Source organism: Canis lupus, chromosome 15 (genome assembly GCF_011100685.1).
Source record: "Canis lupus familiaris isolate Mischka breed German Shepherd chromosome 15, alternate assembly UU_Cfam_GSD_1.0, whole genome shotgun sequence".
NCBI lineage: Eukaryota > Metazoa > Chordata > Mammalia > Carnivora > Canidae > Canis > Canis lupus.
This window is the reverse complement of record NC_049236.1, coordinates 4,966,029-5,105,185: the sequence shown is the minus strand read 5'-3', so window position 1 is coordinate 5,105,185 and position 139,157 is coordinate 4,966,029. Positions and strand designations below refer to the sequence as shown.

At 51.7% G+C, this 139,157-nt stretch overlaps 5 protein-coding genes and 2 long non-coding RNA genes across 21 annotated transcripts; 2 read left to right on the top strand and 5 right to left on the bottom strand.

The window, feature by feature from the left end:
- Window positions 1-28,649: 28,649 nt before the first annotated feature.
- Window positions 28,650-39,320, bottom strand: LOC119869388. The gene is made up of 3 exons (XR_005369895.1): window positions 38,909-39,320; window positions 38,179-38,289; window positions 28,650-28,684 (listed from the first exon to the last, which is right to left on the bottom strand). It is a non-coding gene; the product is annotated as an uncharacterized LOC119869388 (long non-coding RNA).
- A 5,344-nt stretch (window positions 39,321-44,664) lies between these two features.
- LOC119869371 lies at window positions 44,665-45,831 on the bottom strand. The gene is made up of 2 exons (XR_005369894.1): window positions 45,172-45,831; window positions 44,665-44,879 (listed from the first exon to the last, which is right to left on the bottom strand). It is a non-coding gene; the product is annotated as an uncharacterized LOC119869371 (long non-coding RNA).
- Window positions 45,832-45,997: 166 nt separating this feature from the next.
- Window positions 45,998-57,343, top strand: ZC3H12A (zinc finger CCCH-type containing 12A). Of its 8 annotated transcripts, none has more exons than XM_038557866.1 (6): window positions 45,998-46,083; window positions 49,975-50,448; window positions 54,576-54,715; window positions 54,970-55,204; window positions 55,713-55,819; window positions 55,901-57,343. In XM_038557866.1, the coding sequence occupies exons 2-6, from the start codon at window positions 50,054-50,056 to the stop codon at window positions 56,758-56,760; spliced, it is 1,737 nt and encodes a 578-aa protein (XP_038413794.1). In that variant the 5' UTR covers window positions 45,998-46,083; window positions 49,975-50,053; the 3' UTR covers window positions 56,761-57,343. The 8 variants fall into 8 exon arrangements, with proteins under 8 accessions (XP_038413794.1, XP_038413796.1, XP_038413795.1 ...); XM_038557868.1 differs by lacking the exon at window positions 45,998-46,083 and adding an exon at window positions 46,100-46,221; XM_038557867.1 differs by lacking the exon at window positions 45,998-46,083 and adding an exon at window positions 46,224-46,360.
- Window positions 57,344-58,122: 779 nt separating this feature from the next.
- Window positions 58,123-87,958, bottom strand: MEAF6 (MYST/Esa1 associated factor 6). Of its 6 annotated transcripts, none has more exons than XR_005370162.1 (9): window positions 87,808-87,958; window positions 85,539-85,654; window positions 82,139-82,226; window positions 81,938-81,983; window positions 71,070-71,262; window positions 70,354-70,436; window positions 66,687-66,744; window positions 66,031-66,064; window positions 63,948-65,522 (listed from the first exon to the last, which is right to left on the bottom strand). XR_005370162.1 is itself a non-coding variant. In XM_038557860.1 (8 exons), exons 1-8 carry the CDS (start codon window positions 87,895-87,897, stop codon window positions 65,514-65,516), a joined length of 606 nt encoding a protein of 201 aa, XP_038413788.1. In that variant the 5' UTR covers window positions 87,898-87,958; the 3' UTR covers window positions 63,948-65,513. The 6 variants fall into 6 exon arrangements, 3 of the variants coding, with proteins under 3 accessions (XP_038413787.1, XP_038413788.1, XP_038413789.1); XR_005370160.1 differs by lacking the exon at window positions 70,354-70,436 and adding an exon at window positions 66,850-66,879; XR_005370161.1 differs by lacking the exon at window positions 70,354-70,436.
- Window positions 87,959-94,233: 6,275 nt separating this feature from the next.
- Window positions 94,234-104,762, bottom strand: SNIP1 (Smad nuclear interacting protein 1). 2 transcript variants are annotated; one of them, XM_038557857.1, is made up of 4 exons: window positions 104,401-104,762; window positions 103,055-103,157; window positions 96,614-97,212; window positions 94,234-95,721 (listed from the first exon to the last, which is right to left on the bottom strand). In XM_038557857.1, the coding sequence occupies exons 1-4, from the start codon at window positions 104,625-104,627 to the stop codon at window positions 95,457-95,459; spliced, it is 1,194 nt and encodes a 397-aa protein (XP_038413785.1). In that variant the 5' UTR covers window positions 104,628-104,762; the 3' UTR covers window positions 94,234-95,456. The 2 variants fall into 2 exon arrangements, with proteins under 2 accessions (XP_038413785.1, XP_038413786.1); XM_038557858.1 differs by lacking the exon at window positions 104,401-104,762 and adding an exon at window positions 103,718-104,260.
- Window positions 104,763-105,914: 1,152 nt separating this feature from the next.
- DNALI1 (dynein axonemal light intermediate chain 1) lies at window positions 105,915-112,057 on the top strand. 2 transcript variants are annotated; one of them, XM_038557855.1, is made up of 6 exons: window positions 105,915-106,072; window positions 106,492-106,637; window positions 108,416-108,585; window positions 109,481-109,659; window positions 109,974-110,138; window positions 111,939-112,057. In XM_038557855.1, exons 1-6 carry the CDS (start codon window positions 105,992-105,994, stop codon window positions 111,972-111,974), a joined length of 777 nt encoding a protein of 258 aa, XP_038413783.1. In that variant the 5' UTR covers window positions 105,915-105,991; the 3' UTR covers window positions 111,975-112,057. The 2 variants fall into 2 exon arrangements, with proteins under 2 accessions (XP_038413783.1, XP_038413784.1); XM_038557856.1 differs by having other exon boundaries at window positions 105,931-106,039.
- Window positions 112,058-113,570: 1,513 nt separating this feature from the next.
- Window positions 113,571-138,494, bottom strand: GNL2 (G protein nucleolar 2). The gene is made up of 16 exons (XM_038557854.1): window positions 138,292-138,494; window positions 136,222-136,306; window positions 135,157-135,251; window positions 133,236-133,375; window positions 130,505-130,689; window positions 126,668-126,734; window positions 125,392-125,550; window positions 124,762-124,875; window positions 121,554-121,682; window positions 120,742-120,846; window positions 119,813-119,971; window positions 119,118-119,231; window positions 115,346-115,806; window positions 115,015-115,094; window positions 114,412-114,497; window positions 113,571-113,764 (listed from the first exon to the last, which is right to left on the bottom strand). The coding sequence occupies exons 1-16, from the start codon at window positions 138,353-138,355 to the stop codon at window positions 113,612-113,614; spliced, it is 2,196 nt and encodes a 731-aa protein (XP_038413782.1). The 5' UTR covers window positions 138,356-138,494; the 3' UTR covers window positions 113,571-113,611.
- Window positions 138,495-139,157: the final 663 nt, after the last annotated feature.

Genomic DNA, 139,157 nt, shown 5'->3' with positions numbered 1-139,157 from the left:
TTCATGGCTGGGCTGCCCCAGTGCATGGCTGGGCTGTCCCGGGCTGCCACCCGCCCAGAACCAAGCAGCAACTTCATTACCAGCTGCCTGTGGCCTGTTCACCCTGGCCTCTCCCAACCTGCGGCCCCATTCCCACCTAGATTCCAAAAACGGAGCTGCGATGGTGCATGCACCCCAGGGAGACCCGCGGGGACCTGGCCCAGCACCCAGAAAACCCAGGCTGCTGGATTCGAGGCCGGCCACCTGCCCCAGCCCACCCCCACTCCTGCCAGAGTGCCCTAAAGTGACGGCAGAGCCAGGCGTCCCTGACCACGGAAACATCTCCCCACCCATCAGCTGGCTGAGCGGGAGCCCAGCCCAAGTGCAAATTCCCAGGCAGTGTCCCTGTGGCTGCACCCCACCCCACCCCACCCCACCCTGCCCCACCCCACCCGGCTCCACGAATGTGCCATCTTTGGGGAGTTCAGGAAAGCTTTGTCACCAGCAGCCTGCAGGAGGCCAGCTGCAGCACCGTGGGTCACCAGGTCACCATTGGGACAGATGCCAGCCCTGCCCCTTTCCTCCGTCCCAGTGTGCGACCTTGAGCAAGCTGGCGGATTTCTGTGCTCCTCGGTTGCCACAAGGCCGTCACAAGCTCCTGGGCACGGAAGTGTGCTACACTCCGGAACACGGCTCAAGGGGCCGGTCCTGCTACTATCCCAACCCCGTCTGGGCCTCCACATCACTCGGAGCCTGCTCAAGGAGGATTCTGGAAGCCAGCTGGTGAAGGAGAGCATGTGTCTCCACGTGTCGGAGCTTTTGCACACGCCGTCTCAATGATTCCTGGGCAGCAGACGGCACTGTTGCCATTCCACAGGTGAGCTGAGCGTCACTGCCCCCAGTCATGTGGTTCAGGGGCCACCATGTCAGGATGGAACTCAGTTCTGAGTGACTCCAAAGCCCGTGCATTTTAACCACCACAGTGGACCATCCCTCTTGCCTAGTTACTACCACCCCTTCCAACAGGACCAGATCTGGTTTCTAGAAACCCAGAGAAGCAATCCCACCTCGAAAGGAGGCCTCTCCTGTCACCTGCCCCTCAGATCAGGTCTCTGGTCTGAGCTTCTGTTCCCAGCCAGGCCTCACTCCCAGTTTGCCCAACTGTCTGGAACTTGGCTTTGGACTAGGGCCCCCTGGAGACCCAGGCTCTTCACTCAACCCCCTCCCTATAGGACCCCGGCCACTTCCTCTCCACCAGAAGGGGCACTGGAGACCTAGCACGTGCCCTTAAGTCAAAAGTTCCCCAACATTATGGCACGTAGGAATTACTAGGGAAATGCAAAGAAAATGCAACGTCATCTGCTGAGACCCGGGAGCAGCAGATCTAGGAGGGGCCCAGAAATCTGAATGTGCAACAGGCTGATTCCTGTCTCCCCACCACCCTGGGCCCACAGTCCTGTGATCATTCCTCTGAGCTGGAGGGTGGAACTGGCTGGAGATCTCACATGTTACATTTCGGAGGGGCTGTGAGGCTATGCAATGATCCTTTTCATCCCCCAACTTTCCAGATGAGAAAATCGAGGCCCAAAGAGAAAAGGTGATGCCTTCCAGATCAGAACACTAGTCATGCGAGCCAGGCTGGGGCTGCTGCACGCCAACCACCAGGTCCAGAGACCTGTCCGGGGCCGGGACAGTGGGAGGTGAAGCCATGGCAGCCCCATAGTCCTTGGGTCACTTAGTCGTGGGGTCACAGGACCCATGGATACTCAGCAGGGACCAGGAGCCTTTCACGCTGATGAGGGCCTCCACTGGACGACTCCTGGGTCAGGATGCCATTTGTTCCTTTCCCAAGGAAGGCTACAAAACGATGATCAGAGCACATGGCCCCCGTGTGCAGGCGTGCATGCCCACACACACACAGCCTCTGAACAACTCCCAGGCCATCTGGTGCAACCACCCCCGGACTCCCAGGCCCCGGTATCAGGCACAGGGGCTGTGACCAGAGGCAGCACAGAGCAGGATGTGTTGGGCCAGCAGGTGAGACGTTTGCACAGTGCGTGGAGCTCGAGCTGGAACACCGAGGTGCAGCCACACCGAGACCCAGGGACATTGGGGCCCCCCGGGGGCTGCTCAGCTCATTCGGTCAGAAGTCTGCAGCAGCACTAGGCAACAGGACTATTTGTGATGGTGGAAATGATACAGAAATGACGCAGGAGGGGCGCCTGGGTGGCTCAGTCAGTTGGGGGTCTGTCTTCAGCGCAGGTCGTGAGCCCGGGGTCCTGGGATGGAGCCCCGCATCGGGCTCCCTGCTTAGCGGGGAGTCTGCTTTTCCCTCTCCCTCAGCCTGCCGCTCCCCCTGCTTATGCTCTCTCTCTCTCTCTCTCTCTCTCTGTCAAATAAATAAATAAAATCCTTAAGATGAAAAAGAGAAAGAAAGAAAGAAAGAAAGAAAGAACAGAAAGAAGACAGAAAGAGAAAGAAGAAAGAAAGAAAGAAAGAAAGAAAGAAAGAAAGAAAGAAAGAAAGAAAGAAAGAAAGAAAGAAAACAGGACATCAGCTCTGTGCAACACTAGCCATGAGCTGCATGTGGCTAGTGAACATCTGAACTGAGAAACTAATTTTCTTCTAATAAATACTTAAATGGGTGAAGGTATTAAGTCATCTAAGTCTCACAAGAAGGGGCATCTGGGTGGCTCAGTTGTAAGCGTCTGACGTCGGCTCAGGTCTTGGTCTCAGGTCCTGGGCTGGAGCTGGGTGTCGGGCTCAGCAGGGAGCCTGCTTCTCCCTCGCCCTCTGCCCACACCCCTGCTCATGTTCTCTCTCTCTCTCCCTCTCTAATGAATAAATTAAATCTTTTAAAAATAAATAAATCTCACAAGAGACTTCAGGGTGGGGACTTTTTATTATTTTGTCCTTTAGAGACAAAGCAGCTGAGGCCCAGAGGCCCAGTCCCTTGTCGGAGGCCACCTGGCCAGCAGGTGATGGCGGGGAGAACTGAATGCCGGCAGCGTGGATCCAGAGTCTCCTCCAGAGCCCTCCAGCAAGCCCTGCCTGCTGACACGCTGCGTTCCTGCCTCGCTGCCCGTGGCACACATCAACACACACACACATGCACACGCACGTGCACACACACCCAGGGTCTGAGCAAGGAGCCTGAGCAAGCACCGGGCTGGGTGCACGGTCGGAGCTGTGCTCTGGAGGGGACTGGTGGAGGAGAGCATCCGCTCCCTCGGCAAGGCCCTGCTCTACTGGGGAAAACGCCAGCAGCAGCACCGGGAGCCTGGACTCGGCGACAGAGACACAGGCCCCTGAATGACGCAGTGACAGTCTGATGGGAGAAGGCCAGTCTCTGCCCCGGAGCACCTCCCTCCCCCCCAGACGAAGGAACTGCAGAGGCTCCAGCCGGGGGTGCCAGCAACGAGGGCAGGGGTCTGCTGAACCGTCAGCACCCTCCCCACCGCGCCCCCCCCCCCCCCCCCCCCGCCCCGGCACCCTCCGCCAGCCTCAGCGACCTCCGTGTCAGCTGATCCCACAGAAGCGTCTGCAGCTCCTGGGAGCCCCAGGATAAGCCCCTCGGGGCCTGGAGGAAGCGCGGCGTGTCACTTGTCCCCTCTCCCGCACTCCGGGCTGGGCCAGCCCCGCTCCAGCTAATTAGGAAAATGCATTAAGAACACGACTTACAAATGGCCCCACGGTTCCCCACATCTCATTTGCATTGAGCTGTTGTTACCTTATTGATTATATTAAATTAGGAGATAGTCACACCGTCTGCAATGCAACAATTATCATCATCAAACCAATTAGTATCAAATGGGATGTGGTCCCGGCTCCAGCTCTGTCTGCACTCGCCTGTTTCCGACACCGTCAGCCGGCCTTATGAAATAATTGTGTTTCTACTGAAACAGTGGCAATCAGCAGAAATCCTCCCCAGGGACCCACCTCTCCCTCCACGGCTCCGTGTCGGGATAGCTTGTCACGCAAACACAAGCAAAATGATACAACCGGTATCTCTGGCAGCGAAAGTCTCCAGGGGGATGCTGTACGGACAGACGGCACCAGGCCATGGGCACCCTGGATCGGGGATCACAGAACCGTGGGAAGAGACACTCTCGTGCAGTGACTGGCCCCCCACAGCCCTTGTGTGCACCCCCTCGCTATAGAACACACACACACACACACACACACACGCCACGTTCGAGCCCCCTCACTCGCATGCGTCCCCACCAATGAACACGCGCTCCTCAAGCAAAAGCACACAACAAACTCACACGCACTCACCCACTGCCGTCCCCACACACGCCCACAACCAGCACGCTCATGTACAGCACCCACGCAGTGATTATACACCCAACACATACAAGCAAGCAAGCCCGTGCAGGATACAGACACGCACGCACACGCACATGCATGCACACCCCAGCATGCTCACAGGGCATCACAGTCACGCGTAAGCACTCACTGCACACACACTCGTGAGCACACACCACTTTTGGAGACATCCTACGTGGAACCCAGGGGCCTCGCCCCACGATTCCTAAGACACCCCCACCCCCACCCAGCTCCTCCCCTGTCCCCGCTGACACGCTCCCCCCATGGCTGCCATATCAGGCTCAGTGGTGCAGTGTGAGGCCTCGTCTGTGATCACTCCCTGCCCGCCCTATAGTCCTCTCTCGCGATGACAGGGCAGGGGGCACGTGAGGGGAGCTGGGCAGGAGAGCAGGGGCTCAGACAGAGCCCTGGGGGGGAAGCCGCACCCTAAAGTCTGGTGCTCACACAGTTTCCACCTGGTCACCATTCATTGAGCGCACACCCTGGGCCGTCCTGGGGTTATTCCTTCACGTGTGCAAGCTGGAGTGGCTCCTGCAAGCCGGTGCACCGCAGACTCAGCCGTGAACAGAAACTGTCCCCGTTATGGGGACACGGAGGGTCCAGAGGAAGAGACAGACGATAGCATAATAAACCCCTACCTACATAAAATATCAAGAGCTGTGAACAAAAATAAAGCAGACTAGAGCGTGGGGGTGCTGCTTTAGCTAAGGGGCTCGGCACAGGCCTCCCCGGTGATGTGACACATGAGCAGAGACGTGCTGGAAGGAAGGGGAGATGAGCCAGCCGGGCCAGGCATCTGGGAAGAGCGCAAGCCAGCCGACGGCACAGCCGGAGCAAGGCGCAGGGGTGGCCTTACTTCGGGGGCACCACCTCGTTTAGCCCTCATGGCTCCCTGGGCCCGGGTTACTATCATCTCCAGGTTGTAGGTGACGAGGCTGAGGTCAGGGAGGTGGCGCGACAGCGGCAGGTCACACAGCCCTGAGACCCACCCCCGGGGCTGCCTGCGAACCCCGGGCCCTCTCTGGCCCCCACGACCCCCGTCTTGGCGCCCGGCCATGTCCAGGCCTGCTACGCAGAACCGCGCTGGAGCTCGCTTACCGTGGTCACCGAGACCTCAACTGACCCGTTATCCGTCGCTAGAGCTTCCACCACACACACGATCACAATGCACATGATGATGGTCATTAGCGGAGCTCACAACTGCAAACACCATTAATAACTCAGAGCTCTATCCATCGCCTCTAACGGGCTCCTCCTGGGGTCCCCCCCACGCACACACAGAGCCGGGGAGGGACTGCAGTGGGTGCCGGGGGGGGCCTCAAATCCTCCGCTGTCTGCCCCCAGCCCCCCGCAGCTGCCCCCTCCAGCCATCCCAGGGAGCCGGCCACGGCGACCCCCACCCCGCAGCCCTGCTCGCCCGGGGGGGCTCCACTGCCTGGGGTTGCTTCCCCTCACATCTCCGGGCCTAGGGGTGGGGGCGGGGGGAAGAGCGGGCAGGCAGAGCCCCGAAACGTGCAGAGAGAAATCTGGCCGCGGATAACCCGCAATTCAAGTCCCAGGTGTGGGCCAGAGGGAAGCCACTCCAGCCAAAGAGCAGAGGCTCCCAGACTTTGCCAGAAACCCTTCCAAAGCGAAGTCGAAGAAAACTCCCAAGTGTCCAGATCTCCGAAGTCAGTGCTGGATGTATGCGCTGCCTCATTTAATGTCACGACAGCCCTGCGGGAGGAGGCCCGGGACGCACACGGCACAGATGAAGGTGCCGCAGCTCGGTGACCCTAAGCCACCTGCCCGAGGTCACACGGCCAGTGGGCCCAAGAGCTGGACGGGGAACCCAAGGTGCTCTGGCACCACAGGGCCGTGACCCTGCCCGAAGTGCCCGGGTCAGGGAGGCAGCAGAGGGCCTGAGGAGGGTCGTGGCATGTCCAGCCAACCGGCCTGGAGCAAGGCACGATCCACTGGCACCTCGAAATCCCAATCCATGTTCCTATATATGGCAACCACTGGTCGGCCCAGGGCGCCCGGGTGGCTCAGCCTGCCAGGCTTGCAGCCCTTGGCTTTGGCTCAGGTCGGAATCCGAGGGTCACGGGATGGAGCCCTGCACTGGGGGGTCCACGCTCAGCAGGGAGCCTGCTTCTCCCTCTCCCTCTGCCCCCCCAAACTCATGCATGCCCTCTCTCTCTAATAAATAGATCTTTAAAACTAAAAAAAAGAATTAGACAGTCCACCGCATAGGCACCAGAGCTGAGCCCCACTGAGCCTGTGCAGCCTTCAGGGCACCTCCCCCCAGGGAGGCTCGGGGTGCCCAGCAGCAGGGGAGCACCCACCAGCCACCCGAGGCTCTTGGGCCTTCCCCGCCCTCGCGCTCCTCCCCGCCTGCGCCCCTCCCAACCTCACTCACCCTTTAAGACTCACCTCAAACGTCACCCCCTCTCGGAAGCCACCCATGACGCTCGCAGGCAACAAGGGTCGAGCAATACAGAAGTGTAGCCAGAGTTCACGCGCTCCCCGTCCCTGCCTTCCTGTTGCTCCCTCGAGATCACAACACGTGGGGCAGGTTCTTTGATTTAACTTTCTAGTTCCACACAAACACACGCTAAAACATTGCTGAGCTTTTCCCACCCCCTTTTTTTTTCTTCCTTTCTACTTATGTGTTTAATTTAAAAAAAAAATTTTTTTTAATGGGATTCACATTACTTCCAACTCGCTTTGTTCACCTAACGTACCTCGGACGACTGTCCCGGGCAGCGCATGTAGACAGAGCTCCCTCCTTCTTGCCGGTGTGGCCGCAGCAGAGCTAAGCCGGGTTATTTAGCCCCTTCCCCGCGGGATGGGCGTCCGATTGTGTCTTGTCATCCCCACACACGCTGCTGCGAGGAATGTCTTTGCACGTTTATCTGTGCGTTCTGGTGCCGTTACTCCCACAGGGTGGATTCCCAAGAGAGGGACTTGTGAATCAGAGGGTGAGTGTATTTTAGATTTTGATTGCCACTGCTGATTCCTTAACACTTAGAGCGATGCTCGTTCCCGGGGATGCACTCAAGAGCCCCCTTCCCACACCACGGCCGGAAACGGACGCTCGCTGTCTTTGTTGCTCCTGCCGATCCGTGGACGGTAGAAACTACCCCATAAAATTGTTGTAAGGCCTCACCATACAATGCAATACCCACTGCCTAAGTTCTTAATAAATACTAGCCGTCTGTATAACCCTGGTGTCCCCTTATTATCCTATATCTAAGGGAAGCCGACAGTCCTTGATGACCTCTAGGTTCAGGACGTTGTATTTTGTTCAAGGGAGATGTGCATCCCAATCCAGCCCTCTCTGCCCAGCAGGGTCACATGACCTCCTAGAGCCTCACCTGCCCCCTCCACCAAATGGGGACCTGAATGAACCCTGCACATCCTCCTTCATGGCAAAGGGAACAGGCCCCAAAGGAATTTGTGACTGTGAAGTCATCTCTAAGACCCCACTCAGGAGCGGAGGGTTGTTATGCCCTCGTGACCGGGCATGGTCTCCGGGGGGTCGCCCAGAAGCCACTTCTTAGGAGAGAAGGGACCTTCACAGTCAGAGAAGAAGGAGGAGGTCCCCTGACCCTTGGTCCCAACCCTTCAATGAGGCAGTTATGCTCCAGGCACCCTTGAGGACGAGGCTGACATGAACAGGAGCACAGGGTCATCTAAAGGCTCCAGAAGACTCCCCCTCTACCCGCAAATGTCCCCTGGCCCAGAGAATATCGTGAGATGGCTGAGATTCCACCTCTAGAGGCCTATGCCTTCCTGCAACCCTCCCGGGGGGGCCTGGTCCACTGCTCTGACTTCCAGCACTGTTCACCAAACATTTCTGAGTCTGTGCTCTGGGCCGGGCACGGTGCTGGCACGCGTGGCACCTCATGACCAATGCCAGGCGTGACTCCATCAAGGTCGTCTCTACCCCCTGACCCCCATCCGTGCTTCAGACCCACATTCCCATCTGTCTGCCAGAAGTCTCACCATCAGCATCCAGCGGGCACCTGACACTCAGCACGCCCCGGAGGAAGCTTATCGGCCTCCCCCCCTCCGCCCCATACACCCTCCCCTCCCTCCTCCTGCTTCCCCACCTCCAGGCCTGGCCCCTCCCTGCTGCTCCACGCCCTCCCTCGCCACCTGCAACCCCGCCATTACCTAGTTTTCCAAGTTCATCCACCTTCCCCAATCCCACACCAGAGCCAGGACTCCGTTAGATGAGGTGCATGAGGCAAACCTAAGGAGGCACTCCCAGGTGTCTCTGCAAGCGCTGACCCTGAGAGTGGGCGCCCCCTTAAACCTGGCACCCCAGAAGCCCCAGCTGCCCAGGCCTGCCCCGCCCTCTGGATTAAGCCAGTTCATCAGCCTCTCTCCCTGCACCAAGGCAGCGGCCAATTACCGGGCCTCCCTGCCTCCCCTCTCAGCCTCCAATCATCCTCTTCCCTGTGGCCGGATTAATCCTCCCAAATCCCAGCTTTGATCCAGTCGCATCCTCAAGAATCTCCCAGGACTCGCCACCACCTACTGAATCAAGGACCGAGCCTTGCCTTCATTCACACGGGACAAGTCGACCGCCACCATGCACCCAACTTCTGTTTGAATTTTCCCCACAAAAAGCTTCAGAGCTGACGCCCCACTGGACACAAATAAGCAGCCCCTCCATAGGCGACCCAACAGCCCATCACGTGGCCTGACGCAGGAAGGTGAGACGACGGGCATCCGCTGCACCAATCCGGTTCCTTCTCTCAGGAGTTGGCACTAGAAGGAAAAGGAAACCGCCTGCTTGCAGGGCAGGAAAAGCAGAAGCCAGGAACCGAGCCCGAGTCGTGTCCCTAGGGCTCATGCGCAGGTCGTGGCACCATCCTGAATCCAGGGGGCCTTGGTTCTCCAGGCCTGAGACGGCGCCCCACTGCATCCCCACCCGCGGGCCCGTGATGCCAGGCGGGTCTTGTGTGAGCCCTGGAGTGGGCGCCCACGCGCGAGGCCAGGACGGCCGCGGCTCTCGGCGGTACAGCCCCGCTCAGCAGAGTCCTGGCTACGGGTAACAGAAAGCTCCCGGCCGGCGTGCTCGGGGCTGGCTTTTGTTCCAAAGATGCAGGGGATTTCGTGGACCAGGATGGAAGTGAGACACAAAGGCCACCAAGAACCAGTCCTTTCTCTCTCCCTCTGCAATCCACTGGGTCCCCGGGCAGCCCACTCCCAGCTTCCCAGTTAGGGATCCCAGCCCTGCCTTCTCCCAATCCCAATGCTAAATTTCCAGGAAAGAGAATCAGATTGACCCCATTCGGGTCAGTTATGAAATCAGCCAGGAACCAGGAAACCAGCTCATGGGGGAGGCATGGCTCCTGGGCCTTTGACTTCTTGCCCTAGGTGAGCTTTGCCTCCCGATTCGCCTCCACCCGTGGCTGTGTTCCTGCCTGAAGGGGTGGGGGGGACATGCCTTTCTGGACCTTGGGGACCTGGCACTGGCTGAGGAAGGCTGGATCCCACCAAGACCCCGGGGCGGGAGATAGCTGTCTGGAGGGGGCTGTAAACCCCAGCTCCTGCCACGCAGCCCAGAGCTTGGCTACGACACACACGCCCACGGGGAAAGGGGGCATCCGATGCTTCTGTGCGGCTCCAAAAAGCTGGAGACATCTCACACCCACAAATAATAATCATGATTTTCTGTAATTATTATTTGTGTATTTTGCATAATTGTCATAATTATTATCATCAGCTCATCAGCCTCCCATCCCAGCGTGCTCTCCTCCCGTCCTCGGCCCTGAAATCGGATCACATGGGGCACCCTTTCCTGCCCCTGACTTCCTCCCCCGGGGCCAGTTCTTAGGGATTCCTCCAGAAAATGGGATGGGACACTCCTGAGGGTTCTGCTGCCTCCAGAATATTCCCGGCCCTGGGTGCTAACCCTGTGCTGGGCTGTGCTGGGCTGGGGGGCGGCGGGAGATGAGAGGAGCCAGCTTGCTCACTCGCTGTCATAAGGACATCAGCCCTCCCTGCCCCCCAACACCCAGCGGCCATGTGCTGGAGTTTGGCCCAGCCCAGGAGTCCGGGGCCACCCCAGCTCTGCCTTCCAACCTGTGACATCATGTGGGCCGCCTGAAGCCGGTCGCCGCCGAGGTATTGACACCACAGAAATGGGCAGAAGGGCTCCTTTCAGTAAGCCTTGATCAAATCTACCGTCCCCAGCACGGACGGCAGAGATGGAACCACGTCCCTCTCCTCCAGGGGCACTGTGTCACCCACGGGCCAAGTCCACTCTTGGTGCGAGGCCTCCAAAGCCCTGCGTGGCCCAGCCCCAGACCACCACTCTGGTTCTACCCGTACTCTTTCCCCATGCCCTTCCAGATGTCCCTGTGCCTCAGAGAGGTCCCCTCCAGCCTCCTCCACGTGCACCCCCACTCTGACTCACCTTCTCCACCTGTTTCGGCCCGATGCCCCCGTCCACACCCCACTCTCACAGCAGCACACGTTCTCAGCCCACGTCCAGCTGCCCTACACCACTCGCAGGGGCAAGTCTAATGTCCTCAGTCATGGGACACCTGGGTGGCTCCGTGGTTGAGCGTCTGCCTTTGGCTCAGGTTGTGATCCCAGGGTCCCAGGGTCGAGTCCCATGTCGGGCTCCCTGCATGGAGCCTGCTTCTCCCTCTGCCTGTGTCTCTGCCTCTCTCTGTGTCTCATGAATAAATAAATAAAATCTTTTAAAAAAATTAGTGTCCTCAGTCTTTTACCTCTAGCACCCGACACAAGGTCCCGGCGTGTTGAGCCGAATGGACCCAAACTGAATTAGATCAAGTAGAATCAGCACCACAGCCCAAGACAGGCTGCAGGCAGTGTCGTCACAGAGGCCCAAGAGGTGCCCTGCCAGAGAGGGCAGGATGCTTCCGATGGGGACACGTCCCCAGGAAGAAACACCGGCCACACCGTTAGCAGGACACGGCAGGTGCCTGCTTCTTCGAGGCCTCCTGTCCACGCTGCGGGGGGGCCTCACGAACACCCCCAGTGCTTCCCTATCTGCTCTTGCTTGGCCTCTGGCTCCACAACACTTGGGGCACAGGAGCCCCCACCTCCACCTGCCTCAGGTGTGCGCCCACACGCATCTCCAACTTCCCCCAGAAGTGGCCGCGCTGAATTTCCCAGGTCCCCAGAGGAGAACAACGGGGGCTCCGTAGTAGACGTTGGTGAAAGGGGGAGGAAATGAGCTCCTTCCGGCACGACTGAAGCATGCGGTCTGGGGCTCCCCGCGCCCGGCGAACACCCCGCCCGAACCGTCGAGGGGGCGGAAACAAAAAGCAGAAGTAAATTAAATCCATAAAGAAGAAACCAAACCAAACCTGGGTGCCTTCCCGGGCTACCCGTGAAGACGTGCAAGCCGAGCAGTTTGCTGAAGAGGGGAAATCCAGGGTTTTCGATGGCAGGAAAGGGGGAGGCAGCGGACCGTGGCTGGGTCTGTCACCAAAGGATGAAAACTAGCTCTCCACCAAGGTTAGCTCAGATTTGTCCAGAAAACCTGCAGCTGGGTCCCAGAAGGGGCTGGCGTGGGTCGCGTGGTGACGGTGGCCATCCGCTTTGACTGGGCAAGGGCTACTGAGAAGAGGGGCCCGCGGGCACTGCACACGCCCTCTGTCCCAAGGACCCGGCCTCCTGCTGCAGGGGGATAGCGGGGGGGACAGTCAAGAGTCCAGGCTCAGGGCCAGGCCGCCTCTACGTGTTTACAACCCTGAGCAACTCAAGACCTCAGTGTCCTCTTCTATAAAAAATGAGAATTCCAATCGTGTCTACTGCACAGGGTTGTTATGAGGGTTAAATGTGTCATTTTGTGCGAAGTCCTTGGAATGGTATTTGGTAGCATCTTAAGAGGCGACTAATACTCCGATTATCTCAGTCAATGCTGTCATCAAGAGGGAGATGTGGGGGTGGGGGAGCCCCTGGGTGGCTCAGTCGGTTAAGCATCGGACTCTCGGTTTCCGCCCAGGTAATGATCTCAGGGTCATGAGATCGAGCCCCGTGTCGGGCTCCACGCTCAGCGGGGAGTCTGCTTGAGGTCTCTCCCTCTCCCTCTCCCTCTGCCTCGCCTCCTGCTCCCGCTCTCTAAAATAAATAAGTAAAATCCATGGGATCCCTGGGTGGCGCAGTGGTTTAGCACCTGCCTTTGGCCTAGGGCGCGATCCTGGAGACCCGGGATTGAGTCCCACGTCGGGCTCCCTGCATGGAGCCTGCTTCTCCCTCTGCCTGTGTCTCTGCCTCTCTCTCTCTCTCTCTCTCTCTGTGACTATCATAAATAAATAAAATTTTTTAAAAAAGAAAATTTAAAAAAATAATAAAATAAAATAAATAAATAAGTAAAATCTTATTAAAAAAAAAAAGACAGAGAGAAAAATTCCTCTTGACTGTAGAGAAGCCACCGCTCTGGGCCCCAGGACCCCTTTACCAGTGTACTTGGCAAAGCTGGGAACCACACAGCACCCCCACCCCGCCCCGGGCGTCCTACCTCCTCCGAGGCCAGACTTCGCTCACCCCTCAATCTCTTGGGTTCATCAAGATGCGCCCCCCAATCAAGAGGAATTCCTCTCTCTCTCTTTCTCTCTCTCCAATAACCTCTCCCTTCCCTTCCCAAGACACCCAGCTCAATCCCCTAGGGAGCCTCTAGCTTTAGGCGAATGAAACCCCAAAAGAGAAGTGTCTCACAGATGTCTCGCTCTGCCCGCCCAGCCACAAACCTCCCTGGAGCAAGGAAGCTGGGGTCTCTGATGCCAGGACAGAGGAAAGCGCCAGAAGGCCTCGCTGTCTCCAAAGGCCCGTCCACAGGAGTACGGGTGGGGGGGGTGGGACGGGGGCTGGAATTCTGCTCAGGGTGAGCCTCCTAGAGGCGGGAGTCTGGTCCTGAGTACCAGGCGGCCCAGGAGCACCCCTGAAGTACCCTGAAGTAGCCCCGAAGGAGGCCACAGCTTGGCGGGGACACCCCCCTCCCCAGCTGACCGTTACTATGCACAGTAGAAGGCCCGATGGTGATCTAGAGCCACCACTGAGGGAAGAGCCATCAACCCCTCATGGGAAGGACGGAGAAGGCTTGGGCAGCGGTGGGCGGGGGAGGTGGGTGCTGCAAGCTTAGCCAGGCTGGAAGAGGAGGAGAGATCAGCCGGGGGTGGGGGGTGTAAATGGCCCAGCTGGAGGCTTCTATGGCCCTCAGCATGGTGGGATGGGGGCGGTGAGGGAGTGAGGACAGGGACAGACAACAGCCGGTGTCAGGGGCCTGGGGAGCTGGGCCGGGAGTCTGGACTTCATCCTGTAGCAGTAAGGAGGGGGTGCCTAGGTGCGGCGGGTGGGGTGAGGCGGGGTGGGGGGCTGACATGTCTGGGGGGCACGGGGTTGGGGGGCTGACATGCCCGGGGGGGGGCTGACATGCCCAGGGGGCACAGGGGTGGGGGGCTGACATGCCCAGGGGGCACATGGAGGGGCTGACATACCCGGGGGGCACAGGGGTGGGGGGCTGACATGCCTGGGGGGCGCGCGGGGACCCGCTGCCGGCCCCATCAGCACCAGGAGGCTCTCTCCAGCAAGCCCAGCCACTCCCCGGGAGGCCTGAAGAGGCCGTGGTGGATTTTTCCAAGCCCACACTTGACTCCGTCCACACAGCCCGCCCGTGTGTGGTCTTCAGGGAGGCTGCAGGGAGCAGCGTATCGATCAGACTGGAGGGAGAAGGGGAGGAAAAATACCTTCAAACGGCAGAGCGTCAAATCCATTATTGGTTCCTGAAGACCCAAGAACAGGCGCGCACAGGCCAGCTTTGAGACAGCCTCGCTCGAGACACAGGGACAAGGAGACAAACGTGTGTGCGCGCGAAGACACGCGTGCGCACAGGGACACAGGTGCAGACACAGTGGCAGCTGGTGGCCGCGAGCACAGAGCAGCTCTCACGCGGACCACACCTGCACGTGGCACAGAGGCGGAGCACCCAGAACCCAGGAGTACCTGCACCTGCCCAGAGAGACACACTTCCACGAACCCTCACACAAGCATAGGCCTCCCTGGGCAGCCCGAGGGGCTCAACGGTTAGCGCCGCCTTTGGCCCAGGGTGTGATCCTGGGGTCCCGGGATTGAGTCCCCCATTGGGCTCCCTGCGTGGAGCCTGCTTCTCCCTCGGCCTGTGTCTCCACTTCTCTCTCTGTGTGTCTCTCATGAATAAATAAATAAAATCTTAAAAAAAAAATAAAGAATAGGCCTCCCTGCACCTACCGAGATGCTCGCTCATGTGTCTGGACACACACCACATACAGCCACTCTGAGCCCCTGGCCCCTGGGGCAGGCGGGGGCAGGTGGGGGTGGGCTGGGGCCGGCATCTCCTTGGAGTGTGCGTGCCCTGTGCGCCACCTTCTCTCGGCTTCCAGATGTCCCCTTCGGACTCACTCCTGTGACTGTCAATGTCACTAGATGCAAATGCTGCAGACCTCCCCCCACAGGAGGGCCGGGAGGGCCTAGACAAGTGTCCCCTGCACCCAGGGAACTCAGGGTGGGAGCGTGGGCACCCCCAGAAGAGACCTCGGGATCCCTGAGGCCTGGGCCCCAGCCCCCACAGACTCTGATGCAGCCCACGCAGGGCCAGCACGGGGCTTGGGCATGTTGGTAACAGTCGCACGTGATCCCGATGTGCTTCCAGGGCTGAAAAATCACCGGAGGGACCCATGTGGCCCAAGGGGACTGCGAGCACCCCTGGTCCCCGTGCCTCAATGCACCAGATGCTGCAGGCAGGCAGGTGTGCCTCCCCCTGCGCTTCAGCACCGCCCCCCCAAGCCCTGGATACTCCACGCCTCGGCCTCCACTCCAGATCTGTCCCTAAGTGTCCCCGGAGCCGCAGGGGCGGGCCTGGCCATCCATGCACTGCTGCTGCCCCCTGCTGGACCGAGCGGGCTCCCGCACACCTGTGCCCCCTCCCCTGCAGGGCGCACCGCAGCTGCGGGCCAGGGGAGCCCCTTGCCCCCGCAAAAGCCCAGCCCTGCCCCCTCTTCCAAGGCCCAGCCGCCTGTCACATCCCAGCCACCATGGGCCTGGGTGATCACAGATGCTGCTGTTCATCCATCCACTCCCTAGTGCCCAGTAACGCCACTGCCCCGGGGCCGCCTTGGCCTGGCCTGGCGGGTGGGGGGCCAGGAGATGAAAGGGGGGTCTCCACGGAGGAGGCGCCCCCCTACACTGCCCCCATGCTGTCCACCCTCCTACAGCGGCCCAGCCGCCTCCCTCAAGCGGGGGGCATCCTCCCACCGCCCTCAGGGTAACGCCCGGGCTCCTGAGCTCAGCTGCCAGGTCCCCCCCACCCCGGGGTGCCTGACACACTCTTACTCGCTCTTCATACGGCCACTTGTCTCCTGTCCTGCCCAGGCCAGCGCCCCCAGGGAGCCTGCCCTGACCCCCTCACTCCACCCCTCCCTGCTGCTAGGTGCTTCCTTCTCTTCCCCCGATAGATCATTCTGTCCCCACATCAGCTTCCCTCGCAGCCTGGACGAGAAGGGTCCCCCCAGGGCAGGGACCAGGGCCCTGGGGTCAGCACAGCTCTGCCTTCTGGGACCGCCCAGGCCTCAGGGAGCTCTCCGGGCTCCGGCCCCAGGGCCGCCGAGAGGGGCCGGGCCCTCCCTGGGAGGAGCGGTGCCCAGGACAGGGCAAAGAGCAAAACCAGCTCTAACACCGAGGAAACCCTCAGTTTCCCGAAGTGCCAGGTGTGTGTTCTGCTCCAAGGGCTTCACATACGTTAATTCATTTAACTGTCCCATTTCCCAGATGGGAAAGCTCAGGCCCAGAGAGGCTAAGTGACCTGCGCAGACGCCCGCGGGGCCGCGGGGATCCAGAGCTGGGATCCAGCCCGGGGCGCGGCTCGGGGGCGCCCTGAGCTCAGTCTCCCCAAAGGGCAGGGAATGCACCCGGTGTGGCCGCGCAGAGGGCCTCCCCCGACCGGCCAGGCCCACCGCCCCTCCCTGCTGCGCTCGAGGGCTGCAGCTGCCTTCACTTCCTTCTTAATTTTTCTGACAAGAACAGATGCCACCGCAGCTGACGGCCAGCCTGTCGGTGTGAACGGGAAGGCAGATCCAGCCCCTCGTTTGTCTGGTAACGCAATGGAGTCGGACAAGGAGGCGGCTGAGCGGCGGAGACCCCGGCTCCAGGGGTGGTGGCGGGAGCCGGGGGCTCCCAACGGGTGGGGAGTGGGTGCCCAGCGGGCCTGCCCCTGCCTCCCTCGCTCCCTCCCACCCAGGCCTGCTGGACGAGGACGAAGCAGTCACTGTCATCATCCTCGGGGGGTGACCCGCCATCCGATCTCGGTGTGAGGAGAGCCTCGACGGGCTGCACAGCCCAGCTGCCCCGGTGCCTTCGGACTGCAAATGGCCCGAGGTCCTCAGTTCCACATCTTCAAAACGGGGTGCTGGCGACACCTGCGACATTGGGGTCTGGAAGGATTCACTGAGTTCATCCCGGGCAGCCAGCAAGCCCCTCCTGTCTCAGTCTAGCTTCCTCGCCGAGCCACTCCTGCTGTTCCTCACGCCCCCCGCAATCTGGGGGTTCCCCCCGGGGGCCCAACCACCGTCCCTCCTGCTGCGAGGCTCTTGTCACCCACAGCAGCTGTTTGCAGGACCCTCGACGCATTACACGCCGTGCGTACCCCTCCGCCTTAGCCCCCATGGGAGAGAAGAGCTCAGCGTGGGTGAAACAGCTCCCCTGCCCCATCCGGCTGTGCCCGCCTCACCGGCCACTCGGGCCTGGGTGCTGGTGGCAGCCCTGAGTGCAGGGCGCTGGCCCCTCGGACAGCCGGCCTCAGGCCGACCCGCTGCAGCACCGAGGGCCCGTCCTGGCGGAGCTGTCGAGTGTCCCGGCCCGAGCCCCCAGAGCTGGGCCGCAGCCCCGGCCTTCGCAAGCCCCCCAACTTTGAAGCACATCTGAGGGTCCAGTGCGGCGAACAGGTGCCCAGGAGGGAGGTGTTCATCGGAGTTTGCGCGTTTGTCTCAATGTGTCAGGGTTGGGGGGGGGGGGTGACTGTGCGTTTGTGTCTGTGCATCTGTGTGATTGTGCGACTGTGTGTCTCGGTCCCTGCGTGAATGTGTCTGTGGCCCTGGGACCCTGGCCCCACCTGAGCACCCTGTCACCAGCACCCGCATCAGCACCCGCCCCCCCAGCGCTCACTCTGTGCCGGGTGCTCTACCCACGTGGCTTCATGTACCCCTCACAGAAGAAGCTCCCCAACTCCTTCACCGAGCCCCACGTGCACGGGGCCCCAGAGGGTAGGCCAAGCTCCAGCCCCATGGTGCCACCTTCGAGGTCCCTCGGATTCTAGCTCGGAGCCGTCTCCCAGGGTGAATCTCCCACCATCCCCCTCCTCAGCCAGGACCCCCAGTCCCTCACATCGGACACTGCCCCTCGCCTTGCAAGACCCAGAAAACACTGCTTTCCATGGAAGCACCCCTACAGGGCCCGGCCACCTCCTCCAGGAAGCCTTCCTGGCTTTCCAAGTGTGGGCCCCTTCCGCCCACGCGCTGAGCTCTGCTGCCCCGCGGGCTCACCCGTCCAACTCCGCATCTGCCCAGAGCTCCAGACAGAGGCAGGGCCTGATTCTCCCCCTGAGCCTCCAGCACAGAGTAGCTGCTGGGGGAAGGGTGGCTGAGCCTGCGGTGCTGGCCGGGGGGGAGCAGGGGGAGCCCCGGTGTCCGTTCCCTGAGGCTTCGTCCAGCTTCACTCGGGGAGGCCGCTCCGCTGTCCTTCCTGGCTCATCGGTAAGGGTCAACGGCCTGGTCCGAAGCCCTTGCCCACCCGGGGGCGGGGAGGGGGCCCTGAGCAGGCGCAGACTGAACTCTCCCCTTGTCCCCAGACCTGAGGCCAGTCCCTGAGACCAGCCCCAGCCCCTGCCCCTCCCTGCAGTCACTGTGTCACCATCAGGGAGGCAGGCGACCCTCAGAAGGGGGCGGGGCAGAGGGAGAGGGACGTGGGCAGGTGGGGGAAGAGGAGCCCAAGGTCCTGGGTGGGGGGAGATAGGAAGAGGAGAGGCAGGGGGGAGAGGGGGTGAGATTGGGGCAGAGGGAGAGGGATGTGGGCAGGTGGGGGATGAGGAGCTCAAGGTCCTAGATAGGGGCAGATAGGAAGAGAGGAGGCAGGGGGAAGAGGGGTTGGGATTGGGGCAGGGGAGATGGATGTGGGCGGGTGGAGGATGAGGACCTCCAGGTCCTGGGTGGGGGAACAGGGAGGGAGGGAGGGACGGCAGCGGGGAGGGGGCCGGATTACCCATTTCTGGGTGTCTGCGGCCCCCGGGGAAGGACTGCTGCCTGGCGTCCAGGCGAGGCCCCAGCCCCAGCTAATTACCATGATTAGCACTGAGCACGCAGCCGCATTTTATGACTCTCCAAACCAAAAAAAATAATTAAAGCAATTACTGTCATTAACACTCTGCTCTCTTCACCGGCTTCCCTGGGAGCGAGCAGCCAAAAGGCCCCGGGAGTCGTGACTGGACCCTGGGTGCCCCCCCTCCTCGGTTTGCAGCCCCCTCACACCCCTCCCCCGACTGCCACCACCTGCCACCTCCAGGAGCACCAGCCCAGACAGCCCAAGCCCCAGCAAGACAGGAAGGGCCTGAGGGAGCCCAGCAACCTCTCCCTACCCAAACCACCCTGCACCCCCAGCCCCCCAACTTCCCCCTATACCATATGTGCCTGGAAAAGCCAGAGCCAGGCCCTGGGAAACTGCATGAGAGGGTGCCACTCCCAGGCAGGTGCTCCCCAGCACCCTCCCCGCCGCCCCAACAAGCAGGAACCCCCCAGCCCTGCACCCTCTGGGCGGCCGTCCCCCACCACAGCCAGGCCCAGTGCTCCGCCACCCCCAGCGGAGGGTCTGGGTCACCCGAACCTCAGAGTTTCCGTCTCCTTGTCTGGAGGACGGGCTGTCAGGTCGCTTGGGCTGCTGTTTTGTAAAACACCACAGATGGGGGGTGGGGGGGCGTCTGAAACAACAGCCGGTCAAGGTCCTGGAGGCTGGGAAGGCCAAGGCCAGGCTGCTGGAGCTCGGCCCCGCCGGGTGAGAGCCCTCCGCACCTCCACCTCCGGAGCCGGAGCTGTCTTCTCACCTTCCCTGGGTTAGTGCGCTGGCGGCGGGGACGGGGAACCGGGGAGAGGACGGAAGCTCTGCTCTGGGGTCCCTTCCTCTAAGGGCACCAATCCCATCACGGGGGCCCCAACCCCCTGTCCTTGGCTAAACCCCATGACTTCCCAAAGACCCCATCTCCAAATACCACTACGTGGGGGTTTAGGGCTGCAACAGGTGCATTTGGGGAGCCGGGGGTGGGGAGCACCATTGCATCCCTAGCTTGGGCTCTGAAACGTCTGTGAAACAATCCTCTCCTCGGGAGCCTTTGAAGACCACTGGAGACAATCACAGGAAGCACCCACAGCAATACCTGGCCCAGGGTAGGCCCCAGGCAGCACCGCCCCCCTTGGGATCCCCTCCAGAGAAGGGAACTGCTGGGGAGGGCGGGAGGAGTTGCTGAGGAGGCAGGAGAGGGGGCCAACCCCTACTGGGCTGCGAGGATTTTGTAAACCATGGTGCCTATGACCCAGGCTTATGGCCCTGCCATCCTACCTGGTGTCCCCGCCTTGTCCCTGCCTCCTGCCCTTCCAGCGGATCCTCGACACACAGCCAGAGTGAGTGTTTGAAAGGCGAAGTCTGCCCACAGAGGATTTTTAGGGCAGTGAAAAGACTGTGTAGGATTCTGTAAAGACGGATACATGTCCTTACACATTAGTCCAGGAATGAACCCCAGTTTGGTTTTTTTTAATATTTATTTATTTATTTATTTATTTATTTATTTATTTATTTATTTATTTATTCATGAGAGACACAGAAAGATGCAGAGACACAGGCAGAGGGAGAAGCAGGCTCCATGCAGGGAGCCCGATGTGGGACTCGATCCCGGATCCCCAGGGTCACGCCCTGGGCCGAAGGCGGCTCTCAACAGTTGAGCCACCCAGGGATCCCCGACTCTTGTATTTCTGTACGTAGCAAACAATTATAACTAAAAGTGACAGAAAAGACTATATTCTGTAGCACCGGCTTGCAAGTTTGACCTGTTTAATGGAAGTATTATGTCCAAAAAAGAAATAATCTATTTGCAACATGGATTTTTTAAAAAGTCTTTAAAGTCTTTAAACCGCCCCCCTCCCTAAAAGTCATACAGGTTTAAATTTTTAAAAATGAAGACATAAATCAGATCAACTTCTCTGCTCAGAATCCTGCGTGGATCCCCATGTCACTCAGAGGGAAAGCCAAAGTCCCTCTAATGGTCTCCGAGGCCACGTCCCGCTCCTGCTCCCCCCGCCCCCAACCCCCCCACACTGGCTCTGACCCCAGACGTGCCCAACGTACTCCTGCCCAGGGCTGGCCCCCCTCCAGGCCCCCTTCCTCTAGGTGCAACTCGTTGCTTTCAGGACTTTGCCCACCGTCTCCCCGCTGACGCTCGCCCACCTGCCACCACCCACACCGCCCGGCCCGTCCCCTTGCCCTGTTTCACTTTTCCGCTCTCCCAGGGTGCTCAACACCTTCCAACACACTCTGCAATTTTATTGTCTCTTGCGGTCATTGTTCCATGTCAACCCTAACCCAGAAAGGCAGGGATCCTTGTCTGTTTTGTTCTCATGATTTCCTAGAACCACGCCTGGCGCACAGGAAGGCACTCAGTAAATATTTGTCTCATCTAATTGAGGAACTGTGGTCTTAGCCACGGGCATTGTTTCCCCTGGAAGATCCAGCCGTGCCCATGGGGCGACGTGAGCCACCAGAGACGTCAGCAGCGGTGGCTAAGCGATGTGCCCGGATGGCGCAGGACAAATGTTCCAGGGTGACACCAGGAGGGAGCCGGGAGGAAGCAGCACTGGGTGTGGTCCTGGAGGTGGATTGATGTCATTGCCTCAGCAGCCACCGGGGTCCTGCCAAACCAGAGGCCCGGGGCAGCTTCCCTACTGGGCTTTCTTTTAAAGTGACACTGAGAGGGGCGCCTGGGTGGCTCAGCCGGTTAAGCATCTGCCTTCACTCAGGTCATGATCTCCGGGGCCTGGGACCGAGCCCCGCGTGTCAGGGCTCTCGGCTCAGGAGTAACTGTTTCTCCATATGCCTCTCTGCCTGCTTGTGCTCTCCCCCAAACAAATAGATTTTTAAAAATCTAAATAATGATAATAACAATAATAAAGTGACACTGGGCCATTATTTTGAAATGCAAAGTTCAGGGATGCCTGGGTGGCCCAGGTCAGCCTTCGGCCCAGGGCGTGATCCTGGGGTCCCGGATCAAGTCCTCCATCGGGCTCCCTGCATGGGGCCTGCTTCTCCCTCTGCCTGTGTCCCTGCCTCTCTCTCTCTCTGTGTCTCTCACAAATAAATAAATAAAATCTTTAAAAAAAAATAAAGTAAAATAAAACACAAAGTTGACATCCTAACGGATGGCTATTACTTAAAAACAACCACCGAGTAACAGATCATGGCCAAAACGTGCGGGAATGGGAACTCTTCGGGCACTAGCGGCGGGAGTGCGAAAGGGAGCAGCTGCGGAGGAAAACCATAGGGCGGTTGCTGGAAAACTCAAACATAGTTACAATCCCGTTATGATGCCACGTCTAGGGACGAACCCCAAAGAATCGAAAGCAGGGATTTAAATAGCTGTTTGGGCCCCAGTGTTCACAGCGGCTTCATGCACAGAAGCCAAAAGGTAGAAGTAGCCCAACTGTCCATCGATGAATAAAAGAATAAAAAAAAAAAAAGAATAAGCAAAATATGGTCTATACATGCGAAGGGATACTGCTCAGCTTCCAGAGGAATGACACCCTGACTCCCGCCACAACCTGGGCCAACCTCACAGACACGATGCCCGTTGAAACAAGCTAGTCACTGGGGCACCGGGGTGGCTCCGTCGGTTAAGTGTCTGCCTTGGGCTCAGGTCATGATCTCAGGGCCCCGGGATCAAGCCCCAGGTCAGGCTCCCTGCCCAGCGGGGAGGCTGCTTCTCCCTCTCCCTCTGCTGCTCCCCTCACTCATGCTCGCTCCTCTCTCAAATACACAAATAAAATATTTTTTTTTACAAAATCAAAACTAAGCTAGCCACGAAACAGCCCACGCTGTATGGGTTCCACTACTATCAGGGACCTAAAGTAGTCAGATTCAGAGAAAATTTAAAAAAAAAAAAAAGAAAGAAAGAAAGATTCAGAGAAAGCAGAATGGTGGGTGCCAGGACGTAGGAGAAGGGGGGAGTGCGCAGCTGTGGTTTCACAGAGACAGAGTCTCGGTTCTGGAAGATGAAAAATTTCTGGACATGGACAGTGACGGTGGCTGCACAACAGCATGAACGTGCTCACCATGATCTGTACACTTTGTTGAAACGGTAATGTTCATATTATGGATATGCGTACTTTACCACAATAAAAAAAAATGTTTGGGATCCCTGGGTGGCGCAGCGGTTTGGCGCCTGCCTTTGGCCCAGGGCGCGATCCTGGAGACCCGGGATCGAATCCCACGTCGGGCTCCCGGTGCATGGAGCCTGCTTCTCCTTCTGCCTGTATCTCTGCCTCTCTCTCTCTCTCTCTCTGACTATCATAAATAAAAAAATAAAAATTAAAAAATAAATAAATAAATAAATAATAAAATAAAAAAAAATGTTTAATTTTTTTTTAAAGCAGAAAAATGAAACAGAAAATAACAAGGGTGGGGTGACTCTGGGTCCAAAGAGAGATGTTCCAAAGGCACGGCACGGGGGTGGGCTCAGGCCATCCTCCCCCCACCCCCACCCCCAATCATGGAGCCCTCGAAGCCACTGGCATCAAGCGACGCTACACACCTTATTGGGATCCAAGTTTGGCTCGTATTTCTTTTCGGGGCCCATCTAGAATAACGCTGAGCTCCTGGAAGTCAAACTGCACAAAATTTATGTTCCTCTATGAAGTTCCCTTTTTCAAAACTTTGGAAATAGAGCTCCTCTATTTCTATATATAATATAGAAATATATTATAATTAACATAATTAATTAATATAATTATTATAAGCCTATAATAGGCTCCTCGTCCTCTCCATCTCCGCATCTGGCGAGTTGGCCCACAAGCCCGTCTAGAGTCAGCCGGCTCTGCGCACAGCTTTGTTGATGCTCTAATTACTATTGATTAGGGCCCACACTCTGTGGAGTTAGACGTTCACTTGTGGAAAGCTGATAAGGCGCAGACGATTGCCATCCCATAAATAACCCCAAGGTTTTCGAGGGGTTCGCCGTGTGGGATGTTAACCAGTTTCTTCCTATCTAACTTGGTCATCTGATTCCATCACTGTTTCTCTAATGAGTTTCCGTATCCTCCTTTGAAACAGTTTTGTTGGAAGATTCTCTCATTGAGTTGAACAATATTTTGATCGTGCTCCCTAGGTAGTGCGTGAGAATGGCGTTTTTTAACATCTTGTGAGTTATACTTGGGCATCTGGGGAAACTGGACAGGGGCTCGTACGTCCCAGACCCAGTCCTGGGGCTACTGGTCCCCTCGCCACCTCTGTGCTCCTACTTCTCCCCTCTCCTGCCCCTCCCTTCCTTTCCTCCTCACCTTCCCTCTCCCTGTCTCTCCTTCTTTCTCCCTCTCCCTCTCTCTCTCTCTCCCTCTCAATCATCCAAAAATCCCTGAACTCCTCGGCTCCTACCCCAGTCCCAGTCCATAAAACCAGGTGACATCCATAGTCCTATTTGAAATGTGATCGTTGCAAAACCAAATATTCACCATCTCAGCTGGCCTTCCTGCACTTAGAGGTCTTCCTCGAGGCCTCTTGCTAGCAAAAAGGGTGCTGTTTGCCTTCCTATGTAGAGGAATAAATTTTAAAAAATCTTAAAAAAAATTTTTTAATAAATAAAAATATAAAAAGTAAAGACTTTCTCCTACAGATGATCCATTACAATATCTTAGGACTGATTATTACTATAGAAAGAGTGCTTTTTTTCTTATTTTAATGATCTTGTGATTGGCATCTTTCTAAACCCTTTTATGGGCCATAATTAATTATTTTGAGTTAATTTTTTATTAGGTTTTCCAGTGATACAATTGCGTCTTCGGCAAATGATGATCATTTTCCCGCAGTTAAGTTTGTAATCGTATTTTCTGTCTTCTCACACCGGCTGTAATACGTGTGCTTCGCTATGATTAAATGTGTTGAGCTATTTTGCATACAGCTATTGAGAGAAATTTATTGGCGAGCAAGGAGGGTGGGGACTAAGTCAAAAAAATAAAATAAATAAAAAATAACAGAAAGGAGCATAGTAAACTGTGTGGGGAGATGGGACGAGGCCTGGACCGGTATGTCTGCCAGGAAAGAGCCATGGGGAAGAGAAAGTTTAGATGATAAATCAGCAACTAGGGCAGAAACCGAACACAACTGTAGGTCTGCACACCCGAAGCCCACCTGAGGGACCAGGTGCAGTGGGCACCCATCACCCATTCCACTTTCCTAGGTACCACAGTGATTATTTTAGGAAAGGGCGCGTGATGGGGCACCTGGGGGGCTCAGCAGTTGAGCGTCTGCCTCCAGCTCAGGACAGGTCCTGAGATCGAGTCCCGTGTCGGGCTCCCTGCATGGAGCCTGCTTCTCTCTCTGTCTGTGTCTCTGCCTCTCTCTCTTTGTCTCTCATGAATAAATAAATAAAATCTTTTAAAAAAAAAGTAGAGGGGGCTCTTGATCCAGACTCCCACCAAACAGGCCCTCATCCTCCTCGCCACATGACTCAAGTTGGTCCAATCAGAAGCAAAGCTCAGGAATTCTGTTGGATAGTTGGCCAAAGGGCAGCCTCTCTCCCTCTCTCTCTCTCCCGGAATTTGAAGGAAAAGGCCTAGAAGCCACTGGCGCCCAACACAGAGAAGCTGACCTGCGCACCAGGTATAACTCACTTTGGATCAGACCTGTCGAGGCTCAGGCTCACCTTTGCACTTTCGGAATCCGTAACCTCTGCCTTCCTCATTTTTTTTTTTTTTTAAAGATTGTATTTATTGGGCAGCCCGGGTGGCCCAGTGGTTTAGCGCTGCCTACGGCCCAGGATATGATCCTGGAGACCCGGGATCAAGTCCCACGTCGGGCTCCCTGCATGGAGCCTGCTTCTCCCTCTGCCTGTGTCTCTGCCTCTCTCTCTCTCTCTCATGAATAAATAAATAAAACCTTAAAAAAAAAGATTTTATATATTTATTTGGCAGAGAGCGAGCGAGTGAGCACAAGCAGGGGGAGGAGCAGGCAGAGATTGGGGGGGAAGCAGGCAAGGAGCCTGATACGGGGCGCATCCCAGGACCCCAGGGCCCACGCCCTGAGCCGCCCAGCCCCTGAGCCCCCCAGGCACCCCTCTACCTTCCTGCCCTGGTTAAGCCCCTGTGCCCCGGGCCGTTCTGTAATTCGCCGTATAAAGCGTCCCGACCAGTACGCCAGGAAAATGATGATATTTTTAATAGATCCTCTAACTCTCTTGCAGTGTATTCATCTGAGAAAAGGTGTGAGGGCGGAAAAGTAATTAGAATTCTCAGTTTATAAACATCTCTGAAAATGTGAATCCAAGAGAGAAATTAGCAGATATTTTAATTGTCTGCTCCATTTCCACATCCTCACACTTGATGTACCTACTTCCTAAATATATTAGTTAACGTTTCTATAAACACTTTTCTTTTTTTTTCTTTTTTTTTTATAAACACTTTTCCCAGTTGGCATCTTCACACATCTTGACTCACTTGGTTCCTACAACAAACAAGAGACACGGCTGGTAAGAGCCACGCTTCACTTTGTGCAGCCCCACACAGTTTGCAAGGCTCTTGCTCTATTTTGCCACTATTTTGTGTGGCACCAGTACGTCCGGCTCTTTGTCCGGCAAATCCTGAACTCCAGGAACACGGGTGTACTTGTAGGTCGTTCTCTCAGCCCACAGAGGATTGTTGGACGTTTCCGCATATTCACTGGCGTCAGTCAACACTGGTCCCTGCCTCGTTCACCAGGTGAACGAACTCCTATTCATCCCTGAAAGCCCATTTCAGGTAAGGCGCATATCTTTCTCCCCAGAGAGGCGGACAAGGGGATGTGGTCCTCAAAAACTGTTGTCTTTGCCAGATTGGTCGAGGTAAGCCAGCTGGTTGTTGGGATGGAAGGGGGCGGTGGGGCCGACTGCTGGCCAACTGCTGTGTGGTTTGGGGTAAACGTCATCCATCACCAAAGGAAAGATACCAGCCATAAGAACCTGCTTCAGGCTTGGCCAGATTTCCCCTCTTTGTCGTCTGCAGGGAGAAGGGTCAGGGTCAGCCTTGGCCTCGGACCATTTTTTTTTTTTTGGTTTCATGCTCCTGCCCTCAGGCCAACCCAGCCAGTGTTGGGTCTTTAAACAGGCCTCAAAGAGACTTACAGATAAACCTCAGACAGGTTCTCAAATTGGTGTCAAAGAGACCCTCACCTGGATCCTCAGATAGACCTTGGACCCTTCAACAGGCCTGGATCCGAGCGCAGACCTCCCTCTGACCTCGACTCCCTCTAACGCACCCTCCCCAAGAGCCAGAACCTGGCACCCGCCATCCACACTCCTGCTGGAGGTCTGTGCGGCGGCCTGCAGGGCTCCAAGGTGCTTTTATGGGTCCAAGGGTCTGGTTGGGGACAACTCAGGTTCCTGGCGGCTTGCAGCTCGATTTCCTGACTCAGAGCAGGTGGGGCGGTTGGCCTCCCCCCGTCTTAGTGCTGTTCTGGGGACTCTAGTAACCAGAGTGGTCTCCCCATAGAGTCAGGGGGCAGAGGGCAGAAAAGGTGGGGAGAAAGCTGCCCCAGTGGGGTTCAGAAAGAGTCAGCAGGGGGCAGGAGGGCAGTGAGGGGATCAGAAGCGGCAGCCCAGGCCCTTTCTCTGCCCTCGCCCAACAGTCATAGGTCCTGGGGGGCTCAGCCTGGACGAAAGCCGCCGTTAACCCAGCTCACGTTTCCCTGCCCTCCCACCAGGCTCCGGAGTCCCTTTTCCAGAGACCACCTCTGACCAGATCGATCTGCCCGGAACTTCCCAGGATCCCCACTGCCTGGGAGATCAAGTAGAAAGAAGCCCTTCCTCCCGTGCGTCACCATCTGGCCCCCACGGACCCCTCCCAATTCATCATCTTGCACACACACACACCTCCTCCGGGCCAGATTCAGTCACTGCACTTCCCCCCCCACACACCTTTCTCCTGCCTGCACCCCCCACCCCCCCACCCACACCGACCTGGGCCGCCTTTGCCTCTGGTGCCGTTCACTCTACCCTTGTGGGGTTCACGGGGCCGCTCTCTCGTAGGGGCCCCACCAGCCCTGCCCCTCCTTCCTAGGATCTCATGTCGCATCATTGACACCTTTTCTCCCCCCCCAAAAAAAAACCCCAACAAAATGCTGCGCTGGCTGAGAAGTGCGGGGTGACTCAGGCCTGAGTTCCATTGCTAGCATTTGCTCCCATGGAGTCATCGCTCAGCCATCGGGGATTTGGGGAGCACCTGGCACATTCCTGACAGTCTGGGACCCGGGGCACAGCCACGATCGAGCTCCGGGCCACCCGCCTTGATGGGTGGGACTCGTACCATCCCTGAAGAGGACAATCGGGTGAAATCTGGCCCTTGCCGAAGCCTTAGGGAGTCAGGCTGCCTCTCCAAATTCTGGTGTCCCGGGAATCCGAAGGGGCCAGCCCCCCTCTCCCCCATGAGCTCAGAGCACCCCGTGAGCTCACCCCCACAGCTACCTGCCTTGGAGCGGGTCCGAGGCCCCGGGGTGCTGGGTGCTGGGTGCCGGGTGCCCCCCCCATCCCGGCCCCGCACCAACAGCTCCCTGCACACTGCGCTGCTGATGTTTAATTTTGCTGAACACCGAGTCCCAACCCCGTGTTAATTGGTTTTACTCCAGCCTTTTGTGCCTCCCATTAAACGAGGAAATGCCACCCATAAAATTTTAATTTTAAAAGCCAACTTGTTTGTTTTATATTGAAATTCCCCGGGCAGCTCCAGCAGAGGGAAACAGACACATTTTCGTTTCATTAAAGCAACTTGAGTGAGGATAAAAAAGAAGCTGAAAAATTAGATTTAAAAAACGGAGAGCGAGAAGCGTTTAAAGACAATGAAGGAAAATGAGCTGCCGCGGAGGGCGGCGAGGGGGTCCTGGGCCCACCTCCACCGACTGCTCTCCTGCGGGGACACCACGGGCGCCTGGACTCCCCGCTCCCTGAAAATCAGCCACCACCCGGAGGGACTCAGCAACCCCCCGCACCCCGGGGCCAGCAGCATCCTCTTCCTTGAGGACAAAGTGCACCATGGCTAAGCCGACTGTGAGGCCTTGACTCACTTACCAGCTGTGTAACCAAGAGCAGTGACCTCAGTGTTCTCACCTGCAGAATGGGAATAATACTGTTACTTGGTTTATAGGGTTCTTGTGGAGCTGAAGCAGGTCCATACCTTGCAAACACTTAAAACAGAACCCAGTATATGGCAAGTGCTTAATAAATGTCAGCTTTTGTTATTCTCGTCCTGCTGCTCCCCTTCCACGCCACGCTCCTAACACGTTTCCCTCTGCTGAGCACACCTGCCTGCCCGCCCCCTCGTCTACACATGCCCTCACTGCGCAGAGTTGTCCCTTTAATGATGTTCCTGAGCTAAAGACAACTAAGAAAGATCAGCGGGGGCGGGGGGAGGTCTGAGCAGAGGCTCGGGGAGCCCCCATTCCATGATCCAATTCTTGCAGCCCAAACTAACTCATTAAAATTATATTATAATCCTTTCAAGGAACGCCAGTCTCCCTGGGTTCAGATCCCAGCTCCAATGACCAGCTGCGTGTTCTTGAGGCATTGGGCCTCAGTCTCTCCATCAGTACAATGGGAACAAAACCTGAATCAGCCCCACATTGTCAGGAAGGACCCAATAAAACGAGCTCCGCGGAGTGTCCAGCACAGCCAGGCGCCCAGTGAATAGCTGCTGTTCTGCATCCGGTCTAGGGGGCTGAGGCTGTGGGGGTGGAGAAGGAGGGGGGGCAGGCGGTTCCAGGATAGGGGTGACCTTACTTCCCATTTCTTAGCTGTTGCCGCAGGGTAATTATTACCGGCACTCCATTTCATTCTCAAAAGCGCCCTAATCTGGATGAGTCATGATCTGGTCCTCGTATTTCAAATCCCCCACCTCTGCGAGGGGCCTCAGAGCTCGCCCTGGGGTGCCAGGAAAGGGTCCTGACCCTCTGCCTGACTACCGGGTCCTAACCCTCGGCCCTAACCTCACTCCTGGCTCACACAGGAAGGGAGAAGCCCAGGGAAAGACCCAGGGCACGGGGAAGACGCTGGGGTTGGGGTCTGTTGGGAGCCCTGGCCTTTCCTCCGCCTGCCCAAGGGCCAGTTAGGCACCTCTGACCCTAACTTCCTCTTCTGTCCTAGCGGGGCGGGGGGAGGGGTAGGTTAATAAACCAAATCTCATCAATTGTTGCCAAGATCAAACCAAATCAGCACACTGATGTGAAAGTTTCCTGAGTGTTGCTCCCAGGCTGTGACAGCTGCTCCAGCCAGCAGAGTCCCAGGCTCTGTCCCGCGAGGTAGGCAGAGATGGGGACGCCAGGGGTGGCCCGCCCCACACCTCAGCACCCGGCAAGCCTGGGATTCACGGCCAGTGTCCTGCAGACCCTGACCCTGCACCCGACTCATCCTGCAACAGCTTCAAGGGCTGCTTCTCAGAACAGCTTCAAGAGGACACCTGAGTGGCTGCAGAACGGCATCCACTTCTCCTGGGCAGATTTCTTTTCCAGTGACCCCAAAGGGTACACCGAGGAAGCCCTAGGACTTAGTGACAGTTCTGAGAGAGTGGGACCAAGTGCATGGGTTCCTGGTGGACCTGCAGGCTCCCTCTCTGTCCCCCTCCTCCTCTCTCCGTCTCTCCCTCTCTCTCCTGCTCCCTCCCTCTCCCTCTCCCTCTCCATCTCCCTCTCCCTCCTCTCTCTTTTCAACCAGAGCATTTCTTTTTGTTTTGTTTTTTTTTAAGATTTTATTCACTCATTCATGAGACACACACAGAGAGAGGCAGAGACACAGGCAGAGGGAGAGCAGGCTCCACGCAGGGAGCCCGACAGGGGACTCGATCCCGGGACTCTGGGATCACGTCCTGAGCCCAAAGGCACACGCTCAACCGCTGAGCCACCCAGGCATCCCGAGCATCTCTATTTTATATAATCCAAGATATTGCACAGAAGTTTCCACTGTTAGAATATTCTTTTCAAAAGCACTGCTCTGTTCCTCCTCTTTCCCTTCCTCCCTTCCTTCCTTCCGTCCTTCCTTCCTTCCTTCCTTCCCTCCCCCCCTCCCTCCCTCCCCGTCTCTCCTAAGGTCCTCAGGTGCAGCAGAGCAAGAGATACGTCTGCTTGGGAAGGGGTGCAGCAAGGACCAGGGCAGGGTGCCAGAGCCAGGTGAGGATGGGCCCAGCACAGGTGTCAGAGCCCCAACAGGGTGAGGAGAGCATCTGTCACCAAGAGGCAGCCTGGCCTGCAGTGTTGGGGTACAAATGGGCTGAGGGGCAGCCTGGTGCAGGTGTCAGAGGCCCGCTGGGGTAAGTGGGGCAGCCACGCTGGGGAGAGGGGCCCAGGGTGGGAAATCAGAGGCTGAGCTGGACGAGGAGGGGTCCCTAGGTGGGCCAGCCCAGACTGAGGGGCTGAATGTGCAGAAGGGCCGCCCCACCTAGGGGGGTCAGAGCCGGAGGGCTCAGGGATGCAGAGGGAGCGGGACTGTCTGGGGCCTTCATCAGTCAAGCACGGGGCTTGCCTCCTTCTCTGCCCGCCCAACCCTTCCTAAAGCCAGAGAAGCCCCGGGACGCCTTCCCAAGTCAACTGAAGTCACCAAGCATCCCCGGAGCACCGGGCAGTATGCCAGGTGCCGGGGAGAGAGCCAGGTTAGGGCTTAAGTCGGGCACGGGGCACAGACACGGGGCCGCCGTCCAGAATGGGAGCGCTGGGCGCATGGAGCGGGCCGGGGTGACCTCCCGGGAGGGACGGGGAGCCGGCCAGACAGGAGGCCAGCTGAGGGGCGCAGGGTGAGCCGGCAGTGAGTCTGGACCGGGCCCGGGTTTCCCACCCGCCCGCCCTCGCAGGCCCAGTTCATCCCATCCCCAAAGGTCACAGCTGCCGAGCGCCTCACGGAAGGCCTGTCAGTCCTGGGACCCTGAGGACTACAGCCCAGGTCCAGGTTCTCGGGATGGACCTGGAGCTTCTGGGCCATCTCCCCGCCTTCGTCCAGACTTGCCCTGGGGGTCCCCTGCAAGGGAAGGTCCCAGCTCGGCTGTCTTCTCTGAGGTCCCGCATCCCTCCTAATTGAGAAGTCCTGCTGGGGCGCCTGCCTTCAGCTCAGGTCAGGATCCCGGTGTCCTGGGATGGAGCCCGCTTCTGGCTCCCTACTCAGTGGGGGGAGGTCTGTTTCTCCCCCACCCCCACAATGCTCCCCCTGCTTGTGCTCTCTCCCTCTCTCAAATAAATAAATAAAATCTTTAAAAATAATAATAATAATAAATTGGGAAGCGCTGCCTGGTGTGGTGTTCTGTGTCGTGCAGACCGGCCGCTTACTGAAGGGCCTTTGCGGGATCAGCACCTGCCCCTGGAGGCCCGCGGAGAGGCCCCCCCCCGCAGTCAGTGAGCCGGGGCTTGTGCCAGAAGCATCCTTCGGGCCGAGGCTCCCTGGGCATCCTCATTTGTGTCCCCTCAGCTCCATCCTTCCCTGGAGGCCGCTCTGGACCCCTCGGCCGGCACCCTGACTCCGCCCAGGCGGCCCCCTCCGTTAGGGCCTGCAGGTCGTCGGGCCGCGCAGGAGAACACCTGCTGGGACTCCGTGTGCCCCGCCTCCCGCGGGCGGAGGGCGGGCAGCTGCCGCGGGGCGGGGGGGGGGGGGGGGGGGGAGGAGGGGTTGGTCGGGGTCGCGGGGTTCAGAGCCGAAGCTCGGCGTCCCGGGCGCGCGGCCGCCCCGCGGCCACCGGGAGGGGGCGCCCCAGGCCAGCCCACGGCCCGCTCGGCGGAGAGGGCGACCCAGGCGCGTCCCCAGGAGCAGCGCGCGGGGGGGGCCTGGGAGCGCTGGGGGGGGCGAGGGGCAGCTGCGGGGACAGCCGGGTCACCGGGGGCGCGGGGAGGGGGCGGCCCGGGCGCGTCCCCGGGAGCAGCGGGGGGGGGGCCTGGGAGCGCGGGGGGGGGCACGAGGGGCAGCTGCGGGGGCAGCCGGGTCACCGGGGGCGCGGGGAGGGGGCGGCCCGGCCGCGTACCCGAAGCAGCGGGGGGGGAGGGGTGGGCCTGGGAGCGCTGCGGGGGGCACGGGGGTCAGCTGCGGGGGCAGCCGGGTCCCCAGGGGGGCGGGGAGGGGGCGACCCAGGCGCGTCCCTGGGAGCAGCGCGCGGAGGGGGCCTGGGAGCGCTGGGGGTTGGCGAGGGTCAGCTGCGGGGGCAGCCGGGTCACCGGGAGCGCGGGGAGGGGGCGACCCAGGCGCGTCCCTGGGAGCAGCGCGCGGAGGGGGCCTGGGAGCGCTGTGGGGGGGCGAGGGTCAGCTCCGGGGGCAGCCGGGTCCCCAGGGGCGCGGGGAGGGGGCGAACCGGGCGCGTCCCCGGGAGCAGCGGGGTGGGGCGCCTGGGAGTGCTGGGGGGGGGGCGAGGGTCAGCTGCGGGGGCAGCCGGGTCACTGGGGGCGCGGGGAGGGGGCGGCCCGGCCGCGTCCCCGGAGCAGCGGGGGGTGAGGGGTGGGCCTGGGAGCGCTGCGGGGGGCACGGGGGTCAGCTGCGGGGGCAGCCGGGTCCCCAGGGGGGGCGGGGAGGGGGCGACCCAGGCGCGTCCCTGGGAGCAGCGCGCGGAGGGGGCCTGGGAGCGCTGTGGGGGGGGCGAGGGTCAGCTCCGGGGACAGCCGGGTCCCCAGGGGGGCGGGGAGGGGGCGACCCGGGCGCGTCCCCGGGAGCAGCAGCGGGGGGCCTGGGAGCGCTGGGGGTTGGCGAGGGTCAGCTGCGGGGGCAGCCGGGTCACCGGGAGCGCGGGGAGGGGGCGACCCAGGCGCGTCCCTGGGAGCAGCGCGCGGAGGGGGCCTGGGAGCGCTGTGGGGGGGCGAGGGTCAGCTCCTGGGGCAGCCGGGTCCCCAGGGGCGCGGGGAGGGGGCGAACCGGGCGCGTCCCCGGGAGCAGCGGGGTGGGGCGCCTGGGAGTGCTGGGGGGGGGCGAGGGTCAGCTGCGGGGGCAGCCGGGTCACTGGGGGCGCGGGGAGGGGGCGGCCCGGCCGCGTCCCCGGAGCAGCGGGGGGTGAGGGGTGGGCCTGGTAGCGCTGGGGGTGGGCACGGGGGTCAGCTGCGGGGGCAGCCGGGTCCCCAGGGGGGCGGGGAGGGGGCGGCCCGGCCGCGTCCCCGGGAGCAGCGTGGGGGGGGTCTGGGAGCGCTGCGGAGGGGGACGAGGGTCAGCTGCGGGGGCAGCGGGGGCACCCGGGGGTTGGGGAGGGGACGGGGACGGGGAGGGGGCGACTCAGCCCGCGCGCGCCGGCCCGGGAGAGGGCGTGGCACCGCGTTCCTGCCGAGTCATCCCGGCGAGGACGCGTCATCGGTGAGGTCAGGCCCCCGAGGGGCTCGGTTGCAGCTCGGGGCTCCGGGAGAGGGGACATGGGAGCCCCGCCGCCCGTGGGTGCAGATGCAGCCGCCCGGGGCGCGCTCGGGGCGCAGGTGCCGCGGGCCCGCAGGTGCCTCCTCCCGCGCACACGGCCCTCCTGGCGAGCTCGCGGCGGGTCCGGGACCCAGGGGGGTGGGGGCTCCCAAGCTTCCTGCGGCCTCCCTGCTGGCAGCCCCGCCCCGCCCCCCGCGGGATCCCGGGCCCTCCGGGCTCCTCCTGAAATGCGCCAGGTCCTTGCGCTCCGCTCCGCGCGGTGGGCGCTCAGGCCTTTAGGAGAAACCTCCCTCCTTGAGGATGGACCTATTCAAACCCAGGTAGTGTCCCCGCAGCACAAAAAGTGTCCCCCGGGGATCCCTGGGTGACCCCGCGGTTTGGCACCTGCCTTAGGCCTGGGGCGTGACCCTGGGATCCCGGGATCGAATCCTGCGTCCAGCTCCCTGCATGGAGCCTGCTTCTCCCTCTGCCTGTGTCTCTGCCTCTCTCTCTCTCATGAATAAATAAATGTAAATCTTAAAAAAAAAAAAAAAAAAAGCTCTCTCCCAATTAGGAAGAAGTAGGTTCTCCGTTGAAGGAATCACATCTCTTGAGAAGGGCACCTTTTTTTTTTTTCTCCCCTCTCCCAGCCAAGAACCTGCTGCTCTGAATGTTTTTAAAACCGACTGAATGGCCTGTCTCTATTCTGCTTCAGATGCCAGGGCCCCGGGCACAAGGCGGAATGTCACCCGGTGATGGAGTCAATAGATTGAGGATGGCTTCACTAGGAGAATGTCGGATTTTTTTTTTTTTTTTAAAGCATGGGATTTATTTAGGTCGATTTCTTTTTTTTTTTTTTTTTTAGGTCGATTTCTTTTAATTCAAGACATGCATTTGGGCGGGTCAAGGGTCAGGTGAAGTACAGATTGTTAAAGAACCTTCCCCATTGGACACTTTGCCGATTCAAAAATGCTTGATTAACAACTTTCCAGGAAAAAAGGGTGCATTCAATACACATACCGGTTGTAAGACAGCCCCAATTTCAGTAATACTCACTTTTTAAGTAAGTACACCTTAGAATGGGGAAATATGGATTGCATATTTGTTGACTGCAAAATGCATCTACAGAGCCAAGGAGGATTTTCATCGATTTCTATATTGTGATCAATTAATAAATATTTATTAATGCTTAAAAGGGAGCTGTTTGAGAAACTTTTGAGTGCTCACCAAGTAGGCATTCGCAGTGACTCAGTCCTTTTTGTCGTGACTGAACACTGCCAGCCCCGGGGGGCAGCTTTGCCTCTGAAACTGTTTTGTTTTTTTTTTTAAGATTTTATTTAGTTATTCATAGAGATGCAGAGAGAGAGAGAGAGGCAGAGACACAGGCAGAGGGAGAAGCAGGCTCCATGCAGAGAGCCTGATGTGGGACTCGATCCAGGGTCTCCAGGATCACGCCCTGGGCTGCAGGCGGCGCTAAACCGCTGCGCCACCGGGGCTGCCCTGAAACTGTTTTTGAATTATTTTTATTACCATAACAAATTCATAGTCGACACCCATGATCCATCATTATTAAAAGACAAAAATTCTTTTTTTTTTTTAATATTTATTTCAGAGAAAGAGAGCAGGGGCAGGGGCAGATGGAGGGAGAGAATGCTCTAGCAGACTCCTCACTGAGCATGGAGCCTCACACGGGGCTCGATCTCTTGATGCTGAGATCATGACCAGAGCCAAACCCAAGAGCCAGCTGCCTAGCTGATTGAGCCACCCAGGCGCCCCCCAAAAATTCTTTAAGAAAAAGGATGGTAAACTACAATCAGGACAACCCTTTTATAAAAAAATAGATTTTATTTATTCATGAGAGACACAGAGAGAGAGGCAGAGACACAGACAGAGGGAGAAGCAGGCCCCACACAGGGATCCCGATTCAGGACTTGATCCCGGGACTCCAGGATCATGCCCTGGGCTGATGTCAGACACTTAACCGCTGAGCCACCCAGGCGTCCCAACCTTTTTTTTTAAGTTTTTTTTTTATATAAATTCTCTTTTCTTTTCCATGAGTTTCTAATTTTCTTTTTTTTAATATTTATTTATTTATTATTTATTTTTTTAAATATATTTTTTAATTTTTTATTTATGATAGTCACACAGAGAGAGAGAGAGAGGGGCAGAGACACAGGCAGAGGGAGAAGCAGGCTCCATGCACTGGGATCCCGATGTGGGATTCAATCCCGGGTCTCCAGGATTGCGCCCTGGGCCAAAGGCAGGCGCCAAACCGCTGCGCCACCCAGGGATCCCTTTATTTATTATTTATGATAGACATAGAGAGAGAGAGAGGCAGAGACACAGGAGGAGGGAGAAGCAGGCTCCATGCCAGGAGCCCAACGCGGGACTCCAGGATCGCGCCCTGGGCCAAAGGCAGGTGCTAATCCGCTGAGCCACCCAGGGATCCCCTTTTTTTAAGATTTTATCTTTAATCTGTACACTCAAGATAGGGCTCGAACCCACAACCCCGAGATCAAGAGTCACACGCCCCATGGACTGAACCAACCTGACACCCCAGTCAGGACAACTTTTTAATGAAAAAGTTGCAAATTCCACATATTGACACACTGTTTACATCTGATGGTGGTTTTCACACATTATTTGATAAATGCTGTTGGGACCACCAAGTATCCACCAAGATGGCTAGATTGGGTCCTTATCTTACATCTATGCCAAAATTATGCTCCAACAAATTTTTTTAAACTATATACATTAAAAAATGAAACCATTGGAGCACCTGGGTGGCTCAGATGGTTAAGCATCTGATTTCAGCTCAGGTCATGACCCCAGGATCCTGGGATCGAGCCCTGCATCGCCCTGCATCATGTTCCCTGCTCAGCAGGGAGTTTCCTTCTCCCTCTCCCTCTGCTCCTGGCCCCCGCTCATGTGTGCTCTCTCCTTCTCTTTCTCTGTCAAATAAGTAAAATCTTAAAAAAAAAAAAAAAAAAAAAAAAAAGAAGCCATAAATGTGTCAGGAAAAAAAAAAATAGGAGAATTCATGCTATAATCTTAGAGTGGAGAAGGCCTTCCTAAGTATCACAGGAATCCCCCAAAAGAAAATAATAAAAGAAAATGAAAGAAATAAAAGAAATAACCTGTCCATGTACATTAATTTGGAAGTTTTTTCCCCCTTGGGTAAAGAAAAAAGAAACTCACAAAGTCAAATAACAATCAACTTATAGGAAAAGAAAACATGTAAAATACTCACAAAGCATTCATTTCCCTTATCTTTACAGAGCTCCCCTAAATCAGGGATAAAAGACCACTAATCCAGTATGAAACAGGCAAAGGATGTAAACAATTGTCCACCAAAAAAATGCAAGTCACTGGGTGGCTCAGTCAGTAACCAGCTGGATGACGACTCAGGTCGTGATCTCAAGGGTCATGAGATCGAGCCCCACGTCCAGGCTCCACCATGCTCAGTGTGGGGTCTGCTTGAGATTCTCTCCCTCTGCCCCTCCTGCTCATGCTCTCTCTCTTTCTCTAAAATAAATAAATAAATCATTTTAAAAAATGTAAGCTGGGGGCAGCCCAGGTGGCTCAGCAGTTTAGCGCCTGCCTTCGGCCTGGGGCATGATCCTGGAGACCCGGGACTGAGTCCCATCCACATCGGGCTCCCTGCATGGAGCCTGCTTCTCCCTCTGCCTGTGTCTCTACCTCTCTGTCTCTCTGTTTCTCATGAATAAATAAATAAAATCTAAAAAAAAAAAAAAGTAAGCTGGTCTTCAATGTAAGAAAAAAGAACCCTTTGAGGCTACAATGAGATACCATTTCTGTTGTTTTTTAAAGATTTTAATTTATTTATTCATGAGAGACACACAGAGAAAGGCAGAGACACAGGCAGAGGGAGAAGCAGGCTCCTTGCAGGGAAGCCCAATGTGGGGACTCGTTCCTGGGACCCCGGGATCACGCCCTGAGCCAACAGCAGATGCTCAACCGCTGAGCCACCCACTCAGGCATCCCATGAGTTAGTTACCATTTTTCATCTGCCAGACTGGCTGAGATCACAATGTCTGATGATGACGCACTGTGTTGCCAAAGAAATGTCATCTGGGTCATTTTCATCACCGCTGATGGGAATGTAAGGTACCGTTTGTAGGAAGAGCAATTTAGCAACAAGTGCTCTAAAGGTAAACTCTCAGGTACCTGTGGTTCTGGACTGAGCTGTGTCCCCCTCCCTAAACCTCATATGTTGAAGTCCTCACCCCCAGGACCTCAGAACGTACCTTTCCTTGGAAAGAGGGTCATTCCTGAAGTCACCGGTGAAAGCGGGGTCATACCGGAGTAGGGGAGGCCCCTAATCCAAGAGGACTGATGTCCTTATTAAAGGAGGAAATCTAAAAAAAAATAAAATAAAAAATAAAATAAAATAAAATTAAATTAAATAAATAAATAAATAAATAAATAAATAAATAAATAAATAAATAAATAAAAATAAAGGAGGAAATCTGGCCGCAGACATGTGCCGAGAGAATGCGAACATCAACACGGAGATGGGGTGATGCATCCACAAGCCAAGAAACACTAGAAATTGCCAGCAAACTGCCAGAAGGCCTATTTACCTTCACAGCCCTCGGAGTGAACCAACCCTGCCCACACCTTGATCTTGGACTTCCCGGCCTCCGGAAGTGTGAAATAATCCGTGTCCATTGTTGAACCACCCAGTGTGGGGGGCTTGGTTTAGGCAGCCCTTGCAAACGAAGACACCCTTTGACCCAACAAGACGAATGTAGCGTATCTGTATGCGCTGTGTATGGGCGCAGTTGCAGAGCGCCGAGCACCCCAGAGTATAGGCCGAAGTATTGCTTTGCAACAGCTAAAGATTAGAAAGGCCCCCCCCCCCAAAAAAAAAGATTAGAAAGGCCCAAATGTCTAGCAGCCGAAAATGGCCTAAACAAATTAGGATGCACCCTTATGATGTAATTGTTTTCAGCTGGATATTTTTTGGTGACTAACCAGCAATGAGGCAGCATCGCATGTACCGACTGGAATTATGACGATTATTATGAAGCACACAAAGCCAAGTGCGGTCGGTTGTGCAGAAATGAGGGGAGATCCAGCAAAATAGTATATGTGCAAAGATTTGCTTGTAGATGCACAGAATCTGTCTTGAAAGGTGTTTAAGGAACTGCTCACTGCCGTGGTTCCTGGAGAGCTGAACCACTTCAAGGACTGGGGAGGAGGAGAGGCTTTGGTTCTACTACAAACACACCTGTACCTTTTGAACCTTTTACATTGTTTATGTATCACCTGTTCGGGAGAAAGAAAAAAAAAATCTTACGCGGAATGTCGAAATGGCTCTAATACTTCAAAAACCCATACTAAAAAAGCGAAAATATAGCCATTTTAGCTTTTCATCTTTGGGAAATAACAGCTATTTGTCCCTGAAATGGGTTATTTGAGGAGATCCTATCTCCTCTCCTCTCTCTTCTTTTAGAATCAAAGCACAAAATTTGTTTTTAAAATAACTAAATAAATCACAGAAATGAAGCACAGAATGCAAGGATCCTAAACTCACATGTAGTGAAAGCAAAGTCTATTTTTTTTTAATTCACGGCATGTACACTTCAATCTATAATGATCATTTCAGCATACAGTCAGCCCCCAAACCAAGCCTGAAAAATTTGTTTAATTCATTCATCTACAACTCTGACTTGTTCTCCTAAAATTAACTTAAATTCTGTTAAACAATGGGCATTACTTACTAAATAGGAAAGCATCCGAAGTCACCTTTAGAAAATAAGGAATCGTGGGACGCCCGGGTGCTCAGCGGTTGAGCATCTCCTTTCAGCTCAGGGCGTGATTTCGGGGTCCCGGGATTGAGTACCGCATCCAGCTCCCCTTGAGGAGCCTGCTTTTCCTCCCCCTGCCTATGTCTCTGCCTCTCTCTCTGTGTCTCTCATGAATAAATATTTAAAAAGATAAAATAAAACATAAGGAAAAAAACAAATAAATAAAACATAAGGAATCGTAATTGATAGAAACTTTTTAGTACAATCTTTGGGATCAGACAGATGTAAAAGAAAATAAATTTTCTCCATTTATCTTATTTATCTTGCAAGAAATTGAAATTATTATATATTTTTTTCATTTAAAAAAGCGTTTGCAGGCTCATTTATGGCTGTGAAAGCAGTCTGAGTGTTCAAGCTTGTTGGGAAATGAAACCTAGGCTCACTGTGTATGGTCATGCAAGCGGTGTGTGGACTGCACACCTCCAGGGGGTGCCATTCAGACCGTACTCCGCAGTAGGCAGTGCCCCACCTGTGCAGCTGTGCATATCCATCCCACGACTACTGATAGTGTCAGGAGTCATGGAGGGCTTTTGGGTAGGGGAGGGGAGGTGTCAAAGCTGGGGCCACAAGGATTGTGAGGCCAGATTCTCACACACACAGTTCCCCACCTCTCTGGGTTGGCCTCCCTTGTGGGGGCTCTGGCCTGAGCTCTCTCTGAGCCTCCCAGCTTTGGTTTTCCTGAGGCTGGGGGGACGGACCATCCGCCAGGGCCTACCATCCCTTCCCTGGCCTGACCAGCCCAAGGCCCTCAGTCATTGCTTGGGAGCTGAGCAGAGAGGCCACAGGAGGGGACCCCGCCATGCGCCTACCCTCTACTCAGAGAAAAACAAGGAGGCAAGAGGGGAGAAAAAACAGGTAGTGATGATTTCACAGGGAATTAGGGGAAATTCAAGCATTCCAATAATCACGAAACATCAAGAATTAGTGGACTGGGAGCCAGAGGCCCTACTGAGCAGCTATAAATCCCCAAGCAAAAATAAAAAATTAATAATAATAATAATAATAAAAATTTAAAAACCCAAGCAAATCTGGTGACCTCTGTGGGCCTCACTACGTGCCAAATAGCAGACCTTGAACTAGCTCGGCCGTTTGCTGGTCTTTTCACCACTAAGAGACTGCCCTAGTAATTTCTAAACAGTCCCACAGAACTCAGGTTTTGTACAATTTTATCCTCAAAGCTGTATTTTATGCAATTATCACATCCTTAATAGTCATTAATTGCTGTTCACCATTATCAAGGATATTCTTGCTTGTGAGAGACAAAATTGATGTGCTTGCCGAGCCAAAAGGCTTAGAGTTAGGGATAGCTTCAGGCAAGGCTCAATCTGGCTGCGGTAACCAAGGACCTATGTTCCTTCAGTCTCTTGGCTCTGCCTCCCGTGATGTGTCACAAGGTGGCTTCCAGAAGCTCCTGGCACTACTTGCTTTACTCATCTGCGATTGGCAAAAGCCAGAGAGTTGCTCCCCAGTTAGCTGGAAATAAAAACCCGGCACCGGGACTCATCAACCCCGATTGGCCTGCGTGGGGTCATGTGCCTTGCCCTGGCCAATTACTAGAGCCTGGAGAATGAGATACGCTGACTTGCTCAAGCCAGTTAGGCCCTGCCTTGGAATGGGGTCAGTTCTGGCCAGATCACATGGCTGGGAAATTCCCAGTACTGTTAGGAGGGGAATCGGGCAGGGGCGCCGTGGGGACCACCAGCTGGCTTCCTGCCGCGTGTTCATCAGCCAGCGAGCCCGCAGACAGCCCATCACTGCTGACCGGCTTGGGAGCTCCACTCTAGTGACCTCTGGGATCTTGTGAGTCGGTCCAGATGACACCCCCGTGCGTGGGCGGGCACGCTAACCATGTGAGCTGACGTCAGCTCGGCTAGCAGCAAGATCCTGACCCTGTGGTTAGACCTGGCCTAGATGCGAGCTCATCTAAGTCCACCTCCCAGTTCTCCACTCCCAGCTGAACCTTCACAGGGGGCTCAGGGGGAGACCCCCGGGGGAGGGGGGCTCGAGCTCTCGTGTTCCCAGGCCCACGGCGGCCCTCTCAGGACGCCAGGGGCCACCTAGGAGCCACACTTGGCAAAGAAGGTACAACACAGATGCCCACCGCAAAACATCCCTAGAGCCCCTCAGGCTCGCTCACATATCGGGTCACCGTGTACTTACTGACATCTGTGCCCAGTCCGGTCCTGGGGGGCCATAGTCAGGTGGGGGGACAGTGGGGTCCCAGATCATCACGGTTCAGGATGGGAACACAGTGTAGGAGGCACAAGGACCCAGGTACAAGGCCAGGCCCCTCCTCCTCCCAGGGTCCATGCACCCCAGCACACTGGCTCTGCAGCAAGGCCACCTTGGCCCAACCCCTCACTCCCCAGTTCCCAGGGAAGCCCAGGGACCTCTCTGGCAGCTCCAAGGATATCCCCATGGTTGTGTTCCCCAGCATAGATTAGGGAACAAACATACAACCCCAAATTGAGGACCCGACCTCAGTGCACACCATTAAGGCTTCACAGAACTCCCCTTGGGTGCGGTAGCTCTGGAGCTGGGGCCTGCAGACTCACCCTTCCGCCTCCCTTCAGCCCCCACAGGTGGGCCTCACCAGGTAAGGGAGGGGTGGGGCCAAGGGGAAAACAGCTGCCACACCCACCCCCTGTGACAGACACCTGCGATGCGACCATTCGTTCGTTCGGGTTAGGCACTGACCCGATCTAGTCCCCAAGTGAGTCACCAGGACTTCCGAGCACTTGCGTGGGTTTGAACCTCAGGTCTGCAGCAAACGGGGCCATGGGATGCCTGGGATGGAGAAAGCCCGGCCAGTCCCATGCTCAGCTGTGCCCAAATTAACTCGCTGCGTGGCCAGGGGCAAGTCCCTGTCCCTGGCAGTCTCCCCATCTACACAGCAAAGGTTCCCGGCTAGTAGAGTCTCTGGGGCTTTCCAGCTCTAACCACGCAGAATGTGAGCAGAATTCAAAGTTCAGAAAAGAGGGAGCTGGGGTAGCGGAGTTTGGGGGGGCAGGGAGGACTGGCCAGGGAAAAGAGGAGGCAGGCAGGAGGGCCATCTGGCCAGGGCCCCATAAACAGAAAGTCCCCAAGTGTAGACTTTGGACACTTATCTCCCAATGGAAACACACTCGGTCACAGCACGTATACACACAGAGCCGTGGAAACGGACGACGGCGTCGGCCCCTTGCCAAAACACACGGCCCTCAAGGCCCATGAAGGTCTAGATAGATAGGTGTGTTTTTTTTCATCACCTTTTCACTTTGGGAATTGATGTTAGATTTACAGAAGAGTCGCAAAGAGTGTGCCGAGGTCCCATACAGCCCTCACCCGGGCTCGGGTTCCCTAATGTTACCATCTTCATCTCACACATCTTCATCTTGGCCCCACGTGTGACAGCTAAAATGACACGGCCCCGATGCGAGCCTGTCACTGAAGTCCAGCTCTGCTGCGGACTTAGCACTCTCCCTAATCCAGGAACCCACCCAGGGAACCATGTCGCATCCACTTGGCTGGTTTCTCCAGAGTCCCCTGGGGGCTGTGACTGTGTCTGTCTTTCCAGGCTTTTTTATTATTTATTTATTTATTTATTTTTATGATTTTTTTTTTTTTTTGAGAGAGAGAGAGAGCAAGCAGGGGGAGAGGGACAGGGAGAGAGAGAACCTCTAGCAGACCCCCTACCACCGACGAGGAGCGTGGAGCCCGACGAGGGGCTCGATCTCACAACCCTGGATTGTGACCTGAGCTGAAATCAAGAGCCGGACGCTTAACCACCAGCCAGGTGTCCCCCCAGCCGTGCTTTTTAGAATCCTTTCTGTTCTGAGGCGTCCCGGGCAAGGGTTTTGTAAAAGGTCCTTGGGTTGGCATCCGCCAGAGGCGTCCTCTAGGGTCGTGAGTTTGGGGGAAGAAAATCACAGAAGGGACGAGCGCCTCTCATCAGGCAACCCCGGGAAGCACGCGATCCACTCCGCTCACTCCAGGCGATGTCAACCTTAGAGACTTGGTCAATGTGGTGTCTACGAGGATTCTCCACCGCAAGGTTTCTATTTTCCCGTCTCCTGCTCTATGGCTCAGAAGCAAGGGGGGCGCCTGGGTGGCTCAGGCCGTTAAGCAGCTGCCTTCGGCTCAGGGTGTGATCCCAGGGTCCTGGGATCGAGTTCCGCATCGGGCTCCCTGCTCCTCGAGGAGCCTGCTTCTCCCTCTCCCGTTCACCCTGCTTGTGCTCTCTCTCTCAAATAAATAAATATTAAAAAAAAAAAAAGTCTAGTGCGCAGTCAAGGGAAGGGGAAGTGGGTGGGTTAATCAAGCTCCGTCTCCTGGACAATCGACATAGATTATTTTGAATTCTTCGGTAAGGAAGATTTAGTTCTTCCTTCCCGGTGAGCTATTCAATATTTATTTCTACCAGTGTGGACTCATGGATATGTATTTTATGCTTCGGGTTATCATCTAATATTCTGTTATTTCTTTTATGGCTCTAATTGTGGCTGCTTTGGCCACTGGAGTGATTTAGCTCCTGGGTCCCTTTGACACACCCCATCCTTTTGTGTTTTGAGCACTTGCCAACTCTGGGCCCACCAGATGCTCCAGGCTCACCCTTTTCTGGCCCCAGCCCCACAATCAGCCATTATTCCAAGGAAACAATATCTTCTTTAAAACCGATCCTGCTGGGGATCTCTGGGTGGCTCAGCGGTTTAGCGCCTGCCTTTGGTCCAGGGCGTGTGTGGTCCTGGGATCTGGAATCGAGTCCCACGTCAGACTCCCTGCATGGAGCCTGCTTCTCCCTCTGCCCGTGTCTCTGCCTCTCTCTCTCTCTCTATGTCTATTATGAATAAATAAATAAAATCCTAAAAAAGAAAAAAGATCCTGCTGATATATCGTGTACTGTAGTCCCACTGCATCTGAGCACATGATGAAAAAAGTTACTTCGTTCCACTACTGTTTATTTATTTATTTTTTTCCACTGCTGTTTAAAGCATACCTCAATCCTTTTGTAGCTCTACTGTGATGTCTTCTTAAAATATACTAGGAGATGAGGTGCCGGACTGGCTCCGTCAGAGAAGCATGTGACTCTTGATCCTTGGGTTGTGAGTTCCAGTCCCATGTAGAGATTACGTACATTTTTTTAAATTAAAAAATAACTTTAAAAAAATATATGAGAAAAAAAAATAAAAAAATATATGAGGAACATCAAAAAAACAGGGGAGGGACCTGATTTTTTTCTCTGCTTCTGTAAGTCCTGGATGAATTTAACCTCTGTGCCAAGGCCTTGAGGGCAGCCTGCCCACCCTTCCTAAACAGGTAACACCCTCCCCCCATGAGCTGCCCAATGGAACCATCAAAAGCCAAGGTAATTCCTAGCACCTTTCTCTCTCCGGGTCCCCCATCCCTCGCCCAGGGGGTGGGCCAGTCTGGGACCCCTGAAGACCTCACCCAGGCCGGCCAGATGCAGGCAGGTGGCAAGAAAGCAGGCAGGTTCCGGGAAGGAAGCTGGCAAGCCCAGCCTCCAAGATGCAGGCGTGGGCTGGGCATCATCACATCCAGAATGCTCCCGGGAATCAGGGCCAAGGTTTGCAAAATCCAGCTGTAAGTGGAGCAGGGGTTCCCCGGATTCTGGATTCTGCAGAAGAGTCAGCTTCTCAGGAAAGAGCCGCCTTCCTGAGCCGGAAGAGAGTGAGACTCTGGCTCGCGCGGCTAGCTTTGGGAGGGGACGGAGCTTCGTGACTCATCACCCGGTCGTGCCGGCTACAATTGGCGCAGCGCCGGACCTCCCGGAGGAGGTCCCCTGCGGGCAATCACAATCCAGAACGTAGGGACACGGGCCGGGCGCGGTGGGAGCAGAGGAGCACTGGAAGAGTCTCGGCGGGCCTCCCGGAGGAGGTGACATCATCAAAAAAGATGAATGGAACCGGGCAGGCAGCCGTCGGGGGCGGGGAGGAGAGGAGGGCACTCCCAGCCAAGGACGAGGCACATGCAGAGCGCTGGCCCGAGGCCTGCGGCCCAGCGAGCAGTCCCCAAATGTGAGGCATTCTTGCTGGGGTTGACGTATCATCATTACGGTGATCAACCTGGCCTTGTTTCTCAATATTTTTACTATCTTAAAAGTAGTTATGAGGCCGAGTAAACACCTAATGTCACTGAGCTTAATGTTAAAAGGGTTCCCGTGAAGATGGGGGCACAGCAGACAGGGTGCTCAACAGGAGCTGAGACCATTGTGACTCCCCCCCCCCCCCCCCCCCGGAAAGGGGGCTTTGTTTGCCCTCTGTGCCTGGCTTGGGGTCAGCCCCCGGGGTTGCTATGCCTGGAGGGCGCAGGAGGGAACCGTTTGGGGTCTTTAGAGTTAAGGTAGGTAACAAAGCAGGGACTTGGGTACATGGGGTCAGGCAAGTCCGGAGGAGCAGCTTCAGGGCCTGGCTAGAGATGCACGCACGTTCCCTCCTCCCTGGGTCTTCCGTGACCTCCTGAGACAGGCAGGTACTGGAGGTGGGTACCTCAGAGCTCTGCGAATCCCAGCCCCACTAGCTCCGGGCCCCTGGGCCAGTGACTTCACTCTGTTTCTGCGACTCTAGTTAAGATTACGTACGAGGATATCCAAAGCACACTCCTGGTAATAGCCACATAGGTAAGTAAATAACAAATCCCAGAAATAACATCCAGTAACAGAATGGCTGAATGACCAGTGGTATATTCCTAAAATAGAATGTTATTCAATCACCAAATGAGTAAGTTATAGGTATACAGGCAATAGAAAGGCATTTTCTTTCTTTTTTTTTTTTTAAAGATCTGATTTATTTATTCACGAGAGACACACAGAGAGAGGCAGAGACACAGGCAGAGGGAGAAGCAGGCTCCCGGCGGGGAGCCTGATGTGGGACTTGATCCCGGGACCCCGGGATCATGCCCTGAGCCAAAGGCAGGTGCTAAAACGCTGAGCCACCCAGGGATCCCCCAGAAATGTATTTTAAAAAGCAATGTGGTGTTGCCTGGCTGGCTCTGTCGGTGAAACCTGTGACTCTTGATCTTGGGGATGTGGGTTGGAGCTCCACATCGGGTGTAGAGACTAGCTGAAAATAAAAGCTTAAATTAAAAAGAACAACAATGCTGTGTGGAAAAGGGGAGTCATATAACTATAGAACGATGCCCTTTGCACCCCAAAAAGCAAAACCCAACTAAACAACTTGTTATCTTGGGATTTCTACCAAGGTTGGTAAAACTAAGAGACACATTGAGGAAATGATTAGCATAATTAAAACAAAATTCAGGAAAGTCGTCCTTCGGGATGAGGGAGGAGGCTGCAGTGGAGGCAAGTGGAAGGTCTTAAAGGTACTGGTATAGGTCTTGTTTATATAAATGTATGTATTTATTTATTTATTAGATTTTATTTATTTATTCATGAGACACACAGAGAGAGAGGCAGAGACACAGGCAGAGGGAGAACCAGGCTCCATGCAGGGGGCCCATGCGGGACCCGATCCCAGGACCCCGGGATCACCCCTGAGCTGAAGACAGACGCTCAACTACTGAGCCCCACAGAGGTCCTGGGTCTCATTTTGTAATGAGCTAGTGGACATGCGAATATCTTACTGTTGTTACTATCATCCGTTCCGCTGTCCCCGTGCAGCGTATATGGTGTCTTCACATCGAAGCTTCCGGCTGTCCCACTAATTCCCTATGGGGCCCAGGCGTGGGGGAGGCAGCTCTGTTCCCAGGGACCCGGCTCCCTGAACCTGTTTCCCCATCTCCAAAGGGAGCTGGTGTAGGTAGGGCGGCTCAGGCTGTGTCCTCCAGCTTGTGGGTTGTGTTCCCTTTTTTTTTTTTTTAAAGATTTTATTTATTTATTCATAAGAGACAGAGAGACAGAGAGAGAGAGAGGCAGAGACACAGGCAGAGGGAGAAGCAGGCTCCACGCAGGGAGCCTGATGTGGGACTTGATCCTGGGACTCCAGGGCTACACCGTGGGCCTAAGGCAGATGCTTAGCCACTGAGCCATCCAGGGATCTCTGTGTTCCCTTTTTAAACACACACACTTCGGATCCCTGAGTGGCTCAGTGGTTTAGCGCCTGCCTTTGGCCCAGGGTATGATCCTGGAGTCCTGGGATCGAGTCCCACGTCAGGCTCCCGGCGGAGAGCCTGCTTCTCCCTCCTCCTGTGTCTGTGCCTCTCTCTCTCTCTATGTCTATCAATAAATAAATAAATAAATAAATAAATCTTAAAAAGAAAAAATAAACACACACTTGAGAGCAGGGGTCAGGCCCCATCGTGTCACACACAAGTCTCCCCTCTGCCCAGAGTCACTCACTGGTGGTTTCGAAAGTGGCAAAGGTGGCAGCTGGTCCCTGGATGAGGAGCTCCTGGCCCTAGTCCCAATCCTTTCCAGATGGGGCAATTAAGCGCTTTCTGAACTTCTGGGGGGTCCAATGGGCACAGCAGTCTGTCTGTCTTCCTCACCTAAGCCCAAGAGGTGGGTAGTGGGAAGCGCTGTGCTCCGCTCAGAGCCCAGGACTGCCTGACCCGGCCCCGAAAGCGTCCTCCCCGTGGGGGTGTGTGTGTGTGCATGCGTGTGCAAAGCACAGTGTGCACACTCACGGTGACCGCTGTAAGCACCTCTCTGCTGCTTTTTCACCCCCATCGAGGGTACTTCCTGGCTGTGCTGGTCCATCCCGGCCAGTGTCCTCACCGCCCCCCCCGTGTCCCCGCTGCGGTCCCGGTGCACCTGTTGCGTGTTCCCGGCTCGGTCGGGGGCGGGGGGGCGGGGGGGGAGCCCGGGTCTGCCGCTGCGGACCGACCTCCAGCGGCGGGTGGGGCGACCTCCGTGCACCCGGGTCACTCGAGGCGCCCGTGGCCGAGCGGGGGCCGCCGGGGCGTAGGGGTCGCGCGGCGCCGAGCGCACCCCGGGGAGTCCGCGCGCGCCCGGCTGGGCCCCGGGGGGTGCGCTCCCGCCCCGCGCACGTAGCGGCCGCCGCGGCCCTGCCCCGCCCCCGACCTCGGGCCCCGCCGGCGAGCGCGCTCGGGCTGCGGGGGCGGGGCCGGGCGGGGGGGGCGGGGCCGGGCAACCCGGGGCGGGGCCTCGTAGCGTCGGGGGCGGGGCCTGGCATCCCGGGGCGGGGCCCGGGGCGTGACCGGGGCGGAGCAGGAAGGGGCGGTGGCCGCTCCGCCCCCTGCTCCCGGGCCGCGGGCCGCCTCCCCGCCGGCTTCCGCGTCACGGTGCCGACCGCCACCTGCCCGCTCCGTATAAAGGCGCCGCCGGCCTCGCCCCCGGACTCGGCCCCATGGAGACGCCGCGGGCCGCGGCAGGTGCTCGGCGGGGTGAGGCGGGGGCGCGGGGCGCGGGGCGCGGGGCGCGGGGCGGGCGGAGGGGGCGCGGGCGGCTCGCCGCGGGTCCTCGGGAGCCCCTCCCTCCTGCGACTTAGCCCAAGTTGGGGCGGCCGGGCGGGGGCAGGCCCAGGGTCCCGGGGAGCCGAGGGAGCGCGGCGCTCGGGGCCGCCTCCGGGACACCCCAACCGGAGTTTCCCAGCAACTTTTCCCGCCGGTGGGTCGCCCGGGAAACTTCCTCTGTCGGGCCCGGGAGTCGGGTCGCGGGGCCCCTCCTGGGCCTGGGCTGCGAGCGCCGAGCGAGCGGAGGCGGCGGCCTCGGCGGGGAAGCCCCCCCCTCTCCCCCTTTCCCCCCTTCTTCCTCTCAAAAGACAAAGAAGAAGAAGCTGAGAAAGCAGAAAAAGTCGAAGACCCCGGCCCTCCTCCACTCCATAATTCCCCTCCCTCCTCCCCCTCCTCTCCCTCCTCTCCCTCCTCCCCCTCCTCTCCCTCCTCTCCCTCCTCCCCTTCCTCCTCCCCCTCCCCTCCCCCCGGGTTTCCATCCCGGGGCCCCGCCCCGCAGCAGCGGTGGGGGTGCGGCGACGTCGTGCGAGGCCGCCCGGGACCTCTGGGTCCCCCGGGGCGCCGTGGGGCCGGGGGCGGGGTGGGAGGTGGAGCCAGGCTGCCCGAGTTCAAGCCCTTGCGCCACCAGCTAACAGCTGGATGGATGACCTGAAGCCAGTTCTTCAAAGTCTGTGGCTCGGGTTCATCCTTTATAGAGTGGGGATGACAACTCCCAGCCAGGATGGCTTTTGAGAGGGGAGGAGAGGCGACACATGCAGATGGCTTTGCCTGGTGCCACCGGGTCAGTGTGGCCTCGACCTGCCGGGTGGGAGAGAGCGGCCCCCCAGCCCTGCACCTCTAACTCCACCCGTGGTCCTACAGGAGCTGTGACAGGTGTCTTCCATCCGTCTGAGCTGTGATTGGCAGTGGAGAGAGGTCCGCTCAGGAGGCCGGCCCCACCATGAGTCTGTGGGAGCTTGACGAGCGCAGCTGCCCAGGTTCCCCCAGGCCGCCTCGGGAGCCCAGCGCCCACGACGACGGGGCGGCTGCGGAGATGCAGATGAAGGTTGATTTCTTCCGCAAGCTGGGCTACTCGTCGGCTGAGATCCACGGTGCCCTGCAGAAACTGGGGGTGCAGGCCGACACCAACACAGTGCTGGGCGAGCTGGTCAAACATGGGTCGGCACCCGAGCGGGAGCGCCAGAGCTCCCTGGACCCCTGCACTCAGCCCCCCCTGGTCCCCCGGGGTGGGGGCACCCCCAAGGCTCCCAGCCTGGAGCCCTCACCCCCGGAGGAGAACAAGGAGGGCAGTGACCTGAGACCTGTGGTCATCGACGGGAGCAACGTGGCCATGAGGTACGTGTCGTTTCTAGGGCGAGACGAGGGCCTGCGGCCAGGAACGGTGGCCATATGCTTCTGTCTCTGGTAGAGGGGCTTGCAGGGGTCTGACCCGTTCTCACAGGCTGCTCTAGAGGAAGGGAAAGCCCTTGCTTGAGGCTCTCCCTTAATCCTGATGGCTTCTTAGAAGTGGGTTTATGGGTTTGTTAGGAACGTTTTGGAGTGAGGATAGGAGCTCAGAGATGCGCTCATGAGCACGCTGCCGGGAAGTGGTAGAGCAGGGATTCGCACTCGGGTCCTTCTCTGCCTGGCGTTCACCACAGGCTCTTCGTCTCTCCCTGAAGACCAGCACTCGTTCTCGGTTCTTCTCCTGCAACCCAAGGCCGTATGCTGGTACGGGATCAGGCTGTGGGGCCAGCTCGCCCTGTGGGAGCCAGTCACTGCAGCTCTCTGAGCTTTCCCTCTCGGTCAGGGAGACCCAGCGAACCCCTGCTCGGGGGACACTGTGAGGAGCGGAGGCACGAAGCCTGGAGAGAAACGCAAGCTCAGTAAGCGGGAGTTGTCGCCACTGTTACTTAGGGTCTGGGGCCTCTGAGGCCTTGTTGTCCGAGACCTGGACCCCCGAGGAGGCAGGACTGGGTGCTGTGACCAAGAGTGACCTCGAGGATCTGGCTTACATTGTGGGGCGGGGGTGGGGGGGCAGGTCAGCAGTGACTTGGGTCGCCCCTGCTACAGCCCAGCCACCTGGGCTGCACTGGGCCTGGGCTCCCGCACACCCCCTTCCCCCTGGGGCCAGGAGTCCACCCCACTGAACCTCCCCTTTCTGAGAGGACTGTCACAGGGAATGGGGCCAAGTGAAGCCGGGCCCAGGGCCGACCGGACCCTCGACCCTCGGGAGCCCAGACCTCCCTTCAGTCCAGGCCCCGCCCTCTGGGTCAGGGCGGGTGGATCCTTCACCAGGAAGAGTCCCAGTAGCCTGGGTCAGGGAGACCCTCGGACCCTTGTGGGTGAGCCTGGGCAGGGCCCCTCCCCCGGCTGCCCCTGGGGCCTTCCAGGTGGGCGCTTCCCACTCCCAACCCAGCTGGGCCGAGTCAGCGGTCAGGCTGCTCCAGGCCCAGCTCCCCCGGTGTGCAGGCCGCCCTGCCCGCCCCACCTTGATCGGCCTTCCTGTCTCTGAAATGGGCTGAGCCGCCGCGGGAGGTTGGGTAAAGCCGGCTCCCACTTGCTAGCGGCAGCAGGTCACCGCGGGTGCTGTGAGAGGGGGTCTCCCCTGGGGCCTGAGACTTCTTCCCCGGGGCCAGCCATGTGCTTTGTGTGTTTGTATCCCGGCGGGAGGAGGGGGGGAGGCGGGGCGGGGCGGGAGGAGGGGGGGCCGGAGGGAGGGGGTTTCTGAGCCGGCGGTAGCAGGAGGGGAATTCCAGCCTCTGACTTCCTGTCTCCGCGGCGGTTCCTGCCCTGCTGCCCCACCCCCCCAGGGCAGGCCGGCCCCACCGTATGCAAATCGTGGGGAAATTCACCTCTGTTTCCTTCTAAGGGAATTTTTCTCCTCTCGCTGGGCCCAGCCCAGGCCGATCTCTTCACCTGGCCGGCCTGGCCGGGCCCTGCCCTGGATCCCGGGGTGGGAGCAGCCCAGCCGAGTCCCCTTCGACCTCCCACAACTTAGCCAGCCTAGTTAGCCAGGCGGGGGGCGGGCGGGCGGGTGTGGGGGGGGCGGGAAGGGGTGACCTTCTGGGCAAACCGGACTGCGCGGGGGTGGGGAGGATGTCTGGTTTTCCTGTGCCAGTGGAGCTTCCTCCATTGCAGCAAGAGGGACTCACGTTGCCTGTAAGGAGCCACTCCTGGCCCGGCTCGACTTGAGGAACTGCCTCGTGGGTTCAGCTCCTAAGAGCCAGGCTCTCACTACCTGCCTAGCGAGTGTTCTGGGAGCGAGGGCAGCTGCGAGCAGACCTGTCCCCGGCCCAGGGTTTGGATGCCCGAGGCAGGGCGCCGTCCTGGAAGCTCGGGTGTCCCAGTAAAGTCCCGGGGCTTGCAGATGCTGGCCGGGAGGGGGCATATGCACGTACACGCGTGTGTACGGAAGCAGGCGCGGTGGGTGCGTGTGCCGAGCCAGAGAGCCACGCTGGGGGTTTGGGGAGGCCGCAGAGGCCCAGGGAGTGCGGATGTGATGGGGGGCGGGGGGAGCACCGGGCTTTGTGAAGAGAAACCGGGGATCCTGTCCTGGAAGGTCCGGGAAGGCTTCTTGGAGGCAGTGCCATTTGGCTCGGGGTCTGGAGGAAGAGGAGGAGCTTGCCAAAGGCCTCCCGTCCCCTGTGCCCTGTGCCCTGTCCCCTGCCTGCCCCTACTCCACACTTGGGAGCTTCCCTCTCTCCTGGGCCCGGACATGCAAGCTCTGTCTCTTAACCACTGGCGGGGGGACCGAAAATGAGTTGCAGCTCCTCAGGTTCCTTCAGGGTGGCCTCGAAAGGACCAAGGAGGCGTGGGCCTCGTGTGGCCTCCTGTAGGAGCTCGGGACCCCCTCAGCCCACCTGGCCCCGCCACCAGGGCTGGTGCTTGTACCTGTCTGAGCATCAGCACCGGGGGCAGAGGTGAGCACAGGCTCTGTCCCCCTGTCCCCATCGCCGCACCTGCTGTGCTCTGCTCTGGATCAGTTTTGTCAGGGGAACGAAGGGGAAAGGGGGACCCTCCTCGGAGGCTCGCTGAGGGGTGCGTGCTGAGCTCTTGGGTCAGGGCCTTGCTCGCGGCCCCCGGTACGTGTGAACGTGCCCTGGGAGCAGGCTGGTGGGCAGGGGCAGCCCCGGGCGCTGCCTCCCGCTGGACTCCCGCTGGACTTTGGCTCCCCGACGGTCTATGGAGACCTTCAGACTGGGGGCCCCGGCCTGTGCCCCCCACCCAGCACCCTCTGTGCCCCCCGGCGGCCCCACCCCCGTCTCTGCCTTCTCTTGGGACTCCAACTACCACCACCCACAGGATGTGGTCGCCCGTGGACTTGCCTCTTTTGTGTAACGTTCATTCTGTTTTATTTGCCAACCGCGAACGTCAGGGCAGGGGCTGCTGGGGAGGGAGCCGCAGCTGGGGCTTGGAGCCCCCCCCCCCCCCCGCCCCACAACACCCAGTGTTCCCCGGGAACCCCCAGCCCCCTCTTACCCTCCCAGGAAGCCCGTGGGAACTTCCACTACTTTGTGGGGCTGTCTCTGGCCTCAAGGAAACAGGAAAGTTAGGCTACGGACACGGGCTTTTCCTAACGAGACTACAGACGGACAGGCCCGTTTTTTCAGATAGGGAAACTGAGCCAGAGCAAGCCAGCGGGCCTGCCAGGCTGGCTTCTGGATCCAGCCAGGTTTGGATGGGGTGACATCCAGCCATCAGACCGTGCAGGGCGGATGTCCCCTCTCCCAGCCCTCCTGCTAACAGTCCCCTGGCTGCTTCCAGATGGTCTTTCTACCTCAGCTCACGCCCTCCTGAGGGGCGAGGAGGGGACCTGGGACAGGCATTTGGGGGAACTGGCAGCCTCGGGAGGAAGCTCTTTCACTTTCAGGCTGCGACTCTCCTAAGCCGTGTCCCACTGTCACCGCCTGCCCCGGTTTGGACCATGGATCCTGCCTCCTTCCCTTGAGCCGTCCTCACTCCCGGGCCCTGGGGCCTGTATGGGACTGAACTTTAATCCACGTTTAATCCGGAGCAATCTGGTTTCTCTCCGGTTAGCTTGTCCCTTCCCACCCCCACCGCCAGCACCGCCCAGTGGGCGAGGGCGGAGCAATGACTCAGGGAGCCTGTGTACGTTTGTGTCCCCGTGGTCCCAGCGCCCCCCCCCCCCCCCCCCCCCCCCGGGTGGGGCAGGAACCAGAAGGCTCCCGAAGCCTTTCCCCCACCCCCAGGTGTGTTGCAAGCGGCCTGACCCTCCTCCACACGGGGAGCGGGTGCCACCGGATTCCTGGGCGGCTCCTCACTGTCGGGAGATGGAACCTCAGGGAAAGTCCCTGGTGTGGCCGTCCGGGACGCTGTGGGAACCAGCGGGGAATGCGGGCCTGGGGCCAGAGGGCAGTGGGCTGAGCCCCGCGTCTACACGCCTGGCCAGGGCCCAGGGCCCAGGGCCCCGTGGGCCGGCCGCGCCTCGCAGGCTGACCCCGACCCTCCTGGTCCTGCAGCCACGGGAACAAGGAGGTGTTCTCCTGCCGCGGCATCCTCCTGGCAGTGAACTGGTTCCTGGAGCGGGGCCACACAGACATCACAGTGTTTGTGCCCTCCTGGAGGAAGGAGCAGCCTCGGCCCGATGTGCCCATTACAGGTGAGTGGCACCCCTGTCCCGCCTCACCTGGGGTGGCCTTGCCGCCCCAGCATGGCTTCTGCCCAAGAGAAGACCCTCAGGCTGTGTGACCGGCCACCCCTAGGCCTCAAGCAGGGACCAGCTTCTCCTTTCCTAGCTTGCGGCGTCCTCAGCCCCTTCCTGCCTTGGTGTACCTGCGGCTCTGAGCCCCTGGGCCTTGGCCGCCAGGACGCTCGGGTCCAGGCCCGACCCTGACCTGTGCCGCCGTCTCCCAGACCAGCACATCCTGCGGGAGCTGGAGAAGAAGAAGATCCTGGTGTTCACCCCGTCGCGGCGCGTGGGGGGCAAGCGCGTGGTGTGCTACGACGACCGCTTCATCGTGAAGCTGGCCTACGAGTCTGACGGGGTCGTGGTCTCCAACGACACCTACCGGGACCTCCAGGGTGAGCGGCAGGAGTGGAAGCGCTTCATTGAGGAGCGCTTGCTCATGTACTCCTTCGTCAACGACAAGTACGTGCGGGCCCTAGGGTCCCGGGTCCCCGGGGGGGGAGGCAGACTCGTCCTCGGGCGTGGGGAGCTGCTGCGGGGGGGCAGCTCTGCTGGGGCTGCGGCCTCGCATCTGGGCAGCTTTGGGGGTGAGGGATCTGGTGCCAGGTGGAAGGGGGCGTCGGGCTGGGCCAGGCCGGGCAGGGGGCGGAGCAGAAGTGGGTGTGGGGGGCTATGGTTACTGGTTCCAGCACTGGGTCCCTGGGGACCGACCGCCCTAGGTGCAGACTTCCGGGAGCCCGGCCTCCCTACTGCCCCAAGATCTCCCCCCTTGAGGGCTGCTCTGAGGGCCCCTCCAGCCGGGCCCCCTGGCCACTCCCCTCCTTGGGGCATTCACGCCGGCGGCCAGGGACGACCTGCAGGACGATCGATCACCAGTTATAGGGGCTGCTCTCCCTCCCATTGTCCCTGGTGGGGTCGCGGTCTGGCCTCTCCCCGGGAAGCCCCTCCATGCCTCCCGCCTGCTCCCCAGGTTCATGCCCCCCGATGACCCCCTGGGCCGGCACGGCCCGAGCCTGGACAACTTCCTGCGTAAGAAGCCGCTGACGGCCGAGCACAGGAAGCAGCCGTGCCCCTACGGTAAGAGACCCTCGGGGGCCCCTTCCCTGTCCCAGCCCGGAGCGGGAGCCCCCAGCTCTGACACCCCGTCCTGTCTTCCAGGAAGGAAGTGCACCTACGGGATCAAGTGCCGGTTCTTCCACCCCGAGCGGCCCAGCCGCCCCCAGCGCTCGGTGGCCGACGAGCTCCGCGCCAATGCCCTCCTGTCGCCCCCGCGGGCCCCGGGCAAGGACAAAAGCGGCCGGCGGCCTTCACCCTCGTCGCAGCCTGGCTCTGTGCCCACAGAGCCTGAGCCGTGCGGCCTGGACGGGACGCTGGGAGCGCAGGCGACCCCGGGGCCGCAGCGAGAGGGTCCCCCAGCGCCCTTGGGCCCCGCGGGCAGGAGCCTCCCACCTGGCGGGGGTGGCCCTGGTGGGCGCACAGACTGGTTCCCGCAGACGCTCGACTCCGTCTCGTACACGTCGCAGGAGTGTCTGGACTCGGGCATCGGCTCCCTGGAGAGCCAGATGTCGGAACTGTGGGGCGTCCGCGGCGGAGGCCCTGCTGAGCCGGGCCCAGCCCGCGGCCCTTACACGGGTTACAGCCCCTACAGGGCGGAGCTCCCGGCCCCTCGGGGGGCCTTCTCGGCCTTCGGAGGGCCCGTGGGTGGCGGCCACTTCAGCGTCCCCGCGGACTACGCGCCCCCGCCGGCTACCTTCCCGGCCCGGGAGTACTGGTCGGAGCCCTACCCGCTGCCCCCGCCCACCCCCGTCCTGCCCGAGCGCCCGGGGCCAGCCGAGGGGGGCCCGTGGGGGGCGCCGGGCAGCCTGGCCAAGGAGCGAGCCAGCGTGTACACCAAGCTGTGCGGGGTCTTCCCCCCACACCTGGTAGAGGCCGTGATGGGGCGCTTCCCGCGGCTGCTGGACCCGCAGCGGCTGGCGGCGGAGATCCTCTCTTACCAGCCCCAGCACCCCAGCCAGTGAGCCGGTCGGAGGGGCCGTCTAAGTAGGGAAGGGAACCCACAAACCAAAGATACTGTAGGATTGGTCCGACCCCGCCTGGCGGTGCCGTCGCGGGGCAGGAGCGATCACCCTGTTGATGCACATTGTATCTGTAGTTTAAGGAGACGCTGCCCTAAGGCGTCGTGGCTGAAGCCCAAACCCTCCTTTCTCGGAGGGCGGGGAGGGCGGCGGTGGGGAGCAGAGGCCTGGGCTGGGGGCCCTGTGCGCGGCCCCCCCTCCGCCCCGTCCCTGGGACGCCGGCCTCGGCTGGCTAGTTAGGCACCGTGTGCCTGCCCTCCAAGGGCCCCTCCTGTACGCCAATGAGGCCTCTTGGGTGCTCTCGCGGGGCACCCGGCTTCATGTCAGTAAGCAAGATGCTTCTTAATACCCCCTCCGTCCCGCTCTGTTCGCCGTGTCCTGGCCCCCGCCCCCCGGCCTCTGTGCTGGGGGTCCTCTCGCCCTCCCGCGGGGGTGGGGTGCGTGTATGTACCTGTACAGGTGTAACGTGCACTATCCTAAGTGTAAGTCCTTGCCTCTCTTAACATGTCAATAAAGTTCAATGTGAGCCCTGCGTTGTGCTTGGGGCGTGGCCGGGGCCTTTGGGCAATGGGGGGGTCCGCAGATGTGCACCCACCCAAAGTGCTCGGCCCCTTGGGGGCAGGGCCTGGAGTGGAGGGGGGGGACCCACAGGTGGGGGTGGGGGGGTTGGTGGGGGAGGTCCCGGAGTTGAAGCAGGTAAGGGCTTGAAGTCCTGAGGCCATGGTGTGGGGAGGGGGTGGCAGGGGTTGGGGGCAGGATTGGTCTGTTCCCCTTTCTCTCCAGCGACCAGAGCCGAGGACAGAAAACCACCTGGCTGAGAAGAGCGCTTCCAGGACAGCTGAGGAGACAGGGGGGGTGGGGGTGTGGGGGGGCTGGGTGCTTGGCTCCAGCCCCTTCCTCCCAGGCAGGTGATGCCAGCGTCACCTCGGAGGTTGGGGGTCCTGATCCCCAACTCAGGAACTGGCCTGCCACCAGCTATGTCACCGGGGCAAGTGACTACCCCTCTCTGGGTGGGCCTCAGTTTCCTCATCTGTGAAGCGGGGAGCATGCGTGTTGAGCACATGACCCAGTGCCTGGCACATAGTAAGTGCTGCGGGCTGTGCTCACCTCACCATCCTGACCCTCTTAGTGGCCCCTAGGAGGAAGGAAGCCAGGCAGAGATATACATTTTTTTTTTCCAGATAAATAAGATCTAAAGGTTAAATATTTTAAGTGAAAAGCTGGATTATCAAATGATCCCAAAACAAACACTATCAGCAGGAGAAAATGGAAAAAATAGTTTTTTTTGAAAAAATACAGTTTTAATCATTCTATATTTGGACACCGCACCTAATCTGTACTTATTGTGAAGCTTTTACAGTATCTGTATTTTTTCTCTTCTCTTCTTCTCTTCTCTTTTCTCTTCTCTTTTCTCTTCTTTTCTTTTCTTTTCTTTCTTGAAACTGCTTTGCCACAGAACAGCTGCACAGCCTGGTGAAGAAAACGCCAGACTGGCCATCTCCCTGCGCGCTGGCCCCCCACCCCCGCCCACTGCGTTCTTCACCCTGAACATCTTTTCTTTCTTTCTTTTTTTTTTTTTTTAATTTAGAGAGAGGGAAAGAGCAAGTTGTGTGGGGGGTGCAGAGGGGCAGAAGGAGAAGCAGATCCCCACTGAGCAGGGAGCCTGACCTGGGGCTTGATCCCAGGACCTGGGGATCGTGACCAGAGCAGAAATCTAGAGTCAGACGCTCAGCCGACTGCACCACCCAGGCCCCCACCCAGGCCCCCGTTCTGTAGAAGCCTGCATTTGAAGTGGGAACCCAGGGGCAAGGTGGGACCGCTCTGAGCAAAGGTTCTCTTGCAGCCCCCACTCGTGCTCTTCGGGGCACCCCATGCCCATTGCTTCCAGCCACTTCGGAAGGTTTTAGCTGCACGAAGAAATGTCATTGCCTTGTAAGATTTTTTTTTTTTCCAATCAGGTACTGTATTCCAGATTAAAAGGCTATTTATGGATCTTTGTTTTTTTGGGACGGGAAGCTAAAAGACCAGACTGTCCAGTTCGTTATCAGCCACTGGCACGGCCAGGGAAGGCCACCGGCAAGGCAAGGCCGAGCGCCTGGCCGGAGGTCCCAGGGACAGGGCAGGCTGGAGGAGGCCCTGGGGTGGGGGTCTCTGGCTCCACACAGCTGAGGAAGCAAGGCCTCCAGACGCTGCTGGTTTGCTTTGCAAGGGCTCGCAGGCCCTGGGGGAGGGAGGGAGGGAGGCACCCCCACAGAAGCCCTACTGCCCCGGGAGGGGGGCAGGGCCATCCCAGCCACCTGCTCAGCAGGGGCCGCCCCAGCAGCACCCGCCAGGCCCGCCGGCGCACTGCGTGGAACGGGAAGGCCACGAGGCCTCAGGAGCGGCCTGGAAGCAGCGTGTGCTCCCTGCCACCCCACCAGCCGGGGGCCAGCCCCGAGGGCCGCAGCATGTGGGGTGTGGGGTGAGGAGCGTCCGGGCAGGAGGCAGGGGCCCCTCGGCGCCGCCACCGCACCCAGGACCTGCAGCCACGGGCCACCTGGCCCCCAGGCCCGGGCCTCCCCATCCCGCCTCCCGCCCGCCGCAGCCCCTTCCCTCCCAGGGCCTGGGTGCTCCCACTGCCCACAGGGGGGCCACAGGGGGGCCCTGCGCAGCTCCAGGCCGACCAGGAGACCCCTCAGCTCGCTGGGGCCCGCCGGGGTGGAGGGGTGGCAAGGCCTGGCCATGCGGCCTGCGCAGCCCCCTCCCCTCCAGGCCCGGGCTCCCCGACTGAGCCCCAGGCTGCGGCGGCACGTCTCATGCGGGCTCCTGGGGCCCGGAGGGCCGCAGAGACCCCCAAGCTCCGGTGCCGAGGGGACCCAGCCCACAGGGCTGCCCCGCTGCCCTTTCCTCCTCCGCCTTCCTGCCTCCAGGGCTGAGCGGCCGATGGGGAAACCAGGGAGTATGCAAATCCCTGCATTGCTGGGAAATGATCCTGGGGAGCTCCCGGAGCGCCAGCCCCCCCCCACCCCCAGGCTCTGGTCAGCACGGCCTGACCCAGAGGCGGGCTAACCTCCCCAGGGGCCAGGGTCACTACAGAAACCTTGGCCTCCCTGGGCAGAGAAGCAACTGGGCCCCAGTGGATGAAACTTGGAACCCTCCCTTGGGTGTCCCCACCCCACCTCCCTGCCTGAGGGAAGCCCAGAGGGCCCTCAAGGTCCATCTGGGGGACTTCAACCAGGAGCAGGAGGGCGCTGGGGCTCCAGGGGAGTCGCTCTCCCAGCCCCCCCAACCCCCAGCCCCGGTGCTGGTGCGGGGCAGTGACTGGGGAGAGGCCACCCTGACCGCTTCCTTCCCCCCTCCCCACCCCATCTCTTCCCGAACACAGAAGGGCAGGACCCCTGCCCGGAAGGAGGGGCTGGAGGGGTCTCCAGCAGAGAAACTGGGGAGGAAACATCTAGGACCTGGGGGGCGGGGGGCATGGAGCCAGCACCTCAAGCCCTCAGCCCAGCTGGTCCCCAGAGGCTCCTGCCCCCCAAATAAGGCAGTCCCGGGATCCTAGCACTTTTGCTCCAGGGCTTCTCAAACCTCTGGCTCAGTTTCTTCCCCAGGACCGTAGCTCGGTGGGTGGAGTCGAGGGCGGTGAGTAAGAGCCGGTTCTGGGGACCTCCCGGTTCATGGGAAGGGTGTGGGAGATCTGGCTCAAAGAGGCAGGAAGCAGAGCCCTGCAATTAAGGAAACTCAAGCCATCCCAGGCCACGGTATGTAAATCCTTCCAGCTAGTTCCTGGATGGGGAGGAGGCCCCAGGCTGTCAGGCTGGGATGCGGCCTTTCGAAGCCCATCTCACGGCAGCTGCTGGCCGTCTTAAACTGGCCACCCGCTCACGAAACGGCCGCAAAACCAGGTGGAGGAAAAGGATAAGATGACCCCAACACCCCCCCCAAATCTGAGCCCCGGGAGGCCGTGGCGCTTGTGGGGCTTTGCCTGCCACCTGCTGGCGCCTCCTGGTACGACCGTCTATGCAGCAGGAGGCGGCTGGGCCCCCAGGGCCTGCAGCACTGGCCTCACAGAAGCGCCTGGAGACAAGCATCATCAACAGGGTCCCAAAACGAGACTCTAAAGAGAATTATATGGAGAGCGCTAAGGCAAAAATGGGAATTTTTGTTTACTGTTGTTTTTTTTTAATATGAGCTCTATGCCCAGCGTGGAGCTTGAACTCAGGACTCTGACATCGGGTCGCATGCTCTACCGACTGAGCCAGCCAGGGATCCCCTACAAGGGGAATTCTTAATGGCATTTGCAGCTCCACCCTGGAAAGCAACACCAGAGGCAAAAGTCATGCCTTTTACAAAGCTGAAAGCTCCAGAATATTCCAACTGTTATGGGGAACAGATTACCCCAGAAAAATCCTCAGGAGCTGCAGGAATCAAAAGGAATGGACAAGGAGAAAAAAAAAAATACAAGTATTCACGTGTAAAAGAGTGATCTGGGCGACATAAAGTCAGTGAGATCCCTGACGCATTTCCCCACGGCGCAGCAATCCCACCACTAAGAATCATATTTGCAACACTGCCCGAAATGGCAAAAGATGAAAAGCAGCATTAATGCCATCAGTAGAGGACTAGTTACATAAATTTTGGTGTGCTGTACGCATATAAAGGAATGTTCGGTGGCCAACAGAAATGAGGCCTGTAAGCTGCATTTCTAGAATGCTTTCTAAGCTGTATTACCAGGTGGGAAAAGGCACATGCACGTGTGCATATCACTCCTGTGTGTGCAAAGCTCAGCCTCTGGGAAGGACAACTGGCCACGTGGACTTTTTTCATTGACCATTCTCCCGTACTGTTGGAATATATGCCACTGGCATACGAATTATTTATTCCAATTCAATCTTTTAAAGCCTCTTAGGGTACAGAAATAAGCTTTGGGGGTGCGGGCGGGGATCTGAGGAGGGTTACTTCAGCCAGGGGGCCTCCAAAGGTTTTTCTTATACACGAACAGTAAGCACCTTGAGCATACACACCCCCGACACATTGGTAAATCATGACCACTGTCCGTTTTGAGGATCAAAATGGTTGAATAGCAGCAGTTGCTTGTGGTTCAACCTAACATTTATTTATCAGTTATCCACACGTACTGATGAGTGCTTATGTGTTTTTTTTTTTTTAATTTTTATTTATTTATGATAGTCACAGAGAGAGAGAGAGAGGCGCAGAGACCAGGCAGAGGGAGAAGCAGGCTCCATGCACCGGGAGCCCGACGTGGGATTCGATCCCGGGTCTCCAGGATCGCGCCCTGGGCCAAAGGCAGGCGCCAAACCGCTGCGCCACCCAGGGATCCCAGCTTATGTGTTTATATAACACAAAGTGACAAGTCAAAAAGGCTGAGCCAGAAAATAAATGCAAATGCAAGGCCTGCTATGTCGTCCCCTCACCTCCCCCCAGCACGAGCCATCCTCCGTCGGGGGACTGGCGCCCCTGCACTCAAGTGGGAGGTCAGAATGAACACCACAGCCCATCTTAGCAGTGAAAATGTTTACTCTACAGAAGGAGTTTTCCCAAACTGTTTCCAATCCTGAAGCTTACCACTTAGAAAATTCCAGACACAGTAACATTTACGAGAACACAGGAGAACCCCAGTTCCTTCGCATCATCTCTGCGTCTTCATGCACCTCACCTTCCCAGGCCTTGAGCAGGGCAGCAGCCTGGGGGAGGTACATGCGAACAAGGACGCACGCCTGTGCTCTTGCTCCACGTGGCACCAGCGCAGTGACCCTGGCGTGGGGCTTCAGACGTTGAGTTTTTAAATGTAGTAATTCATGCCTCAGTACTTTGGAGTGAGGCTGAGGGGCAGAGAAGTCATAATAAAAGCAAAAACTAGGTTGCAGAGTGTTTCAAAACAGTGTATTCACTCTTTTCAAAGTCAGGCCATTGAAATACTTGTTTCAATTCCCTTATTCACTTGCACGTGTCAAGGGATCAAGGGTACTCTTTGCAGGATACTTATTCTGTAGCAGGAGACTTATTCTGTAGCGCCCAAAGACTCCATTTCTCAAAGCAATCCGAAGGCCCCTAAGACGCGTACAGCAGCTTCGAAAGCCCCTGCTCTCAGCGCACACCGGCCCTGCCCAACTCCGGGCACTTCCCCCAGTCCCTCCCGTGGCCCTACAGAGCTGCCCATCCTTGGCTTTGTGGGTTGTCCCTGCTTTCCGTCTTCAACCTGCAGGGTCTGGTGCTATTCAGAACATTCTGAGTTTCAACAAAATAAACTATTTCCTCAAAGCCCCTGGAAGAGCAAGCATATTGAGACTCCCTTGGGAGCTTTGTCCAGACACCATCCTCCCAGGAGGAGACATAAAATACAATTACCAAGTGCTTGGATTTTTTAAAAAATGTCTTATCACTACCAAGAGGAGCAAAGGACAACCTCTTCCCAGTGTGGAGATGAGAAGGCTAAAGGCCTAAAGTAAAACACTATTCCTGACTCAAATAATCTGGTGAAGGCCTGCCTAGAAGGAAGGGGTCCTGGCAACCCTTCTGGCAGGGTCACGGGTCAGGTCTCAGTTTGTCAGAATAACATAGTTACCAATAACCAGTCACAAATATCACAAGCACGGTAAGCATCTGTTTTGTTTTTGTTTTTTTTCCTTAAACCTTCCCAATTTAGAGAACATAAGCAGTCTCTCTTAAGTATCTTCAGTCTGTGGCCAGCTTACAAGGAAACCGGGAGGTCCCCTCATCAATGATTGAAAACTTTACAGAGGAAATGAGTATAGAGCAAGCAGCCTGCCTCTAACCAGGATCATACGCACACGTGTGTAGTCATATACACAGGCATGTCTTCACATAATACAGTTTTTTAAGAGCAATCCCACCGTATCTCAAGCAAATATCCAACTATGAGAGAAATATTCTCAGGTTTGCTGTGTGCTTTCCTCTGGGTCACGGAGACTGCAGGAAGCCCCGCTTCTCTCTCCCGGGAAAAGAGATAAAAACTGACAAAGGAGGGTACAGAAATCTTCTAGTCCTCAGTTTTCAACTTTATAGCTGTTTTTTTTTTTTCTTTTAAGGAACAATCTAAATATAAGCAGCTATTTTCTTAAAAACTTTGACATTGGAGTTCTGCTACCAAAGACATCTAATTAGCCACGGAGTCAAAAAAAAAAAAGTTTATTTGAGAACAAGAGTGAAAGCTTTTGCACATCTGACAAGGTAGACGCGTTTTGCTAACAGACGCCATCCGTATTCAGCTCTACCAATATTATCACAATGGAACATACTTGTTCTAACAAAGATATGGGCCTAAGTCGAGGACTAGGACTGGACAGCATCGAAAGAAAGGCAGGGCCCCAAATCTCATCCCCTAGACTGATTCGCAACATAGGATTTCAATCAGACACTCCTCATGCAGTGGTTCTCAACCTGGCTTCTTATCAGAACCCCAGGGCCTCTGTGGCAGGAAATCCCAGGAACTAGACTGTACCCCAGTCAGAGTCTCTGGGGGTGGGGACCTAGGCATCAGTAGGTCTGTAAGCTTCCCAGGTGAGTCATGAGCGGCCGAGATAGAGCCCCACTCAAGAGGCAGGAGTTCAACAAATCTGCAAGTTCCCCAGCCCGGCTGGCTCTGGGAGGAAGGGGGGGGGTCTTGCTGGGCATTGCTGGCTCTCGCGGATCCTATCTCTCACTCTGCTCAAGAAGTCCAGGCATTACCAGCTTTGGGTGCAAAGTTGAGCCCTTCCATATGCCTTAGTGATTTTTAGAGCAATGTTTAGTCAGGCAGATACCAGCAAAGAGAGAAAAATGGAAAAAGGGAGAAATTTCCATAAGGCATGATACGAATAAATAAAATAAGTGAAAAAACAATCTCAGGTTTAAAAGTAAAGCATGAGAAGTCAACACCTGTGAAATTTTATTTATATAAAAGAATAAAAATATCTATTTTAAAAGGATTGATTTAAACTTAGGGTTTTTTTTCAGCTTTTCCTGTTCCTTGAACACGAAACTGCTTCCAACGCAGAAAGATTTAAGATAGGTAATTATTAAATAAACCCTCTCTACCTTCCCCCTGCAAAAACACAGAGCCAAGTTCCCCATTTTCTCTATGATAAACCAGATTATTTTCAGTTAAGAATGTTGGCAACTGCATGAAGCAGATTATCAGATATGTTGGCAGGAAGGTATGAGCTGTACAACGGCATTACAAAAAGTCCCCAAAGAAAAGAAGATGGTAAAAACAATAGAAAAATAATAAAACACAAACAAAATAAGAAAATGCCAGATATTTACAGCCTCCCTCTGAAACGTGACCTATGTTCTACCTTCAGCATAAACAAAACCAGAGAACATTTCTCAATGGGTATCACAGATGAAGCTGGTGCCAGCCAGTTTTGGGGGCGGGGGTTGGGGATGGGGGGGTAGGGGATACACATTCATTCCAAGAAGGGAGAAATGCAGAGTTAGCAACTTGCTGGAATTATAACCATGTCTTGGTCTTCTTGCAGTTCTGTTACTAAACAGGACACACAGTAAATGATCCAGTGTGGTCTTACAGAAATGACTTGTCACCACGTTTCAGAACAAACTATTCAGAGTCACAGGCACTGGGTCTGGGAAAGCAGAGGTGGATGGCCGCGCACTCAGGTGAGGGATATTTATCTTTGTGAGGTTGGAGGAGGGAAGCAGGGCTCTACAGCCTGGAAGCTTCTGCACTAATGAGTCTTCTAATAGTCCTAAAGAGAGAAAAACACAAGTCCCAACTTACTCTCGGCAGAACATTAGTTGGAACCTAAGAAAAAAACTCATTTACAACCCTGCTGGGGATTGTTCTGTAGCCAAAAATTCTACTTCAAATGCAACAGACAATATTTCACATCTGAAAATGTCCCGTCTTCCAAGAGCACAGAGGGACCAAAACCTCAATTCTGCCCTTGTTAGGCCCCCTGAGCTCACCAATCAAAAACAAAACAAAAATAAAAATTAAAGCAACCGGTATTAACAATTCATTCTTTAAGCAAAGGGACTTTTTCTTCAGTAAAACTGTGTGACCCCTTTCTCTATCCAAAATATACCAAAAAGTAAGTAACACCTGAAAGTTGAAGTGTATCCAAACGGACACCCCAGCCTTTAAGAGGAAAGGCGTAACCTGAGATTAGGAACACTCAGCTCTGAAGACAAACACATTTTTCTAATCATCTACAAAATCACCAGCCTCTCTGAAATGGTCTGGCTGATACTTACAGCTCGTGGTTTTTTGTTTAACTTCAGATCAATCCTGTGATAGAAAAGATAAAAGATATTTGCATTTTAATGTACGGAAAGAGGGGCCAGGAATCAGCTACTGCATAGGGCACAAGCTATAACAAAGACTATTTGGTTAAGTAAAACCCACATTCTTCATTAGACTATGTCATATTTAGTTGTTTACCCAGATATTATTAAGCAAGTATTTAAAAACATAAGCAGATACTCTCGCCACAAGGCAAACTTAGATGACAAAAAGAAATATACAGCAGTTATAAAAGCCATATAATTTTAAAGCTATTCAAAACTATGTGTTAAAGAGATTGGATTAAGAGGGCATGCTCTATGTTAATGTGTTAGCTTTTTAACTGTATCACTGATAATCACTGAGACACATAATGATTAAGAACATGAAAGAGACTAGGAGTTTGCATTTCTGGACATGAAACACAAAAGAAATTAAACAAATTTCAATTTTCAAATCTTTCCAAAGCAAAATATCAAGATCTTAAACTATTAATCTCCTTATGAAGCAAAGCCAGAAAATCAATTTAAATGTGAATTAAAGTAAAGGTTATCTATTTTTAAAGAAATTAAAACGCATAAAAGTGAAGTTTACTTAATTTTGCTTAAGTTATTAAATAAAATGTTACCTCCATCACGTTTTTCTGTTTTTAAAAAAAACTTCCCAGCCTAACCTAATATACATACCTACAATTAAACAGATAAACTATGGGTTAGAAAGGTCTCAAAAAGGCATATTGGTCTCTACACACTAAACAACACAGCACAAATACTAATTCAAATCAAACTTACTCAAAGTCATAATCAAACATGCCAGACGGGCTGAGGGGCAGCATTTGAAAGGAAGAAAGCAATAGAAATTAATATACTAATTGAATAAATTAGTCGATTAGCCACCCTAGCAAGATTCGTAGAAACAAAATCAGCTTTAAGAATCTTAAGCCATAAAGTTTCAAACATCAAAGCACCAAAGATTCTGTGGTTGGGAGAGTCCCTTCCCTCACTGGATTTTGTATCAGAAGAACAGACTATGAAAGGAAAAGTTATTTCATTAGAAAACGAGGGACCTGCAGGCCGTCTATTAGGTGCCAGATTCAGAGTTAGAACTTTTTTTTTTTTTTTTTTTTTTTTTTTTTTTTTTTAAATTTTTATTTATTTATGATAGTCACACACAGAGAGAGAGAGAGAGAGGCAGAGACACAGGCAGAGGGAGAAGCAGGCTCCATGCACCGGGAGCCCGATGTGGGATTTGATCCCGGGTCTCCAGGATCGCGCCCTGGGCCAAAGGCAGGCGCTAAACCACTGCGCCACCCAGGGATCCCGAGTTAGAACTTTTAAGATATGTACTTGTAGTGAAAAATATAAATAGGACATTAGAAGAAACAGAGAAAGAGGGGTTTAGTCATATAATGAAAGGTGCTTTGAAGACAGTACTAACAATTCAGCACAATATACTTTGACCAACATAAAAGATCAAAACATTATAAATTTTTCTCAAAGAAAACATTTTGCAGCTTTTAACTCAACTTAAAGTTATAAGTTCTAGGAATGCCCAGGGAACATGGTACTCTTTTTTCTAGAGTATTCATTATTCATTTGGCCAAGGGTCAAATGAATAAACTTTGGTGACAGTCTTGTTCCAGAGAACTGCAGAGCCACATCACTTTGCCCCTGAACTGGTGAAGGCAGGTAACTGTTTATGTCAGGGCTAGTATTAAGAACACCCCAATGTACAGCATCCCTACTAAATAAAACAAAGGAGAGCTGATATCCACGAGCACCTGAACCCAGGGATCTGGAAGGGAACAGTGCAGGGGAGGAGGCTGTTTCGGACATCGCTGCTGACAGACCATGGTCTGGGCAGACCTCCAAAGCAAACATCAACCCTGAGCATGATACCACTCTTTGGCTGGCTCCAACACCTTTCACACTGTAGGCAGGTGCTAAAACAATATGCAAAATACTCGCTTTTCCTCCTGGCCCATGTTTGTAAGAGTGAAGCTAAAGCAAAGTGTAACTTCAATCTCTTATGTAACTGCCTCACTTAAGTCACTTGGGGAAGAGTACACAGTGTACAAACCAGGAACTATCAATTTAAATCTCAGGGGCGCCTGGCTGGCTCAGCTGGAAGAGCATCTATGTGACTCTCGATCTTGGGGTCTTGACTTTGAGCCCCGTGTTGAGTAGAGATTACTTAAATAAGACTTAAATTTTAAAAATTAACTTTCAGCATAACAATTTTTTAAAAACATTTTATTTTTAAAAAAGATTTTATCTATTCATCTGAGAGAAAGAGAGAGCATGAGCGGGAGTGCACAAGCAGGGGGAAGAGCAGAGGGAGGAGAAGCAGACTCCTCACCACCGAGGGGGCCCGACATGGGGCTCGATCCCAGGACCTTGAGATCATGACCTGAGCCAAAGGCAGCTGCTTAACTGACAGCCATCCAGGCGCACCAGCCTAACTTAGTTTCTTTTGCAAATCAGACTGTACCTACTTAATGAAAACATCACAAACTACCTAGAAGAATTCTAGAGTTTTGTATATTAGGGAAAACCTGTATATAGCTACTGTTAAGAGTAGCTATAAGTTATTACTTCAACTTTTTTCTTTAAAGGCCCTGGGACAAAAAAAAAAAAAAAAAGGCCCTGGGACTTAAGATTCAGATATCATGTAAAATATAAGAATTTAGGACACTGTGATCAGTTATGAATGCTAAAAAATTATTTGACAAGTGTTCCTATTCCTAAGGAGGACAAATCCAAGTTATTCCTTTTTGCTACAGTACCGTATCTATTCCCACTTTGCTTTACTCACCCCTAAACAGTGCCTGGCATGCAGTAGGTAGTCAGAGCCTACTATTTCAACATTTGTTGAAATAATTCACTATTGACTTTATCTGAGTATATGGGGTGTGGCGTGTTGGGAGCAGAAACAAGTACTGTACCAGATGCAAATGTACAAATGTGTATGAACAAAGTGCCCCACCCTCACTCAATCTGATAGAACCACAAGGATAGGAGTGAGGGGGCAAGGGGATTGGACAGATCCTGACTGAAGATGGTGGGAATGTAGAACCTTAACTGGCCACTGAGACGCCACTCTGGTGCACAGAGCCTTTTACACAGGAAGAAGGTAAATCAGCTCCACTCTGCTCCCTGAGGGCACGTATGTGCCTATGGCCAAGGGAGAAGGCCAGCCAGATAGTAAACCAGGAGGATGACAAAAGGAGCCAGCCTTCCAAACAGAAAACACCATCTGTGAAAGCAATAAAGAACATCCATGATCTTTAGAAATCCTTCTGTTTTTCTGGGAGGAGTTAGCTCTGGGAGCCAGGAGAAAAAAGGGTAGGAAGAAGTGCTGTTCTTATGGAACTCTACTAGAAACGTACAGGAGGAAGTTCAGTTCCTGCCTAATTCCCTTTTATCAGTCAACTGATGATGGCATTAAAAAAAGGGAAGCGTCACCTACAATAAATGGTAGCTCTCTATTGTATCACTAATGGAAAAAATGTCCCAGAAACTTTCAAGGAATTGTCCCCCTGCTCTAAACACTGTGAAATAGGAAAAGAATTATTGCTTTAAAATGACACTGAAATAAATTTCATAAAAGCGACACAGAGCCCGATATTTAATTATCTGCACTTAGAAAAAAATATTTTAAGACTTTGGTTCCCTGCTATTGTTTGTGATAAGCTAACATTAGTCCTACCACAGTGATTAAACAGCCTATAACCTTACACACAAAATAAGATGTGCAATTTTTGCTATTTCTTACTGCCGTTACAAGACTGGCATAGTGACTTTTAGTTTGCAGGAAAGCGTTAAGCAGTGATCTTGAGTCACTCTTTGGAGGAAATACTATTTCTACAGTCTAAAAACCACCACCGCCATTGACAAGAAAAAATCTTTAAAGAATTAGAGAATCTGCTGATGCTTATAGGAGGCTTCAACTAGTTCAAGTTCATTGTATATTATCCCCACGTGCCATAACCACGAAGCTAACAACATGAATGCCTTGGTTATCCCACAGGTCTGTAAGGCAACCTAACCCAGAAGTGCACTGGGGGACACGGAATCCCGCCCCTTTCTTGCTTGTGCCCTTTCATCTCAGTACGAGCTCCCAAGAGGAACAGGACAAAAGCCAGCCTAGGGATACCTGGTTTTCATGCCTGCCAGAAGGAAGTTTGAGATCAGAGCAAGATTGCTCACCCTAGAAACTATGCATTACCCACTTTGAGTGCAGCTGTGTAATTTCCAATTATCTGAGTTAATAGGCCCTGGCATCATCATACAAACCCCAGGCAGAGTGAATGCTAAAATCCTCTCTGGGTGACACCTGACCTCTCTGTCCACTGATGTCATTCCTATCTCATTACGCACTGTAAAAAAACAAAAACACACATGGTGGACAAATATTACCTAGAAAGGCACTCTCATATCTTACAGACTTTACATTATTCCTCTCTGATATCTGCAATCAGCATATTACAGAGATACATAAAACAAAGAAATCATAAGCAATCAAAAAAGAGAAAGAAAAAAAAAGGCATATCAGATCAGCTCGGTCCACCCACGAGGAAGTTAAGTATAGGCGGGGATCAGGATATGCAGCAAAAGACTCTCTCCCACTTTGCAGCTTCCCAACACGTCCTAGTGCCATTTTCCAAGTACTATTATACAGACTTTCCCTTTTCTGCTTCAAATTCACCATATGAAATAATGTTTTTAGGGAATGAAATTCTTCTACACTGGATACGGTGAGAAGGCTGTCTTCCTTCGCTGTTACTCTAATGCCCACCATTAAATTAAGTAGAAATTCTACTGGAGAAAACTGTGCCTCCTTCATTTGGACCACAGCAATTTCTCCCCATCAGCAACAGAAAGATGGTGCCAATACTGACAAATTTTTCCTCTAGAGAAGTCCCTTCACTGAGCAGTGGTCATGGAAGCTCTGGGCAGGGGAGCGGGGCGGGGGTGGGGGGTGGGGGGGGGGCGGGTCTCCGGCCACTGACCTGTGCCGGTTTTTATTCTTTCGTTTTTTATGGCTGCTGTGATGACTCCCTGAGGAAGTAGAAGAAGCAGCCTTCTGAGGCTTCACGCCCTGCACAGATCCGTCCAGATCCTCAGGGTCCTCCTGGCTGGGCTCATTCTCCTGATTGTGGAAGTCTGGAGAAGTATCACTTTCCGTCCCACTGCCCGGCTCCCCTGGAGGGAATAAACACAAGTCCCAGAAGCATCAGCAGCACTCCTCAGGCAGTCTGTCCGTCAGCCAGGAGAGAGGTTATTGAGCACTAATATATAAAAAAAGACACTACTTCCCATCCTCCAGGACCATACATTCTAACTGTAAGGAAAATACTTGCTGACAGAAGATATATATACAGTCAAAGCATCAAAGTTACCAGAGTTCCGGAAACACAGGTAATCTGAAACAGTGTAACCAGAGGCAATCTCCCTAAGGACAGCTGGGGGATGGGGCTACAGGAGCATGAGGACCTCTTCCTGGCTGCGCAAGGGTCATTTAAACAGCCAATACACTAATAGGATTAATAATTACACAAGAAGCCTGGGTTCCATGGTAAATGAATATCTATTTTTTCCTGAAAGGAATTTCTTGAAACTATAATAGATAAGGATGGAAAAATACTTTCACTTTACTCAACTATTGGAGGAGTCCAAATATACATGGGTTTTCCTTTTTGTATTACTGTTTCTAAAAATTGTCAGAAGGGGTTAGGTGGACAACAGGACCAGGGAGCGGTTTTCTTCTGTTTGTATCTTCACTGTATTATAAAGCGCTGGGAAGGGATGTCAAATGCAGTAGCACGTGGGTAAAAGAGGTAAAGAAATGGTTCCCCCCCCCAAAAAAAAGAAAGAAATGGTCCCCAAAAAGCAGAAGAGAGAAACGGAACCAAATCTCAGAAATTATGGAACCCTACTTTTGAACATATCTTGAAAGCAACAGAAGAGGGAGCTCTACAGCTGTGAAGCTAGAAAAAGTATGCTTATGAATCCTGCTTCTTTAAGGTTCAGGAAAACCAATTTCTTTTTTTTTTAATATTTTATTTATTTATTCATGAGAGAGAGAGAGAGAGAGAGAGAGAGAGAAAGGCAGAGACACAAGCAGAGGGAGAAGCAGGCTCCGTGCAGGGAGCCCAATGCGGGACTCGATCCCAGGACTCCAGGATCACGCCCCGGGGCCAAAGGCAGACACTAAACCACTGAGCCACTCAGGGATCCCCAGGAAAACCAATTTCATATAAAAATTCACCAACTTCAAAACTTACTACCCAAAACTACAGTAACCAAGACTGTGCAGTACTGGCATAAGAAGAGACATACAGATCAATAGAACTCAAAGTCCAGATACAAATCCTTACATACATTTTTTTTTTAAGATTTTATTTATTTATTCATGTGCAACACAGAGAGAGACAGAGAGGCAGAGACACAGGCAGAGGGGGAGCCCGACGTGGGACTCAATCCCGGGTCTCCAGGATCATGCCCTGGGCTGCAGGTGGTGCTAAACCGCTGCGCCACCGGGGCTGCCCAAATCCTTACATACATTAAGGGTCAAATGGCTTTCAAGGATACAAGACAATCCAATGAATCATCTTTTTGATAAATAATGCTGGGACAAGTGGACACCCTCAAAGAAAAGAACAAAGCTGGACCCCTATCACACTATACACAAAAATTAACTCAAAAATTTCAGGCCTAAACAGAAGAGTCAAAAACGTAAAACTCTTAGAACCCATTGATTAGGCAAATAGTTTTAGATATGACCATAAAAGGAAGCCTAACAAGAAAAGAATACATAAATACGGAAACCTCATACATTGCTGATGGGAACAAAAAAGGGTGCAGCCACCTTAGAAACTGTTTGGCAGTTGCTAAAAAGGCTAAGGATACAGTTACCAAATGATCCAGCAATTCTACTCCTAGGTATAAACCCAAGAAGAATGAAAACAGGTTCACACAAAACTCGTCCTGAATATTCACAGCAGCACTATACGTGGTAGCCAAACGAGCACTAACTGATAAATGCATAAATAAAATGTAGTATATCCATACAGTGGAGTACTATTCAGCATTAAAAAGAAATGTAATAGTAATACATGCTTTGTTATTATTGTGGTAAGAGCCTATCGTTTATAGAAGTGCCATACAACCCAGCAATCCTACTTGTGGGTAATTATCCAAAAGAACTGAAATCACAATTTTGAAGAGATACCTGCATTCCTATGTCCACCGAAGCATTATCCACATTACCCAAGGTGTGGAAAAAACATAAATGTCCACCAATGCATGAATGGATAAAGAATACACAGTATATAAATATAGTGGAATATATAATTAAGCCTTAAAAAAAAAAAAGAAAGAAAGAAATTGTCATATGCTACAACACAGATGAACTGGGAGGAGATCATGCTAAATGAAGTAAACTAGTCACAGAAGAACAAATACTGTCTGATTCTATTTAGGTGAAGTATCTATAATAGTCAAACTCACAGAGGCATGGTGGCTGCCGGGGGGAGGGAGAAATGGAGAGTAGAAAGTTTCAGTAACGCAACATGAACAGGCTCTAGAGATGTGCTGTACAACACTGCACCAGTGGTTAACAGCATCATATCAGGCACTTAAAAACCTGTGGCAGTCAGGGCACCTGGCTGGTTCAGTCGGTAGAGCACAAAACTCCTAATCTCAGGTCATGAGTTCGAGCTCATGCTGGGGGTGGAGCCTACTTTTAAAAAAAAGCAAAACCATGGAACTTGTTTTTAGTGTTCTTTTTTTTTTCTTTTTTTATAAATAATCTTTTTTTTTTTTTAATTTTATTTATTCATCATAGTCACAGACTGAGAGAGAGAGAGAGGCAGAGACACAGGCAGAGGGAGAAGCAGGCTCCATGCAGGGAGCCCGACGTGGGATTCGATCCCGGGTCTCCAGGATCGTGCCCTGGGCCAAAGGCAGGCGCTAAACCGCTGCGCCACCCAGGGATCCCGTTTTTAGTGTTCTTACCACAATTTTTAAAAGCCTATCATTTGGAGATACATACTGAAACGCGCATTCAAGAAAATATGATGTCTAGGATTTTCAATGTAACACAGGGGGTAGAAGAGAGTGTAGATTAGACGTGGACAAGGCACTGACGATGGTCTGAGATTGGGACAGTGTGATGGATACACATGTTTTTTTTTTTTTTATTTGCACAGATTTTAAAAATTCACTTTAATAAAGAATTAAAAAGCATTTTCTTTCCCCCTGTAGATTATCCCGATAATATCTATAACAGGCCTTCCCAAGCTAGGCTTTTAGTATAAATGGTGATACTCTTTTTGGAAAGTCTAGGATGTTTTCCAAAACCAAAAACCAATCCCTGATTCACCAGACACCAACAATTTGATTCCATTCTGACACTTACTAACAGAATTAGGGTAGACCCAAAGGTTAAGGGCTCAATCCACAAGTGGGACCCCAACTTTAAACACTAGTTTCGGGACGCCTGGGGGGCTCAGTGGTTGAGTGTCTGCCTTCGGCCCAGGGAGTGATCCCAGGGTCCCGGGATCGAGTCCCACATCAGGCTCCCTGCAGGGAGCCTGCTTCTCCCTCTGCCTGTGTGTCTCTGCCTCTCTCTGTGTCTCTCATGAGTACATGGATAAAATATAAATAATATAAATACATACATACATACTAGTCTCAAGTCCCAGGTTTGTTACAATAGCCCTAAGAACTCAGGAATACAATTTACCTACTGTTAACAATCTATTATAAAGGACACAACTCAAACATAGCCAAATGCCTAGGGCAAGGTATGGGGAGGGGCAGGGAGCTATCGTGCCTTCTCTGGGCACACCACCCTCCTAGCACCTTACCTCGTTCACCAACAAAAGCTCAAAAGCTCCACAGTTTAAGGGGTTGTTGTTTGTTTTTTTTTTAATTTTATTTATTTATTTGAGAGAGCGAGTGTGCACAATTGGGGGGAGGTGGGAGGGGGAAGGAGACTCCCCACTCAGCAGGGAGGCTGATGCGGGGCTTGATCCCAGGACCCTGAGATCATGATCCGAGTCAAAGTTGGAGGCTTAACCTATGAGCTTAACCAACTGAGCCAAAGTCAGATGCTTAACTGACTGAGCCCATCCATAGTTCAGGGGTTTTTAAAGAAGTTTCATTGTACGGTCATGATTCATATTAAGTCGTTGTCTACCGGTGATTAATTCAGTCTCTGGCCCCTCTCCCCTCTCTGAGGTTTGGGGTAAGCCTGAAAGTTCTAAGCCCCCATCCTGAAGCTCTCTAGGGGCCACCAGCCATGAGTCATCTCCATTAGCGTACAAAAATTTCTTTTGTATGCTAGTATATGCTAGTCATTCTTACCACTCAGAAGACTCCAACAGTTTTAGGAGCTGTGTGCCAGACCAGGGACAAAGGTCAAATATATATTTCCATTAAATCAAAGAAACTGTGCTGTATTTATGAAAATCACTCTTTGACACACTAATGCCACTTCTGGGACAGTCATATAGAAATAAAAAGCCCATTACAAACAACCAAGTATACAAGGAACTTTCCTGCAACATTGTTTACAGTGGGGAAAATGGACACAGTGTGAATACTCACCAAGAGGAGGCACAACCAGACGGCTGGGTATTTTTAGCTTTTGAAAAGAACATGAGGTTATAACAATAGCTAACAGAGAGTCCTTCCTAGAAGCCAGGCACTGTTCTCTACACTTTAAATGTATCATAGCCATAACCCTCACAGAAACCTCTACAACTGTGATGACTATTTGACAGAAGGAACAGAGGCTGGAGTTTAAGAAACTTGCCCAAGATCACACAGCCAATAAGGTAAAGTCAGGATTCACTCAAAGATAGTTTGGCTCCAAAGCCCACACAACACATCACTATTCTATATGCTAGTCTATGCACTCAACCTGCAGGAACCTATGTGATCAGTGAAAAAGCAGGTAATATGTATTGTTGGATCCAATTTTTTTCCTTAAAAAAAAAAAATCCCTTTTATGTGCATAATTAAAATTCCAAGTTAAAAAAATCCCCACCTCTGTGTATCTGTGTGTGTGTATGTTAGGATAATGCCAAGCTGTTGATGTTGGTTACAAGGTAATTAACCTATTTCATATTCACCTCTAAATAGTTTTACTTAGTACAATCAGAATATATTACTTTTCTAATTAAAAAAAAAAAAAAGCCTCAAACAAAATATAGAAAGAGGAGTCTAAAGTGGTGGAGAAGGGACAATCCAGAAAGCCTTCTTCTCCCATAGCCAGTCCTATCTTTATGCAGGTAAAAAATGTCATCTCTAAAACTGCAAATGGTGGAGGCACTGGTTAGGGAGGGAACAGGCTGATGGAGCATGAGGTCACAAAAGCTCTGGATTATAGAAAAGACGAGAGAGGGGCACAGGACTGAGTAGGCACTGGACAGGAACTGAGGATTAGCTAAAAAGGTGGGAGACAAGTAAGAAAGGCAAGTTAGATACAGCAAATTTTGCCTGCACTACAATTCTATTAAATGACATTAATGAACCAAATCAACTGTTTCCTCATTTTGGACCAGCTGCTATGGGAGTACTGAGTAAATGGATGAGGCGGTCATGTTCTATAAGCACCCACGTGCAAACACATACAAAACAGCACAAATCAAATCAAAGCCCTATGAATGGAGAATCCACCTGTGTTACCTCTCTGAGAAAGTAACATCCCAGGCAGTAACAGATGTCCCAAAGGACTGATATGGATATTAAGTTTCACAGGAGCCAGAGAAGAAAGAGTGGATTATGCAAGAAAAGCTTCCCTGAGGGGTGGAATCTGAACTGGACTGGATAAATGAGAAGCCATAATAAGGACAAGAAATAGCACAAGCAAAAGCGCAGAGATGAGAAAACACAAGGTACATTTGGGACAAATGAATCAAACGACATCTCTTAAGCAAAAGGCTTGAGAAATAAGAGGGGCCTGAAGGAGCCTTAAAGGATCTGACTTAGGGAGACAATGTGAGATGATGATTAAAAGACCGGACTTGTTGCTTCAATTTTCAGACCCTGTTTCGCCATCTGTAAAATAGGAAATCTTTCCCTACCCTGAATATCTCTTATGGACAAAACAGTGGGCTCGACACTGGAGGTACAGCAACGTTCTCTTACTTTCAAGGAACCTAATAATCTGTACCTATCCTCAAGAAGTTGCTCTAAGGAATAGATGAGATAAATACAAGTGTCTGTGTAATGTGTCTAGAACACAGTGTTCAAGTCTCGATATCCTTGAGATATACAAACATGCCAAGTCAAATTCTAAACAGGAGACAGTTTGCTGTAAAATAGTTGCTAACAGGACATAAGGCAAAGTCGTCAAGTATTTCTAAACAGAGACGTGACATTCAACAATGAATGTTTCCTGAATTCTCTGTCTAAACCCATGTTTTAGGATTATGGGGCTAGAAGTGGTTTATAACAGGGACTGCAGCCAGGGAGATTAAACACTGTTAAAATATAAAGTGCGACCACAAAGTAAAAATAATTGTCTTGGCTCATGGAAGCAGAAGGATGAGAGCAAAAGGGGTGCGTTACGACACCCCTAAATGCAGCAGCAAGTCAGTCCCCTATGACACTGTTACGAGGAAAATACACCTAAGTTCATTCCTCGTTGACATATAAGTAAGCACCCTGTTTTTAGAGTAAAGAATGTCAGATTTTGAGGAAGTGTAATACACCTACAAACAAGGCACTCTCCTTATTTAAAGAAAAAAAACCCAAAATACCTATTGAATAGTGCCAAGGCACTTTGATCAGCACAAAAACTTTAAAGGAGGAAAGAAAGATATCCAACAGTGCTTCACACAGCCATTTCCTTATCCACTGGAATGATGTAAATGCTGAGGAAAGATCTAGTTTAATGAAAGCTTCAGAGGAGTCTGATAAAACAAACAGCAGAAACTATGCTGATCCTTTAAAGAAAACTGGATAAAATCTGCCTGTTTGTTTTTCTTTTATTCTTTTTACAAAAACATACAATGCTTCACTGATTTGCATAAAAATCCCCTTTGGGGACCCTGCTAATCCTCTCTATCATTCTAGTTTGGGTAAATAAGCCAAAGGAAGCAGAAAGTTATGCATTTTTAAAGAAAATTTTCCAGAATGGTTTGAAAATAAAATGCCAAAAATGCCAAACTCCAAGATCCTTGAGATCTAAAAATGTGCAACTCAAAATTCTAAGAGAAAAGAATGTGCAGTTCATCACCATCAAAAATGAAGAACACAAGAGTCATTCCACAAATTTGTTATGCAGAAATTCTGAAACACTGGAGAGATTCTGTACAAAGGAAAAACAGCAACAGGTGAAGTAGACCATTTCTCTCATGGAATTAAACCTTGGTTTGAAACACCTGGGTCTTTCAAGGACCCTCACCTTGGTTTAAAGAGATATAAGCACCCAGCAGAAGAAAACATGAAGTCTTTGGAAGATGGCACCTTTACCCTCACTCTCAAATTATTCCAAAAATATTTGAAGTTACGATGAGCAGTACACAGTCAAAAATAACAAGGCACACAGGAAAATTAAAATGAAACTTTATGAGTAATAACCGGCAGAAGCAACAGACAACAGACTTCAGAGATTGAAATTTAAAACAGAATATACAACAACTGGGTTTACTCTGCTTAAAGAAGCAAAAGGAGGGATCCCTGGGTGGCGCAGTGGTTTGGCGCCTGCCTTTGGCCCAGGGCGCGATCCTGGAGACGGGGGATCGAATCCCACATCGGGCTCCCGGTGCATGGAGCCTGCTTCTCCCTCTGCCTATGTCTCTGCCTCTCTCTCTCTCTCTCTCTCTCTCTCTCTCTCTCTGTGTGACTATCATAAATTAAAAAAAATTAAAAAAAAAAAAAAGCAAAAGGAAGTTTAAAAATTGCAGAGAAAGCTACTGAAAAATTACATAGTAGATTTTAGAAATAAATAAGTGGAATTTCTGGAAATTAAAAATGTAGTAACAAAAAATTTGAAAATCAAGGAAGGTTTAACAGCAAGTCAGACTCAACTGAAAGAATTGGTGAGCTGGCAGGTGGCCCAGAGACAAAGACAGAAGACAGCCCAGAGAAAATGCAGTATCTGAAGAGGTAACAGAACTGATGAAAAAATATTAAGCCAAAGAGTCCAATGAAACCCAAGCCAGATAATTTAAAAGAAATTCATACTTAGACACATTGTAGTTGACTGCAGAAAATCAAGATGAATATAAACTTAAAAAATAGGAGTAACAGGGAAGCCTGGGTGGCTGTCCCACATTGGACTCCCTGCATGGAGCCTGCTTCTCCCTCTGCCTGTGTCTGTGCCTCTCTCTCTGTGTGTCTCTCATGAATAAATAAATACAATCTTTAAAAGAAAAAGAAAAAAAAAGGAGTAACAGGGGTGCCCAGATGGCTCAGTGGGTTAAGCATCTGACTCTTGATTTCAGTTCAGGTCATGATCTCAGGGTCCTGAGATCAAGCCCCATGTTGGGCTCTGCACTCCCAGGGAGTCGGCTTGAGATTCTCTCTCCCCCTGCCCCTCCCCCTTCTCTGAAAAAAAAAAAAAAACCAGCAGGAGGAAATGATGACAGGTCTTGAGACAGAACTCAACAGAATTACTTTAAAGGGGCTCTGATCATTTGAATTCATGAACTCCAGTATTTATGTACTTCTCTATTCTAAAAAGAATTCAAAGCAGTTTACCAAGATCCATATAATAAAGTCCAATATAATACATTTAAAATGAGACAAGTAAAACAAAGAGGAATAGAAGACTTAATAAGCTGGATGCAGTACTAAGACTCATTCCCAAAACATAGGCTATAAATTCAGATTTGCTTTCTAGATGAGAAACACTGACCATTTGAGCACCTATACAAAGAAACAGTCCATTAACAGATATTCAGTAAAAATCAACTTGTTCAAGGAAAACAACTATTTTTTTTTAAGATTTATTTATTTACTTGATAAAGAGTCATAGTGTGCACGTGCAAGCAGGTACAGGAGGAGGGGGCAGAAGGAGAGGACAGGGAAAGAATCAGATTCCCAAAAAAAGACTAAAAAAAAAAAAAGAATCAGATTCCCAGCTGAGTGTGGAGCCTGATGGGAGACTCGACCTCACAACCCTGAGATCATGACCTGAGGGGAAACCAAGAGCTGGAGACTTAACCAACTGAGCCACCTGGGCACCCCTCAGGGAAAACAACTATTCCTAAAAGACACAGTAATGAGGGACGCCTAGGTGGCTCAGTGGTTGAGTATCTGCCTTTGGCTCAGGTTGTGATCCCGTGGTCCTGGGATCCAGTTCCACATCGGGCTCCCTGCAGGGAGCCTGCTTCTCCCTCTGCCTGTGTCTCTGCCTCTCTCATGAATATATAAATAAATAAAATCTTAAGAAAAAGATATAGTAATGAGTAATGATAGTTAACATGCACAACATTCTCTTATAAAAGAGTGGCACATTTAGCAGGACCAAAATATAAATCAAAAGAAACTTTATAGGGAAGACCAAGAAACACCAGTGTGACCTATTCCCAGGATGTGACCCAATTCAAGGGGAAGATCTCAGGGGAACAGATGGCCTGCACATGCTTCAGAAAACCTTTAATTCCTAAGTACTTGTCTCTCAGCTGAGCTTCTGCAAGTAGTGGCTTTAAGGGTCGTTTCTTCACGAGTACCTAGGTGCAGCCATTCTGTGGACAGATGCAGAACTATCCACTGAGCCAACAGGAGGATTATAGGCTATCATGAAACTGAGGAGTCAGACATCATTCCACCTCAACTCACAGGAGTGAGGTCCAGTCTTGTGACCTCAGAAAGCAGATAATACTAGCTCTACATCCTAGAAGTGGCAAGCGATTGAAGAGAAATAAGATGTAACTTATTTAAACCGTAGCAAAAGAAAAATCAAAGGGATCAAATGTTATATAATTGATTAGGCCGGCAGAAAGGAGTCAAAGGTGCCTACAAAGTCTTGAATGAGGGAAACCAGAAATACTAACAGAAAAACTGGGCAGACAAGTTTTGAAGGAAACAGAACAATTCGGTTTTAGAGAAAATGTTTGAGCTTGAATATCTGAGTGGAAAGAACTAGAAGACATTTTTCTACTTAGAAATCTGAACACAGAGATAATAATCAAAGTCACTGAGAAGTTCTAATTCCCAAACTACCAATATCCTATTTCCTCCAATCACTGGATCAATGCAAACACAAGAACTGAACCCCATAAGATACACCATCTGAAAGAAGTACACAGCCATGATACAAAAAGCAGGTTATGTTTCAAAGTGACCCACTGTACAGGAAGAGTGTCCAATACAGCTACCCAGAGTCTCAGAAAGATAAATGCACAGATCTGTATTCCATCACCAGACCTTAGAACAGAATTAGACTGGATGGCTTACATAGAATGATACAATTTCTTTACAAAGTAAATACTATCTACCCTATGTTTTATATTTAAGAACACATAGGTACATTCTGTTCACAGGATCAGATTTTCCTAAGAATTATTAAAGTGGGGACATGGAGAGTTATCAGATATGTCTGAAATTAAAAAAAAAAAAAAAAAACAAAAAAAAAACAAAAAAAACTCCCTAACACTTATCAGCAGCAAAGACATATCTCTGTGTCTTTGAATAGCTACAGTCAACCTCTGCATGATAGAAGAGGCTAGAGGGACACGGTTTCTTCCTCCACAACAACAAAAAGACAGGATTAAAGAGACTTAAAGGTTTCCCTAACTTCTAGAAAAAAGAGGCAAGAGTATAAGAGATGTAGTCTTCAGAGACATAGTCGGATAGGAGGTAAAGACAAACCTAAAAATGAAATAATAAAGAAGTTAAAAAAAAAAAAAAAACTTACTCTTTTCAATGAGCTGATCCTGAACTCCTGCCAATGCACTTACTGCCTAAAAGAAAAAAAAAAGAAGAAACCTGTTACTAGAAAAATTATCACAGACCTCCGGAGAGCCCCCGGACAGCAGGGAGAAAGGGAACTAGCAGAAATTTAACTGAGGGGTTTCTCCCCAATGGGCCACAGAAAGATTCCCCCCACTTCACTTACAGCTGCCGAAGTAACTGAGGATTTACTGAAGAGTCGCTCAGCTTCCTTAAACTTCCGGTTCCTTCGGTCGTTTTTGCTATTGGAGTTTCTAAAACACACACAAGAAACTCATAAGCACCAAGCTGAATCTATGGCTCGAGTTGAGGATGGCCCAGGGCACAGTAAGGAACTCTCTCACTGTCTTTTTTTTTTTTTTAAGTTACGAGCTTTCAGACAGAAATGCCTCCACACCTTCTGGAGTGACCGACAGGACCCTAACGCTAAATGCCCACCCAGACAGCAACGGTTTCCAGCGCATAGGGGGGTGCTCCACTGTGGGACATTACTTCAGTTGGGTCACTGTCATTAACATTTTCATATGTATTTGATACTTATTATTAAAAACGGCTAGCATAGACTAGTGATATGAAATGGTTTTGTCAGATAAGCTTAATGTAAAAAATGTAATGAGGGATGCCTGGGTGGCTCAGGGGTTGAGCATCTGCCTTTGGCTCAGGGTGTGATCCCAGGGTCCTGGGATCGAGTTCCCATCGGGCTCCCTGCAGGGAGCCTGCTTCTCCCTCTGCCTGTCTCTGCCTCTCTGTGTCTCTCGTGAATAGGGAAAAAAAAACTTAAAAAAAATTTAAAGAACAAGCCAGGGTTCCTTAAGGAAATGGCTGGTCTCAGTTCTGGGATAAGAAAAGGGCAAGGTGAGGCTAAGAGACCCTGCTAGGACAGAAAGCAGCAAAATGCCTGAAGACTAACAGAGTCTAATAGGGTCACATCAGCAGGACAAAGGAGGCTTCCTCTGGCCATATTTGGGACAAATCAAGCACTGGAAAGGATAATGATGGGTGTGTTTGCTTCGTGAAAAGTCATCAAACTGTATGTTTATGACGTATGTGCTTCTCTGCATGTATTTCAGTAAGTTTATAGCAAAAAATAAACCTCCACAATAAAAAAGTAACGGTACTAGATTCCCACACACTGATTTTTTTTTTTTTTTAATCACTGGTCCTGGGGCACCTGGGTGGCTCAGTCGGTTACATGTCTGCTTTCAGCTCAGGTTGTGATCCCAGGGGCCTGGGGGGCTCTCTGCTCAGTGGGAAGCCTGCTTCTCCCTCTCCCTCTGCCTGCCACTGCCCCTGTTGTGCGCACTCCCTCTCCCTCTCTCTCTGTCAAATAAATAAAAATCTTAAAAAAAAAAAAAATCCATTGGTCTCTAGTGATACTAAAGAGAGAAGGCCAGAGATACAGAACGAAAGGGCGAGAAGATATGAAGGGAAGATTCTTCTTTCTGAATACCAGTGATCCATGTACCAGGACGAGTAAAATCAGAATCCACAGTACATCAAATGAGTCGGGTAAAAATCAACAATGGATACTAAAACCACTGAATAAAAATTTGGAAAAGCGGTATATTCACACTGCCTAAAAGTACAGCCCCCAAACTACCTATAAATTACAGAGAACAAATAAATTTTTACAACGGAGAAATCATATGCTCCATCTTTGTACCAATAATGGGACAATCTGACACTATGTGCCTCCCAATAAAATTGAGGTAAACAACACACCAGGCATACAAATCATTTATGCAATATTTTCGCCAAAAATCCTTAAAGGATCTCTCATCACAAAAGGAAAAATCTGGAATTGGAACATTCTGCAAGACAGTGTCACGAACAACTTTACTGCCAAAAAGGGTGGGGGACTCTCTTAACTCTCTTAAATGAAGAGACAAGAGAGACATAATAGCCAAATATTGATACATGAACACTGAAGGGATCAAAACAAGGTAGCAAAGCATGTCGGGGACAATTAGGGGAATTTGAATAAAGACTATAGTAGATGATACTATTAATGTAATGCAATTTTCTATATGCATTAATTGTGGTTAGGTAAGAAAATATTCTTCTTCAAAAAAAGAAAAAAAAAAAAGGGCAGCCTGGGTGGCTCAGCAGTTTGGCGCCTGCCTTGGGTCCAGGGCGTGATCCTGGAGGCCCGGGATCGGGTCCCATGTCAGGCTCCCTGCATGGAGCCTGCTTCTCCCTCTGCCTGTGTCTGCCTCTCTCTATGTATCTCTCATGAATAAATAAATAAAATCTTAAAAAAAAAAAAAAGAAAAGAAAATATTCTTAGGAGGTAAATGCTGACATAATTAGATAGCAAAGTGTCGTGCTATCTGCTTAAATGGTTAACAAAAAAAAGTATGGAGGAAAGGGATGATATAACTATAAAGGGGTAGCAGGTGGGAGATCTTTGTGGTGATGAAATACTTCTGTATCTTGATTGCAGTGGTGCACGCAGGTGGTGCACGCAGGAGTCTACACGGCAGTGACAATTACACACACACATACACATTGTACCAATGTCAGTTTCCTGGATTTGATATTCTACTACAGTTACATAAAGCCCAACCATCGGGAAAGACTAGGTGAAGGGTACACGGGACCTCTGTAATATTGCTGCAACTTCCCATGTATCTGTAATGACATCAAAAATTTTTGACTTTTTTTCTTTTTTAAGACAGAGAGAGAGGAGGGGGAGGGGTGGAGAGAGAGAAAGAAAGAGAATCTTAAGCAGGTTCTATGCTCAGCATGGAGCCTGACATGGTGCTTGATCCCATGACCCTGAGATCATGACCTGAGCTGAAATCAAGAGCCAGATGCTTAACTGACTGAGCCACACAGGTGCCTCTAAAAATTTTAAGTATAGATATGGGTATGTGGGGATCCCTGGGTGGCTCAGTGGTTGAGCACCTGCCTTCGGCCCACGGCATGACCCCAGGGTCTCGGGATCGAGTCCCATGTCAGGCTCCCTGCAAGGAGCCTGCTTCTCCCTCTGCCTGTGTCTCTCATGAATAAATAAATAAAATCTTTAAAAAAAAAGTATAAATATGTGTATGTTTATATACATTAGAGAGAAAGCAAATGTGGCAACATGTTAACAACTGATGAAAGCAGGTCACGGGCATCAAGTGTGCACAGTACTATTTCAATGTCAAACCTGAAGATGTTTAAAACGTTTAGACAGTTCTAAATAGTTATCACTAAATTGTAATATGGTCAGCACACAGGGGTGGCAAATACTGTAAAGGTGAAACTCATGACTGATTAAAAAAAAAAAAAAGGGAAACACTAAAAAAGTGATACGTCAGGTACTGTCATTCGCTGTGTTTGGTTTATGCCTCACACCACCCTGTACCACCGGCCCAACTTCCCCTGTTTCCCAGATGTAGGATTTGTCCACAATTACTCAGTGAGGCAGAGGCTGAGCCAGAGTCCACGTTGGACCCCAGATGGCTTTTCACACCACCGCTTTACTGCCGCCTCCCTCCAAAGCTGCTACCAAGAACGTAGATAATCGGAAAAATAAATAACGACTGGGGGCACAATACCAACAGGCCTGTGACACTCACTTTTGGTTGGTCAGGTACCGATCCCAGCCGCGGATGATATTGCCGTACATCTGAGTGTCTTCCAGGTAGCTTCCTTCAAAAGCATAGATCTGTCTCTCCAAGTTCGCCAGTGTTTCCTGGGAGACGGGGGAAAAAACAAGGACATGGATGGATAATACCTTTTAAATGCAAACGTTAATTCCGACCAGACCAGACCCTTAGTATTAGCCCGAGACCTTCGAGGTCCCCTATAGTAGAGACCATCCAGGGAGGGGAAGGGAGACCAGCTGTGGGGAGAGGAAGGCACTTTTAGGTTAACACTGTGCAAACCTTAGACCTGTCTTGCTGGAGCCCTTTGGGAATAGAAGGGAATGAAGAGAGCCTGTGTCTTGCCCCCCCCCCCCCAAAATGTGCAAAATTTTGCATATGCTTCAGAGGGTTCATGGCAGGGCAGCTGTCAAGAGTTTCCCCCCATCCCTGGGTGGCTCAGCAGTTTGGCGCCTGCCATTGGCCGAGGGTGCGATCCTGGGGTCCCGGGATAGAGTCCCGCGATGGGCTCCCTGCATGGAGCCTGCTTCTCCCTCTCTCATAAACAAATTTAAAAAATAAAAAAATAAAAAAATCTTAAAAGAGTCCCTCCCCGCCCCCCAAAAAATGTGCAAGATTTTGCATATGCTTCGGAGGGCTCCTGGCAGGCCAGCTGTCAGCAGGACTTGAGCAGCCTCCACGCCCACGCACAAAGGCGCTGCCGCTGCTGGCGCGAAAGGGGTGAGCAGCCCCCCAGCCGCAGCCCCGGCTGTCAGTTGTCATGGAAACCTGCAAGGGCAGCCGCAGGTGAGCCCGCCTCGGCGGTGCGCGCGTCGCGGGGAGGGGGCCCGGAGCCTGGGGGAGCCAGGGCACAGCCTGAGTTGCCGGCCGGGTCGCGGGCCTCACCTGCCGCCCCCCCCCGCGGAGCATCGGAGGCACCCCCCCCCCCCCCCGAGCCCCGGGACCTAGGGCCTTACCTGCCCCCCCCCGGAGCATCGGAGGCACCCCCCCCCAGCCCCGAGACCTCGGCCTTACCTGCCCCCCCCCACGGAGCATCGGAGGCACACCCCCCCCCCAGCCCCGGGACCTCGGCCTCACCTGCCCCCCAGCATCGCAGGCCCCCCCGAGCCCCGGGACCTCGGCCTCACCTGCCCCCCAACATCGCAGGCCCCCCCGAGCCCCGGGACCTCGGCCTCACCTGCCCCCCCAGCATCGCAGGCCCCCCCCCCCCGAGCCCCGGGACCTCGGCCTCACCTGTCCCCCAGCATCGCAGGCCCCCCCGAGCCCCGGGACCTCGGCCTCACCTGCTCCCCCAGCATCGCAGGCCCCCCCGAGCCCCGGACCTCGGCCTCACCTGCCCCCCCAGCATCGCAGGCCCCCCCGAGCCCGGGGACCTCGGCCTCACCTGCTCCCCCAGCATCGCAGGCCCCCCCGAGCCCCGGACCTCGGCCTCACCTGCCCCCCAGCATCGCAGGCCCCCCCGAGCCCCGGACCTCGGCCTCACCTGCTCCCCCAGCATCGCAAGCCCCCCCGAGCCCCGGGACCTCGGCCTCACCTGCCCTCCAACATCGCAGGCCCCCCCGAGCCCCGGGACCTCGGCCTCACCTGCCCCCCAGCATCGCAGGCCCCCCTGAGCCCCGGGACCTCGGCCTCACCTGCCCCCCAGCATCGCAGGCCCCCCCGAGCCCCGGACCTCGGCCTCACCTGCCCCCCAGCATCGCAGGCCCCCCCGAGCCCCGGACCTCGGCCTCACCTGCCCCCCAGCATCGCAGGCCCCCCCGAGCCCCGGGACCTCGGCCTCACCTGCTCCCCCAGCATCGCAGGCCCCCCCGAGCCCCGGGACCTCGGCCTCACCTGCTCCCCCAGCATCGCAAGCCCCCCTGAGCCCCGGGACCTCGGCCTCACCTGCCCCCCAGCATCGCAGGCCCCCCCGAGCCCCGGACCTCGGCCTCACCTGCCCCCCAGCATCGCAGGCCCCCCCGGAGCCCCCCTCCCAGCGCACCGCCCCCGAGCCCCGGGTCCGCGGGAGGCCCAGCGCACAGCCGCCCCCGCCCTGCCCCCGGCCCCGCCGCCAGCCGGGCCGCTCGGGCCGCTCGGGCCGCGGAAGGCGCAGCCGCCCCCAGGCCTCCGGGCTCCGGGCTCCGGGCTCCGCGCTCCCGGCCGCGGCGCCGGGGGAGTAACGGCCGCGGCGCGATCGGGCCGGGGCCTGGGGCCGGGGGCGGGCGCCGGGCCCCGGAGGGCCGCCCCGCCGCCGGCGCCTCACCGCCAGCTCCTGCTTCCGCTTCACCAGCTCCGCCAGCTCCCGCCGGGTGTCCGGGATCTGCGGCGGCGCCGCCTTGTTGTGCATCGCCATGTTGGGCTGAGGCGGCGGCGGCGGCGGGCTGGGGGCGGGCCCTGCGCGCCCTCGCCGCCAGGGGGCGCCCGCGCCGCACTGCGCCTGCGCGCGGGGTCTCCGGGTCTCCGGGGCGCGCGCCGGCCCCGCCCCCTCCCGCCGGGGCCCCGCCCAGGTCTCCGCCCTCCTCCCGCCCCGCGGAGCCGGGTCCCGAGGGTGCGGCCGGGTGTCGCCCCGGTGTAGACCTCGCCGCGGCCCCTCGGAGGGCAGCGCGCGCAGGGCCGAGGTCACGACCCGCCGGGGCCGACTCCCCCGCGGTCCAGGCCGGGCCCGCGAAGTGCAGGTAGTAAGAGGGCTTACCGGCGCCTTGGCACCTTCCAGGGTCCTGCAATGTCCCCATCACGACCCGGATTTTTTTTTTTTTTTTTTCATTTTTCATCCCCCCCCACCCCCCACCCCCGCCTTGCTTGGAAGTCTGGGCTTCTACAGCCTGTGGGTCGGTGATCTTCCCCTGCTTCGGAGACATTCTCATCTTTAGGTATTCCTGGGCCTCACTTTCCTCTCCTTCTGGAACTCAAATCAAATGTAATAATCCTTTATTATTGTTTTTCACCCACTGGTTTTTTTTTTGTTTTGTTTTGTTTTTTTTTTTGGTCTCTCTGCTGCATTCTGGATAACTTCTCTCCTGTGTTGATCTTGTAACCTGAAATCTTGCTGAACTCCCTTATAATTCTGGGAGGGTTTTATTGCAGATTCCTTGATTTTTTATTTTTTGATTCTTTGATTTTTTTTTTACGTGATCTCATTTGCAAATAAAGGTGGTTGATTTTTTTTTTTTTTTTCCTTTCCAATCTGTATGCTTATTTCTTTTTCTTGCCTTACTGTGCTGGCCAGGACTTCCAGTTCTACATTAAGAGAGGTCACAGTCTTTCACCATTAAGTACGTTAGCTATACTGTTTTTCTAGATGCTCTTTATTAAGTTGAGAAAGTTCCCCCTCTACTTCTGGCTTATTGAGAGTTTTTTTTTTTTAATTTTTATTTATTTATGATAGTCACACAGAGAGAGAGAGAGGCAGAGACACAGGCAATGGGAGAAGCAGGCTCCATGCACCGGGAGCCCGATGTGGGATTCGATCCCGGGTCTCCAGGATCGCGCCCTGGGCCAAAGGCAGGCGCCAAACCGCTGCGCCACCCAGGGATCCCGGGCCACCCAGGGATCCCTTATTGAGAGTTTTTATCATGAATGGGTATTGAACTTTGTCAGATGCTTTTTTCTATGCCATTGACACAATCATTTTTTCTCTAGTGTCTTGGGATAGTGGATTATCTAGATTTATTTCCATTATGAACCAGTTTTGCATATCTGGGCTGAACCTCACTTGGCCAGTGTGTATAATTCTTTATATATATATTTTTAAGATTTATTTATTCAGAGAGAGAGAGAGAGAGAGGCAGAGACACAGGCAGAGGGAGAAGCAGGCTCCATGCAGGGAGCCCAACACAGGACTTGACCCCAGGTCCCCAGGATTACACCCCCCGCTGCAGGCGGCGCTAAACCGCTGGGCCACCGGGGCTGCCCTGTATAATTCTTTTTATATGGGCTGGATTCAATTTGCTAATATCCAGAATTTTTGTGGCTAAAGTTTTGGGGATATTAGTCTGTAGAGTTTGGTTCTTTTCTTTTTTTGTACTGTCCTATTTGGCTTTGATATCAAAGTAATAGTATTGCCTGATATTCTAATTTCTGGCAGAGATGGTATAGAATGGTGGTAATTTTTCTTAAAGTTTGGTAGGTGTCTTCAGTGAGACCATCACCATCTGGGCCTGGATATTTCTTTTTTGGAAGCTTTTTATTTTAATTTTTAGTTAATTTGTTTTAGAGAGAAAATAGAAGCAGGAGGGGCAGAGGAAGAGAGAGAGAATCTCAATCGGACTCCGTGCTGAGCACAGAGCAAGACATGAGGCTTGATCTCACAACCCTGAGACCTCCCCCTGAGCTGAAACCAAGAGTTTGACCCTTAACTGTACCACCCAGGCACCCCTGGAAGCTTTTTAAATTACAAATTCAGTTTCTTAAATAATTATAGGACTATTCAGATTATTTTGTATCGGGTCAATTTTGGTAATTTACTTTTTTGAGAAGTTGGCCCACTTCATTGGTTAAATCTATGTGCATGGATAATTTCCATCTTCCAGTTCACTAATTCTCCCTCAAGCTTCTGTTAACGCCACCCACTGATGGGTTTACAGTTGTTGTATTTTTCATGTTTAAAAGCCATTTCTTGTTCCTTGCATTTTCAAGTTTCTCTCTTGAGAATAGTAACATGAACGTTTTATAGTATAATTCAAGTATCTGAAGTCTTTGAGATTCAGTTTGTTATTCCTGTTGGTTTTCACCTACAGGGCATGCTTTTAAAAAATAATTGTATCTTCGCAGGAAAAGAAACGTGGAAGTAACTCGAGGGGGGGCGGATTTAAAAAGTCCCTTCCTCCAAAAAGTAGTTTCATTTACTTCTATCATATACCTGGAGGCATCAATAGTACAGGGTCATCTTAAACCAAGTTCAAGGCTTGAATTTTCCTGAGCTCCTAGGCTGCAGATCCCTGGGAGGATTTGATTTCTGGTCACCCCTTTTATTCTGAAAAGGATAGCCCTTTTGGCATGCCAGCTTTTTGTGGGAAACATCTTCTAACGGTCTATTCATTGTACGTGGGCTCTGGGTTTTGATTCTGTCCCATTCAACGTCGGGTCAGGTCTGATTTGCTAGAATCAAATGTGGTTTCCAGGCATCTGTGCTCCATTTCTCCCTGAATTCTTGTTTATCTTCGCTTTAGGCCTGATAACATTTTTACTAATTTGTCAGTTCTTGGAGGCTTTCATAAATTTTTTTGCTTATATTTTATCCAGAAGTTTTGGCTTCTTGCAGGATTCACATACACACACAAAATAACTTAGTCCATCATTAACAGAAACCAGAAGTCTCATGACTGTTTCCCCTATTGAACTTCAAGTGCTTCCAAAACCTCATTAGTTTCTCACCTCAGGCATTTCGAAGTGCTAGCCTCTCTGCCTAGAAATACTCCTTTTTTTTTTTTTTTTTTTTTTTTTTTCCCCAACCCCACTGACCTCTTCTGGATAACTGTTCATTCTCCCCTGACCCACGAGGCTTTGTTAAATCCTATTTCTCTCTGCTTCCATAGTCCCCAGTGCCTCTCCTATCTAACACTGTGTGTAGCTGCTAGTTAAACGGCTCTGCAAGGGCCAGACCTTATACATCTCATAACTACATAAGAGGCAGTAGATCACAGTGGCTAAGAGCATGGCACCTGGACCCAGGGCAAGTTTGAATCCCTTAATCTCTTTGTGCCCCGGTTTTTGCATCTGCAAAATAGACTAATAATACAAGCCTCATAAATGCTCATGTGAAACTGTGAGAACTGTGCCTGTACCTAAGAAAGTGCTCCTAAGTATTAGCCAGCTTTATTGTCAAAGTCTCGCTCATGCTACTTGTTAGGCACGTGAATATTGAATGTTTATACATTTTTATGAATCAACATGATTTCCAAGTAGTTCTGACTTGGTGACGTGAATGGCCCTGAAAGGCCCATCCACTGTGATCAATCAAGCAGCTATCTTTCCCCTCAAATCTGTCCACTAAGCACTGCTGGGGAGCTGGGAGGGAACAGTCTAGAGCAAAGACCACTGAACCAGGACTGAGGTGGTTTCTCATCCTAGCTTCTACCCCTGCCTTGATGTGGGACTTCAGGTAAACAGCTTCATTTTACAGAACTCTTTCCACGTACCCCCAACTCCAGTCCTGCTGTCCTGCAGACTGCTCAGTCTGTAACAGTGCCCTCTTCTACTGGTCCAGAATCAACCTGTTCTCCAAAGCACGTCGCAAATACCAATTCTTGCACAAGTACATCCCACTCCCAGATGACTGCTCCGTTTCTAATTTACAGCTGTAACTCAACTGTTAGCACAATAAACTTACGCAATCATTTGCTGGATTGACTCATTTGAACTTTAAATGTGAACAAATCAACAGTCTTTTTCGATTGTTTCCCCCTTGATAAATGGAAACTTTACCCAAGAGACCAGATGAAGCTTTAAATTCCAAAGCTTTCATTTAAATCAAGTAGGCTTCCTGCTTTTATAAATGCACATACCCAGCCAGCAACATTACGGGTTCGGAACGCCATCATATAAGCAGGCGTTGCTGGCTACGGTGTGCAAATCAGACTTTGGCTTTCATTAACATGCCTTCACCTCATTCCTCACGTCCACAACTAATTTCCACAAAGAGAAGAATAGTAAAAAAAAATATAACTGTATCAAATAATTATCAACCTAAATTATATATTTCAATTCTAAGTCTTTTAAAACCAAGCTTTATTGTATACTGGCATACTCCATACACTAATACGAAAGTTAAAAAAAAAAAAAAAACTCATTATCTGAATTGACTACTCTTTTACTTATCACCAGGATACAATAAAAGTATTTGAAAGCTACAGTACCAGTTGCTCTTAACAAGGTGTCTTTGTCCATGTTCAAATGAAAGAAGTAGGTGACTAGAAAGAGGTTGGATGGGGAAACCTGAAGATTCTGTCCTAGACTTCAGAATTGTAGACCACCACAAAGGATTTGGGGCAGGGGCTCAGAAACAAAGGGCTGTTTTGCAGATAGCTTGGTTTTACACCAATGATTTGTAGCCATGGGGGGGTGGAGGGGGCAGGTGGAGAAAAAGAAAGTTGCAAATGGCTAGGAGGAACAGGAGTTTCCAAGGAAAGAATTCAAGAAGAAAGCTTTAGGATTATGTCAACTTTGAATAACAAGTCCACTAGTGATATCTGGCTTTGGAGATGGGTCTTATCTTTGACTCTTTTTTTTCGCCCCATATTTATGAGAGTGAGAGAGAATGTGCGTGCATGTGCGTGCACAGAGGGGAGGGGGGGCAGCGAGGGAGGGGTGGAGGGAGAGGGGCAAGCTGACTGCACTGAGCAGGGAGCCTGAAGCAGGGCTCCATCCTAGGACCCTGAGATCGTGACCTGAGCCAAAGTCAGACACTTAACCGACTGAGCCACCCAGGTGCCCTGACCCTTTTTTTTTTTTTTTTTTTAATTTTATTTATTTATTCATGAGAGACACAGAGAGAGAGGCAGAGACACAGGCAGAGGGGGAAGCAAGCTCCAAGCAGGGAGCCCGATGTGGGACTCGATCCCGGGTCTCCAGGATCACACCTTGGGCCGAGGAGGCGCTAAACCACTGAGTTACCCGGGCTGCTCCTAACCCAACAGGTCTTAAACAAAACAAAACAAAACAAAACAAAACAAAACAAAAAAACAAAACAAAACACCATATGTGGGAGGGGGGGCACCTTTCCAGATGTTTGGCACAAAGAATCTATTAATGCAGGAAACTATTCCTCCACTTAACCAAGTTTACTTCACAACCAGACCTCTTATTGAAGAACTTAGGCCAAGTGGTCATCTATCATGCTGCCCAGCAGTGAAGCCCAAGGCTATCTGGAAGCAGTAGTAGGAGCACAAAATGAACAGGAGGCCTGGGAGGCCAGGTTAGTGCCTAATCCGAGCAAGAGAAAGCCATCAGTCTGGATCCATCAAAGCAAAACCTACCCTACCCCCCCCCCCAAAAAAAAAAGCAAAACCTACCTTTCAGGCATGCTCGTATGTAGTAGGAGGTCTAATGGCAGATAGGAGATAGGAAAGTAGCAGTCACAGTAGCCAGTGTGGAGTACAGTGGGGGCGGGGGGGGGGTACTAACTGCCGTTTCCTTGTTGGAGCCTCCCTACATCTAACTGATCTCATTAAGTATTCACTCTTCAAGGGGATCTTTTCATTTCTTTTGCATAAACACTACTCAGCACCTAGCCCAGAGTCCACATGGGGGACCTTAAAGGAAAACCAATGGTAAGAAAGACAATCTCACAACATCTTAAGTTACCAAGAGGAATGGGGGCAGCAGCACCAAGTTGCATCACAACATTCCTTCCCCCCCATCAGAGAGCAACCCTGCAGGGACCAGGGATCAAGTGGTGCAAGACCTGCTATTAGAACCAGCCCCAAAGGACTATTCTGGAAAGGAAAACCTCTTCACTGCCAATTGTGAAAACGCTTCTGCTTCAACAGGACCAGCACTCACCGACGTGTGAGGGTCTGGCTTCTAGAGCTGCCACTGGCCCTACTTCCCCATTTCCTGGTTTCGCCCCAGCACACCCTCTCTGCAATGACCTATTTTTACCTCAAAAATACTGATACAAAGATTCCTGTAGCTGCAAATGAACCTATAGACACATGGTCCTCTCTGCCAGGAAAAGGATAACCCTTTGAAATGGGGCTATATTTACAAATTTTATTATTTTTTATCCCAAAAATACATATAAATGAAAACCTGCTCTTCAAATGCAGGGAGGCCTTTGCCTATAATGTAGTATTACATTTACATCACAAAACATTCTCGTATGAAAATCAGTATATGCAGTTCTTTCACTCACACTTTTATGTATACACACACACACATACACACAGTATATGTAAGTAGTTACGACTTTGCTACTTACACATATTCCTCTGATGGGAAATTAGGAAATAGGGCAACTCCCTTGCTTTCCAGCCTTGGGAAGGTAAATACAACCTCTCTGAACATTTCTTAAAAAGATGAAATGTGTAAACTACACAACCTCCTTTACACATATACAATGCAGTTAGAATAAAACAAGGACCCTGCTACATAGATGCCACTGTTTTGAAAAGAGGAAAGAGATAATGTTTGAATAAAAATGCAAAGTTGAACAGATAAGATGATCAAAATTGTTATGCACATGCTCTATGGAAAAATCAGAATTGTCTCACAAGGAAACAGATCCATGACCCATTTCGGCCTCTTGTGACGTTAAATCAGCACCCACTGGCAGTAGCCAGGATCTTCCTTCCTGTACAGTCGTATGCTTAAGCAGTTTCCATAAAGCATTTGTTTAAGTCCAACAGTCAATAATGAGGTCATGTGGTAAATTCCCACCCCCCCAAAAATGAAGTGCAAAATCAACTTCTGTGACTCAAGAGCTCAACCAGGTCAAAGCTTTGGTATATACTGGAGGCTGTTTTGGTGACAACCAAAGCTTAGTATAGGATTCTCTGTTCAGGGGTTTGCCCCACAAACAAAAACAAACCCAGTCCACAGAGCTTAACAACTATATAAATAAAGTAACTGTACAAAGAGAACAAGCCACAATGCCCCTTGAACCAAGGGTTTGTAGTTTCCTAGGCGGCAGTTCTGAAAGCACCAACTAAAGCCACAATGCTTCTACTGAAACATGATGTGTTGGTGACACTGTTCTGAAAACAAATGCCCACAGGCAAGGGGCTGATGTGCCACAGAAAAAAGTTCAACCAAATAGAAGTCAGTTTTCTTATACTATAACATAAGATGGTCAGCAACAGAGGAAAGACTTAAGGCAATAAGAGGCAATACAGAGAGCACCATGGTGCTCTGAGTCAATCCCAAAACCTTTAAAGAAAGAAAGGGTCTCAAGAGTTTGGGCTGTTTCTTAGTTTGCTAGCTGTCAGATACTTCCTCCTCCTCCTCGTCATCCTCATCTTCTTTCCTGTCTACTTCAGAGGTGTCAGAGGACTCGTGAAGCAGGACATACTCTCTGCTGCTGAACCCAAATTTAAGTACATCTTTTTCCTTTAGTTCATAGTATCTCTGTGGCTCAATACGCTTGTTGTTCAAGAACGTTCCATTGCCTGAGCCAAGGTCAATGATGTAGGGCCTCACCCTTCGGCCAACTGTCCCATCAGCACGGGTATATTCCACAAGCCTAGCAGAGATAAAAGAGAGAAACTTGTGAGCAAAATCCCATTTCAGACCATCCAACATTTCGCTAACACAACCAAGATGATATAAATTATCTGGCTTGATACAGTTCAAGTCCAAACTCTAGGAAACCAAGGGGCAAGTACGGCCCTGGATTTGGAAATTGGGAGTAAGTAAGTAAATATACTTAGTAGAACTGCTTGCTAGGGGGTAGGGGAAAGTCATGGAAGACCAAAAGTTTAAAAATCAGAATCCAAGATCTCTTGCCACGATTAAGAAAATACATATTTGTGTTGTTTACAACCAAGATAATGCTTCTTTCACCAGTATTTCAACATATTTTAGCTCCTGTCCCAATGAGAATAAAGCAGTGGATTTTGACTTCAGAGTCAAGGGAGCTAATTTTGAACCAGATCATTTACTAGGCTCTGCTGAGCTTCAGTCTTCTTACTTGTCGAATGGGGATATTAACAAGTGACCTGTCCTCCTCATAGGAGTGTTGTGAGGATCAAACAGTAACAGATGTCCTACACAAACTGTCAAATACAGATTAACAAGCACACATGCCAGACACTCTCAGGTACACTTCCATTTAACCCTAAAAACAGCCCTATGAGATAGGGAGAAACTGAGGCCCAGAAAATGGCTTGCCCAGGCCAAACACCTGGAAGGTGGCAGTGGCAATGGCAGGATTCAAAATCTGGATTTCTGACACCAAATGCGACGCTTTCAGAGAAATGGAAGTGATTATTCAAAGGGCAGTTAGATCGGTACTCTTAAGACCAAGATTAGATCTGAATATGGGATTCTTCTGCAAATACATGTACACAAATGTCAGTAATCCTGAAACTCTCAGCTCTGCCCACGCTTCTGATTTTTCCCGCAAACAGACTCACCGATACTGAAAGACTGCGTGCTGCTTGGAGCAGGAGGGATGATCAATTGGGATGTCCGCTATGCGGCGGTGCCGGCCCAGGAGGTAGGCGCTCTGCCGGTGGATGTACATGACAGGAAGCACCTCGTCATTTTTAAAGGGGTAGAGGCGCCATCGTTTTTTGGGGATACGTGCCTCTGGGGGCTCACTATATTTAATGACGACACCCCGGAAGGTGTTAGTGTCCTCAAGAAGTGCCCCAGAAAGTTCAAAGCTTGGCTTTTCTTTAGCGGGTGCCTCTTTGTCCTTACTGTTGCCACCAGGCCGAGGAACCAACTCCTGAGACTCCTTACCACCAGCATTAACTTCATTCTTCTGGCGATTCTCTCGTCGTCGGGCATCGTAAAACTCCCGCTCTGCATCCTGAGCCTGTAGATTCTGAATGTCTCGGTCCCGTCCCTGAGCCTGCCCGCTCCCAGGCCTCTCGTTAGAGCTTCTCCTCTGGTGGGAATGGCCCCTGTGTCTGTCGCGGTCACTGTTCCTAGCCCGCCTGTGCTCCTGGCCCGATGGTTCCCGGTGCGGCCGTTCTTCACGTCCTCTCCGGGGATGATCCTCGCGTTCCTGAAATCCAAACAGATCCAGTATATATAAGGCAGTCCACACTCTGAACAACTGCGTTCAAAAACCCATTTGGGACTTGGACTTTGGCATTTAGAGCAAAATATCCGACAGAAATAAGGTTAGCAGTGATAGTTATATTCCCTTGCAAGGCTACATAGACTATTTCCATGCTGTCACCCGACTACAGCTCTAATGCTGCAAGCCCAGGTTCAGAGCCCTAGAAACAAGAGGAGCTGGGGCACACTTATAGGGAAGCATATACAGAAAATATAACAGAGTTAAGTAGTCATGTACAAGATAAACATGTAAAGAAAAAAAGCTAGTTTTCTCTTAAATCAAAATGAAAATGTAATGATATTAAAAGATCTCATTGCAACAATTAACAGAAATTGTTCAATAACTAGTATTACACTTAAGAAATATCCAAGACATGTAATAAGAAACCTATAAAAATTTGCCGATAGATCTGAAAAAAATAATAAACATACTATGGTTTCTTGAAAAAGACTCAGTATTGAAAATCAGCCTGGTAGAAAATGCAACATAATAACATCTATTAATAGTAAAAAAATAAATCAATAAGAAAGACAATTCAACAGGAAAAAAAATTGGCAAGGATAGTAACAATTTTCCTAAGAAATAAATATCTAAAGAACACACGAACATAATAAGCTTATCCTTACTGATAACCAAAGCATCAGAGTTCAAGAGGGAGCCCTACACACGATGAGCAAGGCTACCCCACCTGGAAAGGGTAAAGAGGAAATCCTGAGCATTGAGATCTCACTGCCTCCCCTGCTCCCAAGGCCTTATCCCTGCTACACACAGGTGTCAAGTGCAGGACTGCTTGCTCAGAGCAGAACTCAAGTTTTCTAGACTTCCTAGCCTCCAAAGACAAGCATCAGATGCTCATTCCTCCGACCTTAAGATACTCCCAAGTTTGCCACCACCACTGACCAGGACTAATCTCATGATTCCCTTTATCCCTGATTAAATGAGTCACTACAAGAAGCCACAGACTCTGGGTCATCACCCTCAACTCCCTTGTATTCTAATCCCCATAAGGCTCTGTACATCCACTATTCCAACAACCAACTGATTCTCAGTCTTCATTTTAAAGATGTAGCACCTGGCTGGTTCAGTAGGTTAAGCGTCCCACTCTATTTCTGTTCCGGTAATGATCTCAGGGTTGTGAGACTGAGCCCCCTCCGTGGGGAGGTCTGCAGGAGACTCTCTTTCTCTGCCCGCCTCCGCCCTGCTTCGCACACTTTTGTGTGCTCTCTCTCACAAAACAGTAAGTAAAAATAAATTTAAAAAATGTGTAGACCAGGCAAAATCAGTGAAAACTATGGAAAAGAATATGACAAACTGGGGTGCCTGGATGGCTCCGTGGCTGAGCATCTGTGTTCAGCTCAAGTCATGGTCCCGGGTCAAGTCCCAATTGGGCTCCCCACAGGGAGCCTGCTTCTCCCTCTGGCTATGTCTCTGCCTCGCTTGCTGTCTCTCATGAATAAATAAATTAAGTATTTTTTTAAAAGACAGATATATGGGATCCCTGGGTGGCACAGCGGTTTGGCGCCTGCCTTTGGCCCAGGGCACGATCCTGGAGACTTGGGATCAAATCCCACATCGGGCTCCCGGTGCATGGAGCCTGCTTCTCCCTCTGCCTATGTCTCTGCCCCGCCCCCTCTCTATCATAAAAAAAAAAAAAAAAAAAAAAAAAGACAGATATATAACCGGATAACACAAAATAACTAAGATTTCAATTATCAGTAAGATAACATATATAATATGGTCCTTTTTTTTAATTAAAAATTTTGCATGGAAAACAGAGATGCGTAACTAAAACATAAAGGAAAAAAAGCGAACATAAGCATAATAGAGCCTTGAAGTATACATATCAAACTACTGAAATGGTTGCTGATGGGGAGTCAGGTGATTTGGGGGGAGGGGGCTGTGATTTTGGGGTATAACAGAAGTAACCATGCACTACATACACCACACTCTCACTTTTCACTTTATGTACTTCTTTGTTATTACAATGAGCATGCAATCAATAAACTTATTTTTTAAATAATAATAATAGTAAACATTTTTTAAATGGTGGCACAGGTGTGGAGAGAGAATGTCTGCAAGCACAAGTCATGCTCCGGTCAGAGGATGTGTGCATTCCTCCTTAGGATTAGCCCATGTGAAAGTCACTTACTGTCAACTGTCTGTCAAGCCCTTTTGCTTGAAAGCCATTTCCAAGTTTTCAGCTGATTAACACACAGAAATTAGCTTTTAAAGAGATAATTTGAGGTCAGGAGGAAAGTAGCATAGATACGCAAATGAAGAGACATCAAGGCTGTAATAAATAAGACAAATTGTCTTCTAAAAGCCCTAGAATTTATTATAAAATTTTCATTTAGAAACCACAGATATAGAGCTGCCAGTTGTACACCAAAAACAAAACAAAAAACAAAACAAAAACCCAAAAACTAAAGCCACCACTAGTGGTGGACAGGCCCCATTTGGGTGGTGTGGTTCTGGGGGCTGCATTCTGAGATAGCTGAAGCAGCACCTGATCAACTCACACTGCACACCACCAAGGCTGTCTGGCTTTCTATCTTTGAGATATTATAAAGCTGGCCCACAGTCTCTCAAAGTAAAAGGAAAATCTGTTTTCTTAATGTCTCTTTGCACACTGTAACATAGAGTTTCTTTTAAAAGACTGAACCCTTGTCTCTCAAGATTGAGGGCAAAAAAAAAAAAAAAAAAAAAAAAAATGATTGAGGGCAAAGCAAGGGTTGTCTGCTCTCACTACTCTCATTCAACACAGTGCGGGAGTCCTAGCCAGTACAATAAGGCAAGACAAGGAAATAAAATGCAGACTGTAAAGGAAGAAGTAAAACTATCCCTATGTGAAGATATGATTGTCTATGTAAAATATCTCAAGAAATCTATAAAAAACTCGCCTGGAATAAATAAGCTGAGTTCAGTGAGGTCATAGGATATAAGAAAAACATAGAAATATCAATTATTATTTCTACAGATTAGCAATGAACATGTGGATTGAAATTTAAAGTATCACCTATAGGGCACCTGGGTGGCTCAGTGTCAGTTAAGCATCTGCCTTCAGCTCAGCTCATGATCCTGGGGTCCTGGTTTCGAGTCCCATGTCCCACATCAGGCTCCCTGCTCAGGAGGGAGTCTGTTTGTCCAGCTCCCTCTGCCCCCTCCCCTCTGCTCATACACACTCTCTAACAAAATCTTTAAAAAGTAAGATATCAGTTATAATCAGCTCCCCCCCCAAAAAAAAACTTTGTGTAAATATAACAAAATATATAGAGAACTTAAATCCTAAAAACTACAAACACTGAAGAAAGAAATCCAAAATCTAAATAAATGACTTGAACAGTGTTCATGGAGTGGAAGATTCGATATAATAAGCCAATTTTCCCCAAAACATAACTTCCTGCAATTTCTATCCAAATCCTAGCAAGATATTTTTTGCAGATTGAGACAAGATTGTTCTAAAATTTACACGGAAAGACAAAGGAACTAGTATAGCTAAACAATTTTTAAGAAGAAGAAAACAAGAATCCATCTACCCAATTTCAAGACTTACTATGCAGCAACAGTAATCAAGACTGTGCTACTGGCGGAATGACAGAGATCAATGGAACAAAATAGAGAGGAAGCAATAAACCCACACACATATTTCCGACTGATTTTTGGTGAAGAAGCAAAAGCAATTCAAGGAAGGAAAGACAGCTTTTTCAAAAAATGGTGCCACAGCAAGTGAACATTCATAGGCAAAAAAATGAACCTCAACCCAAGGCTCACACCTTATATAAAAACAAACTCAAAATAAGTCACGGACTTAAATGTAAAACTTTGAGGAAAAAAACCTATCTTTAGGAATCTAGGGCTACGCAAAAAGTTCTTAGACATGACACTGAAAGCACAATCCATAAAAGGGCTGATAAGCTGGATTTCATGACAATTTAACATTTTTACTCTATAAAAGTGCTGCTGCTGAGTGAAGGAAAAGACAAGCTACAGACCAGAGAGAAATATTTGCAAACCACATATCCAAAAAGGCCTAGTATCTAGAATATACATAAAACTCTATAAACACAACAGTTAAGAAAACAAAAAAAGCCAAGTACAAAATAGGCAAAAGACTATGAAGAAACATTTCACCTGAGAAGACAGAGAGGGCAGGCAAGTAAGATGAAAAGATGCTCAGGAGGATAACGCAAATTAAAATCACAATGAGAGACGTGCCTGGCTGCCTCAGCTGGTAGAGCATGGGACTCTAGATCTCAGGGTCCTGACTTCAAGCCCCATGTTGGACATGGAGCCTGCTTAAAATTAAAAATAAATACGTAAATAAAATCACAATGAGATATCACTACACATCTACTGGAATAGCTAAAACAAAAAATAATGTCAACACCAAATGCCGGTGAGGATGCAGAGAAAGTGGTTCACCCACAACACAGGTAGGGATGGAAAACGGTACAGCCACTGTCATGGACTGAATCACGCCCCTTCCCCCCATTCATATGTCGAGGTTCCAACTCCCATCCTCAGAATGTAACCATTTGGGGGGGGGGGTGCGTTTGGTTTTTAAAGTAGGTGCCATGCCCAATGTGGGGCTTGAACTCACAACCCTGATTAAGGATTAAGAGCCAACTGCTCTACCAACGGAGACAGCCAGGCATCCGTTTTTGGTTTCTTTTTTTTTTTTCTTTTTTTGAGATAAGGTCTTTAAAGACATGATTAAGTTGACAGCAAAGCCCTAATCCAATATGACTGGTGTCCTTATCTGAAGAGGAAGAGACACCAGGGATGCAAGCCCACAGAGGAGAGGCCATGTGAGGACCCAGCCAAGAAGGTAGCCATTCGAAAACCAAGGAAAGAGGCGTCAGGAGAAACAAAACCTCCTAACACCTTGACCTTGGACTTTAGCCTCCAGAATTGTGAGAAAATTAATTTTTGTTGTTTAAGGTATCCAGTCTGTGGTATTTGGTTATGGAAGCCCTAGAAAACCAACACAGCCCTCCTGGAACACAGTCTGGCATGCAATCACCATGCCATTTAACAATGGCACACCTGGGCACTTATCCCAGAAAACTGAAGACGTGTTCACACAAAAACCTGTATACAAATGTTACACAGCAACCTTATATACACAATAACCAAAAACTGGTAACAACTCACTTGTCCTTTAATGGGTAAAGGGTTAAAACCACACCACTGAGTATCACTCAGCAATAAAAAAGGAATCAAATACTGACAAAGACAAGCTGAATGAATCTCCAAAGAAATGTGCTGAGTGAAAAAAGCCAATCCCTAAAGGTTAGACGGATGATTCCATTTACATGATTCCATTTACATAATGTTCTTGAAGTGACAACCGTTATAGAGACAGAGAGCAGATTAGAAGTTGCCAGGACTTGAGGGGTTAAGGATGAGAGACAGGCGGGTGAGACTATCCAAGGACAACCCAATGGGTCCTTGTGGGGATGGAAATGTTCGCATCTTAACTGTCACGATGTCAATACCCTCCCGGTGATACTGCACTGGAATTCTGTAAGATGCTACCAGTGGGAAAAACACAGTGAAGAACGTACCTCTGTATTTTTTATTTTTTAAAACAGCTGAGTGTGTAAATCAACAATTCTCAAAATTTTTTTAAAAAGGTGTCACAAAACAAGTAGAAAAACAACAACAACCCAGTTTCTAGAAACACCCGCTACGGATAAAGGTAAACACCTAGGATCATGTATTTGTCAGGACGGTAAGAGATTCTAGATTTGGACCTGGTATCAAAACATCTCGGTCCGCTTACCTGCTTCACTTTGACTGTCGAGTGGTGAGGGCTTCGGCTTCTCTTACTCCGAGGAGACTTGCTTCTTCTCCCTGAGGACTTGTTTTTCCTCTTGGCTGGGGACCTTTTTGGAGCAGGGTACACACAGGATTTTATCTCAATTTCCCTTCCCCCATATACACTCACAGTCAAGTGTCAGGCTTACTTACTAACAATACAAACAGCACATCCAGTGAAGGGCTCTGCTTTTCACACCAAGGAAGGCGGGGAGCTCCGCTCTCCAGCCCGGGACACCCTCCTTGAGCTTCAGACCCCCCCCCCCCCCCACACACACACACACAGAGCTGCCTCTGGAGCATTCTGAGAGCCTGACTCTTGCTTCCCAACCCCTCAAAGCCCTTTCCTCCCTCAGCCTCTGCCATCTCAGTAACGGGTATCACCATCCACCCTGCTTCTCAAGCCCAAAAAACCCAGAGAACCCCCCGTGACTCCCCTTTCCTTTCCCCAGCAATAGCTCCCGACACTCTCCGGCAACAACCACGTCAATCCGACAGCGAGTCAGTCCTCCGGCTCTAGATCGCCTCTCTCCCCTCCGTTGATCCCTAAACGACCCCTCTCCACCCCCACCCCGCACTCCCACTTCTAGAACAATCACATTAACCGGGCTTCAGCTTCTTTGCGCACATGGGTTTCCCCAGCCTGGACAATCCTTATCGTTCGGGTCTCAACGCAAACCGCACGTTTTCAGAGGGGCCTTCCTTCTCTCGCTTCCTTCCAAGGCTCGCTCTCACACCTCCGGTTGGAGCCGCTTCTTAATACTTGTTACATACGGAAACTATTTTATCGGCCTTGTTACTCTGTCTCGAGGCGGGAGCACACCCATTCCATTTCGCCGGGGCAAAGGCCGCACGAGGCCCCAGGAGCGACGGCTGTCTTTCTTCCTTTAGCAACGCGCTCACAACTTAAGTCGAAGGAATACACGGAGCAGTCCAGCAAGAGATGGTTTTTCTTCCAACTGCCTACCAGGTGGATCGCCTGGGCTGCCAAGGCGGAGGGCTTCTGGGGCAGACGTCTGGAAGGCCTAGTAGGCCGGCAGCCCATGTGCGGGCAGATGCGGAGGAGCCTTTATTTCGGGTCCATATGCGCGGTGTCCGGGCAGATGCGGGGCGCAGGGATGAGGGGGGCGGGATCCTGCGCATCAGGCAGGGGCCGCCGTAAACGCTCTCCCGCACAGCGCCACCGGCTCACCCCCCCCCCACCCCCTTTGACATGAAACCCGAGCAGCCGCGCTCGGCTCCCAAAACGGGGCTCTGACGCCAGCCCCGCCCCTCCTCCAAGTCCCCATCCCGGGCGCCTCCCCCACTTACCGGCTGCCTCCTCGGGCTCGGCTCCCGCGGTGCCCAGGGCGGCCCGGGTCGCCGGCCGGCGGGGACGCGCTCCCGCCCGAGGACTCGGGGCGGCGGTGGGCGGGCGGCGCGGCTTCCGGGCTCAGGCGCTCCTGCTTCACCTTCACCACCATCGCCGCCGCCACCACGTCCCCGTCGCGGTGCCTCCGCCGGGTGCCCCGCTCCCGCTCGCTCTTTACCTCCTTCATGCTGAGATACGAGCAGAGAGCGAAGCGGGGGAGGGAAACAAAACAAAACAAACAAAAAAAAAAAAAGAGAGAGAGAGAGATCCGTTGCGCTCCTCTCGCTAAAGGAAACGACGGGCTTGACCCCCCGCACTTCCGCTTCCGGGTGCGCGCTCTCCCAGAAACCCTTGCGGCGGCGAGCGAAGCACGTGACCACGACCCTGCAAGCGGGAGGGGCTGTCGGGAGCCGCTCGGGTGGCGGGAGTTTTAAACGTCAAAGAGACGCTTCTGGGCAGCCCGGGTGGCTCAGCGGTTGTTTAGCGCCGCCTGCAGCCCGGGGCTGGATCCTGGAGATTCGGGATCGAGTCCCACGTCGGGCTCCCTGCGTGGAGCCTGCTTCTCCCTCTGCCTGTGTCTCTCATAAATAAACAAAATATTTAAAAAAAAAGAGGAAACAGAGAAGGAAATGCAATCACTGACAGCCCCCCGGGGGGGTGGGGGCAAGTCATTACTATCTTCCCTGCTAGTCCTGAGCTTCGTGTTATGTTGTCACTTCTCCATTTAATTTAAAAAATGAATTCTTAATTTATTTACTTTTTTACTTTTTTTTATTTATTTTTTTTTACTTTTTATTTTCAAGTCCTTTCTAGAGCCAGCGGTGGGGCTGGAACTCCCCACCCCCATATCGACGTCTCACCCTCTACTGACTGAACCAGCCAGGTGCCCCTCGCCCCAACACAAATACTTTTTAAAACTGGGGAGCAAAAAAATTATTTTTAATTTTTAAAAAGAAAACCAGGGAGCTCCGGGAATCCCCGGGTGGCTCAGCGGTTAGCGCCTGCCTTTGACCCAGGGCGTGACCCTGGAGACCCCGGATCAAGTCCCACGTCGGGCTCCCTGCGTGGAGCCTGCTTCTCCCTCTGCCTGTGTCCCTGCCTCTCTCTCTCTCTCTCATGAATAAATAAAATTAAAAAAAAAAAAGAAACCGGGGAGCTGCAGGTGCCTCCCTCTGGGAATCTGCAGATTCCCAAGCCTCCACCGAGGAGTCACAGGGCTCCCATTCTGCAGGTGACAAAGTTGGCGGCCAGCGAAGGTGACCGTGCGCCTCGTTGCAATGGCCTGCGAGCCGCAGCGTGGGGACTCCGTTCCCGTTTGGCGTGGTTTTCCAGGAGCATCAAGGCGACCCGCGGGGCAGGAACCGCGATCAACCGAGCGGGAGGAGAATTCCTGGCGAGGCTGAGCGGGAACTCTGCGCTGCTGGCCCCGCCCCATCCGAAGCCCCGCCCAGGCCACGAGGCGCGGCGGGGGGGCCGGGGGGTTTCCATGGTGACGGCAAACAAGGAGCACGCTGGAGGGGCGGCCGCCGGACTCGAACCCGCGTCGCCGCCATGATCCCCCCTGCGGACTCTCTGCTCAAGTACGACACCCCGGTGCTGGTGAGCCGGAACACGGAGAAGCGGAGCCCCAAGGTCAGGGCGGGCCTGGGGGGCGGGGGAGCCCGGAGGCTCCGAGGGGCGGGGGGCACCCGGGGGGCACCCGGAGGGCTGGTGTAGGGTGAGGAAGCAAGCCCCGGGGTGCATGGGGCTCGCTGTCCTGCACACTGGTCCGGTCGCGCTCGCTCCATCCCCAGGCCGCTGAGCACCTGCGCCTGCAGCAGCGGTTCCAGGAGATACAGACCTTGGGCCGGGGGTGGGACCGCAGGCTCTCTCCACCTTCAGCTGAGACCTAACTTATGCTGAGAAGAGAGAAGGGGCAAGTGAGCTGCGAAGAGGGGAGCGCTCTTCAGAAGACCTGGAGCAAGCCGGGGGGTGGGGGTGGGGGTGGGGGTTGGGTGTGTGCAGGTCACCGTCTGCGTCACCTCCTGCCCAAACTTGTCCCTCCTCCTCAGGCACGGCCACTGAAGGTCAGCCCCCAGCAGCCCGGACCCTCCGGTCCAGTCCCACAGCCACCAAAGACCAAGCTCCCCTCCACTTCTGGGGTCCCCGATCCTACAAAGCAGGCAGAAGAAATCTTGAATTCCATCCTACCCCCAAGGTAAAGATGTAGGAGCGGTGGCTGGGAGAAGGCTGGGGCTTTGCATCCCCGGAACTTGGGAATGTAGGAAGAGGCACCCTGTATCCCCATTTCCTCCCAGCATCCCCGAATTCCTAGAGCTTCCAGACAGCTGGATCCTGGGAGGGGAGGGCGGAGACCACCTCTCTATCTCCTAGTTTTCTGCAGGCTCCAACCCAGGCTCATGGCTTTTTTTTTTTTTTTTAAGATTTTATTTATTGATTGATGAAAGACAGAGAGAGAGAGGCAGAGGCAGAGACACAGGCAGAGGGAAAAGCAGGCTCCATGCAGGGAGCCCTACGCAGGACTCGATCCCGGGTCTCCAGGATCACGCCCTGGGCTGCAGGCGTCACTAAACCGCTGAGCCACCTGGGCTGCCCAGGCTCATGGCTTTAAATACCATCTATGTGCTGATGGCTCCCAAATGGGTGTTTCCAGCCCCATCCTTTCCTCTAAACTCCAGACCCATACATTTTACTGCTCCCTCATTATCTTCATGAAGCTATCTCCTGGGCATCCCAGACACATCCAAGCTAAGTCACGATGTCCCCCTCTCCCAACCTGCTCATCGCCAGGCTTCTCCTTTCTGCCACTGGCTCAGGCCACCCTTCATTCCTCTTGCTCTCTCATGTCACATGTCCTCTCCTTCGTCAAATTACTGTGGCTCTACCTTCAAACATGTATCCTAGACCCAACCGCTTTCCACCCCCTCTGCTTCCACCATCTTTTTCCTCTTCACTGTCACCTCCAGTGAGGTGGCCTCCGATCTGAAAACCTTGCTTCCATCCTTCCATCCTTTGCCCCCACAGTCCAGTCTCCAAACAGCCCTGAAATCCTAAGCCAGATCATGCCAGTCTTCTGCAAGGAGCTCTCTAATGGCTTCCATGTCACTCTGATTAAAGTCCAAAGTCGTTACAGTGACCCAGAAGACCCGGCATGAGCTGGCCCCTCAGATAGCCATGATCTCGTGTTCCCTTCTTCTTCTTGTTTGGTGCGCTGGTGCCATAGGGGCCTCTGCTCACTGTTTCTGGAACACTCCCATCACCCTTCCACCTCAGGGCCTTGACAGTTGCGGTTCTTACTGCCAAGGATGCCCTGCCCCCGATGTCCACCTCATTCCCTTCATCTCTTTATTCAGATCTTGCTCAAACGTGACTTCCTCAAGGGGGCCTTCCTCGAGAATCCTTATAAGAGAGCGAGCGCCTTCTCCCTTCTTCACCATCCCCTTACCCTGCTCTCTGGCTCTCTGGCTGGCGTGCTTTGTCGACCCTTCCTGGTGACTGGGGAATCTGGCCTTGCTTCTGACACAAGGCTTACTGGTGGTGGGGAGGGGACCACACAGATGCACGCTGTCAGGAAGCTCCCCGCTGCACATATCTGCCCCTTTCGGGCTGCCACGAGGCTTGTGGAGCCCTGTGTCTCCCACTGCTCAAGTCAGCGGGGAGTTCTCACTGGGCCTTCTGCTCCAATCAAGCAACAACGCCCATGAATCTGTCCTCAACCCATTAGGAGGGTAAGATCTAGAAAATGGGCGATGATTCCTCAGAGAGCCAGAGGAGGTTGGAGATGGCCCAGCTCCGAGGCAGAGGCCCTGTGGAGCCATACACTCCCCAGGGAAGAGAGAGGGATGGAGGATTCCGGTGCACCAGGCACCTTGTTCCTGCTCAGGCCGAGAGCTCAAAGGGCCCTCACGTCCTGCTCACATCCTGAGGACCCTCCAGTTGATGGCCTTGCTCAGCCTGGCTGTGTCTGTGCCGCAGGGAGTGGGTGGAGGACACCCAGCTATGGATCCAGCAGGTGTCCAGCACCCCCAGCACCAGGATGGATGTGGTGCACCTGCAGGAGCAGCTGGACCTGAAGCTGCAGCAGCGGCAGGCCAGGGAGACCGGCATCTGCCCCGTACGCAGGGAGCTCTACTCACAGTGTTTCGGTGAGCGGTGCGGCTCGGGCTGGGGCTGGGGGAGGCGGGGTGGGGGGTACAGTGTCCTCAGCTACCTCCCGCCCTTCGCCTCGGGCCCAAACCCAGCTGAGTATCCCCGAGCTGGAGCCCACCCCATCCTGGAGTCATCTGGTCTCCCCCTCCCTGCCACCGAGTCCCCCAGGAACTGCTAAATCCATTCACTTCCCCCCATCCCCCAGTCATCCTGACCACCTGGTTCCTAACCTCTTAGCATATGTTTGAAATGGGAACTTCCGTCCTAAACCTTTAAAAAAAAAAATTGTTTTTTTTTTTTTTAACAATAAGCATGTTAGTTTTTTAATCAGAAAGACTAACATTCTGTATTTATGTCCATCGGTCAACATTCAGTCCTTTGACCCAGAAAAATACTTCAGGATCATTTGCTACTAATGGACAGTCACAAAAGATTTAAGCGATACTGACAAATGGCTGTCCCCCAGCACGTACTCACTGGCCCACGTGGACTCTAATGTTCAGATTGCTCCCCTCAGTCTGAGGATGATTATGGTTGGCGCTCCAGGTCAGCATTTAGGGAAGAGATGGGAGGGCAGGCTCTATTTCCTACTGTCTGCAGCCCCAAGCCCGTCCACCCCAAGGGGCACAGAGACTTGCCACCTGCTTCTAAGCAGCCGTCATCCTCAGACTGACAAGCCAGATGTCTGTGACCAGCCCCCTAGGGTTTTTACCTGGGGGTGGGTAAGAGGGCCCCCCCAGCTGCCCAATTCAGAGCCATGGCTGTATGGCCGGGCTCCTGGGGCCCCTCTCTCCCAGTGGGGAGGACACAGCAGAAAGGGTGATTAGCCGTGGACGTGGTGCAGGCCCCTCCCGCCTGCCCCCCTGAACCCACTGTGTGTTGCTTTGGAAGATGAGCTGATCCGGGAGGTCACCATCAACTGTGCCGAGAGGGGACTGCTGTTGCTGCGAGTCCGGGACGAGATCCGCATGACCATTGCTGCCTACCAGACCTTGTATGAGAGCAGCGTGGCATTTGGCATGAGGAAGGCGCTGCAGGCCGAGCAGGGGAAGTCAGACATGGAGAGGAAAGTGAGTGGGCTTGACCATGAGGCCGCGGCCCTCCGCGAACCCTCCCGGCCATCCCAGGGCCACCTGGTTGTCCTTCCAGGCGAGAGGCTGGCCTCCGAGGGTGGGCTGGCCATCCGGTCCCTGGAGACCCCTGGGTTCCGAGCGGCCACTGGCCATCGTGCCATACCAGTCGCCGACCTCCCACTGGGTGGCAGCACAGACCCTGGCAAGGGCTTAGGTTGGACAGCTGTGCCCCAGGTCCCCTCCAGCCAGGCACTCCCACCACCCTGTCAGCTGGGCGACATCCCGGGGGTCACCAGGGTTTCTGTCCTCAGATTGCAGAACTGGAAACAGAAAAGAGAGATCTGGAGAGGCAAGTGAACGAGCAGAAGGCCAAGTGTGAGGCCACCGAGAAGCGGGAGATCGAGAGGAGACAGGTGGAGGAGAAGAAGCACAATGAGGAGATTCAGTTCCTTAAGCGGACGAATCAGCAGCTGAAGGTAGGCGCCCCCAGGTCCCCGTCCAGCCCCCCCAGCCACATGGGCCAGGCGGCGGCTCCGTCTCCTACAGAGGAGTCAGGACGCTTGTCCACACGCGCTGCCCAGGAGTGAAGGACGCTGATGTGTGTGTGTGTGGGGGGGGTGAGGGCCCACCATGCAGATGCTCCATCCGCGGGGCTCTGGAGGGGGCTCCCCACCCCCACAGCACCTCAGCCGTGCTCTCCAGTGGATGGGCTTTTCCCCCTGGAAAGAAGTTGCCCGTCGTCCAGGAGAGGTGGATGTGGCGGCAGGTGGAGCTGGTCTCCCGTGACCGCTGGTGTTTGGGAGCCCAGAGTGGCCTGGGTCTCTTCACGGACTCGGGAGCACCTTCCCACCTGCAGCCCCTCAGAGGCACGGCATTTGGGGCGGGCAGGGAAGGCCCTTTGGGAGGGAAGCAGCATCCTAACTTAGGAGCCTTCCCCAGGTGTGTGGTCAGAGGAACTCACCTGTAGCCGTTTTCCCTCCAAGTCCCTTCGCCAGCGGCTCACCTTCATCCAGCTGAGCTGAAGGGGGGCCAGGCCTCTGAGGCTCCAGGCTCTCTCGGGGGGCCCCAGACGGGCATCATCACCCAGGAACTTGTACAAATCCCAATTATTGGGCCCATCCCGGGTCTGCTGAGTCAACTGCTGGGGTTGGAGCCCAACCACCTGACGGGCGATTCTGGTGCTTGGTGAGGCTTGAGAGCCCTTGTTCTAGATGGAGGACCCACTGATGGTTAGCGGCGGTCTCCCATGGCCCTGGCCAGAGGGGCCCCTGGGTGTCAGCCCCCTCTCCTCCCTAACCTCACAGAAAGCTTACGTTCTTGGGACTGGCCGGCCTCCCGGGGCTGCAGCAAGGAGACACGCACTTGAGATAAAGAAGGGCCGTGTTGAGCGTGAGTGCAGGATGACAGATTTGCTTGTTGCCGAGTTCAACAAAGGGAAGCCAGGAACTTCGCAGCCAGACACGATTGTGTTTACTCAGCAGCTTGTGGGGCGGCGGCGTGCCTTATCTGCCGCTTTCCTTTATCGTTAGCCCGAGTTCCTCCGGTCCTCCTCCAAGACCGGCGGCGCGGGCAAAACAGGATGCCTTGGCATCTTCCTATAACATTTACAGGCAACCCTGTCATCCCCGGGGTGAAGGACTCTTTAGAAGGGAGTTATTTTTATTGGCTCCAAGCTGCACTGCAAATAAAAGCCGTGTTTGCGGTCCCTAGGATGGACCTACTTAAAGATCTGTCCACACACCAGGATAGTAAATTATTTTACCAGCTGCCGGAGGAGCGGAGTAAAGAACTCCCGAGTGTCTTAGGCTTTACATACAAGATGGACAGCTCCCTACTTACTGGTAGCAATTTTCTCTAATTGGGTGTCAAGTTGTCTCGGTGGCTGAAAAATTGCTGTTTCCCAAACCTCTCGTCCCAGCAGAGCTCCCGGGATCCCGAACCAGAGAGCCAAATGTTTAACTTAGCATCTCAGGCCTGAAATCTGAGCCATGAGAAACCACTATTTCAACAACTTTTATTCAATTTCCTTTCCACTGCTTTGTATTATACGTGGGGCCCTTATTGTATGGAAACCAGGACAGCTCTGGTTTCTTCTAATGTAGCGGGACCGTATGCCAAAGCCAGAAACCAGCTCATCTAGGAAATGTGGAGCTGGGAAATGAAGGGAGAAACGCTTGGAGGGGCAGCATGGGATTCTTCCTCCCAGGGACTTTATCACCTCTCAGCTGAAGGCTGCAAGCTTCGGATACTAACGGAGTTTGTTTTTTGTTTTGCAGGCCCAACTGGAAGGCATTATTGCACCAAAGAAGTGATCGTTTCCACATGGGTCTCAGCAAGCACTGCTACCCCATCCTAAGCCCGTTGTAATAAAAAAATAGCTAGCTTCCTGAGTGAACCAGCCCTGCCCTCCCCCGATCACCACCTCCACGTTCGTCAGAAGTCACCCGGTGCCCCAGTGGATGAGCAGCGGCCGGCAGCCAGGCCCCCGGCTGGGCAGCGGAAGGCGGTGGGCGGCCAGCCCCGGGTCCTGCCAACTCAGACAGGGAGGCTTTCCGCTCCCCACTCGCAGGTGAAGCAGCTGCCTTCCCCCCACGGCTCCATACCATCGTACCATCCGTTTCTAGCCAGATGAGCCTCGTCCCTGCCCCGTTTCTGGCCCACCATACGCCCGTACCTGACGTTGGGCTGCTGCGGCCTCAGTGCGTCCCTTGAGGTCTTTCCCCTCCCTCGCCCAGTGCAGTTCCAGGGACTCACGTGAGTTGCGTGTTTATCCGAGGTCGTGTCCCCCCGCTGCCCGCCAAGCCCACCGCACCCTCTCCCCGGGTCTCAGGCCGCCCAGTAGAAGCCACAGCTTCTGAGAAAGTAAATGTTTGCCGGGAAGAAAGACAAGTCCCGAGGTCCCCTGTGAGCTGCCCGATGCTCAGGAGCCCCGTGTGGTTTGCTCATGCTCCCCTGCAGAAGGCCGCAGCCTGGCCCTACACCCCTCTAACCAGGGGTGTCTAACGAGCCACCTCACGTGCAGCTCTCCCTGCTGGAGGGGGCTACGGCCTGTAGACTGCACCGACTATTCCTAAGTTAAACTCCAGGTTCCGAGGCCCCAAAGAGTAAGCTAGCAGGCTGTCCAGGGTGGGCCAGCGCGGTGATATGAGTGACTTCCGTCATGGAGTCCGAATGAAGGAAGGAGCGCCCCTGAAGGCACAGATGTGTCCGTGCGATGCCTCGGGCTGCTCAGTATTCCCCCGAGGAGCTGCCTAGGACCCTCTGTAATGGGGCTCGGAGCTGGCATCGCCGCTGTTCAGGCTCCAAGACTCCCTGGAACAAGTGTGGTCCCACAGGAAGAGCCGTGTTCCAGGTCTCCCCTGCCCCGTGCACGTCTAGCCTCAGATGTGACAGCCGCCTCTGCCCCTGTCCAGGTGTCCCAAGGGATTGCAGGACTCCACTAAGCTAACCTGTTGGGGCTGTCCTCCTCGTGGGAAAGCACTCTGTTCACCGCATGCGCTAGTTCCGGGACTCCCCGACAGGAAGGCGTGCGTCCTAACCGCACCCATCTACTGGCTGTCCCGTCTGTTTTAAAGCCCAGGCCATGTGCACTACGCGCTTGGACTTTCTGGTTTTCACACTTCTGTTTCAATCTGCTAACTGCCAGTATAAAACCACTGCCCCTTCGGCTCCGTAGACCGCATCTCTGTTTGGGCCAGAGCTTTACACGGCCTGGTTACGCTCGGGAACGAAGGGGGCCCATTTAAGGGGCAGGAGTGTCAGTGGACCCCGTCATCACTAAACGCCTTGAGGAGCAGAGAGAGTATTTTCACTAGCACCGGTGAAGGGTTTCAACTGTTAAACCTCAGAACAAATGCATCATGGCCTTAGAAATGCCAACTGGGCATGAAGAAAACGAACACAGTTTCTAACTGCATATTTTTGTATAATTTAATAAACTTTTGAAATGTTACTGCTTGTGTTTGAATTTTTTGTGTTTGTGTTTCTGTCCGTCTGAGTCATTGGTCTTCTTTTTGTTCCTGTTCCTATTTTTCACATTGTGTGTTTCATAGTAGCGTACACCAACTTTCTTGGACTGTTGCTGCCGGGCCGCTCGCCTCCGCTGTGAAAAAATGGCAAAAAACAAAAACAAAAAAACCCAAGAGACCAAAACAACCAATCAATTGTGGAGAAGTCACAGAGCAAGCCCTTCTGTTTCTCATGCTCCACCCCCATGCTGCTCCCCCAATTACTGGAGGCAGTCCTAGGAACAAATGGCTCCCCACAGACCCCAGGGTGCCCCTCCACCCTGACTCATGACAGCTGCAAGTCATAGCCTGTCCGTGGGTCCAAGCGTCACGCACGCTGGAGTCCTTCCTACTGCACTCCCATCTAGGGGTGAACACTTCCAATAACAAGCTCCTCCCTTCGCAAGAGGGCCCACCCCAGCTCTGAGGAGCCCAGTACAGGCCTGAGCTTCACAGAGGGTGGGGATCCATCTGCCTCAACAGCTCGGCTCACCACGTGAAAACCAGCGGACCCTTGTAGAGGGCAATCCACATGCTTGAGGACGGCGATCAGGGACTCAAGGACCTTTGTCCAGTGGGCCAGCTCTTGATCCTACTCAACTGATCTCAACTAGGTCACTTGGGACTGAGTTCTGAGAATTCAGCTCCAGACCATCAGTGTGGGAAAGCATGTCTATTAGGAAACGGATTTCTCTTCTCTACTTTCTATACCCGGGTGATATTTAAGACCAAAACCACGTACTTCCTTAGATGTAAGCGTCCTGCGAGTTTTATTTGAATGGTCCTCTTCCCTCTGTGCCTTCCTCTTCTTTCCACTTTTGGTAGGTGCTGGAAACACAACACATGAGCACACAGAAAAGAGAGGAATTGTCTATTCAAAACGTGTCCGTGAATGCTAAGGTGGGGATGAGCTTGATGTGTTGGAGGAAGAAGGCCAGCGCAGAGTAAAGCAGGATGAGGCCAGGAGGGCCCTTACAGGCCACGCCAGGGTTTGCATTTATGTCACAGAAACACACTTTTCACATGGAAGCTGTGAGTCCATGGAGTAAGGAATAAATACCTGACCCGTCCTATCTCCCACAAAAAAATCTAGCTGACTCACCTCTAGATTATAAGGCTCCCAATGTACTCTTTTTACAGGTTTCCTGAATTAACCCCAAGAAATGTGCAGGATGAAAAGCTAATAATCCAACCAGTACGACAAACAGCATGTGAACGGGGTATCTGCCGACTACGCTAAGGACCTGGGGGGATGACCCCACAATCTCTTGGTTTAGAGATCAGAGTTCCCACAGTTCTAAAGATGCAAACCGCACCTAAGCGGTTTGACTAATTCAACTCTTACCTGTGTCTTCTACAACTTCTTCAGCTACTCTCTGCTCTTCAGATTTTGCAAAAATCTTTTCACTTAGTCCCTTGGATATTCTGCAACAGAAAAGCAAAGTAACAAAACCGCCTGTCACTGCCCTCAGCCCAGGGGCTGGGCCCACGCTGCTGAAGAGTTGCCCCCCAGCCCAAGGGAAGGCAGTGACACCTCTACTTCAGGGAGCTGCATCTTAGAAATTCACAGGTCACTTTAAAAAAAAAAAATGCAACAACTCCCTTCCAGCTCCCTAAAGTACTGCCCCAGTCCTCACGACACGTTTCTCCGCAAGGAACGAGCAGATCACAAGTACCTGACTGCTGAAAATTTCTTAGCTTTGGCTTTGTTTAGAAACTTCTGATATTTAGCAATCTTCTCATCCAGGGCTTTAATAACTGCCTTGGTGTCATTTCCCGCGTGCTCCTCCTGGGACTCCTGGCAAGACTCCTCCTCGCTGTCTCCTGGTTGGTCCTCCTCCTCCTCCTGCTGCTCCTCCTCCTCTCCAGAAAAGCTCTCAAGCTCTTCGTCAACATCTGACATCTCCAAAGGGACCAGGTCGTCCCCGGAAAACTGAGGCACGACATTGATTTTGCCAAAGTTCTGTCGAACCCGCGCCAGAATCTGCTGCATTTCTGAGTCTGTGTCACCAAGACTGTTCTCTTTTTCCTTCTCAGTGACAGGCGCTGATGCTTCACCTATAGGTCCTGTGGCTTCCTCTTCTGAGTTCTTTTGGCTCGTGTCTGTCGCAACTTCCAACAACACGGAGGATGGGAGCTATCCAGGCCAAAAAGGGGTGCAGATGGGGGAGACAAGACAGGATCAGACAAGAAAAACCATTTCTTTTTTTTTTTTAAGATTTTATTTATTTATTCATGAGAGACACACAGAGAGAGAGAGAGAGAGAGAGAGAAGAGAGAGAGAGAGACAGGCAGAGGGAGAAGCAGGCTCCATGCAAGGAGTCCGATGCGGGACTCGATCCTGGATCTCTAGGATCACACTCCAGGCTGCAGGCGGAGCTAAACCGCTGCGTCACCGGGGCTGCCCAAGAAAAACCATTTCTTTTTCTTTTTTTTTTTTTAATTTTTTTAAATTTTTATTTATTTATGATAGTCACACAGAGAGAGAGAGAGAGAGAGGCAGAGACATAGGCAGAAGGAGAAGCAGGCTCCATGCACCGGGAGCCCGACGTGGGATTCGATCCCGGGTCTCCAGGATCGCGCCCTGGGCCAAAGGCAGGCGCCAAACCGCTGCGCCACCCAGGGATCCCCCAAGAAAAACCATTTCTGAACTGACACCTTGCTCTCAAAAGAGGCAGTCCTCTCCTCGGGACTAAGGGAGAGAACTGAAAACCCCACACCAGAGTCACATCATCGTCTCACACGCAGGCCAACACGCATGACCCCCAGAAGCCGGTACTCGGGGACCAGAGGCTCCTGGCTGCGGTGCTAGAGGACGAGCCAACTGGAGCCGCTCAAACCGTCGCCATTCACCACAGGGCGGCCGACTCCCTCTCCCTCCCTAAGAAGGGGAAGGAATGGGGCTCCTGAGACAGGCACACCCCAGGGGAGAGCACACAACTGCCCAGAGCCAAAGCACAGTGCTAAACAGGGGACAGAAGCCAGGGGGAGGCCCCTGGAGGAAAGCTCTGGAGGTGAGGCCACAAGGGAGCCGAGGTAGGGGACCTCGAAACACCCCGCCTCTCTGGGGTAAGGGTGAAGACATGTGAGGCAGGCATCATCCTGGCGCCTCACATCTGTAGTCTTTCATCCCTGCAACTGCGACTCACAGAACTTTAGGGATTTTCCAAAGGCAAGAGCAGCTACACGACGTGCTCAGTAAATGAGGAATCCAGAAAATTCAGGAAATTGCCTACAAAATTTATAGGTACATTTTTATACCTTTTCCCTAAGCTAAGGTTTTTAGCTTTTGGATTCTGAAAGCGTTTCGGCCACTACTAGACAAAGAAGGAAATCAGACCGGGGGAACCAATGATCTAAAACTCAATGACCAGGGCAGCCCAGGTGGCTCAGCAGTTTAGTGCTGCCTTCAGCCCAGGATATTATGCTGGAGTCCTGGGATCGAGTCCCATGTCGGGCTCCCTGCATGGAGCCTGCTTCTCCCTCTGCCTGGGTCTCTGCCTCTCTCTCTCTGTTTCTCATGAATAAATAAGTAAAATCTTTAAAAAATAATAATAGAATAAAAAAATAAAACTCAATGGCCAGACATAGAGCAAGAGCTCAAGAAAACCCTACTGTGTGCACCCAGGGTCACAACAGACTCCTGCCTCACACCCAGCGGCCTCCCGCCCCGCCCCAGACCCACAGGTACACTCCTGCCTCAGGCGCTCCGGGTGGCTGCGGCCTCCTCTGCGGTCACCAGAAGGCCCAAGCACCTGACGAGACGGCTACAGGTGGAGCGTGAGCACGGGTGGCCAACGCTTTAATCAAGCAGGCCTGTGTGACGGAACCTCCATGAGAAGCCCTGGAGGACAGGGTTGGAGAGCCTCTGGGTTGAATGAACTGGGGCTGGGAGGGCGTCATGCCCAGAAAGAGCACGTGCCCGGCCCTATGCATCCCTTCCAGTTGGCTGTTCCTGAGTTATTGCCACCATAATAAAGGAGCCTTCATTAAGCCACTCTGCTGAGTTCCAGGAGTTGTTTTAGCACATTATCAAATCCAAGAACCTCTGAACTTGTAGCTGGCTGGGCTGAAGCGCAGGGAGCTCGGGAACCCCATCTGCAGCTAGCCTCCGAAGCGGGGGCATCTTGTGGGACCGTGCTAACCCTCAGGGATAGCGTCAGAATTGAACTGCACCACTGGACCACCAGCTGGTGCCAGAGAATTGCACAACTGTTTATGGAGAAACGAAATCTATTTGGTATCAGGGGAAAAACCAGGCACTGCTCTGCGGGCATCCATATGTACAGAAGTGCGAGAGGCAGGACTCTTCTGCTTTCACCGCAGTACCTCTGGTGCCCAGCAGAGTGCCCAGCACTTAGGAGATCCTCAGTCTACTTGTGCTCAATGAACGAATCAATGAATGAACGACCTAACACACAAAGAACGTGCGAGAGGGGATCCCTGGGTGGTGCAGCGGTTTGGCGCCTGCGTTTGGCCCAGGGCGCGATCCTAGAGACCCGGGATCGAATCCCACATCGGGCTCCCGGTGCATGGAGCCTGCTTCTCCCTCTGCCTGTGTCTCTGCCTCTCTCTCTCTCTCTCTCTCTGTGACTATCATAAATAAATAAATATTAAAAAAAAAAAAAAAAGAGAACGTGCAAGAGGATTGGGGGTGTTTTGTTGGCTGTTCGGGGGCTCTAGAGGGAGAGGGAGAAAGCTAACGTCAGTTTCAGGTATGCTGATTCTGAAATGCTGGAAAAAATATTCAACTGGAAGCTTCTAGCTGATAACTGAAGCCCTGGGAACAGAGTTCAGGTAAGAAGGAACCAGAATGACCTGAACCCAAAGGATTAGTATGGAAGCAGAACTTAAAGCCATCTCTTCCAAAGGCTTGGCAGAGCTCTGAAGACCCTACAAATAGAAAAGCAAAGGGCCACAGCTGGAGCCTGGTGGCAGTCCAGCCAGTGGGAGGGAAACTTGACAGAAGGGAAGCTCCTCAATCCAGCCCAGACGCCCCAATCTAAGGTTTCTTTCCCTGACTATACACCTGACCTCTCTCTTTTCCACCTTTACAAGCTTCTTAAGGGCGAGGGCTATGTTATTGATTCCTAGGCCTATGCCTGGCATATGGTTGGGCCTGGCGAACGTCAAGTCAATCCTGGAAATGCCTCTGTTCCTCATGCATAAGGAAAGACACAGGATTGAAAAAGCACTGACAGTTAAAGCCCTCTTTGTTCAAGGCCCTAAAGACTAGTATTTAGACTCGGGTCTCCTACCACAGATCTACTCTCTGGTCTCCAAATACCATCCCCCAACAAGGTCACAGCAAGGGCTCTATGGGATGGGAGATTGTGGAGCAGGAAAACCCCAAAGGAGAAAGGTGCTCCATAAAGGAAGGCAATCAAAGGTGCCATGCCTAGTCAGTACCCACACCTTCCAGAAGGCGGGCCCACCCTGTTCTCTCACCTGGGAGGCTGCAGGGGACTCCGCATTGGGCGGCTTGACGAAGAAAGGAATCCGGCCCCTCTGCCAGTCATTGAGAACCATCTTACCCACAGTCTGAAAGTCAGGCTCTCCACCCTGAAATGCACAGAAAGACTCCCCGTTAAACTCCAAGAACAAAACCACCTCCCAGTGTGGAGGCATTTCAGCTGCCCCCGGTTGTTCATCACCATCTGCTTGCCAAGTCTCATACCGCTCACACAACACATTCAAAAACAAAAAGGTCCAGGGGGCGCCTGGCTGGCTCAGTCAGTGGAGTGCATGCCCCTTGATCTCAGAGTTGTGAGTTCAAGCCCCATGTTGGGTATAGACTACTTAAAAATAAAACCTTTAAAACAAACAAACAGGCACCTAGGAGGTTCAGTCAGTTACTGTCCCCCTTCAGCTCAGGTCACGATCCCGGGGTCCTAGGATCAAGCCCCATATTAGGCTCCAAGCTTGGCAGGGAGCCTGCTTCTCCCTCTCCCTCTGCCCCTCCCTCTGCTTGTGCGCTCACTCTCTCTCAACTAAATAAGTAAAAATCTTAAAAAAAAAAAAAAAAAAAAAGTTGAAAAAATAAATAAAACAGACACACAAAATACCCCAAACACAAAAGGTCCATGCCACATACACCCATCTGCCATGTGTGCTGGTCTACATTCTCAGAAAACCTTGCTCACCTTCAGTAACTTCCCAGTCCGGAAAGCCAGCTTCTCAAGGAAGTCCTCAGCATTCTCCCAAGAATCAATCTTGTATGTCTTGCTGATATATTCCGGCTTTGCTCGTTCAAGTACAGCACCAATGTGATCTTCAGGAGTCTTTATTTTTTCAACTTGAACCTAGATGTTAGCAGGAAATTTCAGGCTTACAGAGTTTATATGGAAGCAGTGAAGTTCACATTTGTAACAATATCTGAAAACAGACCTCAACACCGTGGTGCGAGTGGGACCTGGCAGGGAGGGTCTCCAAGGTGGCTGGTCGCGGTCGGCTAGAAGGTCCCTGCACGCTGGCCACCACCATGGAGCCCAGGACTCGGCGCTGATCCCTGCTCACCACAAACTAACTGTGGTTCCACAAGCAGTCTCAAGTTGGACCGTCTCATGCTACTCACTTGCAGAAACGGTGAAAAGCCTGCCGATCCCAGGACACAAAGAGAATTCGATAGTTTAAGGAAAGAGGGAAGGAATGTGCACAGGATGTATGGCCAGTGGCCCTGGCTAAGGTTAAGTGGAGCCGTTTAAAGGTTTTGGTCGTATTCAGGAACAAGTGAGGAAACGCCTGAGTTCCAAAATGACTCAGCCCATAAACCCTCGAAGATGAATGATCACTAAACATAAACAGGCCCTGCTTCCCCCTGGATCCTGTGTGTAAACTACAAACTCTTGTGGAATGACATTGACCAGATATGCCCACAGCTCCACTGACTCCCCAAGCAGGCTTCAGAGGAAGGGAGGGGCCGCCCTGCTAAGCACCATGTTCCTAAAATCTGGTCAGACGGGCGGACTCTAAACTGTCTTCTGAATGAGTGAAACAGAAAAATATCCAGTGTTCTCCACAGAATGCTCCCCTCAAAGGCAAACAAAGAGCCTCTGAGAACCAAAATACTCACCACTCCTTTTAGCACAATGTCCGTCTCTGAGTCTTCAGAGGGATAAACCACACCTGGACAGTCGATAAGGAATATCCGACGCATCAACGTGATGTACTGCCAGACCTGAAGTCCAAAAAAAAAACAGAGACTCCCCTGGGTCAAACACTAGGAGTCTAATTTCACAAACCCCTGATGCTCATGAAGCTAGGAAGGGAAGGGGTCAGGGCTCAAAGCCAAGCAACCTGCCAAGTCACGAAGCTAGAAGTCTCTCCTCTACTTGGGCCACGCACGAGGCACTTCCACTGAGTCTAAAACTACAGTTCCCACCAGCAAAGAGTTTAAAAATGAGACAGATAATATCAAATCAACTGGTCCCCAATTTTTCAAAGCACTCTTGGAAGCTTAATACCAACTGGCTCCCCTTCCTTTCAGTAGAACCACACTGCTCCCCAAATACTCTGGGTTTCAGGGTCCGTCCTCAACTGCCAGAATCTATTGTAACACTGAATTTTCTTTGATAACCCAGGTACCAAATATTCTTGGGTTAGTTTTGTTTATCAAAGAATAAGGCTGGAGAGACAATTTAAAACAGACTTAAATATGAACGGCACCTCCCAGATCATGCCAAAGGCACACAGTGCCATACAAAGTACACTCAATCTTACCAAAATGGGCAGAGACAACTCTGGTACGTTCCAAACTATCACATGGAGATCAAACTCTCCATGCTGGACTTCATTCACGAGAAGCAGACCAGAAACCTCCGTGTTCCACCCTCCATGGAAATAAAATATGGCAACGTAAATAAGGACCCCTCGAGCCAGACGTACCTTTGTTTCACCTGCAATGGGGGCCACATTGCAAACTTTCTTGGAGCGCAATGTGTTTATCACAGAGCTCTTGCCGACATTTGGATAGCCGATGAAGCCGACGCTGATCTGCTTCTTGTCAGTGTGCAACTGTTCAAGGAAAGAATATACACCACATACACACAGTCACGAGTATCTCTTGGGAAAAAGAGGTTGTGTTACTTTGCTGGTAAAATAAAGAACATGGGGCAAAAGTGTCACTAGAACTTGATCTGATCTAAAGCCTAGACACACACCACCTACATCATCTTAGTGGGCTGCACACACACACTTATTAATAAATCAGAGGTGACTCATTTCCTCAGTTGTCCATGTGCTATTGTTCTTGAATGTTTTAAGGTTAAAAGTATGTAGGTCGAGTAGCCAAGGAAGAAAGAACTTGCTAGTCATCAGTTTAGAACACCATCCACAGATACACCAACTGGCAATCCCAAGACCCATCCCTCCTTCTCTCTGCACAATGCATTTTGCGTTTTCATTGCCAAAAAACAAACGACAGAAGAAAAAGGAGTAACCTCAGAAGTTAGACCACTGGGTGAGTCAAGGAGACAGAGTTCAGCAACACTCTACAACTAGCTGAGATTTCTAATGAAAGATGGTGGACCAAGGGCTCACACTGGCCTCACTCCCGCCACAAACTCCACTATGATGACAGCAATGGGAATGAACACATAGGAACCCAGAGAACCAGGGATATAAAACCAAGGAATGAGCTGGAAATGAGCCCATAAAAACATACGATGTTAACAAAATACTAGCAGCTAAGAGGTAGTATCTAATTTGGCCCACTACAAGATGAAAGCTAAGGTAGAAAAACAAAAAACTAGCAAAAATACTGCCAAAGAATCACAAAAGCCCTTGGGAACTGGTGGGACAGCTACCACTAAGGGAGTCTGAAATCCAGACTAGTGAGAAGTCTGCAGAGCAGTGACACCGTGCTACCCCTCCCTCCCCCAAGGGCACCCAACTTCTCTGCCCCAGGGCCTTACCAGATACTGATTTTTTGGAAACCCTGCATCTCCAAAAATAATCTTTCATTTTCAGACCTAAATGGGAAGCTACAGGCCCCTACTTCCACTGAGTTCCCAGAACCCTGGCAGTCAAGCTTATACACCTCTGAGCTGGAGACTGGGAGACTTCTTTGTGGGGGAAACTAAAGATTCAAGAGCAAAGATCTATAGACACTGATACCTAGGGTGCCCTCCAACACAATATTGGGTTTCTACCTTGTTACCTACAGTGAAATCTATTGCTCAAAAACACCCATCCCCCACTTAAAACTTCCATTGGCTTTTTTTTACCGGTTCCCCCTTAAATATGAATGAAGAGCCAAGACATTTCAACACAGAAAAACACGAAGAACCTGGCAGGAAACAGTCAATGTAAGGAGAGAAAACAATTTCAAAAACCACTATCCTTATTCTCAGAAACGGATGACAATTCATCTGTGAAACAAGAATAGGGCAGGACAACTCTCAAGTGAAAAGTAAAATACATGTTGCTGAAGAACGGCTAGATGACTGAGTCAGAGAAACTTTCCATAAAATAGAGCAAAACATCACAAAGGCACTAAAATAAAGAAAAGAAAATTCAAGAATTAAACCAGGATATAAAACCCATGTCCTGAATGAGATGATTGGGTGGAAGGTGGGGGCATCTCCAAGAAATAATACAGAACATCAGACAAAGTCTCATCCAGTGTCAAACTCAATAAACAGTGGAAGACTCACTTTAAAGTGAGTCAATTTTTTAAATGGGAATTTTTTTTTTTTTTTTGAGAGATCCCATCCACAAAGAATTAGGAGTCAGCATGGCCTCAGATTTCTCAATGGCCTATCAGAAGCTACCAGAAGACAATGCAGTGGTGCCCTCAGCGTTCTGGGGAGAAACAGTGTGAGGACAGAATAAAGGTATTTCCAAAACGCAAGGTCTCCTCCTAAGCACTGCTTCTCAGGGAGTTTTTGGAAAATATGTTCCATTAAAGGGAAGGAGTAAACCAGGAAAGAAGAAAAACCAAGAAAGAAGATCCTGTCCTGATCCCTTGATCCCAATGAACACAAGGGCTCAAGCCCAGGAAAGAGCCATAGCAAATGCTCAGGATGACAGTGAAGGAGATCCCAGGAAGGAGACTGCAGCCGGCCTCTGAGCAGACAGTTCTGACTAGAGCGAGGTGGCCCATCATTCTCAAAGCTCCTACCCTGCCAGAGGATTTGGTGACACGTTAGTGACAAACGACAAGGAGCTAATTAACACCAGAGAAGACAGAAGGTTCTATTAGAAAGGAATTCTAATCATAGCACTATGTGGATCAGCTGTGACTGATATTTTACAGTCATAATAACGTAAACACTGAAGGAAATAATAACCTAGCCAGATGATGTATGACACAGGGAGAACACAGCGGGGGGAGCATGCACCGGGAAAGGACGGCTGTTAAAAAACTCAGTCCTTATTTTCCACAGCAGAGACTTCGCTAATGTCTAATATGGCAGGTGGCGGGGTGGAGGTGGGGAGGGTGGAGAGATCAGAAATAGAATCGTATGCAGGTATTAAAAATATGGAAGAAAATAATGGAGGTAACTAACGGCCACAAGTTGAAAGTGTCTGCTTCTGGGAAGTGGGGATGGTGGGACAGAGGATGTGCATCCTTGTGAGAAGCCAGGAAGGATGAATGAGACACACAAACACCAAGCTGCAGGTACAAAACATGAAGCTCTGTGAACGTCCACTAGGGCGACCTGGTGGCAGGGCCTCCCCAAGAAAGTGACATTGGATCAGGGATCGGAAAGGACGGGGTAGAAACTGCATAGGCCTGAGGGCAGAGGCAGCAGGGCAGGCCTCTTTACAAAGCCAGGATGGGGAATACAGAGCAATGGGGAGGCCCATCCTCAAGCAGAGGATGGACCCTCAGGTGCCAGGGGAACAGCAGAAAGGAAGTAATGCTTGTCAAAGACGGGGGCCATGGGGACAATGGCTGAGCTGGAAGGTACTTTCTGAAATCCCTTATGACCCTGAGGCTCTAGGAGTGTTTACGTCTTCTCTCGAAAACACACTTCTCATTACCAAGATGGGGGAAGTGTGGGTAACCTTTTGACGCATACCGGCCAGAGAAATTCTTCCACAGGCCCAGACCTACACCCTCCAGGGGAGACATGTAAGGTCCCAGTACCTTGCCGAACTGCCGAAGAAGCTGAATAAATGCTCCTTTGCCAAAAGGGTTGGTAAGACTTGCATGGAAGGCAAGTGTTGGATAATCCTGGGAGAGGACAGCCACCCAACGTTTCTAAAAGGGGAAGAGAAGATACTTGTTTATTCATAATCCAGGAAGACTCAGAGCCTGAGTTACAGACTGTCTCAAATATACAGCTGTCTAAGGAAAATGTTAGCTGTCATTCTTAAAAAATTTGTTTTAAAGAATGACGGCTAACGCTTTATCTTTTGTCTGACAAACATGGAACAATTACAAAAATGCCTTCGTGGCAACTAAATGCAATTAATGTAACAGATGGCTGTGGCAGCTTCTACCCCCAGGGGAAGGGACACCACCCTTTATCCTGTGGGGTACTGCAGCTAGTCCCTTCACCAGCCATCAGAGGATAGAAGGTGACTGCCCCCTGTGGGTGAAGCACATTTTAGTTCTGTTTTCAGCGAGAATGCTTCCAGGACTACCATGTCAAGGAGTCCAGTGCTTTAAGGTCTCAGATTCTAAAAACCATGAAATGGACTTATTTACAGGTAACTTGGCCTCCAATGAGCTGAGCAGCCTGGCTGTCTATTCTGGGTAAGCAGCTGTACTTACTGTTGCCCAAGTTGGAACAAGGTCACATTTGTTAAGAACAAAAATAAGGTGCTTCCAAGGTTTCTCCTTCTTCAAGTAAGTCTCAATGTGAGGGGAACGGGTACCCATCGGATCTCTAGCATCAAGAACTTGAACTACCACATCTGAGGAGTCTATCACCTGCGATTCAAAGAAGTGAAAATGATTTGCTTTAGTATAAATGAGAAGTGGGAGGCCAAGGACATTTAAAGGAACCTGGGGGAAATAAAATAATAATGAGAACTTCAAAACACAAGTAGGTTGTGGCCAATCTCAATGCCCAGTCATTGGAATTCAAAACTTCTCCTGTCCTGTGAGTAGAAGAAACTTGCTGAATTTCAAATTGGAAAACTTTGTTAGGTGAAACCCACCGTACTTCGTGACTACTGTTCATTATTCAATGAACTCATTTACTTCTTAGACTTCTAAAAGTTTCTATTATCACAGGTTTTATGTATTTTATCAAAAGCTACACAATTTAGTTTGCCTTCAGGGTACTACTTTCCTGTTATGTTACTGCTGGATTATGGGACTGTCCTTGAAAACCTCTGTCACCGAAAATTCTCTCTAGTACGTGGACATAAAACTCAGCCAGTTGAAGAGGACTGGGCCAGGACTCAGGACACATGAAGGCTCCTCCATGAACCAGCTGGGTGAGCTGGCTGAGGTATTCAACTTTCTAGATGCAGGTTCTCATCCATAAGGAGAGGTGCAGCTCTAATGACTTATGATAAATCTAAGGTCTATGTAACATAGCTGTCAGTGTTATTTAAAAAAAAAAAGGTAGTTATCCAAAATAGTTACATGCCTAGCCACATCTATCCTGGTTTTGGTGAAGAGGGGCAGTGAGGATGCAATGGGCAGTGGAATGTGTGCTTGCTTGACAGAGCTTCCATATATCAAGATCAGTTTTCTCATATAAGATCGTGAAAACCAAAAAATAAAAAAATAATAAATAAATAAATAAATAAATAAATGAAAGAAAGAAAGAAAGAAAGAAAGAAAGAAAGAAAGAAAGAAAGAAAGAAAGAAAGAAAAAGAAAGAAAGAAAGCCAAAAGAAGCACTCAACAAGGGACGCCTGGGTGGCTCAGTGGCTCAGGTCATGATCCCAGGGTCCTGGGATCAAGTCCCACATTGGGCTCCCTGTGAGGAGCCTGCTTCTCCCTCTGTCTATGTCTCTGTCTCTCATGAATAAATAAAAGATTAAAAAAAAAAAAAAAAAAACAGCACTCAACAAGAAAGAACTGAAAGTCTTACCTTATAGAGTTCTCCCCATATTCTTTTGGACTGTCCCTTTTTATATATCTCTTCTTGAGCTTCATTTCTAAATAAGAAAACAAAGTGAGCAACTGAACCCTATAAAGAGGATGTTTAAGGAGAAGTTGACCATATGTCACAGGAAAAGAGCATTAAAGCTACTTGGAGACAGGACAAAAGCACATTTCATCATTTAAAAAGTGACTATATCCAAATGTCCATGGGATGGATGGATGAAAATTGTGCTGTATACACAAGGGAATATTAGTCATCAATGAAAAAGAATAAAGTACTGATGCAGGCCACAACATGGATGACCCCAGCGACATTCTGGTCATGAAATAAGCCAGACACGAAAGGAAAGAGACTTAGGACTGCACTTAATATCAAGTACCTCTCATAAGAGGAGTCAAACTCCTCAGAGACAGAACATAGAATGGTGGCCACCAAGCAGGGGGAAGTTACTATCCACTAAAGACTTTCAGTTTGAGATGGTATGAAAGAGTTCTGGAAATGGACATGGAACGGTGATGGCTGCATAACCACGTGGATGTACTTAGTGTCACTGAATTGCAGGCTTAAAAATGACTGAAAGGATAAATACCACAGTAAAAAAATTGGATTAAAAGAAAAAACTCCAGAAACAACAGGTGTTCGCAACGACGTGGAGAAAGAACACTCGTGGGCTGCTGGTGGGAATGCAAACCAGAGCAGTCACTGTGGAAACCAGAATGGAGCTTCCTCAGAAAGTTAAAAGTAGAACTAACACATGATCCAGTAATTGCACTCCTGGATATCTCCCCAAGGAATACAAGAACACTAATTTTGAAAAGATATATATGCAATCCTATGTTTGTAGCAGGATTATGTATAATACCCAAATTATGAAGGCAGCCCAAGTGGCCATCAATTGATGAATGAAGAAGTTGTGGTATGTAGACACAATAGGATATTACTCAGCCAGCAAAAAGAGTGAAATCTTGCCATATGCGACAACGTGAATGGAGCTAGAGAGCATAATGCTTCGTGAAGTCAGTCAGTCAGAGAAAGACAAATGCCATAGAATTTCACTCACATATGGAATTTACGAAACCAAACAAGCAAAGAAAAAAGAGTGAGAAATAAACCTTAGAAATAGACTCTTACCTTTAAAGAACAAACTAATGGTTATCAGAGGGGAGGCGGGGGGGATGGGTGAAATTGGTGATGGGGATTAAAGAGTAATCATGATGAATAAATTGATAAAATGTTAAAATTTTTTTAAGGTATTTATTTATTTATTTATGATAGTCACAGAGAGAGAGAGAGGCAGAGACACAGGCAGAGGGAGAAGCAGGCTCCATGCACCAGGAGCCCGATGTGGGATTCGATCCCGGGTCTCCAGGATCGCGCCCTGGGCCAAAGGCAGGCGCCAAACCGCTGCGCCATCCAGGGATCCCTGATAAAATGTTAAATTAAAAATACTTAAGCCGTAGATCATACATTAAAAACATAAAAAAACTTGAAAATTTCAAAGATAACAATATTTTATTTTTCAAAGTCCTATTTTAAGATTTTGTTTTGTTTTTTTCAAGATTTTATATATTTATTCATGAGAGACACAGAGAAAGAGAGAGAGGCAGAGACACAGGCAGAGGGAGAAGCAGATTCCATCCAGGGAGTCTGACATGGGACTCCATCCCGGGTCTCCAGGATCACACCCTGGGTCAAAGGCAGGCGTTAAACCACTGAGCCACAAACAAAATCAGGGATCCCAAGATTTTGTTTTTAATCAATCTCTATACCCAATGTGGGGCTCAAACTTATAATCCCCCAAATCAAGGGTCACATACTCTACCGACCAAGCCAGTCAGGCATCTCCAAAAATAAATATTTTTATTTTGTAAAGAAGATTTTATTTATTTATTTGAGAGAGGGAGACCACAAGCAGTGGGGAGGGGCAGAGAAAGAGGGAGAAGCGGGATTCCCGCTGAGCAGGGAGCCCAATGAAGACTCAATCCCAGGACCATGGGGTCATGACCTGAGCTGAAGGTAGATGCTTAACTGATGGAGTCACCCAGGGGCCCAAAATATTTTTAAAAGTGACTATAGGTAGGGGCCCCTGAGTGGCACAGTCGACTAAGCATCCAACTCTTGGTTTCAGTTCAGATCATGATTTCAGGGTTATGAGGTCAAGTCCCCAAGTCCAGGATAGGAACCTGCTGAGTTTCTCTCTCCCTCTGCCCCCTACCCCACACGTGCGCACTCTATCTCAAATAAACCTTAAAAAAAAAAAAAGTGTGACTATAGGTATCCAACATGTCACAGAAGATCATGAAAATGAATCAGCAGGACCTGAGTCATAACCTATACTCCCAAAGGAAGCAACAGATTTCTGATAAGGCTGAGAATCTGTTTATCTACTAGCCTCACCGACATTTACCTAGTGTCTCAGAAATAAAAATATCTTGTCTTCTCCTCCATTATCTACTGCACCTTTTGGAGGAGGAAAAAATTCACAACAGCAGAAGCACACAAAATCCAAATACTTCTAGGAAGAAATTAACTTGCCACCTCTCTTGCTGGGCCTCAAATGGCCTGATGTTATCTCGAGGAGGTGCACAGCTGGAAACGGGCCATGGACAGCACCGGGGCGGCCCTGCTTGCTGCAGGCCAGCAATAGCACCTCAATGCTAAGGCACTGGCACACTCACGAAGGGGGAGGGGCAACACTGGGCAGCTCCCTCCGAGGGCACTCGGCAGCTGCCTACAAACACGCGTGCTCTGACACAGTAATTTCCCCCATAAGAAAGCATCCGTGGGGAATAGTTAAGAGGATTCAGTCACATTGATGTTTTACCCAAGCCTTATTTACTACAGGACAAAACTACAAACAGCATAAATGTTCCACAGTGGGATTGTCAATTAAGTACTGACATGGAAATCTATTCATATTCATTTAGAAAAATATATTAAAAGGCAAGTTAAAATACAGTCATAGGTATTATATTTATAAACAAACACGGAGCGTAAAAAAAGATCTAGACTCATATATACAACAGTGACTGATTCTTGACCACCTTTTGGGTACAAACCCTTGTGAGAATATGACAAAGCTATCAACCCTTTTCCCCTCCCCAAAACAAATATAAGACCAACAACCACCACCACCTTTATGCACGTACATACACTTTCCACATTATCTTCAGAGGATCCCAGGAAACTCAAAGGCCATCTGTGAACCCCCAGTGGTCCAGAGTCTCTGTTTAAGGCAGCCCTGACATTGACAATTTTAACAATTTAATGACATGGTCAGTGGGATTAGGATTCTTAGTTTCTTTGTGTTGCAGTTCTAATTTAACTACATATTCTAAATTGTCTATCCTAGACTCTACTGCTATTACAACAAAGGAAAAGAATATTTATTTATTTTTATTTTGGGGATGAAAAGAGACCTAGAGAAAACAAGCCACCTCAAATTATTTTCAGTCCGGCCCCAGCTTCATGACTTTTTCTAGTTAAAGGGAAAAAGAGCACTCCCCATCTACAAGTTAAAGCACTGGGGCGCCCCGGTGGCTCAGTGGGTTGAGCAACCACCTTCAGCTCAGGTCATGACCCCAGGGTCCTGGGATCGAGCCCTACATCAGGCTCCTGGTTCGGGGGGGAATCTGCTTCTCCCTCTCCCTCCGCCACTTCCCCTGCTTGTGCTCTCTCTCTCTCAAATAAATAAATAAAATCTTAAAAAAAAAAAAAAAAAAAGGAGTTAAAGCACTGAGCTCCATGTAGGTAAAATAAAGGTAAAGACAATGTTTTGTTGAAGAAGAGCAAATGAGAGCAGTAAGAACATTCAAACTGTACCTCACACCAGTGTCTTCAGTGACCAGGTCACGATCCTTGCCCTCATCATAGCTCTCAGTGGACATTTCTGCATTTTCTAGAAGAGACTGCATATCGCTCGCAAGTAAGTTTGGTCGCTTCCTCTGTGACTTTGGGCCAAATGTATTTTCAAAGCTTTCAGTATCAAGAATGTGCACCTTTGAGTTCTAAAAAGAAAAGAGAATCCTGCATGAAGCTAAGGAAGGTACCAAGCAAGAGCAAAAGTTAAAACCCGACCCGGGAAAGGTTTTCTTCTTTCATTTTTCCAAGGCTCAACCCATACCAAAAGCTACTGCATCCACATACCTAAAAGGGCAAAAGCCCCTGTTCTCTAATTGTGAAGTTCTGTAAGCCTCCTTGGAGAAATATAAAAGTAATACAAATAGTCACAGCAAGTATGAATAGTTGTGTGAGACTTGCCAAAAACTCTGCTTTATCTCATTTATCATAAACTTCAGTCAAATGTAATTAAGGCTACAATGATGAACATTAACTTATCTTTCCTGACCTTTTTTTTTGAGCTTCCAAACAAGTGCATAAAATTCTCCAAACTCACAGATTTTGTCAAGGACAATCATACTCAAATTTGTGTGTTTTTTTAAAACCAACTGTAAATGCCAACTTTTTCTTGGAAGTTAATTTCTTTCATGGCTAAAAGGAATTGCTTGTTTTGTAAGATGCATTTTAGTTTCAGATAACATTTTCCCTAATTTAGGTAACGTTTTTATTAAATGCACATGGAAAGTCTTCAGATGAAAAACATCTAGCAAAAGTCCAAAATAATACTTTAGATGTGATAAAAGGAACCTGATACTAACTAGAACTTGCTGTGCCTGTAAAGGAGTTACGGGCATAGGAATTTTTGAAGCAGGATAAAAGTCAAAGTTTGAGTTAGGATCTATCACGTAACAGACTGTGAACAGCCGGCAGAACATACCCTCAAAAAAAAAAAAAAAAAAGCCCTCTGCCCCTCAGTACAAAGCTCCTCTGTAGGCACCAGCCATTAAACATGGATGCTAGAGCAACCCCCGTGGCTTCTGACCTTGATAGCCCCCCTCCAATTCCCAAAGATCCTCAAGCTATGGTCACCTTTTCAGATCCTCTAACTCATCTCTTAGTTCAGTTTTACCTGCTACCCTCCAACAAGGCAACATCCCCAAACAGAAGGGTCAAATTTTACACGGGAACTTGGTGCTAATGTCACTGGGAAAATTGTGATCAAAGTTAATCCTTGGAAATCTCATGAATAACCTATAAAGTACAGTACACCGGGATGTGTGCGTGAAAACCTATACATTAACAAGTACCAGGCAGTTATAGGCAGTATGCAATAAAGTACACAGATCAAACAAGTTACAGTATTTTTGCTGTATTGCTACAGAATTACAGCCACTATAATGTGCATGTCGCTAAGAGTTAAAGCATATCTGATCTGACTCCCCACGGTGCAGCCATCTCAGAATTAAGTTTTACAACCAGCAGTAGATAAAATAAAATCGGGGTTTTTCAAGGCCAAGGGAGAAAACTCATCCCTTACTCTTGAGCACCCGCCTGCAATACTAGCTGACTGCTGGAGCTACAGACCCTTGGCTCTACAGGTCAGCCGTGTAAGCCTGAATTTTAGAAGCACTGAACGACTGGAATGGGCAACAAAGCAATAAATCCATAATGAAACCTCTCTGTTCTCATAAACAGGATTCAATAGTTTGTTAAAAGATGGCTTTAGGGAGAACAGACAAAGAGAACAAGGGAAATGAGCAACTTGTCTGTGGCTCATGAATTACACTCATGTGTTTCCCTGAAAGAAAACAGTCATTCCACTAATAGGCGCCATTCTTCTAGTCCATCATAAAACAAAGCATAATTGACAAAACCTGAGGCAATAACCAGGCCTTGGTTTTTATTTTGTTCTGCGAGTAAACAATTTTCTTTGAACTGTTTAATCCATGTATGCATGTCAATGCTTCCTTCCCCTCCTTACATTGGAACTGAGGCTTATGTACTGGCTACGTTTCTGGGAATTATTATTCAATGCAAGGAAAAACGTGCAAACATTAGGCCATTTCTTTGGTTCTGTGTGAAACTCATTCCACTTCAAGCTGGATTCAGTCCTTGCTACCCTTCAAGTCCAGTGATTTAGAGCCAATGTGACCAGAACACTTTCGTTCCCTGGAAGGAATTCCAAGGGTCTCACAGAAGCTGAAAGTACACAGCACCCACGGCTTCCTTCTGCTAACCCAATCCTGACTCTACGTTTCCCCCAAAGTTTGATGCAGTTACCACTTAAGCTAGTTTGCCTACCAAAAAAACGTACAACTGGTATTAGTATAGCTATGATCCACTGAGCTCTTATTTAGGCAGCGCCCTAGGTGTTATGTGCCAAATGCTTCATCTGCATCCAATCACCCAAGGAGGCAAGTTTTCTGGACTTGACAGCCATGGAAGTGAAAGCTCACGGAGAAACCTAACCAGGACACAGCAAAGATGAAGTCAGGCCTGATTCCCAAGCCTGTGCTCTGATCCACTATATACTGTGCTTTCCTGACACAATGTGGTTCCTACTAAGGTGAGAGCCCTGACAAAGGGAAAACCTCACTGGTACTGCATTAAAGCCACTCTTCTCTACAGAAAAACAAGAAACGAATACGGTGGAGAGGGGTCGGTGAGAACTGTGCCTAAGAAATTCCATTGCCAGGGACATCCTCCAACTTACGTGAGGCTGGATCCGATCGTGGAGAAGTGACATGGGTAACTTGCTTTGCTTCATGACAACTTTGTATGGATCCTTCATAACTGCGCCCATTTCCTCTTGAAATTTTTGTAATGATGACTGTTTAATCACGCGTGTGTTTCCTGGTTTACAGAAGAATGCTGCCATTTAATAATAAATAACTCCTTTTTGCTTCTACATCCTTCTTCCCATCGACACAGGGAAAAGCAAGATTTTGAATTACTCTGGCTTACCCAAACACCCGATACATCCATCCCATGGAACCATTTTCAAACTTAAAAGGGGGGGGGGGGGTGCGGACAAAAACAAAAAAACTGCCTCTCCTGCACTCATACACTGTGAACTAATCCACCAACCCAGACACACAAAAGGTTTCAAGAGTTTTCCAAGCCCAATTTCCTGACTGGATGAAACTGAAAAATCAACATCAGTGAATGGAACTGAGATTTGACAAATGTCCTACACTTCCTGCTCCATCTGGCAAAGAAATTTGGAGCCAATCACAGCAGACCTATCGATACACATAAGGAATCCTGAAGCACAGAACTGGGTCACAGCTACCGTTTTTTACGTTTATGAGGGTTTGAAAGGACTATGAAATGAGCCAGTAAATCCACGCAAGGGAGCAAAATAAAACTATATAACACTACCTGGAGAACACCTTGTAGGTGAGGGAGCCTGAAACACACATTCAATGGGACAGCGTGTTGCAGCAGAAACGCAGATCCCAAGATGGTTAGGGTTATGAAGCCGGTGCTGAGGACACCGGCAGCGTTTACACTGTGCTCACCAACTGCTGCCCAGGACTCTAGGCACCGCACATGTGGCCACCCACGTAATCCTCAGAGCAGTCCTACAAGATACAGACTGTTTTTATACTCATTTTAGAGACAGGAAATGAACGAACAGAGAGTCGTGATACCTTGCCCACGGCCACAGAAATGGCCGGACTAGGATTCACACCCAGATGGTCTGGACCTAGAGTCACAGTATACAGCCACCAAGCTAGACACCCCTCTAAAAAGTTTTCTTTGACACTTTCCCAAGTTGCAGCTTCCTAGAGGGTATCCTGTGAAAAATATAAGACAGTGAACGGAGCTGCCATCTGCCGCCAAGCACAGAGGTCAAGTACCAGGCAAACAGTGGGGTCTGACCATCTGATCGGCCCATGCACCTAGCAGGGACTAAGGGGAAAGCTGAAAGAAAGCCCTGAGACTGAAACAAAGATAGGAGTTTCCAAGAAAGAAGCCCTGATCCCATCAATTCACTCCCGGGAACGACCCATGAGAGATCCTTCTGCTGCAACTAAGCGCAAATCCCCATTAAGAAACGTTTCAGGGATGCCTGGGTGGCTCAGCGGTGCGTGATCCTGGATTTCCGGGATCGAGTTCCACATCAGGCTCCCCGCAGGGAGCCTGCTTCTCCCTCTGCCTGTGTCTCTGCCTCTCTCTCTCTGTCTTTCGTGAATAAATAAATCTTAAAGAAAAAAAAAAAAAAAAAAGAAAGAAAGATTTCAAAGCAACTGCCAGTAAATGCACTTACACTTCGAGTTAAAGGCAGAAACACATCTGCAAGGCACCTTTCAAATAGCCATCTCTCCAGGCCACCAGAAATTAAGAGAGAGTTCTCAGGTCTGTGAATGCTGGTCAATAAGGATGGCTTTATCTGTTTAAAAGGGTTTATGTACAACTAAAAATAATGAGCTCTTTACAAAAACAACTTATCTATGGAATCCACCACCACTACTACTTTTCTTAGCACTTTTCCCACTACAGGTACTTCTGAGCCCTTTCTCATATAATCCTTGACAGTTCTATTTACCCAAAAACTTCTGCCTTTTATATACCTTTTAAGCCTCCCCTTTTCCACACAGCACACCAAAGTGACAGAGGATGATACTCACCAAACCACTTAATATTTGGCTCCACTCTCGCCACCGTGCCAGAAGCCACCGTGGACTGATACTGCAGAGGCTTAATCACTTTACCACGACTGTTCCTAAATTGAGGAAATAACAGATTCTGGTTGATGACAGAAGAGAGGCAAGAGCAAAGCTTGGTTTCCAGAATACCCGTTCCATCAAAAGGAACTTTTTTCTTTTTTTGGTTTTAAATGATCATGAAATACAGACTTCAGTAAACAAAAGTACATCTACATTTGAAACAGATTGTCCAAAAGTCATTTAACCTCTTGCAACAGAGCACGTAATGATTTCTGCTGGATGAATAACAAATAATGCTGATGTTTAAAAATCTGTTTACTGTTTATTTGCTTAAAAAAAAAAACCACATACTTGAGTTTTTTTTGGTAATTATTTGAAGACTGGTTTAAATGAATTTTAAGTAGAGGGTGATTTATGCTGGAACTCAAAATTCTCAAACAAACAGCAGAGTAGGTGACTAAGGCAGATTAAGTTCATTGACGTTTGTGTTTTAGACACATCTTTCAGAACGGATGAAGAATCTAATTACCAAACAAATTAAGACCAGCTAGCAAAATGCCACGCTCAGCAAGTCCCCATGGTAGAGGCTGCCTCAGCAGAACTCACAGTCGTGATGAGTTTCCAAGTGCCACAATGTTGTGATCTAAAGTTCCGCATTAAAAAACAAGTTTTCTGGCTGCTTTCATAACCACAGTCCTATATAATTTGTTAAAGAAAAACCAGATTTCTATCTGAAGGATATTTAACTTGAGATTTAATGTGCTATCCATGGAGGCTGAAGCTGTGAGGAATAAAACCTCCACTGGTCATACAGTCTTGTGACACAATCACTGTTTCACCACCCGCTGCCCACGTCTTGAACCAAAACTCCGCCATTTATCATAACACCACCCATATAAGATGATATTTGAAAACATACTACTCCTAGTTGGGGAAAGTGGCAGTGGGAATATCAAAGGTTACGAGGTCTCAGCTACAAGTCCGGGGCATGAAGGAAAGGGGAGGAGGACAATGTGTAATGCTCACCTGCGCTCCTTTTGCCTGTACATATTCAGGCGCCGGATGGTGGCCCGGTCCCTCATGTTTTGGCCCCCTGCTCCCTGCACTCGATCTAGGAAAGACAGAAGCCGACCGCAAACTATTTGATAACCAAGCTTAAGTACAGTCAGAGCCTCAAACACATCAACTAGTTCACTCAAAGTAGGCAAGCTGCGGCCTGGCTGCAAAATCTCTTTCTCTTTCCCTCTATCATTCCAACGGAATTATTATCACTGGAAGCTACGTGGTAGGACAAAGCTGACCTGATCTTTGATCCTCAGTATGACTGTCGTTTGATAAGAGTTAATAATTTTGAGCATTAACTGTGGCACTGTGCGATCCGCATTACAGGCATCACCTCGTGTAAGCCATATGATAATCCTATAACGAGATACACTATCCTCATTCTGCAGGCTAAGAAACTGAGGTACAGGTGGCCAGATCACCTTGCCCAAATCGCACAGCTACTAAGTGGCAGAGCCAGAATTTGAACAAAAGCATTACATTACCATCTGGGCTCTTACCTGTCTCAGTTGGAACAGATTGAGTGCCTGCTACAGGCAAGGCATCGTGGAGACTACAAGTTTGATACTCAAGTGTTCCTTACGTACCAGTTTCTTCATTTCTTACTGTTTTAGTTCGATAAACAGCAAAGAAAGTGGAAGTTTTTGCTTTACGGCTCAGAGAGAAAGACAAGGACAAATCAGCATTGCTAACACTAGCCCAGCTTTCCTTTTGGGGGATGACGTCAAGTCACCTGTCTACTCCTGAAGTGATAGAGTAGAAATCAGGCTGACATCCCAGCACTGGCCGCTCTGCTGCTCACGAGCTGCGCCAACCAACCAACCAACCAACCAACGGTGATTAGCGACTTCCCCAATTTTGGCTCCATCTCTTCCCCCTGTAACATCATAACCTCTAAAAGGCCTTTTCGGGGTCTAACAGTCTAAGATTCCAGTCTACGCATATCAGATAATTTATCAGCAATCCAGGAAAAACATTCGACGTGAACTAAAGTTCTCAAAAAACTTTTTTTAAAAACAAAGTTTTATTAACTAAACCCAATAGAAGGGATCCCCCCTACCCCCCACCCCCCAAACCACCTTGTTCATCCTGCACGTGGGAACTCAGTAGAACTAAACATCTCTAAAAACACCCTTATTTAGGGATGTCTGGGTGGCTCAGTGAGCATCCACCTTCAACCCAGGGCGTGACCCCGGGGTCCCGAGATCGAGTTCCCCCATCGGGCTCCCTGCACAGAGCCTGCTTCTCCCTCTGCCTCTGTGTCTGCCTCTCTCTCTGTGTCTCATGAATAAGTAAATAAAAATCTTAAAAAAAAAAAAAAAGTCTTTGGGACGCCTGGGTGGCTCAGCGGTTGAGCATCTGCTTTGGCTCAGGGTGCGATCCTGAGGTCCCAGGATGGAGTCCCACGTCGGGCTCCCTGCATGGAGCCTGCTTCTCCCTCTGCCTGTGTCTCTGCCTCTCTCTGTGTCTCTCTCGTGAATAAATAAATAAATAAAACCTTAAAAAAATAAAAAATAAGTAAAAAAATAAAAAAAATAAATCTTTACTGGAATGATCACCAGGTATCCATCTGTAGGGTTTTCTGTGCCCTTTACAGGCGGGATTTGCCTCCAAAGGCCAAATGTAGAACCCCCCACCCCCCTTTCTCATTTAAAGGGTCAAAGGCAGCCAGAGGGGCAGGGAGGTGCGCCAGCCGGGTCTGCCCTACACCAACCACCCTGTAATGGGGCTTTATCTAATTTGCTTCTAGCAATTCCCTGGGCTGGAAAGCTGCAGTCCTCCGGGGCTGAAATACACTGGGGACAGGCTGATGCCCCACACAGGACCTCGGGCAACTGGAGATGCCCCAGGGCTGCCAGGCCTGAGCGTTCACTGCCCCCGCCCCCCCTGCCCTGAGAGCCGTGCAAGAGGTCAGGGCCCCCGAAAGGAAAGCACCACCTCGTCCCGGCTCGGCCCCAGCATCCCCCGGCCCCGGCGCCCCTCCTCCCTCTCGGCCTCCTCCGAGCCCCCCTCCGGAGCCCCCGCCGCCCGTACCAGGGTTGGTGCTGGCCTTGGAGGGGTTGATGGTGCTCCGTCCTTTGTACCTGGGCTTCACCATCTTGCCGACCCGACGGGAACCGGGGCGCTAGGCCGAGGGAGCCCTGACCGGTCAACTAAGCCCGCAGCGCCGCAGGACCCGCCGAAGCGCCCCCTTCCACAACCACGCCGGACCACGTGGGCGCGGGCGACGTCACTTCCGCTCGCGTCCCGCGCGACTTCCTGCGAACGCGCGGCGCGCGCCGCCGCGCCCTTGGCCCCGCCCCGGCGGAGCCCCGCCCCCTTTAGCGGCCGTCCCGCGGAGACCCCGCCCCCTTCGCTGCCTAGCAACCGCCAAGCTGACGCCTGGGTACCAGGCCCCGCGCGAGCTCCCGGGGGCCCAGGCCCAGGCCGGCCGGCCGCACGAGCTTGTGCTCCACTGTCTTCTGAGGTTGTCCTCTAACTCTTACACAAGGCGAGGACCATACAGCAAAGTAGCAGTCGGGGCTTCTCACTTTTCTTAAAACTCCAACAGCGAAAAAAAAAAACCACCAAAAAAAATTCCTCCAACAGCACATCATCATCCTCCCTCTTAAAGAGAGATTGAAAGAAACTCACAACCCCTTACCATCCCTACAGAATTCTGCAGGGTCTGGCCCCTGCCTATTTCACCTCATTTGCACCTCCCTCCCTCCCCGGATTCTGACATTTACACTAGATCCCTCCACCTGAGTCTCTCTTCCTTGAACACTTGCGTAGCTGGTTCCTTCTGCTCTTTCCCTTCTCAGCTCGGATGTCACCTACTGGTAGGGTCGCAAGATTTCGTAAATAAAAATACATGAGACCTGGTTAAATTTGCATTTCAGATAAACATATATACGTGC

What these genes read in the sequence shown, in the direction of transcription:
- SNIP1 (XM_038557857.1), bottom strand. Translation starts at nt 104,627, where the DNA reads ATGAAGGAGGTAAAGAGCGAGCGGGAGCGGGGCACCCGGCGGAGGCAC. An exon ending in CGAGCCCGAGGAGGCAGCCG is followed by an intron (nt 103,158 to 104,400) that starts GTAAGTGGGGGA and finishes TGCTCCAAAAAG; the next exon opens with GTCCCCAGCCAAGAGGAAAA. An exon ending in CACGCAGTCTTTCAGTATCG is followed by an intron (nt 95,722 to 96,613) that starts GTGAGTCTGTTT and finishes TATCTCTGCTAG; the next exon opens with GCTTGTGGAATATACCCGTG.
- MEAF6 (XM_038557859.1), bottom strand. Translation starts at nt 87,897, where the DNA reads ATGGCGATGCACAACAAGGCGGCGCCGCCGCAGATCCCGGACACCCGG. An exon ending in AGCGGAAGCAGGAGCTGGCG is followed by an intron (nt 85,655 to 87,807) that starts GTGAGGCGCCGG and finishes CCCGTCTCCCAG; the next exon opens with GAAACACTGGCGAACTTGGA. An exon ending in CGGTACCTGACCAACCAAAA is followed by an intron (nt 82,227 to 85,538) that starts GTGAGTGTCACA and finishes TGTGTGTTTTAG; the next exon opens with AAACTCCAATAGCAAAAACG.
- DNALI1 (XM_038557855.1), top strand. Translation starts at nt 105,992, where the DNA reads ATGATCCCCCCTGCGGACTCTCTGCTCAAGTACGACACCCCGGTGCTG. An exon ending in AATTCCATCCTACCCCCAAG is followed by an intron (nt 106,638 to 108,415) that starts GTAAAGATGTAG and finishes TCTGTGCCGCAG; the next exon opens with GGAGTGGGTGGAGGACACCC. An exon ending in AGTCAGACATGGAGAGGAAA is followed by an intron (nt 109,660 to 109,973) that starts GTGAGTGGGCTT and finishes TTCTGTCCTCAG; the next exon opens with ATTGCAGAACTGGAAACAGA.
- GNL2 (XM_038557854.1), bottom strand. Translation starts at nt 138,355, where the DNA reads ATGGTGAAGCCCAGGTACAAAGGACGGAGCACCATCAACCCCTCCAAG. An exon ending in CAAGGCCAGCACCAACCCTG is followed by an intron (nt 136,307 to 138,291) that starts GTACGGGCGGCG and finishes TGTCTTTCCTAG; the next exon opens with ATCGAGTGCAGGGAGCAGGG. An exon ending in ACATTGTGCTAAAAGGAGTG is followed by an intron (nt 119,972 to 120,741) that starts GTGAGTATTTTG and finishes GCTAACATCTAG; the next exon opens with GTTCAAGTTGAAAAAATAAA.
- ZC3H12A (XM_038557866.1), top strand. Translation starts at nt 50,054, where the DNA reads ATGAGTCTGTGGGAGCTTGACGAGCGCAGCTGCCCAGGTTCCCCCAGG. An exon ending in GGGAGCAACGTGGCCATGAG is followed by an intron (nt 50,449 to 54,575) that starts GTACGTGTCGTT and finishes CTGGTCCTGCAG; the next exon opens with CCACGGGAACAAGGAGGTGT. An exon ending in GCCCGATGTGCCCATTACAG is followed by an intron (nt 54,716 to 54,969) that starts GTGAGTGGCACC and finishes GCCGTCTCCCAG; the next exon opens with ACCAGCACATCCTGCGGGAG.